Genomic DNA, 144,179 nt, shown 5'->3' on the forward strand with positions numbered 1-144,179 from the left:
GCTCTACACCATAAAGGCAACAAGTAAACAAATTTCCAAGAAAAAACATTTTTTCTCTTGACAGATCCTAGCTGACGTCATCAAAATTTAAATAACGGTCCCATTTTTGTTATCCTGTCTAAGTGGATTTTTCCACAGGCTTTATCGACTAGTTCAAATACTAATTTTAGACCTTCTTGTTTTTTAATGATGTTGGAAGACCTGCAAAATTTTGTATATAGTCTGTATATTATATTACAGAGGTCTGTATATTATTATACAGACACTGCTTTTAACAAACAATAAAAAGTTCTATCGGGAGTGTGATATAAAGAAAATACATAATCATTCCGTAACAGTGATAAAAGTTCAATAAACTATAAAAATATTGTAAGAGTTTTTTCTTTCTTCTCTTCTTCTTTTGCAGATATGACTTTCTCGTAAAACAGCATTAAGTTTTTCTAAAATATAACATCATCTATCAAAATCTGGACAAAACTAAACACTATGCAGTGACGCACTTTGTATGTTTCATGGTGTCATATAAAAGAGTTTTGATAAATTAGCGTGTTGTAATATATTTATACGTTATACATACCTTGAACCTATAAATTAGATCCATTTCTTTAAATTTATAAATTACATCGGTATACTTGTGCTGTCATTAGAGAGCTTCAATTTACACTAACGTGCCACCATTTACCTGGATACATAAACATGTGCTAAAAAATCACATTGAAATGTGATTAAACATTGTTTTTAACTACTCCACAAAGCAGTTTGTGTACACTCTTACACAGGTGCAGTAAGTGAAAAAAAAGTTACTCCATACCTGAAATATTGATAATCCCCAGATTGCACATATTCTTGTCTTTTTTCATTTCAGTGCTTCCCATCAGGTAATATTATGAACTCTAAAGTGAAATTGTTTAGAAATATGAGAGGTTTAAAAAAAATTTTAACCATGCTTTCACAGAAAATTGCCCACAATTAAGGACACTATCAATCCAATTTAACAATTTAATTTTCAAATTGTCAGTTTTCGTAATCATTGCTTAGTGTGATATATACAACTACCTTTTTGCTCATTAAAAGAAAACATGCATCCAGTTTTTAGATAAACAGTGTTGATGAGAAAATTTGAAAAATTAGATAGATCGTGTAATACTCCCAAGTTTTGTGAAGAAACACTGCTACACATGCAATAATAGGAAAGATACGCATAAAGAATTTCAGAAATTACTTATACACACTTTTTTGTAATAAATCATTTTTTAAGAATATATATATATATAATATATATATAAGCAATTTATAAGTATTTGTAAGTTCTTGTTAGATTATCTAGGTAGAATTTTCCAGACGCTTTTCAAATATTTGCAATAATTTTTTTACAATGCACTACAAGAATATGTTAAAAAATAATTCGAAATAAGAAAATTCTAGCAGTTTAGATCATTATTTACTTTGATCTAAATTGCTAGAATTTTCTTATTTTACTGCTGCTGGCTTTTAAAATGACAACCTGCAATTAAAAAATAACATGGTTAAACACATGAACGTAATACTTAACACAATTAGTCCAAAAGCCAAACAAAGAACTTTCTTTTTTTGGCTTTTGGATCAAATGGAACACATCTTGCCCTATTTACTTGAAATTTTAGTATGTTGGTCTTATGGTGGTTACCACCCTCAAATGACATTTTGATTTCCAAAAAACGTGGTAATTTTGAGGTTACCATCAATAATATAGGTCTTCCTTGTGATAGCAAATACTTGAGAAATAGTGGGGCTACCAAATCGAATTTTCTTTCATGTAAACTAGATAACCCGAAGTCCTACATTATCCAAAAAGGTTCAAGAAATTTTGCCATATATGTGCTGTGTTCGAGGTTACAATCTACTGAAAAAAAATTTAGAGTTATTTTCATATTAGTGATTCAAGATATTTTCCTCATAAAAATGTACAAAACATCTACTTAAAATATCTTTTGGAGCATTTCAGTAGGTGTTGTTAAAGGAAATGTGTTGATTTTGAGGTTACCCACGTTACAATTCTGTGTTTAAATAAGATAAAACAGAAAAATCTGTGAACTATGTGTAATCTTGAAATTAATGACATTGTTCAGTAATTTGAAAATTAAGATAAGTGTGGTATTTATGAGGTTACTATCAAAGTTTGGGTTTCTTATCAGCTCATGCAAACAAATGCATAAAATTGAGATAATAAAGGCTTAAGAAAAGAAAGAAATTTAAACAACCACTAAAAAACATAAAGTAGAATAAAGTTACTTGGAACATGGTGATGAAGAAATTAACAGGAACAAAAAATGTGTAACAAGTGAGGTTACTCAACTACTAAAAATCACAAGTTTCAAAATACTACTAACAATATCACTATCGTGCACTATAATACTCCCAATGAGCAATTATTTCACAGTACTCATTGTCACTGATGCTAACAGTGTTATTACCGCATTCCTCAAAGTTTACAAAAGTATAAACAACACTTTCTGGATAAACAAATATTTTCTTGTCCATTATTTTGTACAAGATTTTTCCACGTTTGGAAGTGGCTTTCTCCAAATAATGTGCAGTGATGTACTTTTGACCTAAGAGAACAGTGTGACCATAATCATCTGCAAGTTGGTCGACATTGCATATTTCTTCAACTGTTCCAACCATGATGAAGAATACTGTTTCACTCGACTTTTCATTTGCTGCAATAGCACATATGGAACCAGGTTGAATGAAATCGTCTGTGATTTGTTTATGTGCAGTGTCAACAAAGTCACTAGTGAAAGATCTTAATGATGTTGCTTTGAGTTGAGTAACGTTTAATGTGTACTTTGAAAATAAATCACAAGATCCAATATCAAGTTGGCACTCTCTACAAAAGCATAACCGATCAGAGGCAAGGAACTCCTTTTGCTCAGGATGAAATATAATAACTTGGAACTTGTTTGATCCATCGATTACTAATAATATTTTATACAATAATAAAAAATAAACTTATATTTCTGGTGTACACTTTTTCTCACAGTAACCTCACTAATGCAACAACAACAACAACTAAAATAAAAACATTTCAAAACAGCTACATTCTGCAACTATTCTATCAGTGTTCTATCAATATTCTAAAACATGTTCTAAAAGTGCAATGTAGAGTATTCCTAAATTCTACTTTCTGACTTGTTTTCCATTGTGCATGAAGTGCTAGTACTACATGTATCTACAGTACTTTTTCATTCCATTGTAACCTCAGCTTGAACACAAATGTTGAATTCAATTATATCAGTTGGAAAACATTAGATTCATACTGTTTATTAATTTAATTTGGCCTCACAAACTCACACTTTAAAATATAGTTTTATATGCAACATCTAGTAGGTAACCTCGCAGAAAACACATTTTTTTAATATTATAATGATAATTTTGCAAAATAGTAGTATATCTCTTAGAAACATTTCTACATATAACAGAAACCTCAAAATATCAACTAAAATGCATCTCTTAATTTTTCTTCACGATTTTCCATACGTATAGACATAATACCATTAAAAGCAATAAAATCTGATTCTCTATGCTCTGCATTACCTCATTGAGGAATGAGAAAAAATCATTAAATTTGGTAACCTCAATATAGTCACACACTTTAAAAATTCAATTATTCAAAGATTTAGTTGGGTTGCTTACCAATTTAGTCACCACTGTACCAAATTTCATTAAAGTAACCCCAAGGAATCCTTAGATATAAGGCTTTAAAGAGGGTAACCTCATTTTGGTAACCTCAAATTTACCACATCACATTTTCGAGTATATCTTGAAAACTAGGTAACCTCAAAATGTGCTTCCTTTTTTAAAAGTTGCCCATTTTTATACACCAAATGTACCTACCTTTTGTTAACAGTAACCTCAAAATTACACTTTGTAGAGAATGACAAATGATGACATGTTGAAATGTCACAAAACCCCCCTTAATTTTTGAAACTTATCAAAGTTAAACAGGTTCTTAGATATTTCTTTTGTCCTTTCACTTTTCCAAGTGAAAGGACAAAAAAATTTCAAACGTAAACAATTACTAATAAAACCTTAACAAAACACCCTGCTTTTCTACCAGTAGAAGAAATAGTACTAGCAGATCCTATATTATGCGTAATCAAAGCTTATCAAGGTCTATAATTACTGGACAAACTTTCCATAATTTATAAACAGACACAAAATGATAATATTTTAACAATATCTACAAAGTTTCTGTTACTGTTTTACTGTCACCAGTATACAAATTGTTTTGACAAAGTAAAACATTTTATCACTTAAATTACTACTGAGTTGAAACTTTTATCCGAAAGTAAAAGAACTTAAGAATGTAGTAAAAAATTGACAAGAAGAATTCTCAAAAAAATTAAGAATATTTTGCCTATGCTCAGTTTAAATATATCTGGAACTTCATCGCAAACTGCGTTTTGACAAGCTTTAGAATAATCTCTTTTTCACAATTAAACGATATAGGTCATATATGTGATTGAGCATCCTGAGACTCATTTCCTAAACATGAATATATATCAAGAATATAACTTCAGCAAACAGACAAATAGTGAACTATTTTTCTTATGTGGTGCTTTAGGAGCATTGTAACAGAATTAGTGTAACAGAATTAGTTTAGAAATTTAGGCATATTTAAAGAGGCAGACAAGATGACTGGGCACATGATAGTCAAAGCCCTGAATAACATATTATCGTAATTATATTTATTGTGAATCATATAGCTATAGTTTCAAAAGTTTGAAATGATTTAAGATAATGCTTAGCTAGCTATCTAGATTCGTGGATGTGCAGGTTAGAATTTTCTAATTTTTCCAGATCAGTCATGAAAAAGAACAGCTAGCTAAAGCTACAGAGCACAACTTTCGACTTGCTAACCTTGTTTAATAAAGTTAAATTTCTCTAAAGCACAGGGCTGTGCTATCTAGCTACAGACAAGAGGGTCATTATTAGCTATATATTTATTTTTTAAACAATTGTCAAGTTATCACAACACCAGGCACCTATAAAGTTACACACTCAAACTAACCATAGCAATAAGTCTTGTATTTTTAACTTCAATGTATATATATTCAATAGTACCATAACAACAACTCAATATGTATGTTTAGATAATCACGTAATTAGGACTAATACAGCTATTAGTTTAGAAAAACTTTAGTCTCCGTATAACCTATATGATTAGCTAGCTAATCATATAGGTTATACTTAGCTTATTAAACAAGCATCCTCTTACAGAGATGGTCCGCCAGACTGTCAACCATTATTAAACACAAGTGGAAATGTTAACGGCGGCCGACAAGGATGGCAGGCTATCCTATGAAGATGGCAGGCTATCCTATGAAGATGGCAGGCTATCCTATGAGATGGCAGGCTATCCTACGAGATGGCAGGCTATCCGAAAAAGATGTCAGGCTATCCTAAATCCAATTAGGAACATCCTTATTATTATTATTATTATTATTATTATTATTATTATTATTATTGTTAATCGACATATATTTCAAGCATCCATAAATTACAATGGTTCTTAATGCTGAAATGTGTAAATACTAAATGTATGTGCAAACGTAAATATAAATTCAATCAGTAATAAAAACAAAATGAACATGAGCAAAAAGAGCATAGACGAAGCAGTCAAATAATCATACGAAAGTCTTAAAAGGCTAAGATAAAACAGATAAATAAATTAAAAATCAGAACAACTTAAAAGTCTGGCTGTTGCCCTATCAAAAAAATATTTTTTCGCTAAGTTTGTAAATTTGTTATAGTTTTCCACTTGCCGAAGTTGAAATGGAAGGTCGTTGAAGTGGAGGGCAGCAGTGTGGGCAAAAGTACCCTCAATATTGTTTGTCTCAATTAAATTTGTTCTTATAGTATTCGTTCGTAACGATCGTTCGGTTACAGGGAAAAAAGATAGTTTCAGGTAACTTGGCCAACTTTCTTTGTTGAACAGAGCTTTGTGTGCAAGTTTTACAAAAGAAAGAGATATTCTTTCTTCCACTGGAAGCCGTTGTAATGTTAGCACGTCATGATCACTGCAACGACGACGGCAAACGAAACTTGCTGAAGATCTTTGCAGCTTTTGTAATCGTTTCGAAAGATATTTTGGTAAATTACTGAAGATGGTATTACAGTAATATATCTTTGTCAAGATTAAGCTCTTTAATAATTGCGTTCACATGTAAATTCCATGTCAAATGTTCGCTAAAATGCACTCCAAGTATGCATTAACACGACCAATAGATTTATCATCATTTACCAAGGTGACATTATAATCAAACAAATTATGCTTTCGCGACATTTGACTTGTTGAAAACAGCATAAGTTTTGTTTTACTGACATTAAGACGTAAATTGAAGCGTGAGGACCAATCATAAATACGTTCCATTTCGTGTTGCATTGATAATATGCCATCTTTTATCTTGTCTACTTTAACATGCCGTTGTAGTGTTGTATCGTCGGCATATTGAAGATAAGTACTTGGTCCATTGTTGCTTAGCAAAGTAACATAAAGATTAAAAAGAACAGGACCGAGTATGCTACCTTGAGGTACTCCAAATTTCACCAACAATTTCTGCGATACTTTATCGTCAACCTGCACAAACTGGTATCTGTTACTGAGATAATCATCAATTAGTCTAATAAAATGTTTCGAGAAACCTAATTGGTGAAGATGACCGATCAAGGTAGGATAGTCAACAGTGTCAATTGCTTTAGAAAAGTCTGCAAATATAGAAAGCGTGATTTCACCCTTCTTCATGGCATGTAAAATATCATCTTTTAGTTTTAACAAAATGGTAGTCGTAGAGTGTCCTTTTCTATATCCAGATTGTGTTGAACAGTAGACTGAGCTTTTTTCGATGAAGGTCGTGATTTGCATCAATATAATCCTCTCGAATACCTTGGACAGAACTGGTAGGACACTTATTGGACGGTAGTCAGCTAGATTAGAAGGATTTGTTAGTTTAGGGATCGGACAAATACGACTAATTTTCCATTGCTCTGGAAAGGTGGAATTATCAATACAGCAGTTAATAATATGCGTTAACGGCGAGGCGATATAGTCAGCAACATATTTTATATACCTTGCGGGAATATTATCAAATCCCGTTGAACAGTCAAGTCGTAACGATCTAATTGCATTAATAACATCTTCGAAAGTAGCATGTGTTAATTGAAAAGAGTTAGGTTTATCAGTAAAACTGTTCATCTGAGAAGTTGTTGTCCCTGGAAGGTGTTCGTTTATTCCAGTTGTTCTTGTAGCAGTACTATTGAAGAATTCGTTAACGGCATGAGGATTTACATTGACATTTTTCGGATTTGGGTGGAGGATTTTGTTAATGACTTTCCATACATCTTTGTGCTTTTATTTTTAAGGAGTTTTCTCAGAAAAATTGATTTAGTTAAGCTTATCTCCTTTTTAAGCTTGTTACGAATAGCTTTTAGCAGATTCCATTGTATGTTGTTAGTAGTCCCACGTACTTCCTTCCTTAGACGGTTCCGTTCACGTTGAAGCTTCCTTCATCCAAGGTGCTGGTGGCCTCGTAAGTTTAACCCGTCTAAGAGGTGCGTGTCTATTTATGCATTCTATGATCAAAGTGTTTAACACATTTAGTTTGTCGGACATGTATTCCATGGTATTAACGATGCTTAACGGAACTCGGCTGAAGTCTTCAATAAAATCTTCAGAAGAGAAGGTTCTTTCATCACGGACAAACTTGTACCTCGGATTGTATTAGGCAGGTTTACTCTTAAAGATGCAAAATGGTGCGTCATGGTCACTAATTTCACCACAGTAAACAATATCCTCATAAATGGTTTTTAAAGACTGGTCAGAAATGATGTGATCAATCATAGCAACATCCTTTCTTGTTGACTTAGAAACTTGTTGTGACATATTATACGTTTCAAGAATGTCCAGATAAAGACGGCTTTCGACTGTCGATTTATTTAAATTTATATTGAAGTCACCTGTAATAATAATTGAACCTTCATGCGTTGGAACAATCTGAGACAACAAGTTATCAAATTTTTCTAGCCATGATAGTTTATCGGCAGGTTTACTACTTGGCTGATATACCGTACCAAGAAGGATATTAGATCTTTTGCATTTACCAGAAATTTCAATCCACTGATGCTCTATTGTTTTGTCAAGTTCATTAATGTCTTTCCTCTCCTTAAACTTGATCGACGTTTTAATGTAGAAACCAACGCCGCCACCTTTTCGTTGATCACGATTGCTATAACCAAACTGATAGCCTGGGATTTCCACATATTTTAGAAGATCACTGTTGTCTTTAAGCCAAGTTTCAGAAAGTGTAATCACGTCAAATTCGTGACTTTTCAACATTGCTTCAAATTGTGGAAAGGTTGATGTTATACTCTGCGTATTCAGGTGTGCTACAGAAAAATGGTTTCGGTGCTGGTTCAATCTGTTCATGACATCTGTTGTGAAGGAGTCTTCTGGAACAACTGACATACTCGTGTCATGAGGATTAAAGAAGGGCAATACAGAAAGAGTACACTTCGAGCATATATAAGGTATACACTTTAGTGTCCCAAACAGTTGTTGTGACAAAACCACTTTTGAACAATTCCAATGAACCATGTCTTTACACTGTGTACATTGAAGTTTCTTACTGTTTTTACGTACTGTTTTCTCGCATATTTGACAAGAAGGTTTACGGACAGGTCCAGGATTAGTTTCAACATCCCCAGAAAGTAAAAGTTGAACAGTTGCTGTGTGATTCGCGTAGTATAGGATGGGAGAAGATCTTTGTTGTTTAGCTGACGTTCCGTGTGTAAAAGTTGCTTCTTTAACGAAATCCAAACCGTGTTTCTCTACATCTTTTTCTGCATTCGGAAGATATGTCATCAGAAATAAAATTCAGAGAAGTTGAATTACAATGTGTGTAAACTTTTGAGTGTATTTAACATTTTGTTGTTTTTTCTTGAAGATTCCAACTTTAGCAGCTAAAAAGCGACCGTTAAGAAGGCGATGTGTTAAGAAGGGAAGACCAGCGCAACTAGGTATTCAAGATAGCAAAGCAAATGAAGAAGACTAATCAAGATGTTGTAGGTAAGAAGTGTATACGTAATGATGAAGATGTTTTGGCTAGCACAGAGGAGGAGAAAAGGGTAGCTTGGAAGAATCATTATCAGAGGTTGCTTAACACTGACTTTGATTGGGACGAGGATAATTTGTCTGCTGATGATGTTGTAGAAGGGCCAGCTATGCAGATCAAGACAGAATGGGTAGTGGAGGCTATTAGGAAATGGAAGATTGGCAAGGCTGCAGGAGTATCAGGTATTGTTGCAGAGATGGTAAAAGCATCTGGATATATTGGAGTTAAGCTTATTACAAGTCTTGCTAACCAGATTATAAAGGATGGTGCTATTCCGAGTGAGTGGCAGTCGAGTGTAATAGTGAATTGTTTCAAGGGCAAGGGTGATGCATTAGAAAGGGGTAACTATAGAGGTTTGAAGTTGGTTGATCAAGTAATGAAAGTTATTGAAAGAGTGATTGATAAGTTACTTAGAGAACGAATTAATATAGATAAGATGCAATTTGGTTTTGTTCCAGGGCGTGGCACTACAGATGCAATATTTTTGCTCAGACAGCTTCAGGAAAAGTATTTAGGAAAGAGAAAGATTTTGCCTTTGTAGATTTAGAGAAAGCTTTTGATAGAGTGCCACGTAAAGTTATTTGGTGGGCTATGAGAAAATTAGGTGTGGATGAGTGGCTAGTTACGATGGTACAGTCTATGTACAGCAATGCTAGAAGTCGTGTCAGGATTAACGATTCACTTAGTGATGAATTTAGTGTAAATGTTGGTGTACATCAGGGTTCTGTACTTAGTCCTTTGTTGTTTATTCTAGTCTTAGAAGCGCTGTCGATGGAGTTCAGAACAGGTTGTCCATGGGAGCTATTGTATGCAGATGATTTGGTTCTCATAGCAGAGTCGATGGAAGAATTAGTTAAAAAGTTTGAGAAAAGGAAGAAAGGACTAGAAGAGAAAGGGCTAAAGGTAAACACAGCAAAGTCTGAAGTCATGATTAGTAGCATTGCAGCTAAGTGTGACCTTGTAGTTGGAAAGTGGCCTTGTGGAGTTTGCAGGAAAGGGGTTGGTAGTAACTCAATTTTTTGTCAGACTTGCAAGCATTGGGTACATAAGAAGTGCAGTAGTATTAATGGAAGGTTAAGAGCTGACATACAGTTTGTATGCAAGCGTTGCAAAGGTGAGATTATGGAGAATGAAGTATTTCCAGCTTTAATGATGTACAACAGTGGCTCGTTAGAGAAAGTTGAGAACTTCTGTTACTTAGGTGATATGTTGGACAGTGAAGGGGGTATTGGTAGAAGTGTTACTTGCAGGATAGGTTCTGCTTGGAAAAAGTTCAGAGAGTTACTTCCTTTGTTGACTAGCAGAGTCCTGTCAATTGAGGTAAAAGGTAGGTCATATGAGGCCTGTGTAAGAAGTGTTATGTTGTACGGTAGTGAGACATGGGCAGTGAAGCAGGAAGATCTTGACCGTTTAGAAAGGAATGATATGAGAATGGTTAGGTGGATGTGTAACGCCAGTCTGAGAGACAGAAAGGGTTCAGCAGATGAGCTGAGAAACAGGCTAAGTCTCTGTAGATTTAAAAATGTTATCCAGATAAGAAGATTGAACTGGCTGGGGCATTCGGAAAGAATGGAGGAGGATAATTGGGTAAGAAAGTGTAGAGACTTGATAGTTCCTGGGGCAAAGCCCAGAGGCAGACCGAGAAAGACTTGGCAGGAGGTTATAAGGACAGACTTGATACAGAGGAAGTTGAGTTTAGATCTAACACAGTCTAGATCAGATTGGAAGAGGGTCATTAATATACCCCGTCCAACCCATGCTAGCGTGGAAAACGGACGTTAAGCCGAGAATGATGATGATGATGATGCTGAGTAGGTAGCTTAGCTAGTAGCTAGCTAGCTAACTATAAAGTATAGGTGAATAAACATGTAAACAAATATAAAAGTAAAAGAAACTGCAATCTTGTTAGAATACAAATAGAAGTATCAGAAAGAAAAACTAAAGCAAACAGTTAAGAAACTTTTCTTTCTCCAGAAATGAGTTGGTTCAATCTGCTTGCCAAATTTCGGACTGATAACGTAAAAATCGTTGCTAAGAAATATAAAGAGCTTTAGTTTCTGATTGGTCATTTATATAAGACTCCGCTCCTGATTGGACCTTTATTTTAGCGGCAATTGTCCCTGTGCCGGTGGGGGCCCAACGGGTTTCTCGTCCCTGCGCATTTTGTATTTCGTGCGTGGTTAACACAAGTCGCTTTTGACGCACGAACAGACAGACGACGGCTATTATTATAGAGACTAGTCGTTAGCCCGTGGAAAAATCCACGGGTTCGCCCGTCCTTTAAATTTACCTGTCGCAACAAAGTGGACAAAAATATATCGCGTTTGGTATTAGTGCGCATTATAAAAATTTCGTGATTCCGTTACGGGACGCGGCTCTCGCGGACAGACAGACAAAATACGGCTATTATTAAAGAGACTAGTCGTTGCCCGTGGAAAAATCCACGGGTTCGCCCGTCCTTTGAATTTACCCGTGGCAACAAAGTGGATAAGAATATATCGCATTTGATATTCGTGTTTCCGTAACATCATTTTCTAACTTAGCGGAGGTCCGCGCAGAGACAGACAGACGACGGCTATTATTATAGAGACTAGTCGTTAACACGTGGAAAAATCCACGGGGTCGCCCGTCCTTTATATATTAAATTTCGTGTTTTCGGAACAAAAAGTCAAACAGACGCACGAACAGACAGACGGAATACGGCCGGGGAAGCCACAAGTCAAGGTGTGGCCCGACGTTGAACACTCTGTGGAGCGTTTAATAAGAGCCGTAAAATGTATCATACCATCAGGTGAAGCGCTTTAGTACAGGTATACAGTATGTCGTAACAATGGTCTCAAATTAAGTGAAGCGCATACACCATCATAGTGTTACAACTGTAACATATTTTTCAGAAAATAACTTTACCACAAGAATATCTGAAATAAAAACAGAGCTTACAAACCGTTATTATCCGTCATAGCAAAAACAATCGGTTAATAATAATTTATTTTGCGGGCCTATAGGCATAATACCCTTTTCCAAAAATCTATATCTTAACTTCGGTTTTAAAAAAAAATGCAGGAATAGCTTGTCGTCAACACCAGGTAGAGGGCTTAACAGGTGAATCGTGTCAAACACATGTGTATACGGTAATACCATTTACAAGAAATCTTTATCGCTTCGGTTTAAGAAGAAATCAGGAAACAGCCTGGCATTACCCGGTCCTGCTAAAAAAATTATTTTGGACAATAAGTTTTTATAACACCTCTTGCGAAAATAATTTCACGCAACTTCAGTTCAAATAAAAACACAGGGAGCAGACTGTTGTTACCCGTCTAGCTAAAACAATCGCTCAGGCATTTTCTTTGCAGAAAATGTTTTCAGGAAAATAATGCAAGATGTAGCTACCTAGCATGGCACAGCACATGTACTCTCCATGTGTCATTAATAAACTCTTGACTTTTGCTACAGTTTATATCACAGTAAAGTGGTAACTAACTACTTAATTGCATATGATTGCATTTAGTAAAAAAATAAAATTACATTTCTACGTTGGTAGCCAGAATCTTGAAATTGGTTTGTTTAAGATTGATATATGGCTAGAGAACGTGACAGTAAGAGACAAATAGAACTAATACAAGGTGTCTAATTCAGGTGTCAGGTGGCTGAGCTAGCTAGCTAACTTTAATATAGGTGAATAAAAATGTAAAGAAACAAAAAAAATACACGAAAAGAAGTTTTAAAAGAAACAGCAATCTTGTCACATAGCAAAAAATAAAGCAAACAGTTCAAAAACTTTCCATTCTCCAGCGCTGAGTTGGTTAGATCTGCTTGCCAAATTTTGGACTGACTGAGGGCAACGTAGAAATTGTTGTTAACGAATATAAAGAGCTTTATTTCTGATTGGTCAATTATGTAAAAAATTTTTTATATATACATATATTTTACCGGTGTCCAACGGAGTTATCTCCGTTGGACACCGATATAAAAAAAATACATTAAAAAAAATTACATTATATACATATAAATTCGACTGGAGACATTATACGTGGAAGGGATAACAGAACATAGAAAAGATTACATTACAAGGAAAAAATCTAAATTTTAGCCAGTTGATGATCGACATCAATGTCTTCAGCAACCAATCTACTGCACTCTGACCCGACATTTGCCGTACGGGAGCCTCTAATACATAATAGGCACGATCTCAGCAGTGAAAAACTCAGTTTCGTCCGGATCCACGATATCACATTGCCCAGGTTTTGCTTTTTTTTCGCTGCGATGTCTTCAGCCAATCGATGGTAGAATGTTTGGCACTCTCGACCCATTCCGCCATAAATCGAGAATACCAACGGTGTGAAGCATCCGTTCTCAACTTCCAATACTCTTTCGTTGTATTGATTCTTCTTCTCAGCCTCATTCCTAACATAACATTGCTTTACTTTAGGTTTTGGTTAAAATAACGCGATGCGTTTGAATCAAAGACCCTTATATCATAAAATGCATTTTGTCCTTTTTTCCCAAAATCCTCGAGCTCTTACGTCTAAACGAGCTTCGTGCGACGTTTTCACTGATCGTTTGTTAAACTTTTCACCAGTGAGAGGCATCAACATAGGTTCCGATTTGACATCTTTACAAACTTGTGAAAGCATATTTGTGGTGATGTCCCGAACATTGTTGTGACGGATAATAACAAATCCACCTTTCTTACAGTTCATAGCATGTTGAAAATCAAATTTGGCACCGCATACAATGTTGTTGGGACATTAGATAAATTCCAACCATATCTTATTCTAACAGCATCCCAAAAATTTTGTTTATTCAGGTCGAAGCCGTAATCTTTCAAAGGTAAAACTGTCAACCAATTCGGCGATCTTTTTTCTCTGTTGCTACAATTCAGACGTTGCATTCTTGCATCTAGTGACAGAGTTAGTTTTTGAAGTAATTCATTTTGGCGACTTTTGGCTCTGAATTTCCCCTTCGTCCTCGTTGTGGATGTTGTTACATATGACGTATTCTGTTGCAGGACGAGGTCTCTAACTGTCGCCGTTAATTCTCTAGAATTTGCGTACTCATGAATTGCTACCTCATGAAATACTATGAGACCCATACCACCCATACGTGGTGGTAATGAAATAAGCAATCTTTCATTATCGGAGCATAGAATGCCCCCATTAAATGCAGGTATAAACTCATCACGCATTATTCCTTCCAGTGAATATAGCAAGTCACAAATATCCGGTATAGTTCTTATAAAATACGTCAATTTACTACGGAATCGATTGATAAATCCACAGTATGCAGCTTGGGGATCTATTTCCGCAATTTTTGATAAAAGACGGAATTGTTTCGCCCAGGATTCTACAATGTTTGACACATATTCTCTCTTGTATGCAACACTTCTGATTACTTCTCCAAGATGACGTTGTCCTGTTGTTGTTATTTTCACATCCGTATCACCAAAATACTCGGCAGCCTTATCAGTATATTCTGCTTTCACAATTAATACGGATTTGACTGCCTTTGGATAGTACCCATACTTCGGTCCAGTTAGATTCAAGGAGTCCCATATAGACTTTATCTCATGAACCTTTCCAGCCACACTGAAATCATCTGCAGAAGCAACTTCCTTCGTTGTAAAATTATTTTGTTCACTCTTAAACAACAAGGTTGAAAGTAATGGCGTTACAGAAAGAGCATATGCAGCCATCACAGTCGGGTCGCCTTGAGTAGTACCTTCTGTTGATTTTATTTCTCCTCCTCCAGTTATGAACAGTCGCGCTGGAGAGCTGTAACAGTTACTGATGTACGTTGATATGATTGGGCAAAGAATAACTATGTTATGAAGCATGACTTTCCTATTAATAGTGTTGAAGGCGTTTTCCGCATCAATCAACAAGACTGCTTCTGTTTCATCCATATCGAATATGTCATGCATAGCGTGTATGGCTGCTTCGGCTCCTGCTTCCTGCCCAGCACATAATTGTAAAGATCCTGCCGCTTCTGTTACTTTATCCTTTGTTAAAGACATAATCACTTTTCTAGCTATCCTTCTGAGGACCTCTCCTACACCAATAGGTCTCAGTCCAGGATTCTTGTTTAAAGGTATCAATCGGCAGGCTGTAAAAGAGCTAATTGAATCCAACTCATCAGCACATAAATCATTTGTACAAAGTTTTTTGATAAATTCTGCTATTGCACTTCTTAAATCAGATGTCGCTGTACCAAATACAGATGAAGTTAAAATCCTTCGCCAGCCTTCTGCATCCAAACCCAAAGGTCCGGATCCACCCTTGGTTGATACCGCTGCCTTCAATACTATGGCTTCGTCAATGTCATTGTATGCATTGTCATGTATTCTTTGCAACGGTCCATTCAACATGACGTCATCAGATATGTCTTTGTTTAATCAGTTTAAGAGTTTCTTCATTTAAAGGAAGGATTCCATTTTCCATATTATTAGATAACAGCTGAATTGCTGCTTTCACATCTCCTTTAAGCATTAAAGAACTGAATTTTTTAGAGATTACACCGATATCCAAAATGTTATTTGATGACTTCAAATTCATCTGGATAGTTTCACATTCAAACAAAAGTTCAGATAGATTCCCATCATTCCAAAGCTTTAATAGCCTCTCAAGTGCTTTCAAATGATCTTTTGCCTTCGATTTTCTGCCCGGTTTTTGAAGCAACAAAGCAGGCATAACATGTATTGCCGTTAACGCAATTTCTTTCATCGGACTATCATTTGTCCAGCTGTAGAGAAGTCTCGAAATTTCTTGAATGAAACTCTTACCAGCTAAACCAGTTGGTAATAAAAACAAATTCCTTCTTCAATGAGCAATCTTGGTGTAAATCATGTTCAGTTCATTCACAAAAATAGCACCTTTAACATTTCCCCACTTGAAATTATACTTGATCACATCTACCTGTTGAGGCAGTTCAGTTCCATAAAGCGATTCAGTTGCAGGTGTTTCCACAACATGCTGATTTTCTCTCATAGATTTATTTTTACAGAATTTTAGATGCTGCAATTAACCTCTACAAGTCTTGAAGCTTCTGTGACAGTTTTTGCATTCATTATTCATCACTACGGTTATCATTCCATCTTGCCTTTCACTATTTTCCGGAGTAACGTTCGCCTGATGTTGTATTTGCAGATGCAGACTTCTATCCATAGCGAAGTAAATCTCCTGTGTGTATCTGAAGTTCAAACGTTTATTTACGATTCAGTCAACAACAATCTTTTCACTTTCGCTTTTATGTTTACAAAAACATCCACCATCTTTAACGGCCTAAATAACACTTATGTAAAACTCCGCCTGATTGGACCTTTATTTTAGCGGGAATCGTCCCTGTGCCAGCGGAGGCCCGACGGGTTTCTCGCCCCTGCGTATTTTGTATTTCGTGCGTGGTTAACACAAGTCGCTTTTGACGCACGAACAGACAGACGACGGCTATTATAATAGAGACTAGCCGTTAACCCGTGGAATAATTCACGGGGTCTGCCGTCCTTTATATATCGCATTTCGTGTTTCCGTAACAGGACGCGGCTTTCGCCGACAGACAGACAAAATACGGTTATTATTAAAGAGAAGTCTTTAGCCCATGATAAAATCCACAGGTTCGCCCGTCCTTTAAATTTACCCGTGGTAACAAAGCTGATAAAAATGTATCGCATTTGATATTCGTGTTTCCGTAGCAAGATTTTCTAACTCAACGGGGGTCAGCGCAGAGACAGACAAAATACGGCTATTATAAAGAGACTAGTCGTTGCCCGTGGAAAAATCCACGGGTTCGCCCGTCTTTTATATTTACCCGTCGCAACAAAGTGGATAAAAATATATCGCATTTATTATTGGTGCGCATTTTAAAATTTTCGTGTTTCCGTTGCGGGACGCGGATTTCGCGGACACACAGACAAAACACGGCTATTATTAAAGAGACTAGCCGGGAAACCCGGCGTCGAAACGCCGGGTTAAGCCACAAGTAAAGGTGTGATCCGGCATTGAACACTCTGTGGAGCGCTTAATAAGAGCCGTAAACTGTCCCACACGATCAGGACTGAAGTAAAGACTGAAATAAAAACACAACCGTTGTGACTCTGTCATAGCAAAAACAATCGGTCAATATTATTTTATTTTGTGGAATAAGTTTTTGTAAAAGTTAAAAAATTAATCTTGTCACCGGACTGAGTGCTTAGTACAGTTAAACAGATGTGAATGAACAGTACCCTTCTCCAAAATAACTTTATGACAACTTTGGTTTAAATGACAACACAGGAAACAGCCTGTCGTTACCCCTCCAGCTAAAGCAATTGCTCAATCATTTTATTTACCAAAAAATTTTTAAGAAAATAATTAAAGATGTATAAAGATGTACCTAGCTAAACTGCATTTAGCATAAGATTTATTGCTGAGAATATTGCGATTATTGATAGCCAAACTGAATTATTTATCACTTTTTAGGTAAATATGATAGATAGCTAAATGGCTATATCCTCGACATAAAAATAAATGTTGGGTTGGAGAAAAACCTCTTATCCCAAAGAAAATTAGTAAAAAGTAAGGCTATTAGCTAGTAGCCTTCAAAATATTCGTTCCTAGCCAAAATCCTAAAACTGGGGCGCTCAAGATCCTGCACGTAGCTAAAAAACGTCTTGTAAGTCATTAACTTGCGCGTAATAAACAAGGGATTATTGAAAAAAAATAGCTTATTATAACTGCGCTACTACCGTGGCTGATTACAACGTTTTGTTTTCATTTAATATAGGCGCACAGTATAAAGACGCGGCCGCGTAAAATTATGCGCGGCCGCGTTTTTCAAGGCGCGGCCGCGTGTTTTTAGGAGCGGCCGCGTGTTTTACCGCCAGTTTCTAAATCTGGTCTGCAGAATGTCAAAGTTAAAGCAGGTGCTAAAATACGCGGCCGCGCTTTTTGCCGCTGATTTTGCCGCTAATTTCAAGGTAAAACAGGCGGTAAATGACGCGGCCGGGCAGTTTTCCTTGAGATGTGATTCGATGTGGTCTTGAGAGTTACCACCGTTCAATGGCGAAAACGTGTTTACTCGTAGTGCAAGATGGATGCTATGCCAGTCGGTGTCGATGTGTCATTGGAAGATTTAGTGGCATATTATCATAGCCTACGACCTAAGTTGAAGTATTTGGAAATATGTATGGTGATTAACAAACGTCATCACAAGTCATTATCTATGAGAAAGTTTCAATCAATATGCACAAGATTGGGCTTATGTCGAACTAGCAATGTTTCTCGCAGTAGATATTATTAAGAATGAGTTGCAAGTGTCATCTTCAAGTTTCGGTTACCGGCAAATGACAGAATTGATAGCATTGAAGTTTGACGTGATTGTTGCTAAGGAGACTGTGCGAACTATATTGAAGGAGGCGGATCCGTCAGGAGTAGAAAAAAGGCTTGGAAAAGTGATTACACGGCGTATATATGATACCAAAGGTCCTTGTGACATATATCATATAGATGGAAATGACAAATTAAAAAGATAGGGATTGGCAATACACGGTGGTATTGATGGTTTCAGCCGAAAATTACTATGGTTGGTTGTTTCAACAACAAATAATGATCCACTTGTAATCAGAAATTTGTTTTTGCAATGCGTGAAGAGATACGGTGTATGTCCGGGTATACTGAGAATGGACCGAAGGACGGAAAACATTTATTGTGCGGATTTACAAGAATTTTTCACTGGTAACAGCGATAGTTTTAAGTACGGTCGTTCAACGGGAAACCAGAGAATAGAAGCATTTTGGTCTCGCCTCAAGTTGTACAAACTTAATTGGTGGATAAATTATTTCAAACATCTCACATCAACACTCGTATATGACCCCGAATTACCAACCCATAGAGAAGCCTTATTTCTTTGTTATATTCCCGTTTTACAGAGAGAATTTAATGATTTTGTCATCACATGGAATTCAAGAAACGTACGCCAGTCATCAAGCGCACCAGGAGGTCGTCCAGACCTATTGTTTCATATTCCGTCAGCAAGTGGCTATTCAAATCAAGGGATGCTTGTGGATAGCACTGAAATATCTGTCGCTGAAAATGTCATGGGAATTGTTCATCATCCAGTTTTCAAAAATAAAGATTTGCTTGATTTATTGATTTGTTATATGGGGATACATCACTTGCAAGCACCCATGGACGCACAACAATCATTGGAAACATATGTGCAATTACTTGGATTCTTAAGGAATGACGGGTTTATAGTTTAACAAGCTAAACAAAAAGAAACATTTATATACTAAGTCTCTTTGATGAAACATAACATATCCAAACAAAATATCACATATAAATCATGAGAATAACAATCAATAAATTTTCCAATATCATAAAAGAGGCGAAATTCGCCTGTTTTCACTGGGAGCACTTTAACAAATTCAAAAAAATTTCAATGAAACGTATATGAAGAACTGAGATCTCTTGGGGGTTATAAGGTTACACTAAAAAGTCCTAAAGAATCCTAAAGAGTCCTAAAAAAAGTGATTACCAAAAAACTTGATAACAAAATTTTCATTTAAAAAAAGACTAAAAACATTTTTTCAATAATATATGATACAAAACATGAATATTTTAAACAACACCAAATCCAGTCTCTCCGAATTTAGCAGCAATCTTCAGATTATGCTCAACTTTTTTTGTTGGTAGAGTGGCATTAAGTCCACATGTAGAAATTTTTGGAAAGTTGAAATCACAGTTAAAAAAAATATCAATGTTTTTATCCAAACCCTTTCTGGGAACTTTATCCATTCCAGTGAATAAAAACAGTATGTCTTTAAGAGATATCGCATCATAGTTTCCATTAGCAACATCAGCTAAAAACAGCTCACAGTCACAAATGGCATTGGAAATATCATGGTGTAAATTAGAACCAATTTCTTCGACGTTGTGAAAGCATAGAATAACAAGAAGCTCATCAAGAGTTAAGATCTTTTCATCTGGCAATAAAAAAGCTTTCATAGTGTGACAATTGGATTGTAACATAAATTCTGGACATATACTTTTTAGTCCTTCTCCACATTGTGATATTGCAGCACGATTTTTCATCACTAAATAACTGATTGAAAAAACATGCTTGTTCTGTTCGATATAAGGTACAGGAACAATGTTCAAATCAAGTAGATCTTCATTCTCGCCACTCTCAATTTTATCCAATTTATACTTGAATTCTGCATCATTTATTGGTGTTATTTTATCAGGATATGGCAAATCATACAATGCATTGAAAATGAGCTCAGAGAAACATTCTGGACCTCTTCCAACATGTATAATAGATGCACCAAGCTTGTAATATACTTTTTTTAATACACCATCTGGCATTAATTTGAAACAAATTCCTTTGTCATCTCCGAAAAATACCCCAGGGATAGTGGTAAACCATCTCATTGACAATGAGTAAAATTCGCGCAGCGGTCCACCTGCATCAGCACCGGGTTCACCTGCAAATCTGATAGCTATTTTTTCAGACGAAAGATCAAAATTTTGACGTAATAATACAGGCAAAAAACGCTGTGAATCTCGTTGTATGATGATATGCTTTGTGTTTATTTTTGGTAAATTGGTGAAGTAGCTTTCACAATTTTGCATAAATGCAATAGAATCAGTTTCTATTTCTTCAAACTGTGGAGTAGCATTATCAAAATTATCTGTCTCATAATTTTCCATAAAACGATTCACTTCATCATCACCAAATGCTGAACTGTCCTCTGTTGATTCTAGTTGAAGAGACAATGAGGGTGAGCCAATTGAATGTCTATATCTCACTGGTTTTTGTGTGTTTCTTGAAAAATGTCTCAATCTCAAATCACCAAGAGTAGAATTTTCTATGTTTACATCTATGTCAGTTTTGGCAGTATTTGTCACAGCATCTGGATCGGGTGATGCTAAATAAGTATCCTCTCTCATAATGTTGTCTGTTTGATCTGCTAGCAAAGTTGCTGTGTAACTTTCATTTTGCTCACAGCGTAGACAGCTACCAATATACGTACAAGAACAAACACTGCATATACTTCTGTCAACAAAATTCGATCCTGGTAAGCTGGGTGGCACAGTAATTGTTGAGGTACCTTCTGCCCATGCAGATGATATTACTGTTTCTTCTGGTCCAATAATTTCTGTATCTAATTCAAACATGCTTGAAAATGACTTATTGCACAACTTTGAAAACTCCAACTTCGCAAATGATTTAGGATAGTATAAATATACTTGTATTCCTTTTTTTTTTGTCTCTACAACTCAAACCATATGTTTCTATATCAATGAAATCTTGCTCCAGAGAGTGACCATTATAATTACCAACAAATGTTTGATCTTTCTGTGGTATATCATAGTGTTTATGTATTTCGTCATGTAGCTCAGGGTATTTTGTAGATCGATTAAATAGTGTTAAATAACTCTGGTTGTTTTTCATTGTATATTTTGATAACTTATCTTTAAACTTCAATCCAACATTAACTTTGTAGGTTTCCCTTACAGTTATCGGACGGTTATGAATATCATATTTCCCAGAGTGGGCTCTTTTCAATATTTTTCTTAGTTCATCTGCCTTTTCATGATAGGACTTTTCTTCAACCACAGGGAGTGCAAATATCAGCCGATATGATAATATATCTCCATACGCCAACCCTAGCTCCACAGGCTTGTCAGTGTGTTTCTTTGCCTACTATCTTCGTAGATTTGCAATAAATAAAGCGAAATAAGCTAGCTAATTTACAAAATTAGACAAATGAAATGAAGTTTAATTAAAATAATAATTTAGCTCTGATCTAAGTATTCAAATGAGATTCGGCTTCCGTAAATTTCCTGCTTTAAAGACCCATTGTGAAGGCCAAAATAGTGAATAATAGTGCTAAAGGTGTTAGGGGAGTGGTGGTGGGCACTTGAATACTTAGATCAGAGCTAAATTATTATTTTAATTAAACTTCATTTCATTTGTCTAATTTTGTAAATAATAATTTAGCCTCTGATCGTAAGTATTCAAATGAGATTTCAAAGCCACCTATTTTGGATTCAACAAACAGTTTAGTAAAAACTGGGCAAGGACCAGTATATGATTAAACAGAACTACATATTTATGGTTTGTCTGTTATGACTCCTGGCAATGCCACATTGTACCATAACGGTACATGTCTATTACATATATATATACAAAATCTAACGCAAGCAAATGTGTTCATAAACATTTAAGAAGTTCGTTTCCAAAGTTCTTGCTTATGGGCAATTTGTAATGTTTGGCAAACGTGCTAGTGCCTCTCCAGCCTGCCGCCTTTGCGATTGTCTTCATAGGTACGCCTATGTCCTCTGCCTTGCTGGTAGACGCACTCCTTGTAGAGTGGGTGCTGAACGTCTTAATATCGATGCCAGCCAAGCCTAAGAAAGTTTTAACGTACTTTGCAATGGTGGTGATTCCGATAGGTTTATGGGGATATGCATAGGAGAGAAGTAGTTCCCTTGGTTGGTTTTCGAGGTTCTCTCGTATAAGGTCTGTCCTCCTCAGGTATTCATCTAGGCAGTGGACTATACATATCCGGTTATCGAGGTGGTACTTCTCGAATTGCAGAGGTTCCTGATGTTTGCCTGGTTTTGTTGTCTTCATGATTGTAGAGATGTAGAAAGTGTACATATCTGAAGAGCGATGACAAAAGTTAACCTTTAGGGCACCTATTGTCTGGGCTCTCTGGCCACTCAGGAGGCACAACAAGGTGGCTAGTTTTTTCGTTAGTAACTCTAACTCCAGGTGCTGGTTACCAGGCAAGGTTGTCATATAGTTTAATACTACATCAGGGTCATATATCACAGTGTGTTTTGGTAGGGAAGGACGTAGCTTGAAAACTCCCTTGATTAGTCTGCTAACGTCCTCGTTCTTACCAAAGCTTGTTCCTGCATCCTTTGGTAATACAGCTGACAGGGCTGACCTTGCCGCTGCGATGTAACCATCACTTGCCTTTTCTACGTGGAAAAGGAAAGCGAGGAAGTCCATACCTTGTTTATGACTAGCCCCATAAGGTTCTGGGATTTTTTCACTTTTACAAAACTTCAGCCATTTCCTTAAATAGAGATTATAGCTGGATTGGGTTTTTTCTGACCACGATGCAGTGAGCAGTTGTTTAAGATCGTCAGAACATGACTGTTTTAGGTTTATTGCCTCCCTGAGACAATTGCTACCCGAAGACTTAGATTTGGGTGCAGTGGATGAAAGACACTTGGTTGCTGTGGAAGCAGTAATAGGTCCATTCTAGGTAAAACAAGAATCTCTTTAATTATTAGTTCAGAATACCCTGTGAACCATGGTTGGTTAGGCCAGTCCGGAACTACCAGGATACCTACTGCCTTATCACTATGGATCTTTTGAATTACCTGGGGAAGGCAGGCGAAGGGTGGAAAGGCATAAAACGAGATATTGTGCCAATCCTCAGTAAACGAGTTTACTCCGATGCAGTTGGGATCAGGTCGATATGAGAAGAAGGCAGGTAACTGCGTGTTTATTCTACTCGCGAAGAGGTCTGTTTCTGGACGGAAGTCCAGTTCGTTCAGCGCATAGCGGAATGTTGATTTGTTTAACATCCATTCTGTTCTTGTCTCCTGTTGTCGCGACTCTCTGTCTGCTTCTACGTTAAGAATGCCAGGGAGATGTGTAGCGACTATCCAATTATTTTTGCTTATTGCCCATTCCCAAATGCTATGTGTAATCTTATCCATTGGGATAGATTTTACGCTACCCATTTTGTTTACACAGGCTACTGCTGAAGTGTTATCCATCTTTAGCAATATGTTAGTGTTTGCAGTATGGTTGCAAAGAGCCTGTAGTCCAAAGAATGCTGCCATTAGTTCTAGGACATTTATGTGGTGTTCCTGCTCCAGAGATGAAAACTCACCCCCTGTGTGGGTTTGTGTCATTGACGCTCCCCAACCTCTTGTTGAGGCATCCGTGGATATAATGATCTGAGGGTTGCCTCGAACTATTGGGGCTATGCTACCCCATAAATTATTCTTCCACCAAGATATGTCACCCATGGCAGTAGGGGTTAATGTGATCTGCACATCGAAGTTTCCGGCGCTCTTTTTTAAGGACTCAATTTTTAGTCTTTCGGTAGATCTGTAGTAGAGTCTACCGTGTGGTACCCCAATAAGGCTGCTGGTAAACTTACCAATTAATCGCGCTAGAGTTCTTATTGTTATCTTCTCTCTCTGTGTCACTGCTTGACACAGATCGATTATGGCTGCCTTCTTTTTGGGGGTGAGAGCGACAGTCATATTCACTGTATCGATGACGAATCCAAGGAATTCCAAAACTTGTTTTGGTTCGAACTCGGATTTGTCTGGGTGAACCGTAAATCCCAGTGAATCTAACAAAACAACGGTTTTGTGTACGTTATTGCAGCACTGTTGTTTACTGACGTTCATAGTGATCAAGTCGTCAATGTAGTCAGCAATGGTGACCTGTTCCTTCCTTAATTTAGATAAGGGTGGTTTCATTATCTTGGTGAATTTACGAGGTCCTTCTGTATAGCCGAAGGGGAGTACCAGGAACACGTATACCTTACCCTCATGTTCGAATTTTAGGAGCTTCTGGCTTTCTTTGTGTATTGGTATGCTATAGTATGCATCCTTGATATCAAGTTTGGCCAGATACATGTCCTTTTGGATTAATCGAAGAATGGACGTTAAGGTTTGCATCTTAAACTTTCTTTTCTCAATGTGTACATTGAGTTTTTTGAGGTTTAGGATGAGCCTGAACCCCCCTTCTGATTTCTCGGTGACGAATATGGGTGAGATAAAGTCGCATGGTTCGCGACTGCTCAACCTTATTACACCTTTCCCCAAAAGGCTTTGTATTTCTTCGTCAATGAAAAGTTTCTTTTTTCTATCTAGGGGGTATGTCCGATATGGGGTTTGGGGCATCTCGTTTACTGGAATTTGCAAACCAGACACTGTCTGGAGGATCTCCCTATCGGTAGTTATGTCTTTCCACTGATCAAAATGAAACCTGAGAGAACCGGGTTTAAAATATTTGACTTTTGACCTTAGAAAAGCTTTTAGGGTCTCAGTAAGCCATTCGGAATCCTCTTCCACTTCTGTAGCTAAGGCTACGTACTCTTTTGGCAAGGAAGGCTTAATTAAGTCTCGCCTGACCTGATTTAGCAGCTGGGAGGTCTTACCAGCGAGGGTCATGGCGTCCTTAAGGTCGTTTAACGGACCCTTTGTGTCTGCGTTGGCATCACCGGATTTCTCCACCAACGTAGATGAAGCTTTCAGAAGCATAGCCACCGACGCTGAGTGCATGTTTTGGATGTCCTGCATCTTAACGTCAGTGGACCTGTGAAAATTGGAAAGTGTTTTCCAAATTTCGGTGTTTGTTCTCTTTGGGAGTAGAAAGTTGCAGTTTGATGGAATTGCTGCCGTTTCTAACTTCCGCTTGAGAACATCACCCTTGAGCCTTTTTTGCCAAAACACTTTGGCAGCACATGCCACTGATGACGTGACCTCTGGTCCCGAGGCCTTGCTGTCCTCTTCATAGTCATCAGTGGACTGTTGCCAGTACTCTTGGGCTGGCTCTTTGGTACCCTTTTTAGAATGCTCTGGTGCTTCATCTTTGGAAGAAGGCGATTCTGAGCGCGTGGATCTAAACCAGAGGTTTGAACCAGTGATAGATATTCTTTCTTCCTCCTGTTGGGTACTGGATTTGCTAGCCAGAGTTCCATCTGGAACATTGGGGCTAGGATTAAGACTAGACCGGGTCCCCTCTGGGACAATAGGGTCTGTCAGGTGGCTAAGTCTTGCCATAAAGGTGTTCATGCTGGCCAGTGTGTCGTGTATTCGACTTAGTTCGGCCTTTTGTCGCTCGAATACGATGGATACGACTTGGTCTACGATACCTGTGCAGTCCACGGGGATAGGAACAGGGTGTTCGGGGTCCTGTAAGGTGAAGTCATGGTCGCCATTTTTGCTGTGCTGTGGGAGCATGGGATCGTCGCTTTCGTGTTGCATTATTCTTAAACTGAATAATTAGTAAAAAGAATAAACACTAGAGGAATTATCCTAACCTAACACCAGCACTATAAACTCATTTAGTTTATATCACTTAGCTATGTATCAATACAAAAGATACCTAAACGTGTCTACTCGAGCACTTGGCACTTCACGTCCGTTCACATTTGTTTACGAAATCGAAAGAGGGAATTTACGGAAGCCGAATCTCATTTGAATACTTACGATCAGAGGCTAAATTATTATTGCTTGTTTACCTTTTCAAAGCTTCCAGCTGCAGCTGCCATTTTTTTGTGAGTTCTGAGAAGTAACTTTCTAAGAATTCCGTTCTAGTGTTCCAGGGCTCTAATTTGCAGACCAGAACACTGCGCCCTTGGCCACATGCCGTTGTTTTTCGAAAATCTTCTGCGAGAAGAAAAGTGCGGCCGCGTCATTTACCGCCTGTTTTACTTTAAAATTAACGGCAGAATCAGCGGCAAAAAGAGCGGCCGCGTATTTTAGCACCTGTTTTAACTTTGACATTCTGCAGACCAGATTTAGAAACCGGCGGTAAAACACGCGGCCGCTCCTAAAAACACGCGGCCGCGCTTTTTAAAACGCGGCCGCACATAATTTCACGCGGCCGCGTCTTTTACAGTGCGCCTATTTTAAATGAAAACAAAACGTTGTAATCAGCCACGGTAGTATAACATACGTCTTGTTTTTACCTAATAGCGCAGCGCAAGTGATTTTAAAAGTTCCAGTAAAGCTTTTTTGAATCTTCGGTCGATAAGGAACCTATTAAACATTGCTTCAAAAGGGCCCTCTAATTTCCAGGATTTTTTGACCATCCGCTCCCTGTTGTTTGATACCTTTAAAAGCTGCAATAGCTCAGGTTTGAAAAAAGATCTCTTTTTGTCTAGTAAATGCTTCGTATGTTTTCTATACTATCGCACCTATATGTAAATCTTAGTAAAATGTTTTTTATTATTTTGGCTATCACGGATAACTAGTCTGCTATATATATATAGCAGACCAGCTAACGTAGTCAGTCTCAGTTAGATGTCAATATATACATCAGACAGCTAGCTAGCTATTTTGTGCTTTCCTCTCAAGTTTTCCATTTAGTTTGGTATGAGTCCATTTTGGGCTAGCCATTGTTACTTCTTGTGTTATTTTTTACCAACCTGAAGCTAGCCACAAAGTAGTAGGAAGGCATATATAGCTTTTGTAACAATAATTCTGCAAATTTTAGCTACGATCCTTTTTTTATACATCATAATTTATTCTCGGATCCGGGTAACGTGCTTGAAATTTTCTGATCATTTTCAACAAAAATTACCAACATATTTAAATTCAGCACCAAAATTTATGGAACATCAAAATTTTCAAGTTTATACACTAAGTACAACTGCCTCTATGTAGCCAATCTTTTGATGTTGTATGATGAAATGACCACACAAATTACCTGCAGTGAAAATTTTCAATGCAGTTACATATTATGGTCAAACTCTTATAAAATTTAAAAACTTTCAATTACAATAAATTCTGTTCTAATAATCTTTTGGTATTCTAAATTTCCTATGTTATAGAATTTTTGCTGATAAATCCAAATATGCCACTCATTTATCAATAAAGTTCCTTGTTTTCTTTTTCAAAATTTGATAATGTTAACCCGGATCTGAGAATTGTGCTTGCTTCACAGCAATAGAATAAAATATTTTATCCTAGTGGTATAAACGAGCTTCAATGTTTATGTTTTGATGGAATTTCCACGCTAAAGAAAATTGTGGAAATTTAAGCAAAAAAGATCTCCACCGTATTATAGTCGTATAAGCGTGGACTAACTGTCCTGTTACATGCTAACTGTCAGTTCTCCCTGAATGTTAACTTTAACTGTCAAAATGTAGACATTTGGAAGCCTTAATGCTCCCGTTCCAGATCTAGTCGCCAGATTAATTTTTTTGATACATTTCATTGCATCCTGCAAGTTTTTCCAATGTTTCCTTTAATTTGTCTTTAAACAAATAAAGTGAAAAGGGTGAAAGTTTAATCAAATGTCAAATTTTGTAAGAGTTGGTTAACTTGTCAGCTAGTTATAAATCAAAGAAGTTAGCTTCTGAAAACTTGAAATTTGAAGTTATCTATAAATTTTTTTATATTGTTTTTTTTGAAGAAATCTTGATTAGTCCTCAAGATATTTAAAAGTTCTGACAATTATGCTCAACTAGCTATGGAGTGGAGGTTTGTAGTGTGCTACTGACCTGGTTTCCTAAGTTTAGCAGAAATAATCTTTCAGAAATGTTCTTCCAATATTCTTGGAGGGTTTATCTGTATGATCTACATTTTGTGTCCCATATGCATCAAAACATTTTTACTTCGTTTATAAGTAGCTCATCATAATTATCTTGTAAGTCCGTACCTGCAAGATTACAGGCATTGTCCCAATCTTAACGATGCTTTCATTTTCTTAAGTTTGTGCGGCGTTTTGCAGCATTTGCTTCTTTAAAGCAAATGCAACTCCATTAAAGTCCACATACTGTGCTTTTAAATCATTCGCTATCTTGATTATTATTAATTTTTTAATTTTTGTTTTCGCAGTATTACATTTTTCTGCAATTTGATTGTTATTATGTTTGCCTGAGAGTAGAAATGATACTACTAAACCTTGCTCGGACGAATAGATTTTGACCAAAAGCGCGCAGTATATTGCGCCATATCTAATTTACATAACAAAACATCGCATAGGCGCTTCGCGCATTACCCTGAGTGAAGGTCGGCCTTCAAGCTATATTCAGCTGAAATATTTAATTATTCACAACATTTTAATTTAAAGAGGAATAGAGAAGCTGAACATTTTGGGTAAAAGATAATATTATTATAGCTATAAAAAATATGGATATTTTCTCTGAAAATACCCTTTCGTAACCAATATGTGAAGAAAAATTTTCGATTTTTAAAAGGGTTACTGCCACCTTAAAAAGGACGCCTATGATTATGTCGTTTATTGAGCTTTGTTTTTTAAAACATTTTTGTTCATTCTTTCTTTTGTTATTGGAATTGTTCAGAGATCATTTCTTATTAAAGTTTTTATTTATTCGTACTACTATATACCAAATAGACACTTCGCATCGTACGGAGGATTATTTTAAATATATAATGCGAAAATTACGATTGTCTGTTTTTTATTTCATACCAAATGTGCATGGTATATACTCGTGAAGTATACATGGCTAACTCGTAGAACACTGCTTTATCTTTGTTCAGATGTATTGAACTTTTCCCCATAGAGCTGACATTCAGTTTGTATGCAAGCGTTGCAAAGGTGAGATTATAGAGAATGAAGTATTTCCGGCTTTAATGATGTACAACAGTGGCTCGTTAGAGATAGTTGAGAACTTCTGTTACTTAGGTGACATGTTGGGCAGTGAAGGGGTGTTGGAAGAAGTGTTACTTGCAGGATAGGTTCTGCTTGGAAAAAATTCAGAGAGTTATTTCCTTTGTTGACTAGCAGAGTTTTGTCAATAGAGGTAAAAGGTAGGTTGTATGAGGCCTGTGTAAGAAGTGTTATGATGTACCATAGTGAGACATGGGCAGTGAAGCAGGAAGATCTTGACCGTTTAAAAAGGAATGATAAGAGAATGGTTAGGTGGATGTGTAACGCCAGTCTGAGAGACAGAAATAGTTTAGATGAGCCAAGAAGCAGGCTAAGTATCCGTAGAATTAAAGATGTTATCCAGATAAGAAGATTGAATTGGCTGGGGCACTTGAAAAGAATGGAGGAGGATATTTGGGTAAGAAAATGTAGAGACTTGATAGTTCCTAGGGAAAAGCCCAGAGGCAGACCGAAAAAGACTTGGCAGGAGGTTAAAGGACAGACTTGATACAGAGGAAGTTGAGTTTAGATCTAACACAGTCTAGATCAGATTGGAAGAGGGTCATTAATATAGCCTGTCCAACCCATGCTAGCATGGAAAACGGACGTTAAGCCGAAAATGATGATGATGATATATGCGGAAAATTTTTTATATATAAATCGAATATCTTTTTTATTCAAGGGCAATTTAGTTAATTATAAAATATTTCAAAAAACGATGGGTGAACTGCAACTATGTTAAGTGTACTCCACTTTACTACAATTTTGATAACAGTCGGTGCCTCTAGCACCTATGTCATGTATTTAAATTATGCAACAGGGCTTGATACAGAACATTGTGGAAACTTAACAAGTCCATGCAAAACATTGATGTTTTCATGGAACTCTTTGAGAGCTCGCCTCCTTATTTATGATATCGAAGGAGATATTTTGTTCAAAATAACACCTGGCTATTACGATAAACAAGTTGATGTACAGCCGCTTCAGTTTGACTGTTTGCGCACAAATATATCATCATTCACCGTAATGTCGGACGTGTAAGTATCTTTAGTTTATTTATTGTTGAATCTCCTGTGATCTAAAATTTTGTTATTTTTTTGGAATTATTATGCATGTTTCTTATTCTTGCAAAAAAAATAAGCACATTTTAAGAACCTTTTTTCCTCTATAAGTTTTAAATACAATATAACGTGTGTTCAAAATTACAGAGAAAAATTATTTCCGAACAGTAAGATAACTTTAACATTATCCATTTCTCCAATTCTATATTTTCGATTATTTAAAGAACACGAACATTTGAAACCTCAGCTGAACTTTTTTTAAAAAAGAACCTGCATGCTTTCTTTAGTGTTTCATACGCAGGCTTTGTTATCAGAAAAGTTTTTTGCGACGAAATATTTGTCACTTAAGAAATTTTCGTTATTTTTGTCCGACGAGAACTTTTGTGAAAAAATATACTTGTTACAACGGTCAAGAAACTCTCCAAAGTACAACAAATGTCACGTCTCAAACTGAAAACTGTATATCTTCATTTTTAAGGTTTCGTGCGGTAGGAAAACGTATTTTTTGTTTTAAAGATTAATTTAGTTTTTGCTAACACTGAAAATGTTATGCTTCGACCTGTGACCACAGATGTGTCAATCATGTAAAAGTACTGCCCGTTGGAGTTCATGATTGTATCAAAGGTAAGCACTGTGTTAAATTCTATTTTTTCTCATCTTCAGATCAAAGCAGGTGGTAAAACAGGGCGTTGAGATATGTCAATCATTTCACTTGAGCAACTGCAATGTTTCGTTCTATGGCATACATTTTACGAGCCTTCGACAGGGCGTCACATTAACTGATTCAAGTTCTGTTCGCATTAAAAACTGCAAATTTAAAAAGAACGTCCTCTACCCGCTTCTTAATATTGATACCGCTTGGTCAGTCCGCCTTGAACATGTGGAAATTATTTACAATACTTTGCAGATTTCGAAAAGGAAGTTGGAACTAAAAGAAATAAAAAATTTCGACATGTCGAACCTGCTTATAAAGGAAAATAAAAATTTGCACATTGTGCTAAAGTACAATAGCGCTGTACAAAGTGATAACGTTTCCATTATACACAACGAAAACTTCACACTTCATATTACTGACTCAGCATATACTGCAAGTCATTTGGCACTGGAACGTAACCATGGCAACAGAGCGTCACATAAATATGTCGAATTTAGAAGTAACGCTACAATTCTTCTGAAGGTGCGTTTTTATTGTTAAAATATCTACGCAAACTAGACAAAACACGTTTTTTTAATGTTAAGGACCTTTTTAAAAAGGTTTTTGTATTTTAATAGTATACCAAAGTGAGATGCAATAAATACATCGATTCAAGATATGCTAGTGTGTTCCAAGCTCAGAGGGGAAGTACCCTGAAATGTGAAGATTGCGTCGCACAAGAATGCAAAGGTATATTATTTCTTATCGACTGATTATGTACGGGTTTTTATATCTTCTAACAAACGGTTTTAATGTTTCTAACAATATGAACCAAATTTTTCATTCGAACCTTTTTACTAATTGTAAGATTTTTAGTACTTTGTGGGCCTGGTGAAGAGATCACGGATGAAGTACTGTGCACAAAATGTTCGCTTGGTTTCTCAGCACACTACTGGGAACAGAAATGCAGAAAGTAAGAGCTAAGGTCTAGTTTACACCGAACTTTTTGTGGTAGCTAGTTTCTTTTTTCTCTTTGTTTAACAGACTAAAATGTTCAAGATATTTATTTCATTAGAATGTGTTTCAGTTGCTATCTTTTTTTTTTTGTTTGTTTTTTACATCCATATGTAACCTGAAATTTAAATTTTCTGTAAAATTCTATAATAATTTATGTCTTACAGAAACAAGACCTTATTTTTACAAAGTTAAACTCCTGCTTTCATTTTATAGATGTAGGTATGGATACTATTCAGCTAAAGTCGGCGCAACTGATTGTGTGGCATGCTCAAAAGGAACTTTTTGCTCTAAATTTGGGTAAACGTTTTTCTTGCTTAATGTCAGTACCTAGCCGGCACAAGACGTTTTTAGGACACCCTAAGATATCTTTTTTAAATCTTCTGTTAGAAGATGCTCTTAAGATGTCTTAAAGGGGAACTCCAGTAAAAATCACTTTTTTTTACTTTTATACGTACTCAGAAAAGCATAAGAAATCAAAAAAAACTTACTTCACTTGTTTTCCTTATTTAAAACTGTTGTACTAGCCTTCGCATATTCAATTTTTTTCTCATAAAAAAACAGACAGGCGCGATTTCATTTAGGACTGAACCCAATTATAAATAATGACATCACATCGTGCAGAAAGTTTAAGCGAGCGCAGAGAACGTTCATGTTAAGACCTATAGCTTACATTTAAATCGCTTTTTGTCTGTGATTTACGTTTAAATCTTTAAAAAATGGTGAGTTGCTCTGCGTTTCAATGTACCAATCGATTAGAGAAGTGTAAAGAAGTCAGTTTTCACAGAATCCCGTCTGTTAAAAAGAAAGAACTCTGACAAACATGTCTAAACAAAATACGTCGTACATGTGATCTACTAAGCGATCAAAGTTTTTATATTTTTGGTTATCGCACTTCACAGATAGTTCTTTCAAATGAGATCTCCAGGAAATAAACTTCCATATTAAAATATTGCCACTTCGTAAAAATGCCATTTTAGCTAGTGAACGCGATCAAAGTTTCTCATTTCTTCTCATTTCATTATTTGTACTTGTATCCGCAGAACACAAAGAAATAACGTTTTGTACATTTTTATATTAAATAAAAACATACCAATTTCCAATACAAACACCGACAAAAAAAGTTTTCTAGTTACACATGTATCTTCGTAGCGCTCAAGTTTCTATTCTTTGTTTTTAAAAAAGAAGCTTTTTTGATGAAAGGATCTGCCAAGGGGGTAAATGTGCCCATTTTCTTCAATATTTGTTACTTTTGGGCTGCATGTAATGCTGATAATGCAGTTTCTAAAACAGCTTTGTCAAAATGAATCAGTAGCTTCTGCAACGCGTTTATGACCTACCATAATCATAGAATGATTTTTATTTATATGTCCGAAAATTTCTAGCCCGAGTGTCAAATTTTGACAAAGTTATAATATTTTTTTTTGAAAATCTTGAAATTACATTTTGGGACAGTCTAAAAAAAACACTGACTTATACAATATTAATACCCCCGTTTTACCAACTTATCACGACACGAACATTATTCGATCTTTCGATCACGCATTTCAATGGTCCTCCAGGTTTTTGACGAAAAAAATGAAAAAAAGCGATTAAATATATTTTTTATTTCTTTAAAAAGAAAATATTTTGCTAAGAATGTTGCTTTGAGTCAACAAAAGACACCTCGTCACTTTGGCATATCGGAAAAGTGGGATGCGGGATGACCTATCGGGATGCGGGATGCGAGAACCCGCATGCGTAATGCGGGATGCAAAAAAATCATCGAAAGAAAGTACTGACCATGCCCTTACCGAACATCGCGTAGACATTAAAGGCGCGTAATCACCCTTATCGAAAAAAATTAACATATACATTTTATTTATTTATTTCAAAGTTCAGACGGAGTTATGACTTTCCTGAAAGTTTGAGAATGTAAAACTAACTAGAAATGGAAATAATGGTACTTTAATATCTTGAATTTATTGTTTCTTTTTTCCAGCCGCCATATTTAACAATCTTGTTGATCTCTTATTCTTGTCTAATAAGCGGGCCGTCGCAAAATGTTCGTGTGAAACCGTAGGTAAACAAACGGCCTTAACTTTAAATGAGCTCTGAGATGGAGTTCGATAAAATCGCCAATATGGTAGGCTCCGTTCACCATGCTGTTCTTTTTGGCTTGTTTTATCTTTGCAAAACCTGGCATCAAAAAGTAGAAAGAAATTCAGGTTCTGTTTAAAAAAGTGGCCGCGCGTAAAAACATCCGTATCACTTTCTCCACTCTTAGATTTAATTTTCTTCTATTCTGTGCGTCATTGTTTTTGGAGACTAGACAAACAAAACAGAAAGAAGAAATCACAGCATTGCCTCGTGGTTATTAATTATGATAATTAATGATTATCAGGCTCTTTCTTTTTTTATTAGCTTGACAGGGATTACTGCATATTATAAGCCAAAATACCCAACAGGGGAGAATGCTCATTGTGATAGTGCAGCACTATGGAGAAATTTAGAGCATGAAAGGGGAAATTCTGAAACTTTAAATATTCTAATTGCCTAGATCTGATAATGTCTCCGTAAGGAAACGACTAACTGTTTGAACAAAGGAAAATAATCAAAAAGTAAGACAGCTAGCGTGGCGAAGCTGTCTTCAGAAACAACAACAAGAAGTGGTCAGTGGTGCAAAGAAGTCTGATTTCAGTAAGTTAAAACGTTTAAATAATAAAGAATAACACAGAAACTTCGATTGATTTATCTGATTTATCATGTTCGGAACTTTGTGGATACATTTATAAAAGCATTACGATGGAAACACAGCTACGGATACTCTCCCTCATTCATTATCTCTTTAATAATGGCTGTATTTTGTCTGTGTGTCCGCGAAAGCCACGTCCTGTAACGGAAACACGAAATTTTTAAAATCCGCACCAATACCAAATGCGATATATTTTTATCCACTTTGTTGCATCGGGTTAATATAAAGGACGGGCGACCCCGTGGAGTTTCCGCGGGTAAAGACTATTTTTTTCTGTAATGGAATAAACCCAGCAACCATGTGATCGATTTTGCCGTGCATTTATTATCGCATGATTCGTGCAATGAAATGTAATGGCGGTTATGTAGGCTAAGAGAAATTGGGGTAAGTTTGCTATTTCTATGAAACATTTGAACATGTTCTGGTTGTCAGTTTTTAATAAAATTTTCAGGATAATGTTTTCTCGTGTATATCTTTCAATTTTTACTATAAAATAGGTACCTCAAAAAAAGTTGCCTTACAGGATGATTACGCGCCTTTAAAATAAACTACGAAATGTATGACTTGATTTCTTTTTCTCTTGGTGAACTTAATGTGATACGAAACGATTTGTTTGATATTGAACTTTTATGTATCCTATGGCGAGGTATTAAGCAACAAATGTAAATGCCTCCGATCTGAAAAAGTAGTGCTTTTCAGCTATACACTCTGAAAAGAGATTGAAATAGTTGATATTGAAGAAACCAGTCTATGTGTGAGTGTTTATTTCATTGAGTAAGAAAAACGAAAATTTTCGTGAATACGAATTGCCCTTTTTCTATAATTAAAAACCAGGAGTAGAAACCAGAGCTTTTCACAGGTTATAGCATAGAAGAGTAAACGCAACCCTGTCTCGTTTTCTCGTTTCTAACTATCAGCGCTACAAATTACGGTCTACCGACCGACATGATCAGGAAAATTAATTTCTGTTTCGTTAATATCGGTTAATACAGATTCCCATTGGTGTTATTGGTTGACTTCCCTTCAAACGGAAGGAAATATAGAAAATATTTTTCGTGAGGAATAAATTTCTCGCGAAATTGTTTTTGCGATATTTTTTAAAGTTTTCAAATCCTTTCAAAAGGGCTGAAAATAATCTTTGGTTGTTATTTGTACTAATTGACCAGCAAAAAGTAAGCAAAGTTGCCTTCCCTTATATCCTTTGTGTTTTTCATAATTCACATTTTTTTGAATTTGTTAAAATTCTGTTATTTTTCGTTATACTTTGTTAAGTCTGTTAAAAATAAAGGAAAATGTATTTATTTATTATCGAGTTTTTCATGTGTTGAATCCATGGCGAGAAAAAATAACATTGGCGCGGTCATTACTTTATTTCGAAGACTTTTTGCATCCCGTATCCAGCATCCTGCATCCCACTTTTCCGATATGCCCGTCACTTTGCATCAGTATTAATTTCTCCATTGTGAGACACAAGAGTTTCGAAGTCGTATGGCTGTAGCTTTGTAAAGTCTGTTTCATGAAGAGAATTATTCGATTCTAAGTTTTTTGAGTTATAATCTTTGTCATTATTACAAGACTTCTTATCAACGAACAATTTAAACAGTAAGTAAACAAACTTTTAGAAGTTGTGCTGCTAAGCACACGGACTTTCTGCACGATGTGACGTATGCTCATCTATTCAGACCTAGTCCTCTCGACTTTACGCGACCATGCAAATTTATTTGAAATTGAAGATGTATGTTTACAGACCCGATTAAGTTATGAATAAAGATTTTTAAAGATTGTAAAATGTTTATTTTGACATATTTATGTATTGGTTAATCAAAATAACATTTTTTTCAAATATTTTTTTTTCACGTTTTTTAAAAGATATCTGGAAGTTATATAAAATATATCTTTTAAAAGACGGCTTTCTCTTCTTTCTACAGTGCATATAAAAAGCGTCTTTTAAAAGACGTCTTCTCTAACTTTAACAAGTGATCTAAAATGCGTCTTTCAAAAGACGTTATATGAAAAATTCTATATTAAAAAACGGGGGTGTTTGCAAACTTAGTAAGTTTATTTTTCTCGGAAGTCAATTTTTCACGAATTTTTAAGGTGATTTTTTTCTATGGCCTAAGCTCAATATGTTTATGATTTGAATAGTATTCTTTAGTTAAAAACTGACGTATAAATTAGTGTACATCTCTACGCATGGATAAGCACGTAGGTAGAATTCATAATACAGATTATTTTAATGATTACAATTTGTAAATATGAATATGAAAGTTTTAATTGTATAGTATTTTTTTTTAATATTTTTTCCGGTTATATTTGACTACTGTAACAAAACTAATTAAAGGTCGTATTTCCAATTTTACCCATGCTGAAGTGGAAACGTCAAGCTAGAGTAACTGGAATCTTATGTTATTAAATATTAAAGTCTTTCAGCTATTTGCAAATTGTTACACATAGCATTACAAATACGTCAAATTTGAGAGGTGAAAGGAGATGGGTGTTGAAAATCTGCTCGAAGCACCATTATTGACCTCGACCAGGTTGATACAACTCAGGAAATTGTTGTCAGTAAAAGTGGTTTTTTAAACGTACGTTGTTACGGGACGAATTCTTCAAATAAGGAAGCACTTTGTTTGTTTAGATGTACGTCTTGTAGAAAATGCACAAATGAGTTCTTTACATCAACCAAAGGCTCCAGCTCGTGCTCGCAAAGTAAGTGTGTCCACGTATGTCTTTAATAGTTTGATTTTTTGTGAAATACTGAAGAATGGTCCTGAAGTTAAAAATCAAGGTTGACAAGGCCGTAACTAAAGAAGAAATTTTTTCCTCATTTTTTATTTTTGCCACGGCAGGGTTTAATTGAGTGTAAAATGCCAGTTGTGTGTGGAAAATGCACCTAAATTATCATTTTTTAGGAAACTTTAGGAGTATAAGCTTTTGTCAGGACAGTAAATTGCGATTTTTTTGCATTTTGTGACCATTAAAGTGGCGCAAATTTAATTTTTCACTCTGGAAAGAAATGAAGTGTGCTTTTCTTCTTTGTTTTATAAAGGTTAACAAAAAGCCTGCTTTAAGTATTGATAATGATAGTATCTACCCCTCTAAGAATTAAGTTTTACAATTTCTTTTGATACAGTAATTCTTCTAATTACTATCTCGCCTGCGAGAATAGTATTGGTTTCCAACTCCTAACTAACGAACGAACGAACGAACGAACCCTGTCCCAAATGGTCAATTGCAACGTCACAGATTTAAAACTTGGACCTAAACTGTCAAGTACTTGGAAGTCATCTAATGACGTTTCAGGCCAAAATTGGTATTTGTTTTCGACAAAATTCGGCACAGTTAACAAAAAAGTATACTGAACATAATAATGACATCATAATTTTGATTTTTGTCACCTAAATGTCATTTTAGGCCAAAATTGGTCTGAAAAATAAAACTATTTTATTTTTGACAAAAATTGGCACAGTTAACAAAAAAAGTATGCTGAACATGATGGTGACATCAAAATTTTGATTTCTTGTCAACTAAATGCCGTTTAAGACCATAGACGTTTTAATCGCGCGACTTTTAACCATGAATGATAGGCTGTATTTTTTGTTAGCAGAAATTGTAGAATTGGGTCGCATTGTCGATGTTTCATAGTTGTCCATTTTTAATAGCAGGATAGTTTATGCAGCGCCTGTATCTTGTTTAGTCTGATTAGCGTGGATAGGCTTTTTTTGAAAACTTAACAATTTTTTTTCTAAAAAGCCTATTTCAATATCTGTTTCCATTCCGCAAAATACACAGACAGAATAAATATACTAACATGAAAACAAGGTTAGTTTAGAAACATTTTTAATTTTCTAGTGAAGTGATGCACACATTGTTTGTTTACCTTTATTATTTCTTAAATTAAATTGTCAAATGGGCAAATTATGAACTTTTGGTAAAAAAAATAGAAAACGACATTTATTTTATACCCATTGGGCTTATTAAAGTTGCTAGTTTACATTCTTTTCAGGTGTTCAGCTAGGTAAGTTGATTAATTTTAATTTTATATTTTAGCTATACTAGCATTGGTTACTGCTAGCTAGTTGGAGCTTTAACCAATGTTGTTGACATATACACTTTATTCCTTGTTATTAAATATCTTTTATTTTTTAAAACATCTGTAAAACACATTATAACTTGGCTGGCTATCCTGAGCATGTTGGGTTGGTGGTATGAGGTTGAATATTGGTCTTTATCATGTTATAGATTCAACAAAATGTAATAAGAGCAATGCAATCATCCAAGGTAAAAGCATGCTTACTCATGAGTACCCTTGAGCCTTGATTATTTCAAAATTATGGTCTGTAAGAAAGTTACAGTTGTAGCTACAGATAATTACTATCTCGCGTGCGTGGATAGTATTGCTTTTCAACTCCTAACTAACTGCGTCCGAAATGGGTGATTTCTACGTAATCAACGGGTTTTTTTACGCAAATTTTAGAAACACTGCCTTTGGATGGATTTGAACCCACGATCTCTGAGTTCGCGTTATGACGCCTTACTTAAATGAGATTTTACACCTGGAGTAAAAATATGTAATTTGACGATTTGTAAAACCGGTTCAGAGATAATAAAATGTTCGTTCTGGGACAGGCGCGCACGCACATCATACAGCAAATGATCAACTGCTCCAGAAATGATGTCACGCTTCATTACACAATATAGGGAATTCCCGAAACCTGAAATCATCCCGAATCCAACAATTCCGATAAACCCCGGGAAATACCGATAAAATGCAACGCATGCGCAATAGCGACTAACGGGAATAATGCTAACATCAACAAAAATAGAATTGAGTAAGGGAATTCCCTTACTCAAAATATGACCTATAGTAAAAAACAATATTAGTTGGTTTAGAAATATTCCCGATGATATCAAGACCCAGGAAATGTGTACCAGAGCAGTTCAAGAGGATCCCCGAGTGCTCTGGGATGTACCGGATCATTTAAAGACCCAAGAAATGTGTATTAGAGCAATTCAAGGGAGGGACTGGCTGCTCAGGTATGTTCCGGACTGGTTCATTACTCGGGAAATGCGAAGGGATAATATTTATCCTCAATTGCTCGAGGAATATCGACAGAGGAAAGCGGCATAGGCTAGGATTGGGGATGAGCTGGCTCCAATAGCGTGGCATCCCGATAGGGCCATGGACTGGTTTTTTCAGAGGATGAAAAGGCCGACTTTGAGCTCTTGTGGAGTAAATAATGAAGGAACAATGCGATGACTCTGTGGACGGAGGTTCTTCATAAAAGTTAAGCTGCTATGCTGGTACTGCTGGTATGAGTATATTACGTATAACGGTGGCCACTGTCCATGTACCCGACCTTAGTTGACCCCCAATATTACCAAAATAGAGGATGTTCAAATTCGGTAACGAGAATGTTAATTCAAGAGACTTTTATGTCAAAGCGAATCCACTAAATATGGAAGATGTAAATATTGAAAATATCGTGCTAAGTGATGCTATTCCAGCCTCGCGTTATGTTGAGGGTTGCTCTCTTACCATGTCATTCGATATCTATAACCATCCCGAGTGGTAAGAGAAGTATGAGAGTATCCTGACCAAGGTAGAGTCCTTGGAGTGTCATTGTTTCACCACCCCTCCTGTGAAAAAAGGTAAATACTTCACCACCAAAGTGAAGGTGTGGGAGGGTAAAATTAGAACTGATTTGCATTCTAAAAAAGTACCACTAGAACAAAGCTGCGAGTGCAACGCCATAATAAAGCTATCTGGCATCTACAAGCAATGTTTTACTATATGCAAACCTACTTGGAGGAGTGCAAGTATAAGGTTGTCAAGTTTTATGGCACCCGATATCTTAGTGATTCTGATGACGAATCCTTCGTCGTAGTAGACTAAATGTGACAGGTTTTAGTATGCTGTTGATCCAGCATACCAAAACAAAAGGATGTTCATTACCGAATTAAAAAAGGAAGCCAAGGCGTTAGGTATCCGTAACATTTCAACCATGAATAAGGCCACCCTTATCGAGGTGATTCGTAAGGTTAAATACAAGGATGCCTCCACTCAAACCGATGGCCCTTACTGCGAACCCTGTTCATTGATAGCATTGGATGAACGTCTTAAAGGTTCCCTCCGCCGTTTTAATGATGCTACCTAATAATGTCCTATACATATAAGTATTAAAGAAAGTAACATTCGTTTTTTACAGCAAAGTTTAGTACAGCAAATAATTGTAAATAAACTTTCAAATTTTGAGCTACCTCATTTAATGTGGCTTTATCATGCTCACGCTTCTTCTCGAACTTTGAATTCATAATGGCTGCATAATTGACGTCACAAGGACCAAAGAATTATAGGATACCTCACGGTGATATATTCTACTGACTAATTCATGTTTAGAATGCCTTGTTGATATGTTTCGAAGTATTAAGTATTTATGAGATATAGAAGATTCATTAGCGCTAGAAAAAAATTTTGTTGTTTGCTTAATGCAGAATTATTTGTTTTCTTTTAAAAGCAACACGTTTGTTAAGTACTGTAATCTTCGGATGAGTCGGAATCAAAATATTCTAACGTTGTACTTGGCTTCCAGTTTAAACCTAAACGTAGGGGGGGATTTATCGGACTCATCGTGGGTGACATATGACAGTGATAGCGATGGGCAAATAGCAGAATTAAGGATTAACCTTGACGCTACGTCGTGGTGTAAATGCAACAATTGCCGTCAAATGAGCTCTGAAACTGAATGTTTTTGCTGTCACGAACTGGAATCAAGACATGTATAACCTACAAGGTGTGTACTTTTTAGCGGCATATACGAAACATTATATGTTGATTATTAAGTTATTAAAAATATATTCTTTAGAAATAAACTGTATAGTCAATCACGAAGATTTCTACCCGATTGTTTTAAGGAAAGGAAATCTCTGGACTGCTTTGGTTGGAATGTATGATAGAGAATCGACGTATCTTCCTCCAAGAAATGACGTTCCCAATAAGTAAGTAGGTGTTGTTCCAGTCAAAACACGCTGTTTATAGAAACATGGGTTATAAGAACATAAGTTTGATATTTCAGGTTAACATTTTTCTTTTAGAACATACTGCTATGCTGCTTACCGACAGTTCACGTGGTGGGTTCACAACAGACTTGGCAAATCTGTGCGAAGGGTCATCCCGTCATGTGCAGAGACAAAAATTCGTGATGCTTATCCAGAGCCTGACGGGGTATACACAGGATATATGGAAGGGCGTGTAGTTCCTGAAAATGAGTTAACATGGGTTTTCCATGATGCCGAAAATGTATTTTAACTTAATTAAAAAAATAAAAAAAATAAAAAAATAATATGTACAAATTACATAAAATAAAAAGTAAAACAAAATTATGTCATTTGTGAGTATTTAATTGAGTTTTCAAAAATATGCTCTCTACAGGACCTTTCGGCAGGGGTAATAAAGGATCGTTTTTTTCCCGGACGGCAATTACAGGTGCCTTTCACCTACCAATTATATTAACCCATAAAATCACGTGACTTAGTCTTCTTTAGCAACAAGACAGCACATTTTTTTCCCTTTCCTTTTCACCTCGCTAATAATCTTTCGTGGTTTGTTATCAATCACTAACCAAATCTGTTAAGCATGGTCAACAAACAAATCGAGAAAGAATTATTTAGAGGTAACCCTTTCGTTATAAACAGACCCTTCGTAATGACTGACCGCTTACGCCAGGTCGGGTTGTTTTGATTCTATCACGGATCAATTTCATTACCCGAGCAGAAAGCGGTATAAGAGACAAGGCCTGTGCGTCTCATGAAGCCCTTGTTTCTTAGGTCATCCCTTTACCCACACAACATCCTTTCTTAATACGATACTTCGAATCCTCCACTGGAGAGTAGGGACACCCAATCAAAAATCATGTTTACAATATGAAAAAGAAAATATTTTTAAAGCTAATTAGAATTGTGATAGCGGAACAACTTCTTTATAATTAATTTCATATAGAAATCTCGCTTCGTCGTTTTCATGCTGCAAGACGGTGTGGTTTTGGCTCTTGTGACGTCAGGAGGTATCCTGATGTTTTTTCAAGATTTTGAAGCGTGTTTTTAATGCTGCAATAATGGCGGTCGAAGCACAAGGTTTACGAAAACATGGAATAAGTAAATCGTGTTTATGCTTTTATTTTGCAAGTAAATCATTAAATAATACTTTTTTCTATAATGTTTTAATGGTTTCCTTCGGTTAAGATGAACTTGTTATAACGTCGGAGGCAACCTTTAAACAATGCTCGAGAGACTCTAAGGAGAAGCGTAAACGAGTGATATATGATGGAGACTTGTTGATAGACGCAGATACTGGAGAATTGCTCAATTAATCTAGTATGTTGTTCAACATACTAGACCATGTATATTATTATGAATACGCGGGTGGTTCATCTAAGTAGAACTTACATGCTGCACAGATTGTAGTTTTTTCAATAGATCTTCCTCTTGGCCTCCTCACGCCCTTTCGCGACAAACTGCTGTTGCTCCCGTTCGTTGATAGGGTCCATGATTTTCCGTGTTCGTAGTCGGGCTTGCTCCTTCATTATATACTTCTGTTTTTCTTGCATGATTAGGCTGAACTCGTGGTCGCTAATCACACCATTCTCCACGGCTCTGCTGATAAGGTCAACAATAGAGCTGAGTTTGGTTTCCGCCAGTAATCTTATGCTTTCATGCTTTTTAATCTTAGTATTCAGCCTCTTATAAGCATTTTTTAGACCTGCTTGACCCAATCCCACAGCTATGGTGATGCCTCCCATGGCTACAGCCAATGGTACACCAATTCCGGATAACATACTTCCGACCCCAGCGCCCGAAGTAATGACACTTACGGCCAGCAGACCATGATCGGTGTATCGAACCCACGTACCGTGCATTTTAAACTTTTTGGCGAGTTTGTCCCGCTCCTTAATCTCATTACGTAGATATTGTTCAACTTCTTCGATTTTCGTGAGCCTATAGACTTGTGAACTGTCCTCCGGAGGTGCAGAAGGTAAAGGCGGGCAAAGCTTTGTAATATCCGTCATTTATTCTATGGGTAAATGGATCGTTATTCCCATGAACAAGACATTCTTATCGTGGTGATACTCATCCGTCAGCATGAACTCAAGGCGATCCGTCGAACCTTTCAAAGGAAGGTAGTTAACTCCTTCGTTGCAAGTATGGCTAGTATCTTGGATTTTTTTCCGTTAAGCAGGCATCTATCCTCATCGAGCTGGTGGCAAGTGAGTCTCAATCGCTGGTAAACATCAGTCCTATAGTAGCTATCATGGTCGCCCTCGGTAAACATTGACTTGGTATCAGGGCTTCAAAATCCCCGACGCTAAAGTCCCCGTTATTGGTCGACCCAGGCGTCGGTTTGTAAATTTTGATCTCGTTCTTTTTTTCGAAAAGGTTCAGCCATGTAGGTCGAATGCTGATCGACTTCAGAGCGATCTTTGTGTCCTGCTCTAGGCAGTCCTCAAATATCGTAGCTTTACTGATATCCGTACTATACAGTTGCTTCATGTTTGTTTAAAGAAACATGAACATTTATAGCTATAGCCACAAGCAAAATACAAGTCCAACAGAGGTGAGTGGCCTCTCGGTGTAACTAACTTGGAGCATCAGGACCTCTACGTGTCTACGACTCAGCACATTTCCGTGGCCTTCCCACAGTTCACCAAGTACCCCATCAAAGTCCCCACTAACCTGTTGAACGATCCTGTGAGTGTAAATTGGGAGGGGCAAACCCTAGACTATTGGAACATCCAGGTGAATTTCGCTTGTCATTGCGCGACAACGGCGTTGGGGATCTCTGCCAAGCACATGAGTGGCTCCGTACCCCTCGTTCAATCCATTTTCAAATTCCACGTGTACTACCACATGAGACGTATTCTCGCGAGAATGAAGGTACCTATGCCATACGAAGGAGCCTTTTCCCAGTACGAGAACCCCTACTCCACCTCGGGTATGCGCGAAAAATGTCGCGAGTAGGGTGCGGACCCCAACGCTTTGTACAAGTTCAAAGCTCTGGTGTCATCGTTGACAAATGGTAGATGGTGGCCGCAGGTTGATGGGGATTGGGCCAAATTTATCATTCCCACTAGTTGGGGTCTGACATCGGAGGGCCTGATGAAGCTTAGCGAGAGTATTCGCGTTACGAGATTTTACTACTAGGATCACAAGCGAGTGCCAAGGCCTCAATCCTAGCCTCTAAAGCCGATAACTTCACGGCTAGACAGATCCTCCTGCAGAAATTCGAGGCCAAGGTACAACGTGAGGAAAATGTAGGCCACGATATCAGCGAGTTTTAAAAGATATTGCAGTATACACGAAGACTAGTAAATTTCGCCGTGATATCCAGCGTGTACATGCTTCCCTCCAACATGGACCTCCGCATTGGAAAGATTGTGGGGTATAACAACAACGTTCTAATCGCGCCCTCTAACATAGGTGTAGGTGTAGGTGTGGAGCTAGATCTGAACATGGACCATGCTGTCAAGCATGAGGCAGCCTTCACCACACCTCCGAGGCAACATATCGAGTCGTTGAAACATCAAGCACCAAGCCATGAAATGGGGCAGGGTCCCACCCCACCCCGATCGGTTCCGCGGATGTCCATGAGAATATCAAGGCCACCGTAATAACGGTGGGGGTAGGACTGATCATCGCATATATTTGGTGGAAATAAGTCTAATCTATTGATCAACAAATTAGACGTAAATTTACGACCTTTTTCCCCTCTTAGCCGCGACGTAAGCCACCACGATACCCACAGCAGCAGCCATGGCAATATACAGATGCCTTGCTGCGAACTCGACGACCCTCGCTGCAACTCTGCAGAAGAACGAGACCACGCTGCCAATAATCCCTGGCAAGGCTGAGCCAGCCTTACCCGCAAGGTACTTCAAAACTCGGACGATTTTTTGAAGCTGTTTTTGGACGAAACCCTTGTCATCGGCACTTCCTCCTGCTGCAGCTCCTCCGGAAGTGCCTCCACCTCCAGTGACAGCGAGTACGATTGGGAATATGAGCAGACCGATAGCCGAGACGATGCTAGCGATAGTCAAGCCTTGTTCCCTGAAAAGGGTCTTGAGTTTTTCCATGAGTGACGTGTCATCCCCTACGATTTTCATCAATGTCTTTTTGATGTGTAGCAGCTGGCTCTGAGTGTCGGATGATAGTAAACCGTGCGCTTTTGCCGTGGCCTCCTTTTGATCACGTAGTCGTTCCAGGTCTTCCTTGACCTTGGCTATATCCCTGTCCCAGATAGCTAGCTGTTCCTCGGATGCTCCAGGTGTAGCCTTCTTGCTCTCGAGCTCTTTCACCTTGGCTTCTACCCTGTCGATCTCACTGTCGTAAATGACCATCTTGCCCTTCAGGTGCTTAAGGTTACCACGTAAAGTTTGTAGCTCAAGGTTTAGCCCTCTTCTTTCACGTTCTGTGATATCCCCGCCAAAGGAAGTATCCTCGATTAGACTCTGTGTCATCGAGCACGTTCTCGAGTAGCGGCAACATTTCGATGTCATCAGCCTTTTCATTGACATTATCCAATTCGTTAAGGAGTTTCTGAATCATAGTCTTACTACCTATGTGTGGTGTAGTATAGTCGTCGAACCCCATGGTTTGCAATCGCCCCGCACCTAACCTCCTCCGTATCTCGAAAACGCTCCTCAATTCACCATTCCTATTCGTGAGCTCTACACCATCGTAAAGAAGCCGGTTCCCGTCGACTTTAAACTCGTTGTAGTATCTCGCACTCGGCTCTCCCAGCTCCCCACTAAGAGCTTCGTAGAGGCTATCAACTTTTGATTTTAGTAGCTCCTGCCTTGCCGTGAGAGTCGTGGTGTCAGTGAGGCCACCTTGTGAAGGTGTTGCGGGCGTAGTGATTGATCCGGAAATATCCCCGGGTCGAATGATCTCACTCTCGCTACTAAACTCCTCAGGCTCGTCTGGAATGTCTTCTTCTGGCGTAAAGTCATCTCCTTCATATATTGGATTAATCGGCATTTATTCATTCCTCTAAAACCTATAATAGATGTACGGAATTAAGCTAAATCCTCACAAGAAATTAAGGACAATGTTTGCTATGAAAGGCAAGAAACAGCGTGTCAAGGTGAGCCATCTTGGAGCTTACGTGTACCAACACGAAACGCACCATCGTATCAAACATTGGACAGGCTCTAGTACAGAATCTTCGTATAAGCTTGAACGGAAATGAAATCCAGAACATCGCCAACTACATTATCTTTGCAACATACAAGGATCTATGGCTGCCAAAGAATGATCGGGATAACAATTTAATTCTCCAGGGCATAAAACCCAATGATGGTACAATCCGCGCCCTACAGGTGAAGGCTAGTGACCATGTTGGGAACGATGAAGAAAAAGCGATCGTGCTGGCTTACGGGAACACCTTTTGTATCCCTATTGGAAAATGTTTGAATTCACGAAGGATCTACCATTTTATCCGGCAGGTCTACACGACAGGTTGCAGTTTGTACTGCACTTTGCACAGCACAGCGACGTAATTAAAGATGCTGGTACGGCAGCATTAGGGTCTATCGCAGCCAAGCCAGCCGATGCTGGGTACAAGATCAGTAACAATCACTGGAATTTGATAAAGTTTTTACCGAAGAGCTTGCCAGCGCTATGATGTCAAGGTACAGGACGTTCGCTCTGCCGTATGAGCGTGTACTCCGCAGCAAGGTTATAACAATGAAAAAAGCTGATACCAGCTACAGCCTCCAGATTGATACTCCGGCGAAGTCTTTGAAAGGCGTTTTGCTATTGTTCGTAGACCCTGGAAAAGTGAAGGCATACAGCGGAGTCAATGAGGTCTTCTACAACCCCAAGATAGAGAAAATCTCTATTACTGTCGAGGGTGAACCTAATGAGCTCTATAGCCACGCCATGCTGCCGAAGGACCATCTGGAACAAATCTTTGAACTTTTCGGATCCCACGATAGCGAAGTGACCATTGGGCAGTTCTTCAGTGAAAGATACGCGCTGTTCATTGATTTCAGAGTGACACCCGACGATACCCTACATGGTAGTGGGAGACCCTTGCAGAGGTTATCAGACCGCATCACTCTCCACATGACGAAAAAAGCTGACGGAACTGGGAATATCAAATGTTATGTGTACTTACTCCAAGATGCGCAGTTGAATATTCTAGATGGTAGATTTCACAGTGTGAAATATTAGAAATAAACATGGCAACAATTGGCGTACTCGTGGCAGGTGCAGCGAATAATGCGTTGGCATTTAGCGGTTCAAATTTTGTCTTCAGCAAACTCAGTGGGCACGGCGAAGAAGAGCGCAACAGACACGATTTAGCGATCGAGCAATTACAAGCTGCTCAAAGCCAATGAGTGCGGGATCGTCAGGCGAAGATCGATTGGTATAATCAGCAACGAGAGCTTAAGCGCCAAGCTAGAGAAAGTTTGAAAGAGCTCGATGAGGGTATGCGAGAATACTATATCGCGACGATCAAAAAAGCTCCAAAACTCTCCGACTACTATATTCCCTCGAAGCAACAACAAGACGGTGACCTGACGTTCATCGTAGGATCCCTGGCACTTCTAGGTTTTGCAGCGTATAAGTGCGCCTAGATGCAATGCAGAACACTTTTCGACTTGTAATAAACATGTCGAAAGTAAAAGCACATATCCTCACAGAGGAAGAGGGGGAAAAACTAAGCAGCATCTACTACCAGCCCGAACATCTCTGGACTGGACGCAAAGCCATTAAACTACTCTCCCAGCAGAGTGGTCTCTCCAAAAAGAGAGTTATTCACTGGCTAACTTGTCAACTCCTGTGGCTCAGACATATCAAAGGCCCCAAGCGCATCAATTACCCTCATTTCACAATTACAAAACCAAATGAGTTGCGCCAATTTGATTTGCTCTATATGCCACATAATAAAGTGTATGGAAACATCTATAAATATATTCTCACGGGCATCGATGTAGCTTCGCAGGTACAAATTAGCGAGGCCATTGAGAACCAAGAAAGTCAGCGAAGTCGCTGATATGATCCAGGACATTTATAAAGCGGGACCTCTCCGCTATCCGAAGACCTTCCATAACGGTAGTGAGTTCAAATCAGACGTGAGCAAGTTGCTGGAAGGTAAGGGTGTCAAGATCAAGCGAGCGACTACGAAGTGCCACCACACTTTCACGGCGTTCGTGGAGTCCTATAACAAGGTGCTCGCAGAAAGAGTCTTCAAACCTCCATGCGCAAGAGCTTGCCTCGGACGAAATTAGTACCACATGGGTCAAACACTTGTACACTATCGTGAAAAGCATGAACACCACCAAGACTGCTATAATCGACATGAAATCCAGCAAGGCCATCACACTCGACGTTTTCCCACTCGCAAAAAGCCAGGAATATTCTGAATACAAGCCTCTGCCTGAGGATGGTCTTTACGTGTATCTCCTGCGGCCTGGAGAAGAGCATGGTGATCAAAAAAGACGTGCAACGGATGCTTGGTGGAGCAAAAAGACGTATAGACTGGACCGTATCGTGACAGGTACCCGTCTCCTCTACTATTTGGCAGATGGGCCTGATCGAAGCTTCGTGGTTGAGGAGCTCATGCTAGTACCCGAGGATGTTAAAGTACCTCCGGGGCATGTAAAAGAATGGTAAATTTTACGAGCCCGAGGGCCATTCCCAAGTCCCCAGCTACAGGGGAACCGCTCAGTTGATAGGTGTCGTTTATAACGACACCTATCATTTTTTTTGACCTTTCGTAAGGGAGGGGCTTAGCGCCCCTCCACCTACAAGCATGATCCGTGTTTGGTTGAGGTCGTTGCTAATGACCCCTATTTCATGACATGAAATGGTCCTAATATTTCATCATATAGTAGATCAAGCAAAAGGCCAGATAAGTTCCATGGAACATAATCTCAAACCTTTCGTTATTTTTCTCCCTCTCCCGTATCACATTTAGCTCTTCATAAGTGGCCTCCAGTTGGTTTTTAATATAATAGAGTTGATCCATTTCTTCGTGGCAAGCCCTCAGTTGCTTTTCCAATTCCCACTTTTCCTCATATAATCTGTTGATAGAAGTCATTTATTTTAGTTAAAAGTCAAGGCAAAATGCTCCAAATTTCAAGCGTATGTACACCCACGTCACTCCAAAATTTTCCAGGTCCGAGGGTGCTCAAGTCTGATCCACAGGCAGGCATTCTTGGATTTTTTGAGTTGAGCATTGATCGATCCCCAGCCATTTATCTGATTCGTTTCCTCATCGATGAGCTTCATATCAGAGCGCTCCGAAGGGTACCACATGAACAGCTGTTTTTTCTGGCGACGAAGGTTTTTCGGTAAAGCGGTGTATGACTGAGTTAACAACCAGAGACTGTGCCCTCGATGTCTCCCACTGATAGCGAGCTCAAGGAGCGGTTGTCGACGCTTATCCAGACTCTCTTCCGCGATCATATCGTGAACGATAAACAAAGTCTGCTCCCCTGCCAGGAGCTTCGATAATTGCCCGATGCAGTCGAACATTGGTCTCGTGGCTCGATTAGGAACACATAGTCATCTTTCCAAAGCGATGCTCTATCGAAATAAGTCTGGTGGTGCGTGTACTCGTTCTCTAGGAGATCGAGTACGCGCTGTGTTTTCCCGCACGAGGTAGGTCCAGTAAAAATAGCTGTATGCGGGTCTTTTAATATCTCCAACATTTATTCTATCTGCCGGTGGCAGACAGAACCTTGTAGGGTACTTATTTCGGTTTTGGCACGATGGAGGCGGGAATCCACGCCTTACTTACAGCCATCTCACGACTTCCACGCCCAGCTGTGAAATAGACGCGCGATATCGCAATAGAAGTCCTCTGTTCTTATGTGGTATATAAAACTATCGGTGTCCATATAGCAAATCCGCAGCTTGTTACCATATTTCGGCTGCATGAAATCATAGTGAAACTCATACATCACCATTTTAGATTTATCCAGGATCGCTTGGCCTATAAATATTGGCTTGTTCATTTTGATTCCCGTCCTGCCCATTTCAATCCCCATAAGGTTCTTACTGAAATAGTTCCCACCCCTAAATTTTGGTTGCATGACGAGCTTCGTATAGGCTGCTTCATTCGTGACTAATTTAATATTCCTATGATTGCGTATATTCTCCATGGTTTTCCCAAAAACCGAGAGGTTCATAAGCTGGTAAAAGTCCCTCTCAAAGTCGTTTTTGGCGGCAGTTCTCAGCCTCGTATTGTGATCTATATAACCTCGCAGCCAAGGCTTTTGATTAAACTGGATAGCTCTATGTACTTTTTTGAGCTCGAGCCCATGCTTTAAAGCTTGATGAAGAACCCCGATGTGCACCACGCACTTCCGTTTATGTTCGAGATTTGGTATCAGTTTCTCAACCCTATGAACCACCTTGCGCTCCGGCAGGAAAGGCAGCTCGTTGTGCTTGTCATGTAGGCTCTTTGGATAATCGATATCAACCTCCAAGATGTAACCGTGCTTGTTATCGGTGACCAATTTCTCGATCCTCTTCTCTGTAAAGATATCAACGTTCGACAGCCACTTAAACCCGTGCGTAGGCAGTTCTTGATGCATAGCCTAGCCATAGAGATTGTTGGCATCGAGGTACTGCAAGTATGATCTCCGGGTCGTATTGGTCCCCCATATACTTGTTATTGGCTTTGGCATATCGGTGTACAGCCTGGGTTATACCACCTCGAATTCCTTTTTCAAACATCAAGAGCATCTCGACATCCGTTAAGAGCTCCAGTTTCATATCCGTGTACTTGAGTGCTGCTTTCCATGCCAAGCCTGGTGCGCTGTAGAAGTGAGCAGGGTCGAGTTTGTATTGATTCTGGCAGACTCCCCGAAAAGTCTCAAACACGTCGGATAATAATAGAAGGACGTCCGTAGTGAGGTATAGGTCGTGATAGTCGCCCATATTAACCTCATCACCCTTTGGATTGATTACGTTCCACACTTTTTGAGCGTGCTCGTATTCTTCATCGCTAATCCCCTTCATATATAGCTTGCTATAGAAGGCCTCTTTGGAGGTAGCTCAGTCTCTTTGAATCGTCGCCAGCCATCCATATACTCATAGGGATATACACCCTTCCTTCGCATAAGCTTAAAGTTGTCATCCTCAGCGAAAAACCAACGCAGATTTTTACACTGCTCACCATCGAGATTATTAGCTAATTTCTCAAGGCTTGATGGCATGAATCTACAGCTGTCTATGAACCTGATTTCGATCTTCTTATATGTTTGACCATCATCGTGCCCCATGCCTGCAATGGGTACCTTGATTTTTTACATTGAAGGAGATATACTTTTCTGTGTTTTCAGCGATGCAACCAATGTCCTGGGTATCATACTTCTCCCCCAGTTCTCGAATGAACAAGTGGGCGTCGTACCCGCTTAGGGGCAGCATGTCATGCTGTGGGAAGGTAGCGTAGAGGCGCTTTACCTCATCCTCCAGGTGTTAAACGAATATTTTAACGCATTCCTTGCCACGGTATCTCTGCAGGGGATATGATATATCCCCATATGTGAATGTACTATATGTGCACCACCCACACGGTACGTGTCTATTCAACTTTTTCGTCTTGGTCTCCCTCTTATCTTCCGTCATGGGAACAAGTAATGATTCGAAGTCCGCGTAGATGGCGAGTGGTACTTTGAATTGTTGCTGGCCATCCTTATAATATAGCCATTTTTCCTTCTCGCTTGGCATCGTGATCTTGACCGCTTCTTTTTCTTTGCAGTATGCATAGTGCTTATCACGCGACTCGATTGTGGGGAATGCCTGGAGGCAGTTCATGCAGAAATACATCTTTGTATGATTCTTTGATATTTCGCTGCCCAGGAGTCGTGAGAGAATTTTGATGGCTATATAATGACTCTTTTTATCGTTCGTGAGGAGAAGCAGATTAACCTGTTTCTCGCGTTCGTTGTGTGTAGATCGGCGCAGTATATTGAAAGTCTTCCTGTCACATACAAGACGTTCACCGCGATGTCTGGGTTGTTCTTTTCAAATTTGGAGATCTCCTTGATGCCCGTGGGAAAGTCTATGTCCTGCCAGTTATACCGTTCCATATAGGACTTCAGCTTGCTTATACGTTCCGGATGATCGCCGATATCATCATGATGTAGAGCGGCTATGATACTCCACCTGAAACATTCCTTGTCCTTTTTCGCGGGGTTAATGATGTCCTTTTTGAGGGCTATTCACTTGGGTACTTCGATATACGAGGAACCCCTCGTCAGCTTGAGCTTGTGGAAATCCACGTCGAGGTGCATAATTCGACTGATCGTGAAGCCACTTTTGGGCAACGCCGGGTTCTCCACATGCGTCCTGACTTGGGCAAACATCATATCCAGCACCTCTTCCACGGCGGTACCCTGGAAGGCCGGTCTCATATTTCTATGGAAGACCTTATCAACTTCAATAAACTCGTTGGTGCCCTCCACTGGCTTCTTCCGGAGAATCCAGAGGGAACACTGCACCTTAGCAGACCCCATGTTTTTAACCTGCTTCTCAACCAAGGTTTTAACATGTGATCGCACCATCGACATCCGTACCGTCTATGCTAAGGATGCGGAAACTCCTGAAAGTTCTATGATGAGCATGGGGCGTGAAGTCTTGTTCTGGTTGCTGCTCGTCTTCAGCATGACCCCCCCTTGCCTTTTCCTCAACTTCATCTCTCAAAGTCTTCTTGTCTCCATCATACAGGGCAAGGATGGGATTTTTTACTGATGCATATATATATTTTGCACCGGCTTTTTAATGCTCTTTGGTGCATAGTCCATAAGCCAGTCAGACCACTCTCGCACTTTACTTTTTACCACTGGACGAGTCCTCGCCATCTCTTGGCGTTCGAACACATTCATGGCCTCGGGCGTGGGAAGTCTAGGCTCGATCTTACTCCTAATCGGACGGGTTTTTACCATCTCTTGGCGTTCAAAAACATTCATGGCTTCAGGTGCGAATGCTTCTCCCGGAGGAGAAGGAGGTCTTGGGGGTGCCTCTAATAAAGCAACAAGGTCGGCTTTGCGTAGCTTGTAATATCCCCTGATTCCGCGGGCCTTTGCCTCATCGCGTAATTGTTTCACGGTATATGCATTCATATTTATTATATAGATTTTAGAGTTCAACCAACAAAATTTCTGGGACAGATTTCAAATAGGGGAATTTCCCGAATTGGGATTTCGGATTTCGGAAATTTATGGAAAGTCCCTATATATTATGCAATGAAGCGTGACATCATTTTTTGGAGCAGTTGCTCATTTGCTGTATGATGTGCGTGCGCGACTGTCCCAGAACGAACATTTTATTATCTCTGGTTCGACGGCTGGCGAATTAACGCACAATGATTTATTGATGCGAAATACAAAAGTTTTTTAGATTTTTTTTTTTTTTCATTTGCGAAATGATTCCTCTCAACGAAATAAAGTTGAGTTCCAAAAAGTTGAATAAAAGTTTCGAAATTGTTGAATTGAAAATTTGACTCTTTAGTACATCATACATATCCCTCACGCCAGAAACAGCTTAACCCTATTCGGTCCGGGATTTTTCGAACATATTATGACCGGGGGGGGGGGGAGGGAATCCGCCCCTCCTCAATAACTTTTCATAGGCTTGTCCAAATTGAATCAAACTTGGCACACTTATAGTACGTCACAAAAGGAACAAAATGGTGACAATAAATTTTTGGTTGCGTCAGCACATTTTCTGTGACGTGATCCAAACCTTGAAATTTGTTCGAAATGCCACTATCTGCTTAAAATTCAATTACTTTAGTTCTCGAGCGAATTTTTACATTCTGTTTGAAGGTTATGAAAGCTAAATAAAAGTTATTTAACATATTTTCCGGTTTTTACATAAATCGTATGAAAAATTGCCAAATATTGCCCGAAAATCCGCTTTTTTCAGATTTCCGGGTTTAATCCGAAAAAATCGGGAAATCGGATTAATCACGTAACCAAAACATGTAAAAAGATTCCTCTTGACGAAACAAAGTTGTCTTGTAAGTTTCAAGTTCCATACATATCCTAACAAGAGTTCATAGAGATTTTTAGGGGTAGTTTCGAGTAATAGCTAATATCTAAGCCCCTGAAAGGTATGAGACCTAAAAATTTTGCATGCAGGTGTCTAATAGATAAATATTGAAACTCAGTAAGTATTGTAGCCATGCAACATAGCATTAAGGAGTTATTCCAAAAAAAACGACAGGGGGCGGCGGGGGCGGAATCCGCCCCCCCCCGGACCGAATAGGGTTAATTCAATTTTTAGTATTTGTGAAATGACCCCGTTAATATAATTATAATATATTGTTGCAGTGATGTGTAATTGACATTGACATGCGAGATAGTTTATGCAGCCCCTGCATCTTGTTGTTGTTTCTTAAATTCAAAAAATTACTGTGAATACCTAGCTATATAATATATTTTCTATAAGTATTGCCAGATTGTTATCCCGCGTCGGGTATATCTATGGGTATTGTGATTTATCTGTACCTAAAGGAAAGTTAAAAAAACTCGATGTAAATTTTTTTTTTTTACAAGGTGCTCTTGTCAGACAAATCTGATGGAATTAGCATTAAATTTTTTTTGTATTATACCGAATTCAACCATTTTTCTGTAAAAAGGCAATAAATTTTTTATAAAAAAAAACTATGAATTTTAATCAATTAACAATAAATAGGCATTTTGGGGGGAAACTGACACCTTTAAAAGTTAAGAGAATTGAAGATAAATAAACCAAACATGGTTTTTTTCAAGTCACGTGTTGGTTCAATGCAATAACATAATTGGTCAGTTAAGCTGGGCAGCACTCTTTAACATATATTTAATACTCGAACGATATACCATTACCCGTATGCTTATAAAAAATAATGAGTGTAACACAAGTTAAAGATCAAAATAACAAAAATACTATTAGTTGAATAACACGACGAAAATATTTTTATTTTTATTACTGAAGTTAGTAAACTAATTCACGAGTAAAGATAAAGAAAATAAGATTTGTAAACAAAAAGCTGAAACCGCCATATTGCACGTTTGATTTGTTGTTGAAAGTTTCCGGTCTGTGTATTTATCAAAATTGGCGCCATCTCATCACAACAAACTTCATTGTTCGAAGTTGAATGTATGTTGTGAAAAAGCGAACCAAATTACGAAAAAAAAATTATTATTGGCTGTGAAATATGTTTATAAAGTTCCAACGAAGGTTATAAAATACTGGCACTACGATTGTATGCAAAATATTTTTGGTTATCTCGAGTTAAAGGTCTTATTTTTAATGTTTATTAGTGAGTACATCTGAAACTTCTTGCTTCTTTTTTCTCACACAGCCATAAAAACTTTGCAAAATTGTTGCTTGGAAGGAATATGAATATTTATTTATGAAACATAGTTATTTGTGTGTCGTTAAAGTAGTTATTTTATTAGATTTTGGGATTTAGACGTTCCTTAATTCTTGCTACCTCGCCTAAAATTTATTTTGTGGCTGTCACAAAAAAGTTTTTTGTTCGCCTCTTCTTTAATGTCGGATGAAATGGCGTTGTAAGCTTTCTCCACCCAATCAACCATGTTGATTTATTATTTCCCCCCTCTAATTTAGTGCGGTAATGATCAAAATTTCCTCTAATTATTAGTTCGGATCTGGGATAGTGATATGACAGTAATTTATCTCCTCTAATTATTAGTGAAGCATGCCCAAATTTCTTCCTTTTTTCGGTCGCACTAAATTAGAAGAATCACGGTACGTGTTTTAAAAAATATTTCCTTTTCTTTTTTAGTGAGTACTTTATTTATCGTGTTACTGGGCGTGGTGATTTTGTTGACTTTCAGTCCAATTATTATAATAACTGTACGCAAATCACGAAGAACGAATGTTGATGAAGACAATGAGGAAGAGAGTGATGTCGAGGAGGAGAGTGTCAAAATGCATAAGAACAATGACAACACGAATGATGAACAACAGCTCATCAAAAATTAAAATTTCGCTTCCTTGGTGCGAAAAGCTTTTTTTGACATTTTGTTTTACGGTTGAATCTTGCTTAAATTGTAATATGAATGTTATCTTAATGGACTCGTCCTTACTACAAAATGCACACTCCTTTTAAAGCTTTACGTTCAGAGCACCTAACTGAAGTGAACGCCAAATTCACATGCTTAATAGTAAGTTTTTAAGACATTTAATTCGAAAAACTTGCTGGAAAAAGAAATACTTTATAGGAATAGAAGACGGAATCCAGAACCGCTATTCAAGGAGCTGCACATATCAACCTCCCCAGCCACATAAAATTCATCTTGTTGGCACAAAAGCTACACACGGACCAAATATTATTTTTACACAAGCACCATTTTACTACGATGGGAATGAAACAAAGACAAAATTTTTACATTCAATACTATAGTTTCATGCTTTCGCAATCCTCAGTTGCTTCTTATAGACAAACATTTCTTGAAACAAAACAAGCTCCACAAAATATTTAACCGCAACAACGTAAAAGTTTCTTACAGCTGCACAAAAACATGAAAGCCTATATAAATATCCACAACAACAAAATCATCAACAACAACGATACAGTAATGGATAGAAATTGTAACTGCATTAAAAAGGAACAATGTCCAGTTGAAAATAAATGTTTAACAAAAAGCATTATTTATAAAGGAACCATAAATTCAAATATCCCAAACTATGAGCGCAAGGTTTACATTGGTCTAGCAGCAACAACGTTTAAACAAAGATACGCCAACCACAAAAAATCATTTAACACAGCTAAGTACAAAAAGGACACGGAACTTTCAAAAGAAGTTCGGCGTATAAAAGATATTAATTACACACCATTAATCACATGGAACATAATCAGACAATGTAATGAACTTGTCCCTAACTCCAAAGCGATTAAATGCAATTTGTGTTTAGCCGAGAAACTAGAAATCGCAATGTACGATGATAACAACTTATTAAACACGCGATCAGAATTAATATCCAAACTAGCTGTTTCCCGTGGAAGAATCCACTGTATTCCATTTAATTTATGTAGCAGATATATGTCCCTCAAAAAACAAACAATACAGCAGTGCGCATCTTACATCTGCATTATTATATAAATGACCAAAAAAATTAAAGGTTTTCAACAACTGCAGTATTTATGTGACATTTAAATTTAAATCTACTAAAATTACTTGCTCTGACCATCTGACAAATGCGAAAATTATTCGGAAAGAAGTTTCCAAAAGCATTTCAACATACATCTCACCCATAAAATTTAAATCACTCAAAACGCCACATATATACAAAAAAGCTGATCAATGTCAAACACAAATCTCTCTCATTGTATATGTTAAAATCAGTTAGTTTATTGCAAACCCTGCCAAAGGTTGACACACAATGTGAAAAATAAACAATAAATTGTGCCTCTGACAGAATTTTTTATCTAAGGTGTAAAAAAAGGGATTTGCAAGGACAAATTATAATGCAATAAAACATTATTTGATATATTGCATACAGTCCTTCCTCACCAAACTTTAGACAAAATGCCAACAAAATAACATTGTTTAAATCTAAAATTAATAAAGTCCTTTTAGCAATTTGCATGCTGTTTTACCATCAATAGAGTAAACAAAATTTCAAATCTCACATAGTATTCTGTCACAAATTTTCATAAAATATATATATAAGTCATAATGAGTCATGTTAAACAACAGCAATCAATCTGTATATAAGTTCATTTTATGTCAATTTTTGCACCAATTTTGCAACACAAAATACAAATTCTAAATAATACTAAAATCTCTTATTTTGGTCCTTCGCATACCGACGGTCTCCCACAAAAGTTTAATCAAAATGTAAAAAATGAGAGGTAACGACAAAATCAAAGTTTGCAAAATTTAACTATTTCAGTACATATATCTACTGCATATGCCCTCTAAAACAATATTTTAATCCAAAATGCCAAAGAAAAACAGTTTGCAACAAAAATCAGTTATTTCGATAATATTGCATACACTCTTTCCTCACAAAAGCTTCACAAACTGTAAAAAAAAGAATGGTTGTAGGGAGTGCTTCTGATTCAACAAAAAAAGTTTTTTTGACATATTGCATCTAGCCCTTACCCATTAAATCTTACACAAAATTTCCAAACCTATATACGATTTAGAACACATCAAATTTAAATCGAGAAGGATCAGTCATTTCGATATATTGCACGGAGTCCTCCCCAGTAAGAATTTATACAAAATATAGAAAAACAAAGCTTGCAAGGTGTAAAATTGAATTCTTCTTCTGTGTATATATATATGGTCCTTCCTCGCAAAATTAACATAAAATGTCAAAAAGGTTCAGATATAACATCTAACACAACAAAAATCAGTTCTATATGTCATGCCATTGTCTTCCACCAAATGCTCCCCTTAAAGTTTCACAGACACAGCCTGTAAATTAAAAACAACTAAGATCGGGTATTTTGGTCTATTTCATACCATTCTGTTCCAAATAACTTATAAAATGTAAAAATTGAGTGGTAAAACAGAAATGTCAAAAAGAAGAAAAAAATAGCTTACAAAGAGTATAAAATTGAAATCAACAAAGTAGCTCTTTTGGTGTATTAAATATAAGCCATACGCACAAAAGTTTACACTAAATGTAAGAAAATGGTTGTGTTTAGTAATTCTAAATTAAGAAAAGTCAGTTTTTTTAGCATGCTGATTAAGGTTTTTGCCCACAATTTGAAACAAATTAAATTTACATTTTAAAAATAAGTAATTTCTGAACTTTATTTTCAGAATATTTGGAGGAAAAGAACTTCGCAAACCAAAAAAAACCAGGAAAATGTTTAAAATTTTCAGGGTTAATAACGTTTGATGTGTTTTGTGGGAATATATATACTGGGAATCTTTAGTTTAAAGCTAGCATTAGCTAGCTACAGCAGCTAATAGCTAGTCACTTAAATATAAATTGGAGACTTAGCTAGGTATAAAGAACATGGCTACATATATATATATATATTCCTAGCTAGCTAGCTAGTTGTTGGTGGTGGTTGGCTTTTTATGATGCTAGCTATAAAACATGTCTGGCAACAATAATATAATCAAAACTGAAAATAAAACATGAAAAAACCTTACAGAACCTTGCTATGATTAATTTATAAAACCATGCTCTTCTTCAAATGTTTTTTTAAAGATTTATATTGAATGAAAGAGTAGAGAATACTCAAAAAGAACACCCATCTTTTTCGTAAACACAATTTCCGTTTTATGCTAGGAACTTCATTTAACAGTCCGTATGCTTTGTGAATATCTAATACCGTTTCATATGTAGCGATACCTATATATATATGCTAACATAGAGTTTTTTGGCATAAGGGTATATATATTTATATCGTTATTAGCAGCGGGTTATATATTTACACCTTATGTGCGATTTCTATGAAGTACATCCCTAATCTTTTTAGTTAAATTTTAGCGTACATAAGAAAGTGACCCGTGATTTCCGTGTCGTGGACTCACAGTTTTACTCACGCAAGGGAATTAATATATAAGATACAGGCACATCAATAAGTACAAACTCTTCCAAAATGATACTAAAGACTAGAAGGAACATCGTCACTTTTTTTATAGATACCATTATATTGTCCTTAGATAACTTTATATTGCTTTTACGGTTTAAATGTCAATTTATTCAACTGAGGATTGCGAAAATATGAAACTATAGTATTGAATGTAAAAATTGTCTTTGTTTCATTCCCGTGTGTATAAATCGCATGTCGGACGTGTTTGAGGTCGGACGTGTTTTTTACAAGAGCTGGATTTACTTGTGTTCTTTGATACGATATTACTTATTTAATCACTCACGAACTTGCAGCTATTAATATTGATTTAGTTGGTATTTGATATTATTATTCAGTGGGTTTATGATCGTTGGTTGTCTACAGAATTACAGTTTTTGACTCATGGAAAGTAAAATAACGTAAACGAAAAAGTTTGTCATAATTTTCTTCACGCAACAAATCATCTACGATGGAGTTCAAGTGTTTTCAGATTATTTTAGTTCTATTGATATTTAATTATCGCGATGGGTCAGATTTTGCTATCACTGATCAACAGCATACTATATCGCAAACCCCTAATGGCGGAAAAGTGAAAAGATGTAAATCTCGTGTATTGTATTATGCTAACCATTGTGCCACGCAACAACTTGTAATGAGTGGCGATGTTGAAAGCAATCCTGGTCCCGCACTCCAACGCGGATTGAAAGCTCCATCTTGTTCAATCTGTGAGAAATGTGTTAAATGCAATCAAAGACGATTCATTTGTGATACATGCTGGGAAACCACTCACGCTGCTTGTTTGAACCAATCAAATTTAGTACTCAATGGTAGAATTCCGAAATATTGGACCTGTTCAGATTGCCATTTTACTGTGCTTCCCTTTTCGAATGTACGTGATGTTTGCGCATTGTACTCATCTATTCTGAGTGATGGTGGTGAATACGAGGAATTAATAACCATACCAAGCAATCCAAAACATACGAAAATTTGCCATCTAAATACGCAATCCTTACCGAGCACATTTGACGAGTTCTCATACATGCTCGAATGTCATAAATTTGACATAATCACGTTGTCCGAGACATGGTTAAAAAATAATCAGGTATTGATTGATTATGTAAACATTCCAGGATACCAATTTGAATATAAAAACAGGTGTGCGTTGAAGATGGCGGCAGGACGTGATCTTTCACAAGGGGAGATAGAAAATCGCATTCTAGAATCTATAAATGTTATACGAACGGCAAAGAAGAAAAAAGTAACACTACATAATATACTTAAGTTTATTAGTAAAGGTACGTGCTCTGTTTCTGAAAGTAGGATAAAAGATGCTTTGGAAAACCTAGAGAAGTGCAAAATGATTTATAAGAAGGGACTTAACGAAGATGCTTCGTATTTTTATACTGATACTAGTACGTATATGGAATTATCTGTGACATCGCCAAACACTGAAAACGAAATTGTTACAGGTACGAAAGAACAAAATACTACTCTCGATGAGTTTGGTAAATTTGACATGATGTTGGATGAGACGCTCACAAAAATGAAAAATAAATCTATAGTGGATACGTTTTTCCCATGTACACCATCTCCAGGACGTTTTAAATTTAGTAAGGGCATTGGCAAAAACGCACTTCTGCCAGAGGACTACCTACATGATGAGGTAATATTTTTACGTAAAGAGCTTGACAATAAACAAAAAGTTATTGACAGTTTGTTGTTACTTCTCGGGAAAAAGTCCACCATTTTGATTTATCAAGGAAAAAATTCTACATTGGAATCGGATAAATCTGCTAATGTTGTTGTAAATGATTCGGCAATTAATTTAAAGAGAAGTATTCCCACAGGAACGGAACAAGTCGATTTAACTATACAAACATGTGAACAGCAATTAGCAAATTACAGAAAGAAATGTCATAGTAATTATTATTCAAACGTAAACGTGAAAAGTATCACAACAACTGAGAAAAATAATGTTGTTTTAGAAGATAGTTTTGTTGTAAATAAAGAGAATAGTTATGTTGTAAATAACGAAGACGAAAGTAAAGAAGATGAATCGGTAATTCCATGGAAACCCGGTACAACACTCGTTGTCGGTGATTCTATGTTGTACGGACTTGATGAACAAAGAATGTCAGCACGTCGTACCGTTAAAGTTCGTTCATTTCCTGGAGCGAGGGTAGAAGATATGTTTCATTATGTAAAGCCTCTGTTACAAAAGAAACCGGACAAAATAATTCTACATGTTGGAACCAACAATACTATTAATGAAACCTCGCGACTGATTTTGGACAAACTATTGAGTTTGAAGACTTTTATTAACACCAAACTTCCTAGATGTAAAGTGATTTTTTCGTCCGTGATTAAAAGAACTGATAATGCAAAAGCCGCAGTAACGGTAAGCCATTTGAATAGGCATTTAAAAGAACTGTCTCTGAATGTTATTGATAATGACAATATTTCATCTGAATGTCTTGGGAAAAAAGGGTTACATTTGAGTGGGTTGGGGGCAGGGAAATTAGCTGTAAATTTTATTAGAAAAATGAAATCTCGAGATTGATGTCAGGAATATTCTGCAAAAGACAATGTTGAACTACCAGTAAACTGCAGTGTGGAAAATATCTTGGGTAAAAACAATTACGAGAATGCAAAAAAGATTCTTGACAATTTGAGATCACAAAACATAAATAGACTAATTTTTGGGCATGTTAATATCAATTCACTACGAAATAAGTTTGAGCCTCTTATTGATCAAGTTAATAGAAACCTTGATCTCTTTTTAATTTCAGAGACAAAATTAAATGAATCATTTCCTACTAATCAGTTTTTGATTCAAGGCTATAATGCATACCGTTTCGACAGAAATGGCAATGGGGGAGGAATGATTCTCTATGTACGAAATGATATTCCCTCAAAACTTTTAAAACCCAAATGTGAAAGTAGTGAGCTTGAAATTTTTTATATTGAACTAAATTTAAGAAGCAAAAAATGGTTAGTTGTGTGTTTATATAACCCAAAAACTAATCTTATTGCTCAAAACTTAAACCACATAAGTAAAAACATTGATTCGTTTTCCTGCAAATATGAGAACTATGTAATACTGGGTGATTTTAACGCTGAAATTAGCAATCTACATGTAAATGAATTTTTAACAACATATAAACTTAACTCTTTAATAAAAGAGCCTACATGCTTCAAAAGCATAGATAACCCTACAAACATAGATCTCATCTTAACAAACCACCCAAGATCTTTTTGTCACTCCAGGGCTATTGAAACAGGCTTGTCTGATTTTCATAAATTGACAATGACTGTTTTAAAAGCCAACTTTGCTAAACGAAAACCAAAAATTATAAATTATAGAGCATATCGGAATTTCAATAATGTAAATTTCCGCCATGATATAATGGGTGCTCTAAATGATGACAAAAATCTCGATGATTTTAAAATGTTTGAAAATTTCAAAAACAGTGTTTTAAGCATCTTAGATAATCATGCTCCTCGAAAGAAAAGGTATGTACGTCATAATCAGGCAGCTTTTATGAGTAAAGAAATAAACAAGGCAATTATGAAGAGATCAAAACTTTTAAATAAGCATAGGAAGGATAAAACTCCAGAGAGTAAATTAGCATACAATAAACAAAGGAATTTTTGTGTTTCACTAATAAGAAAAAGTAAATACAAATTCTTCAACAACCTTAATGTTAAAAATATAACTGACAATAGGTTATTCTGGAAAACAGTAAAACCATGTTTCTCTAACAAGACAGTTACAAGTGAAAATATTACCTTAGTTGAAAATGGGACTACAATATCTCATGATAAAGATATTACTGAAATATTCAACAATTATTTTGGCAGTGTTGTTGAAAATTTAGGCATAAAGTCATCAAATATACAACCTTCAAGTAATGAAAACAGACCCAAAGATCAAATAAATTCGATAATACATAAATATAAATCTCATCCTAGTGTAGAAAAGATAAGAAAAAGCGCAAAAAGCAACACAAAATTTTCTTTTAAACAAACTGCATTTGAAGATGTTGAAAAATACATTCGAAAACTTGATCCAAAAAAGGCGCAGCAAAAAGATGATATTCCTACTAACATCATCAAAGAAAACAGTGATATTTTTAGCCAATTCATTACTGAAAATTTTAATCAATCGTTAAAAAGTTCTGAATTTCCAACATCTTTGAAAAACGCAGATATTACTCCTACACACAAAAAAGGACTGCGCACTGAAAAGGCGAACTATAGACCTGTAAGCGTCCTATCGAACATCTCAAAAATCTATGAAAGATGCGTGTATGACCAAATATACACCTTCTTCGAGCCATTATTTTCGAAACTTCAATTTGGTTTTCGCAAGGGGCACAGTTCACAACAATGCCTCATAAGTATGATTGAAAAATGGAAAAACAGTCTTGACAAAGGTGGCACATTTGGAGCGCTTTTAACTGATTTGTCTAAGGCATTTGACTGCATACCACACGAGCTATTACTAGCAAAACTTCATGCATATGGCTTTGATATGAACTCTTTGCTGTTTATAAAATCGTACCTAATTGACAGGAAACAGCGAGTGCGTATAAATAACAATTATAGTACATGGAAAAAAATAAAATACGGCGTACCGCAAGGATCAATTTTGGGTCCTTTGCTTTTCAATATATTTTTATGCGACCTTTTCCTTTTTGTCCCATATATGGACATTGTCAACTATGCTGATGATACAACCCCATTTTCAATAGGAAAGAATATCAACGAAGTTATTGAAAAGATTGAATATGCAGCAATTATAATATTTACTTGGTTTGAAAATAACGGTATGAAAGCCAACCCAGAAAAATCACATTTTTTTACTAACAAAACTGATGTACGATTAAAAGTTTGTGATGAACTTCTAAACAATTCTCAAACTGAGAAACTGCTTGGTATAACCATAGACCACAAACTTTCTTTCGAGGAACATGTTAATCAGCTCTGTAACAAGGCAGGCCAGAAAGTTAGTGCGCTTGCAAGGTTATCTTCCTTCATGACATTAGACCAGCGAAAGCTGATTATTAATGCTTTTGTCACTAGTCATTTTTCGTACTGTCCATTAGTATGGATGTTTCACAGTCGTAAATTAAACAATAGGATAAACCATATACATGAAAGAGCACTAAGAATTATCTATCAAGACTATCAATCCTCATTTGAAGAGCTTTTATCAAAAAATGGGAGCGTTACAATTCACCAAACGAACTTACGCATCCTTGTTACTGAGCTGTATAAAGCTAAAACAAAAACAGGTCCAGAAATGTTGAATGAAATTTTTATTTTTCCTGAACCAGTGTATAATTTGAGGAAGGACAAACTTAAGAGTAACAAAATATTTTCAGTGAGATATGGGATCGAAACACTGTCTAATGTTGGGTTAAAGCTTTGGAACTCTTTGCCTAACGAGTATCGGAACGCTGGTACTTTAATTGAGTTTAGAAACAAAATAAGAAACTGGATTCCAAACCATTGTCCTTGCAGAATATGCAAAACTTTTATACCTGAATTAGGTTTTCTTTAGTTTCCCCGTTGTCTTCCTTTGCCAGTTGTGGAGCGGGAACTCAGTTAAACATGTCTTGCGGTGCGACGGTTTAGGTGGGGTGGTATCATATGAGAATATTCTAGCCTTATTATCTGGCTGTATATTATTTTCTCTCGACCCCTGCCTGGGAAGTTTGACTGAGTTCCTGGAACCACCACTACATAGCCTTGACATATTTTTGACATATTATTTATATTATTTAAAATACTTAAAAAAAAATGGTATATACGGTATTCCTTATAGATTTTTTATATTCAGTTATTTATTGTTTTTAGTGTTTTTAAAGTTGACTTTAATTAGCCTCAGAGCTACATTTTCTTGTAAATTTGTCAACTATAAATAAATTAATTAATAAAATAATAAAAAAAAATAAAACAGAACTGATAAACGAGGAGGTGGTGTTGGAATGTACATCAAGGACGAACTTATTTACAAAACTAGAGACGACATAACCAAACTCGACAATTCTATCGAACATGTCTGGATCGAAGTGAAAGGTAGAAATAAAAATTACTCATATCTAGTTGGAACATTTTATCAGCCATCTTCTATAGAAAGAGAAAAAAAAGATTGGCTAGAACGATTTGATATTCTTTTGCGTCACATCACCGCAAAATGGGACGGTATTATCATAATTACAGGTGACTTCAATATCGACTTATTACAAGGTGATAAATCCACAATCGAATTATATCAAGATACACTTATGACTTATGACCTAAAACAACATATTACAAAACCAACCCGAAAATCGACATCCCTTATTGATCATGTTATTAGTAATATACCGGAAAAGGTAGTTAGTGAGAACGTTTTATTGTGCGATGAAATTTCTGACCATGATGCCCCGCATATCGTTATGAATATCAAAAAGGATAAATTCGAAAAACGATACAAATTTATACGTGACGAGAAGCAGTTGAACATCGATGAATATATTAGTGATATCGAGAAGATTCCTTTTTCCTTGATAGATACTTTTGATGATCCGGAAGATCAACTGTATGTTATGAATGAACTCATACTGTCCTGCATTAATAGCCATGCTCCTTTGAAAAGGTGTAAATTTACACGACCACCAGCTCCCTGGATGAAGGACCCATCCATTGTATCGTCGAAACTGAAACTTGATGAACTTCGTAGTGAATTAAAATCTTGTGATGACAGAGAGGCTAAACATGAGTATGTTGAAACGAGAAATAAATTGAAGAAGGCTATCAAACACTCTAGAAGAACCTTCTATCAAAAGGCTTTATCAAGTAACCGTTCAAAGGAAGTATGGAAAACCATAAGAACTATTATTAAACCACAGTTCAAACAAATCAGGCAGAATCCCGATACCATCAATGATTATTTCAACTCCATTGCAATAAAGTTAAGCAATACAAATGAGTTAAACATTTCTCCCACCATGAATGATGAGGCTGTACCGGCAATGGATTTATTTGACCTTCGTCACGCTACCCAAGAGGATGTTCTCAAACATTTGAATTCATTGAGAAGTGATTGCTCTACTGGTGGTGATAACATACCAGCGAAATTCATAAAACCAGTCGCAGCCCAATTGTCGCCAGTCCTAACAAAGATTTTGAATAACTGCATCGATGCAAACGTATTTCCAACATGCTGGAAGAAATCACGTATCTGTCCGGTACCTAAAGTTCCAGGTGCTTCACAACTAGAAGATTTTCGTCCAATATCAATACTTCCTGTACTGTCGAAAGTATATGAGAAAGTCATTTTATCACAGCTTTGTGACTTCATTGATAGATTTCAATAACATTTACGCTTCAACTCAATCTGGTTTTCGCAAAGGTCACTCGTGCATCACGATACTCTTAAAATTAAAGGACGACATTTTGAAGGCTATGCAAAGAGGTGAAGTAACTTTATCAGTGTCAGCAGATTACTCCAAAGCATTTGATACTGTGAAATATGACGTTCTGATTAATAAGTTGAAGAAACTCCAAATGTCTCCTGCATTCATCAATTTGATCTCTAACTATTTGTCAAATCGCCAGCAGTTTGTGCAAATTGATGACAAAAAATCGGACACCTTGCTGATCAAATACGGTGTTCCCCAGGGATCTATTCTTGGTCCGATCTTGTTCAACATCTATGTCTCTGACCTATCGTTGAATTCGTCGTGTAATTCTATCCAGTACGCAGATGACACAAATCTTTACATACACTTCAAACTAAAAGAAATGGATATCGCAACAGCAAAGCTTCAAAGTGACATTAACCAAATAACAACATGGTCAAAGATAAACAATCTGATGTTTAATTCCATAAAGACAAAATCAATTATGTACTCGACAAGCCAGTTAAGCTGTATAAACAATTTAAACTTCAGTAACTTATTCAAATTCCATAGTAATGGTGCTGAGATTGAGCGGGTATCCTCTCTCAAAATACTGGGCATAACATTCGATGAACATATGACGTGGTCTACACATGTGAATAACATCATTAGATCATCATACGCTACGATTTCGACATTAAAGCGATTGAAACGTTTGGCACCTTTTCACGTGAGAAAAAATCTCGCTGAAGCACTGATATTATCAAAGATAGACTACGGAAACTTGTCTATAATAATATTCCACAATATCAAATGAAAAGGTTACAAAGAGTTCTAAATGTCGCTGCCAGCTTTGTTCTTCAGAGATATGCTTCCACTAACGATGTGTTAGTAATACTGAAATGGCTGCCAGTGCAAGAGCGTGTAAATTTATCGATACTAAAACTGGCACACAAGGTGTTGTATGACGAATGCTCACCTGAATACCTTACACTGAAATGGTACAAAAATGGTCGAAGCCTGCGATCTGATGCAGAAAACAAAAATAAACTACAAAGCGACACATTCCGAAAAACGTTTATGGATTGCTCATCAGCGTTGTTTAATGATCTTCCTGGCAATATTCGTTCCGTTGTCAACCATAAAGAATTTATCAAAAAAGTCAAATTATTTTTACACGATAGTGCTTTGTGCAAACTTTTATCCAAATAATGTGAATAACTCTATGCATGTAGGCTACCTATTTCCCCCCATCTTTTCATTATAGTTCTACCTTTTTTGTGTGTCCTTACACGGTGCCATCAATTTATTTATTTTTAATTAGTCTCTTCTTTTTTTTTTTTTTTTTTTTTTTTTTTTTTCTTGTTCAATGTGTCTACTTACTCTACCGGCACCATTTCGTACTCTCTGAGCCCATTTATTTCATTATGCACTTAGATTCAATATATTTTTTTACTGATCTTATAGATTTTATAGATTTTTATAGTTTTTATTTTTTTGTAGGCAGAAGAACCATTTGTAAATTATGGATGCCAAATATATGTTTAATAATAATAATAATAATAATAATAATAATAATAATAATAATCGCTCTTTTTATTGAGCACTCTTTTAATAAACGAAGAGAAAGAAGAATATATATATACTAGCCGGGAGACCCGGCGTCGAAACGCCGGGTAAAGCCACAAGTAACTGTTGTTGAACGCCTTGAGGAGCGCTTAATAAGAACCGCAAACTGTGCGACCCGGTGACGTGGAGCGCTTTAGTACGGGTATGCAGTATGTCGTAAATCAAGTGGAGGGCACACACCATTGCAGTGTTGCGACTGTAAGATATTTTAAAAAAAAATAATTTCCCGCAACAAAAGCTGAATTAAAACAGTTTACAAACCGTTGTTACTCCGCCATAGCAAAAACAACTGGGCAATATTATTTTATTTTGCGGAATAAGTTTCCGTAAAAGTTCAAAACTTAATCATGACAGTGGGCCGAGAACGCATAATACCCTTTTCATAAAAAACTTTACTGCAATTTCGGTTTAACTTAAAACACAGGAAAAATCCAGTCGTTACCCCATAAAAAAACTAAAAAAACTCCATAATTGGAGTGCTCTAGTACAGGTATGCAGAATATGTCGTGAATTGAGTAAAGCTCACACCACATTATAGTGTTTCGGTTGTAATGTACTTTTTAAAATAATTGTAATATATAACTTTACTGCAACTTTAACCGAAATAAAAACACAGTTTACAACCTGTTGTTACCCCGTCATAAGAAAAGAAAATAGTCAATATTATTTTATTTTGCGGAGTACGTTTCAGTAAACCTTAACAAATTAATCATGACACCGGACTGAGCACTTAGTACAGGTAAATGGTGTCACACATGTGTTATAGCCATAATAGCCTTTTCCAAAAAAAACTTATCGCAACTTCAATTTAAATAAAAAACACACAAAACACCCTGTTGTTAACACCAGGTTGAATGTTTATTGCAGGTAAAAAAACTTTATCACAACGAATTAAATAAAAACACGGAAAAAGCCCGTCATTAACACCAGGCTGAGCACTTAACATGTAAATTGTGTCATACATGAGTAACAGGCCTAATAAAATTTTCCAAATAAAATTTATCACAACGGTTTAAATAAAAACACAGGAAACAGCCCGTCGTTAACACCAGGCTGAGCGCTTAACAGGTGAATCGTGTCATACATGAGCATAGGGGTAACACCATTTTATAAAAATCCTTATCGCTTCGGTTTTAAAAGAAATCAGTGAACAGCCTGGCATTAACCCGGTTCAGTTTAAAAAATTACTCAGCAATTTTATTTTGCATAATAAATTTTTAAATCAGTAATAAAAGTGGCCGCTGCCAACTGCATTTAGCATAAGAATTGTTAAGAATTGTGTTGCAGCCAAACTGCATTTGGCTACTTTCACTTGCAGCCAAACTGCATTTGGCTACTTTCACTTTTTAGCAGGATGTAGCTAAAAGAGGAGCTAGCTAGGTAGACTCAACTTCAACATAAAAATAAATAATAGTATACCAAACTGAATAAAAGCTTTAAAAGTATATATAGAAATAAATAAAGCTAGCTATAGCTAGCTGCCTCAAAATGTACGTTTTGTAGCTAGCCAAAAACTTAAAATTGGTATGTTTAAGATTTATACGTAGCTAGAAAACGTGATGAAATATTCACCTTAACATGTGAAAACAAACTAAATAATCCTATAGGATAAAAAGTACTCAGAAGAAATAAGGAGGATTGAAAGGAAACCTACAAACTTCACACCATCACTTCCAAACCAAAATGGCCTTAGGGGTAGCATGTTTCCTCCCGTCGGCATGTTGAGGCCGCGAAGCACTTGGATTGGTCATTAGTGAAAATGGAGCCTCGTGATTGGTTTATTACAATGAGCGGCACAGCAAGGCCGGGAGAAAAACGGGGTCTGCCGGGGATTCGAAATAAAGCTGCAGGGCCGCGGGGATTTTCGGCGGGTCTCGCTACTTGCTCCGCCATGTTGCGCAGAGACAGACAAAATACGGCTATTATAATAGAGATATATATATAATAAGGTGTGTTTAATTGCAACAAACTCGTTACCAATTTTTTTTTTGTCCTCTAGTATTTAATGTTCCTAGTCATTAGGCCATGAAAAATCCACACGAAGTACGTAACACATCGTATTTGCTATTGAGGCAAAAAATTTATACATTTGTTAAATGAAATCGGCCAGCGTAACCTAGTCCGTGAAAAAATCCATGGAATTTTGTTGTTGTAAATATTTTGCGCAACGAACTTTTGTGCATCTTTGTGCCAACATAACGTAATTAAATCATTGCGTGGGGTGTCCAAGATAAAGCTGTTCGAAGCCATATTGAATACGGGTATTAATAATGGGATTATCAGTTTCGTTCTTTTTAGTTGTGATTATAGAGGTTGGTTTTGGGAGTCATCTGTCAGCATTGGTTGAAATATGAAAAGCTTAAAATGCCCATCAAGATCGTTAAAAGAATTTAGTTTCTATTTATGAAACTTTTTAAACAAATCAACGTGCCGAAAAAAGCTCTATTCATACGCCAAAGAAGGAACAGTTTTAGGTTTATAGTGGCCATTTTCATCCAACGTTAAAATGTTTGTAAAAAATATCGTTAAAACACAACTATGTTGCTTTGTTTAGCTCTTATCCTTCTGATATGCAAAAACTTTCCGACCTTTTTACGACCCCTGACCCAGTCTCTTGATTGTCCACGAATTCTGTCGTATTCTCAAGGTCGCCGTGAGATAAAAATGTTCGCACAGGATTTAAATTTATTCGTTTTTGCGCTTTTGGTAAGATATCTCTTTTAATTTCGAGAGAATCCTCTTGCCAAAGCAGTTCTAAAATTGGAACATAACACTCTCCGTAAACTTTCCATCGAGAAAATCGTTTAGGTTTCTTGCCATATAGTCTAATGCATAATTGATTGTTTGCTAACACATCCAGGCTAATTGGACCCATAGTGAAGGACAGCGCCAGCACTTTGTTGCGAGCAGTTTTTACGTTCGTTTTTGCCAAGAATTTCGTATTAGGGACTAATTTTAGCTGGAAGTATATATCATCCGGTGAATCTTTATCCAGATAATCTAAATTGTCCAACGTACGTATATTACCCACAATGCAACAGCTGTGTTTTAGGTATTGTAAATCGACAGTTACAGTTGCATTTGAAGCGAAGGTCCTTCGAAATCCGGTTTCCTTTATTAATTCTAACGCGTTGTCTTCTTTGTAACTTTTATAAGGCGCTGTTTTACCTAAAGGTGACTCCTCGTTTTCATCACTGTCGTAGCATCTTCCGTCGTCAGCCGGCTCTTTAGTAAAATCACCACGTAGGTATTTATCAACAATGAAATTTACTGCTAGCAAAAGTGTTATGCAAATACCAACAAAAGCGAGGAAGATTTCCAAGCCTGAAAAAACGATGTAAAAGAAGTAAAGACAAGAAGCCCCGTGGGTTAAAGATTTCCGCCATTAGCAATAATCTAAAAAAAGATATAAAATCGTGACATACATGTCACGATTTTATTGCTATAATACATTATCTTTCACCAAAATTATCTAGCCTCAACAATTCCTCTTTAAATTAAAATTATTTGTTATTTGTTAGCGACCCATAACAGCCACCATTGCACGTCTTTAAATTTCCTCAAAAAACAAACGATTTTTGAGCCTCTAAAACATTCTATCTTAGTAGAACAGGCCTTGGACCATGAAAAACTTCAGATTCAACGACGCACACTTTTTACCTCAAAATCACGGCCTTGAACGACTGTGGCTACGGCAGGAACCAAAGGAAGTAAGTGATAATTTGGCCACCAAAGCAAAAACGCAAACTGCTAAAAAATTCAAAAAACCTGCCAAAGTTCCTGACGTTAAAGTACCCCTCGCGCTTGTGGCTAAATTTAATCAGTTTAAATTTTTACCTGGTTTTTAAACCTTCATATCACGAAACATTTGCGCGTATTGAATGACAATGCATTACACATGCGTAAATTAATCATCCCTACGCCCACCCCCTTTTCTGTATTTTTACGTTTGATATTCTATAGGCGCTGACACTATTTTTTGTTGTATTGCGATGTGGTAAATGACCGTGTATTTAATCAATATAGTCGAGGAAAAATGGTTACTTATAAGAATTGTAAAGGTTTTTCGTTATCTTGACGCGCCTAATATACGGGGTTTGGAGAAGCTTTACTTTACAAACGGCTTTCAGTTGATTAATTGGTGGGAAGATTTTATTCATAGTCATAAAAAAATTATCTGTACGAAAATATCTGTAAAAGTCACCTCATGAAAATAAATCTTCGCGAAATTACTAGAAATGACTTATTCGCTAAAGTAACTACGCAAAATATTCAAAAAAACAAGAAAAGGATTTCATTCTTTAGTCTCTAGTTTTTTTCGGTAAATAATTACCAGCCTGATATAAACAAGTTCAGACTACCTTATAAATAAAGTGACCTGAAATAAATAAAAATTGCAAAAAAATATTAGATACCTAAAATAATTCCTAGATGGTTTATTTGGAAAAAAAATATCTCGACATGACTGTTTCGGAAAATTAATCTTCGCGAAACGCATTTTTTGTACCTTGCGAAAAAAAGTCTTAGTCAACCTAATAGTAAATAACCGCACACTCCCAAACATATGATGAGATAAGCCTTTTGTGAGCACATTTTTTTTAAAATTTAAAACTTGAGCAGACCTGCAACATGTCACATCACATCTTAAAATCACACTCTTTACAAAATTTTCAGTCTTCAAGTAACAAGCTCAGACTAATTTTGCCTACCTATGCCCATGTCTGTAGCCTTCTTTAACACAACCTTTTAGCAGCCATAACACGGCTCAGAACATTATAAATCACAGACCTGGTACTTACTACTTCTCGTTTAAGTATTTTATTTTCTCGTTGAACAGAGACATTTATAACATTTTTGTACATAGATTCTGCATGCAGACACTTTGTTAAAAAAGAATACAGTCATTAACTTATCCTAGCCTCCAACTTTCATTGAAAAGTTGTTGTTTCTTTTTAATGTATTACCTACTTTTCGTAACTCTAAAAACAGCGAACTTGAAGCAGCCAAAATGTCGTTATTTATTGTTCCAAACAGTGGAAATTTATGCTTAATGTAGAAACCAGGCCTGTTGTTAAAAACAGTTACACGGACAATAGCATCAAAGGAAATTAAATTAGATGCATCGAAATTATGCTAGCGTGAAGTATATGCTCAATCAGAGTTCTCTTTATCTACATCTTTATCTACATTATCCGTACGGATAGTTACATAAACGGTACACTAATCGTATCCATATACAACAAAAGCCGCGTGTTATGAGCGTTCTCTTCTATTTTAACACGTTGGAAACCCACTGCTATTCACACAGTCATATCGAATGAAGGAACTTTTGCGCTAGAGTTGGATTCTAGTGACAAAAACCTATAATCTTTGCGATTGCTCTAACAGTAAGGAAAAAGGCCACCAGATTGCAGTAGACTCACTCTATCTCGGCAACTCTCTATCATCTCAAACTTCTCTCTATCTCGAACAAAACTCTCAGCCCCTTGGACATTTGTGTACGCTCTAGACTTTCTTCCTCTCTTATCTCCAACTTCATCTCGAATTTTTCTCTATCTCGCACAAAAATCCTCGTCCCGCCCTTGCCATTTAAGCAAGCGTAAATATTTCTTTCTACCAGGGAACAGTTTTAAAGTTAGTCAGGTGTCCACTTATGACTTTTAGTGAAGTTCCGCTGATGAACTGCAGATTTAAAATTATTTTACCTATTTGCGTATATGACAAAGAAGATATTCTTAAGAAAAACATTTGTTTATTTTTTTAAATCGTAATAGGTAATTGTCGATCCTAAAACACGGAACAAGCGGAACAACCCCGTAACAACCCAAGAACAAACGGAACAATGCGAGAACAAGCCGGGGACAGATGAAACAACCTAATAACAGCCAGATTTATAGACTTGATTTGTAGACAGACTTGCTTTATGGACAGACTTTACTACCTTTTACTACGCCTTCTTATTTGCACCTGAGCAAAGCACGACCGGCGTATGAAATACCGAACATACAAAGTAGAAGGTACTCGGCATTTCCGCTCCATTCCTCCACAGTGAGAACGTCTCTTCGAACGAATTTAATTAGCAGACTCTTCCAATAAACACAATCTTGCCGCTGGTCTCGTTACCGTTCCACTATTCGTTTTTATCTGCACCGAACGTATTATTCCGTCGTCGCCTGGATGCACACGAGTAATTCAGGCTAAGGGCCAGTGTGATCGAGGAAGGTTGTCTGTTTGTTACTAAGTCTCCGGCACGAAAGTTTCGAATGTTTTGTAGTCATTTTTTTTCTTTGAGTTAATAACGGCAAATACTCACGCACCCATCTGCACCAAACCATTTTTGTTGCAGCTTGCAATAATCGCCAATTTTTTCGAAGTTTTATTTCGTTCTCACTTAAATTCCCAGGGCTAGCATTTAGTGCTGGCCATCCTAGCAAGAAATAATTTGGTGTCAATACTTCTAAATCGTCAATGTCGTCACTTATTGCTGTCAAAGAACGCTGATTAAGGATTGCTTCTATTTCACATAAGAATATATAGAGGGCTTCATTCGTTGGTCTAACTGGGATAGCGTTTCTTTTAGCTCGCGTTTTGCTCCAGCAAAATTTGTACCATTGTCACTCCTTTATAAACTTGACATTTCCTCGTCGACTATTGAACCTTTCTAGTGACATAATCTATCGCCGGCTATTTCGAGATGAACAGCTCGTGTGGTAAGACATGTGAATATCGCACTCGACCGTTTCGCTAGTGCTGGTTTTGATCTAGTTTTTCTAGATAGTTTAACGCTGATCCGTCTAAAGTAGTCAGTACCATTATATGTGAATAGTTTTTCGCCGATCGTCAATCTCTTCTTTGGTAAGTCGCTCATATATGGTGCTTGAGACTTCCCCCGTTGACGTTTACAAAGATTTTTGTAGATATTATCCAATAGAGCTGCCAGCCAATTGATAAGGTATGCTCTCTTCCGACATGTAAGTTAACTTCGTGGATGTGTTTGATTATCAGTGCTGCTATTGGATGCTTCAGGAACAAGATAATTTGATGCTTCACATGCTTCGGAAGTTTAGCTCTACCGAGACGTCCAATGACGCGGATTAATTGTTGATCGAATCGAGGCTAAAGTGACAAGATGTAACTAGTTTTTGACACAACGTTATCGTCTACAAGGAACGATATTCGTTAGGGTACGATTCTATCTGAGAAATACGACATACTTTTAATTATAGATATCGGATGCTGTTAAGGTTGTAAAAGATTCTCTTGATGAACAGCCTCGTTTCCATTTTAATTTTTCGTTTTCAGCTCTAAAATATATTGCATCATACGTTTGTTTTGATTAATCAGCAAAGATGTGCAGTTCGATGTTGGGATTTTCTGTTCTGTGAAATCCGTATTATCTCGGAATGGTATTCATTTGTTCTTGGACGATAAACTTTAGTTCTAGGAAGGCACTAACTACTATTCCGATGAGATCGAATATTGAGCTCACGAAGCTCAGGATTCCTAGCTTTGTAGAAGGCAACTCCTCCATGACCGATTTGATTTGTAGAACGTCATTTTCTGTGTCCCATAGTACACCTAGCGCTCTTTCGATAGGTAGATTATTTAAATCGAGGCTGACAAATTTCTTTGATAATTCCAATGGCGGCAAAGCTTTTATGATTTCCTTATTGTTTGATAGCCATTTTATAAGTCAAAACCTGTTTTGAGTAGATGTGTGATTTGAGTGGCCATGAAGATCGCTTTCGCAGTAGTCGGTTGAGAGTTTAGAAAGTCATCCATGTAGAAATCTTGTTTGAGTGCCTTGATGACTTCGTTGTCAAAGTTTTTCTTTTCGTTGATCGCTATTTTATTTATCGCCCAGTTGGCACAACAGGGCGAATCAGCCTTCCCAAGAAGGTGGAATGTCATTATCTAGTCTTCTATTTTGTCGGTATCCAAACAAACCTAAAAGAATCTCGATCTGCTGATCATACCTACAATTGGTGAAAACTCTGCTTAATTTTTTTAATTCGATTTCCTTTTTATTCTCGCAGTTTTGCTCTATGATCAAAGAAGTTATTTTGTTTATCACTTGCGTTAATTTGCCGAAATAAGATGTTCGTCTTTTTAATAAATCAGTTTAGCGTTCATTTATACATAAATCCTCCTCTAACCGTTTATGTTTTATGATGCTACTCTGACTTTTCACTTATGGCTCTTTAATGCAAAACACTTTGAATTATGGTACGGTAGACAAAAAACAACAAAAAATTTGCGATAAAACTTTTAACTTCTTTAAGTTCAAACCTAAACAGTAAGAAAACATGGGTGAAAAACGTAAATCAACACAAAACAAGAAGCCCGATGGCTTGAAGATTTCCGCCATCAGCATAGATAATAAGTATAGGAGTGAAATAAGTCATATAGTGCGAGACTACCCTCAGAGAACAAAAAACGCGATGCATGTTATCTGCAACCAAATTTTGACACAAGTTTAAAAACAAAGAGAAAACGATAAAGTAAACCCAATGTAAATATATTTCATTCTAAGGAAGAAATTGATTTTAAGTAGCCCTTCTAGAAGGTTTTGTAAACATCTATGTTAGAGAAAGTGTTGAGGACATTCTCATGGACATAGATGTGGTTAATAAGTGAACCGGATATATAAGTTGGAGAGGTTACAACTTGTTTATATTCAGTAAGGAAATCAAGGGAATAGTTTTCTTCACTAAATGCATTCACATTGAAATCTCCGAGTATAACATCAACGTTTCCATTTCCCAGAAAATGCTGAATAAGGTATAATGACTGCTCTCGGTTAAGGGAATATTTACGATAAAGAAGTAGAAAACTAATATCGTTTTCATGAAACGTTGTTTTCGTCATTCTAAAAAGTATTGCACCTGGAATTTTTACAATATCAAACAATTCTATAGTTTCGGTATGACCAACTATAAGAAATCTTCCGGCTCTTAAATTTCTTGCGCACGTTGCGCCCGTGTTTTGAACATTTTGAAATAGTGCTACAAAAGTGCCGCAGGATTGACGCAACGACGCAAAATTTCAAAACGTTTTGATATTCTAGCTCTCTTGAGGCGCTATTTTCAAAACTGTTCACACTGCGCAACCGTAACGAAGTCGCAACGCAACCGCAAGTCAGTCTGAAGCGGGCTTTAACGACTGCACCGCAAATCCCACATAAAGGCAATTTTTGACGCAACCGAGTCTTTAAAACCAGCCCAGAATTTAAGTCAATCAATAAACACTAATTATTTTCTCAAACCAAACCCGAATTTAAAGTGACCAGTAGTAGTAGGGAGTGATTATAATCAGTTTTTCGATCCTTTCACACCTTTACCCCCAAAAAACCCAGCTTTCACCATTTCCACCACCACCTCCATCCCAAAACAAGTAAAAACTAAATCATATGCTGATATCAACACATAATAATACTAAATGCCAATAAACAACACATAATAATATTAAATGTAAGATACATGACATTATCAACGCATGCGCAATAGTATATATGCTATATAAGGGAAATTTCCTAATTGTACTGCTAGTAACCAACACATAATCATATTAAATAATATGTACATTAAATACTAACACATAATCATATATATACATTAAATACTAACACATAATAATATGAAATGACGTCATGCCTAATAGTATGTTCCAGATCGTTATAGGACCCCAGTTACCAGGGCCCTATCAAATTAAGATGCGAGAACAATGTGATGAGTGTGAACGGGTACTCGACACCTATGACAGAGGCTCTTGTGGACGGAGATTCCTCATAAAAGGTAAGCTTCTATGCTGGTACTGCTGGTATGAGTATATTACCTATAATGGTGGAACCTGTACAAGCAACAAACCCTAGTTGAGGTTTTTTTCCATAAATAAAAGGATGTTAAAATTTAGAGAGAAATCTGTAAAACCTGAAGATTTTTACACCAATTCGAAAGTACTAAAAATTGAAGAAGTGAACATTGAAAACATCATAGTGAGCGATTCTATCCCAGCAAACAAGGGTAAGGATGAGCGCTTCGTGATTGGGTATCAAGATGACAACCCAGGACCGTTATTGATCCAGACCCCTGAAAAGATCCGCTCTAAAGGTGTCTCTCAATACAGCGAAGGCTCCGCGCTAACGATGTCGTTTGATCTAGCCAGCTACCCTGAGAGGTTGGCTAAATACGAAGAGATCTTGGAGAAGGTGGAGTCTCTAGAGGGAATTTGTTTCACCAATGCTAGCGTGAAGAAAGGGCGGTACCTCAACACCATGCTCAAGATATGGGATGGTAAAGTCAGAACAAAATTCCATAAGAAGATACCACTAAAAAGCTGTGAGTGTAAGGCCATCATTAAGCTGGCGAGTATCTACAAGCAAGGGCGCAACTACTACGCACAGACCATTCTGGAAGAGTGCAAATATAAAGAGGTTGAAGGATGCAGCACTTTTTACTTCAGTGACTCCGATGATGAAGAGGACCCGTTCGTCGTCGTATAATAAACATGAACAATTTGAAAAAAGAGGCCAGAGAGCTAGGTATACGTGGCTACTCCACCATGAAGAAGGCTGAAATTATGAAGGCGATTCAGAAGGTTAAATATATAGATACTGCAGCGCAGACCGATGGTCCTTATTGTAAACCATGTGTCGATATACATAGTATGAAAATACTAGAAGAATATATTAGAGGTCTTGAGGAAAAACAGAAGCAAAAAATTATATACGATAATGATCTGTTGATAGATGCAACTACTGGTGAAGTAATTGGTACCATCTAATGTATTGTTAATATACATTAGATTATGAATACGCTGGCGGCTCATCTAGATACCGCTTACATCTTGAACAGATTGAAGTTATTTCATAAACTCCTGTTTGCCCTCCTCGCGTCCCTTCTCGACTAGCTGCTGTCTCTCTCGTTCATTAAGCGACTCTACGATTTTTCTGGTTCTCTGACGTATTTGCTCCTTGAGCAGCATATAGGGTTGCTTTTTCTGCATAATAAGCTAAATTCATAATCACTAATAACCCCATTCTCCACAGCTCTACTGATAAGGTTGATAACGGAGTTAAGTTTGGTCTCCGCCAGCAACCTTATACCCTCGTGCTTCTTGCTTTTGACATCTACCCTCTTACCAGCATTTGTCAGACCTGCTTGACCCAATCCCATAACCATGATGCCTCCCATGGCTACGGCCAATGGTACACCAATTCCGGATAGCATGCTACCAATGCCAACACCCGAAGTAATGACACTTACGGCCAGCAGACCATGATCGGTGTATCTAACCCACGTACCGTGCATTTTGAACTTTTTGGCGAGTTCGTCCCACTCTTTAATCTCATTACGTAGATATTGTTCCACTTCTTCGATATTTTTTGAGTCTATACACTTGACTTTCATCAGCCTTCCCCTTCATAGGTGCAGAAGGTAAGCTCGGGTAAAGATTTGCTATATCATTACTCATTTATTCTACGAGCAAGTGCATGGTAATTCCAACAAACGAAACGTTCTTATACTCGTGATACCCGTCTGTGAGCATGAACTCAAGGCGATCCGTCGAACCTTTCAAAGGAAGATATATCGGTGTATCAAAAGTCCACGTAAGCATGTCTCCCCATGCGTTTAGCTCTTTGGTGGGAAGCATAGCCAGCATCTTGGATTTTTTACCATCCAGCAAGCAATCATCCTCATCTAACTGAGGGCAAAGAAGCCTCAGTCGCTTATATGTATCAGTCCTGTAGAATGAATCGTAGTCACCCTTCATATAATATTTTTTCCTGGATCGTAGGGTAAAACCAAGACCTCTTGCAGCTTGCAGTTGTCGATGAATCACCACCGTGTACCCGTCATTAACACTGAGCCTGCAGAGTCCATTTTTCAGGACAAACAGCTTAATCTTATCCCCTGCCTGACTGTTGACGATACCCGCTAAATCCTCGATCTTGTAGAACCCATTCATTATTTCAATTCTAGTAACATTCTGATCGGGCCCTATCTTACGGATGGCAAAATCGTTGTTGCTGTAGAGATTCAGCCACGTAGCGCGGATACTGATGATTTTAGAGCGATCCTCGTATCCTGCCCTAGGTAGTCCTCAAATATCGTAGGTTTCTCATCTGTGACATATAGTTGTTTCATGTTTCTTTAAAGAAAGAATGAGTATATATTCGTACAACCCACGGGCAAAGTATGCCCCTAATCATGGCAGGTATTTGGAACGGCTTAAAGGCTCGGATCTCATAGTGCAGGATATAGTAATAGACGCGAAGGGGTCCTCATTCAAAGTAAAATGCCCTGATATTTTCGTATTCTGCGTGTTCCATAGTAACCCCCGGTTGATGAATGGAGGACTCATCCATTTAGCATTTGGTCGACACAATTAATTTTGCGGTATTTTGCGCTACATCGGCTTGTGGGATATCAATGCAACACTTTAATTCTCCTTTACCTCTCGTGCGCGCCGTTTACCGATTCCATATATACTTCCAAATTCGGACGATTGTCGAAGAGATTCCTTTACCAGGCTCTTCCTGCTTTAATCTTTTGAATCACCCCTTCAATAATCAAAAGCTCCAGCAATTAGCACGTGAATTTGGAGTATCTCCAAATGAGCAAGAATGAAAAAATGAGAGAATTTTTAGCTCCTGGCAGGCCAAACGAAAAGACTTCCACGGCAGTGGGCTTTTGTTTTTTCCTGGAGTAAGTGGGTAATTAAGAAAAGTCTGGGTCTTATACGTATCGGGATAGAGCGCCTCCCCTAATCCGTAAGGTACTATGCCTACCTCATACTCGAGAGCCAAGCGAGCGCCCGTTCGAGCATCATTGGGAATGATAGATCAGCGATCGATGCCTAAAGGCTCTATTTAACGACATTCAAGGATATTATTAAAAGGCCCAGCAACACAGGTACGGAGATCAGTGAATTCCAGAATGTCTTTAAGTATGCGAGGTCAAAGGTAGATTATAGCATTGCATATGGTGTCTACATGATCCCTAGTGATATGAATCTTCATATCGGGAATATAGAGAATTTCACGAATAAGATATTAATCAGTCAGGATCATTTTAAGATTGGCATTAATCCAGCTATCAACGCTCCTCATGCGGTTGTACCAAAGCAGCACCAACCTCAGCCTTCCCAGGTTCAACCATCAAGGCATCATCCACCAGCTCCATCGTCAGCAATAGCTCACGAGGATACCAAGGCCATTATTTCACGGTGGGAGTAGGATTGATCCTCACTTATATATGGTTGAAGAGATAGATGTAATAGTTGCCTGATAAGCCACTGGCTTACCAGAACGTTCAATACTTTACGATCTCTTCCCACTCCTCCTGTTACCCACATACGCAACAACAATACCCACAGCACCTGCGATGACCAGGTATAGGAGTTTTGCTACATACTCCACACCTTTGGCGGCTACACGGAAAAAGAACGACACCACGCTGCCAATAATCCCTGGGAGGGCAGCTCCCGCTTTGCCTGCCAAATATTTGAGGAACCGTCCTAGTCTCTCCAGCTGCTTTTGAACAAACCCTTTGCCTGCAGCACTACTCCCTCCGGCAGCACCTCCACTTCCAGTAACTGCCAGGACGATGGTAGAGACCAGCAATCCAACAGCAGAAACGATGCTCGTTATAGTCAGGTCCTGCTCCCGGAAAAGGGTTTTAAGCTTCTCAAGCAGAGTTTTATCGTCTCCAGCAATCTTCATCAGTTCGGACTTAATAGATCTCAGTTGCTTAAAAACCTCGGAAGAAAGACCATGCCTACTCAGTTCATCTTTCTTATCTTCCTTCAATTTCTTCAATTCCTTCTCAAGATCATCAATATCCCTATACCTTCGCACCCCGGACTTCTGTCTCTTAAGGTCTTTCAACTTACCCTCTTTCTTATTTTTCTCGCTATCATATTGTACAAGTTTATCCTTCACCTCCTTAATAGTCTTCTGCAGGTTTTCAATTTCGAGCTTTAAATCTCTCATATCAGGGGTTTCGATCTCATCATCGATCCCCGCGAACGAAGTATCTACATAACCCTCTACGTCACGAGCAAAATTTTGAATGCTATCAATTGTTTGCATTTCAATCATCTCACCATCCTCTTTACCCGAAGTCTCCTCACCCTTCTTAACAAGAACATCAATCTCCAGCGCGAGGTTCTGAGCCATAGTATTACTGCCCTTGTGTTGTGTAGTATAGTCGTCGAACCCCATGGCTCGCAATCGCCCCGCACGTAACCTCCTCCGTATTTCGGCAACACTCCTGAGCTCACCATTCATTTTAGTGAGCTCTACACCATCGTATAAAAGCCGGTTCCCATCCATTTCAAAGGCATCATAATGCCTGGCACTCGGCTGTCCCAGCTCCCCACTAAGAGCTTCGTATAGGCTATCAATTTTCGACCTCAGTAGTTTCCCCCTTGCCGTGAGAGTCTTGGTGTCAGTGAGGCCGACTCGTGAAGGTGTTGCGGGCGTATTGCTTGGGTCGAAGGATCTCACTCTCGTTACTGAACTCCTCGGGCTCATATTCAATATCTTCCTCTGGGATAAAGTCATCTACATATTCCGGATTATCAGCCATTTATTCAATCCACAATTGCCTATTAATAAATGAACGGAACTATCTTAAATCCGCATAAGGAATTAAAGACAATGCTCGGCATGAAAGGCAAGAGGCAAAGGGTGAAGATATCTCATATACCCAGTACCATAGGTCCAAAAGAAGATTTATATGTGGATATTCCTAACCTGGGGCAAAATGACGTGATTTTCCTCGGTTCAATCAAGTTGTTATTTGACCTTGAATTAACGGGAAACAATACCAAACGTACAATTGTGAGCAATATCGGCATGTTCCTGGTTCAAAATCTCCGCATAAGCCTGAACGGTTACGAAGTGCAAAACATCGCTGACTACAACATACTCGCAGTGTACCGTGATCTCTGGAATTCAAAATTTGACAGGGACAATAATCTGATCCTTCAGGGTATCAACCCGAACGATGGAACAATCCGTGCGTTGCAAGTCAAAGCCAGCGACCATGTAGGGAATAATGAGGAAAAGGACATAGCCGACGCGTATGGGAACACGTTCTGTATTCCATTAGGATCCATGTTTGAACTCACAAGCCAGTTGCCCTTCTATCAACATGGCCTCCACGATAAGCTACAATTTGTGATCCACTTCGCTTCATACCATCAAGTCATCAAGGATGCCGGGACCCCAGCCAGTGGGAGCACAGCGGCCAAGGCGGCCGATGCTGCCTACAAATTCAGCAATATCTGCTTAGAGTTTGATAAGGTGACAAACGAAGACCTCGCAAGTGCTATGATATCGCGATACAGTCGTCTCGCCCTACCCTATGAGCGTATACTCCGCAGCAAGGTTGTGACTATGAAGAAAAGTGACACCTCCAACAACCTACAATTAGATACACCCGCTAAATCATTGAAGGGCGTACTACTCCTATTTCAGGATCCTACCGTTGTTAAGAAATATGCTGGGAATAACGAGAAATTCTATAATCCTGGGATATCGTCGGTCAGTGTCACTAACGAGGGAGAGCCCAATCAACTCTTTTCCCACGCGATGTTGCCAAATGACCACCTAGAGCAAGTAGCAGGGCTCTTCGGATCCCATGACTCGATCGTGACCATCGGTCAATTCTTTACGGAAAAATATGGGTTCTTCCGAAGCAGTCCGGACCATACCCTACACGGGAGCGGGCGGCCTCTGGAAAGATTGTCTGACGGCATCACTCTCCATATGACGAAAAAAGCGGAGGGAAGTGGGGATATTAAGTGCTACGTCTATCTATTGCAAGATGCGCAGTTGAACATTCTTGATGGGAGGTTCCACAGTGTTGAGTATTAAGACCAAATATTCAGTATCACGCGTTATTCTGTAGCTCATAAACTATAGAATGAACATGGCAACTTTGGCGATTATGGCTGGCGGGGCGCTGATCAACGCTCTCGCCTTTAGTGGATCTAATTTTCTATTCTCAAAATTAAGTGAGGACGGGCAAGCAGAACGGAGAAGGCACGATCTAACCCTCGAGAAATTACAAGCAGCACAGGCTTCCTGGGTAAAGCAAAGACAAGCGAAGATCAATTGGTACAATAAAAGACGCGAGGAACAGCGTGCTGCAGGTCAGAGTTTGAAAGAGCTAGATGAAGGTATGCGAGAATACTATATCGCGACAATAGAAAAGGCACCCAAATTGTCAGTCTTTTACACATCCTTCAAGCAGCAAGAAGACGGTGAACTCACCTTCATTATCGGTTCCTTGGCCATCCTCGGTTTTGCAGCGTATAAATGGTTGTAATGTAATCGTTTTTGACATCTAATAAATGTCAAAGCATATCATTAATCAGGAAGAAGCGGAAAAACTAATATACTACCAACCTCACATCTTTGGATTGGGCGCAAGGCTATCAAATTGCTCGTTGAGAGCTCTGGCCTCTCAAGGAAAAAAATTATTCACTGGCTATCTCGCCAACTGTTCTGGCTCAGACATATTCGGGGTCCGAAAAAGATCAATTACCCTCATTTCACCATTACAAAGCCGAACAAAATGCATCAATTCGACTTGCTCTATATGCCACATGATACAGTGTATGGAAATACGTACAAATATATACTCACAGGTATCGATGTAGCTTCGAGGTATAAAGTCGCAAGGCCCTCAGAACCAAGAAAGCCAGCGAAGTCGCTGATATGTTCAAGGATATTTACAAGGCAGGACCTCTCCGATATCCTAAGACTTTCCAATGTGATAATGCGTCAGAATTCAAATCAAATGTGAGTAATCTGTTAGAGAGCAAAAGTGTCGAGATCAAACGTGCTACTACCAAATATCACCACACGCTCACGGCATTTGTTGAAAGCTACAACAAGGTACTCGCCGAAAGGCTATTCAAGCTCCAAGATGTGCAAGAGCTTGCCTCTGACGAACAGAGTACTACATGGGTCAAACACCTATACAATATCGAGAAAAGCATGAACAACACTAAGACGGCTATGAGATATAAAACCTTCAAAGGCCATTAAACTCGATAAAGTACCGCTTGCGAAAAGCGAGGAATATCCTGAAAAAGCGTTTACCCGAAGACGGTCTCTATTTGTACTTGCTACAACCCGGCGAGGAACATGGAGATGCAAAAAGACGTGCGGACTCCACCATATAGTGACAGGTACGAAATTGTTATACTATTTGGCAGATGGACCCGATAGATCTTTCGTAGCCAAAGAATTAATGTTGATTCCAGAGGGTGTTGAAATACCTCCCGAGCATGTGAAAGATTGGTAGGGCCATTTCACTGGTTCCCTTGCTACGGGGGAACCACTCAGTTGATACCCATAAGCGTAGTTAATGTGAACCTGTGGCTTACATTAATACTTACCATACAAAAAAATGATCGGTATCCCTGGAGGAGGCTAATATCTAGTATATAGTATTTTCAAGAGTGCGTGTAATGGTTCATTCTTTAAATTTTTATTTAAATCCCACAAATATAGTAAAGGGGGCTCTGTATAGAACGGATATCCGTACACGATAACTCGAAAAACATCAGGCTCGATATCAAGATCTATGTCAGCTAAGCGTCTATCTTCAATAGGAAATTTGAGTATTTCGCTTATTTTTGTCAGATCAGCCAGATCCGAGAGCTTTAACTCAGGATCCTTGATAACCTCATAACATAGCACACCCAACCTGTTTCTTTTAATATTTACAATATGCAGACCCCTGCGATCGATCCTGTATTCGAGCACTTCATCCTCCTCTTCACATGCAATTGTCGCCCAGGGCTTTTTTCATCCGGATGTATAAACCCCTCATAGTATGCACCACCCCTAAATCTAAAATTTTCCAGACAAATGGGACAATAACCAGTGGTAAATTCTGCCTTTATGCAGCATCTCAGCACGGGTACCTTAATACTATAATAGTTTTTTTGTTGGCCCTGTACATAGGTTTCCATTTTTTCTTCAAGTGTTAACTATCTTTTAACAATTAAAGTGGTCACGAAAGCATCGTCTCCTTCTGGCGAACCCCTGTTATGAACACACAAAACCACGCGTCTCTAATCTTCTAATGCCGGATCACCCAGGTCGTATAAGTCGTCGCGAGTAAGATCAATAAGCCTGAAGTGGCATATGTATCGCTCCATATGTCCCTCCTCTTCAAACCGATTAAAGACATGCATGCCATTTGCATTATCAATAACAACGATTTCTTCCGAATCAGGAAATTGAACACTGATCCATCGTCTTTTCTTTAAAATACCACGTCTTTGTACACGGGAGCAATAGTATGGAAGATGGTGATATTTATCATCGTCATGTGTTGTATGTTTGCGAAAAATCATAATAACATTATCTATGCCCGCATCATTGGCATGTGGTACATATCTTTGACGGAGTCCTGCAATTTCCAGTGTTCGTAGGTCGAGTTGGTTTTATCTCTCCTGAAGATCATCACCGAGTATTGCCAGAGTCATATCCCTTTCCTCGATGGCCCCCTCTAATTTTTTAATACCTATTAGCGCCAACCATTTCATGACATCAAGTGCCTTTGGTTTTCTTGAACGCGCACAAATCTCAAGAGCAGCATCTAATGTTATGAAAGCATAATGAGGATTTTTTGCTTTACCAAGGGGTTGGTTTGAAACCAACCCTATTTCATCACGGGAGATGGTGGGAATATCCCGATATGACTCTGCAATCTTCTCAATCCCAGGAAACTTCCCGAGATCAGCACGTTTAAAAAATGGTGATTTTTCTCATCGAATAGAGTCTCAATGGCTCCAGGTAATGTGTTTAACGCAAGTGAGGACATTTTTATTATTTACATTACCCAAACCAGGGTCCATATCATTAGGACAGATATGAAAAAATACTTATTATTCCTTTCCCTATATAGTGATTCACGAAGCTCCTCCTGGAGGGCCTCTAATTGAGATTCGAGATAAGGGATGCGATCCATCTCCTCATGACAAGCTTTCAACTGATTTTTTAATGTTCTGATGTATGTCATTTATTTATTCCAATATACTCCAGGTCCTTGGGTGCTCAAGCCTAATATATAGGCACGCGTGTTTGGACTTTTTGGGTTGATTTTTGATTATATCCCAGTCGGTAGGTTCTATCAGGTTCGTCTCTTCATCAATAATTTTCATATAAGAACGTTCACTAGGGTACCACATGAACAGCTGCTTCTTTTGCCGGCGGAGATTTTTAGGTAATGCCGTATAACTCTGAGTTCGGAGCCAGAGACTGTGCCCCCGATGCCTCCCGCTGGTAGCGAGCTCAAGGAGCGGTTGACACTTCTTATCCATACTCTCGTCGGCTATCATATCGTCAACGATAAACAGAGTGCTTTCACCGGGCAGGAGCTTTGATAGTTGTTCGATCCAATCAAACAACTGGTCTTTGGGATCTATCAAAAAAACATAATCATCTCCCCACAGCGAGGATCTCTCCAAGTAAGTCTTGTTCCAGCGGATGGTGGGGCGGAGTATGATGATATTGTGGAAATGGTGCCTGTACTCGTTCTCCAGAAACTCGCTGAGTTTTACCACACGAGGTAGGCCCTGTAAAAATCGCAGTATGCGTTTGTAGGACAGCATGAAGAGTCATGTTTGTTGTAAGCAAACATGATCCTTTAACCAGGCATGGCATGCCGGATGGTTTTGCTAAGACCATCTGTTGTGACTTAGGTACTATGGAGGCAGGTATCCACCCCTTGCTTAGAGCCATCTCACGACTTCCTCGACCCGCTGTAAAGTAGACAACCATCTTCATCACATCATTAGTATCCGTCTTGGTAGAGGGGCTAGAGATTCCTAGGAATTTTTTTCCAGCCATCGCGTAAGCGAAAGTAAAACCGAGGTCGACCACGGTCTCATATATCATATTAATTATCTCCTTCTGTTGAGGGGTGACGTTTGAACTCATACTTTATTATATGCCTATCGCATCTTAAAAATATCAATATCTGGCTTAGGCTCCGCCCTTGCGCTTGGTTGATTAGACGTTATGACAGGCTGGTCAATCGCCACGGTTTTTTTATAGAAAATATAATATGCCCCAACCACAGAGGCGAGTATAGCAACAAGGCCTCCACCAATGCATACACTGCCTGACTGTACAGAACTCACCCCAGAAGAGGTTTTGACTGTAGATTCTACTGTGCCCTCTTGTTGCTTCAGATCTTCCTTCCTCTTCTTCATCAGCGCCGCCAACTTGTGACCTTGGACGACTCTCCCAGGGTGCTTTATTGGTTTTGTTAAAATTCTTTCTTCTTGGGGTTGAACTTCGCTCATTTATTATTATGTGTACTCCTGGGTACACATAAAAGATCTTGATCACTCATTCAGGTATTGATATATCACGGAGGGTTTGCCTCCAGGAGGGTTTGCCTCCAGATCCTGGCGTAGGGCCTCGGGACTATAGAGCGGTACAAAATTGCCGATGGCTTTGGTATACATACTTATCGCATGGGCACTGAGAGCCAAGGCCTTTCTCTTGTAGCTTGTGTTCAGTAAAATCATTATAAATTTTGTCAATAACCTCAGGTGAAGCCTTGTCAAGGAACGCCTCTGTACATTTTTTAGGTAAAAGATGGGGCTTGGATTTGCGGCCATCCTTCAAAGCCTGGCGCTTGCATATAGGTTTTTGATCAACGGCCTCTGGTGGGGTATCAACAACATCGAAAATTTCAGCCAATTCAGACATCTTTATTATTAGCCGTCTGTATCTGAAATAACCGAAGATGATCAAGACGTACGGCAGGAGTACAGCGAGACATAGGGATATCTCGCATAGCATGTTTATTTTTCAAAACAAAACGCTGGGTGCTTTGTTGTTTTTGTTGTTTGAACCCAGAGGGTTTTAGATTCTGTGAATATACCACTCAGAGCCTTTGGTTTTTCATATTCCAGGTGTTTTTTCTGTGCTGTCCTGCTTTGCAGGCTTAGCGTACTTGCTCTTTATACTCTATACAGAATGTCGTGCTTGTACTACGCATTAACGAAACCCACCTTTTTAAGTGAGCACTTTCAGAGGTCGTTCCTAGCACTGACATTTAACCAGCATTTTGGTACAATTATTTTCCCCGACTGGCACAGTGTGTGGTAGAAACCGGGGCGAGACGGCCACCTCCAGGTAAGGCATGGTCTCGCCCGCCCATCCGTACCCTTCAGCCAGGTCTAAGCCTGCTACCACAATTTTACTATGCTACCACAATTTTACTATATATCAAGCTTCGTATATATCTATTCAGTATCACCTTGAGTACTACCTGTGTGAAAATTCAAGCATCACCGGTTAAGTCTTTTGCTCATCATACAGAAAATCTCTCGACCATTCAAAAAATGATAAACATTTTTGAATGTATGAGGCAAATGAGTTTGTTCTTGTCTTTACCGATTCATACTGAAGAGGAGCTATATCTACAACCTTTCTTTTGATTCTCCGCGACCCACATGGGCTGCATGTTTGTGTAGTGGAGCCTCGCGAGTTGCACTTCTTCGATTGGATATACCCCGTTCTCTCTATACTTAATGGAGATTCTGTGGTCGAATTGCCAAGCACCCCTATTGTTCCAGCTCATCCCGTCTCTGAATTGATCTTGGATGTGACCAATGAATGTGCAGATACCGCACCCTAGGTACTCGGTAGAGGCTATCTCCGTGTCATTGTTTAAAGCATAATGATCCTGGCTAGAATAAGGTTATGCTGATACCCAGGAAAATCACAATCCTTGCAGTGTGATCTCTCTTTTTTATGATGGCATTTGTTGCGTTCCTTTGACGCATTATGACTATCCAAGCGTTTGATACATTGTTTTGTCCGTTGTCCATCACGCTTGTTGATCTTGAAATTATCAAAAGGTAAAGTTTTTTTACAGTTTGAACAGCACTTGGTCTCCTCCATTTTTTGTTGTATATACTAACAGTATATACAAACTTTGGGACAATAGTCGTCATTTATAAATCTAATGGTTTTTTATGAACACCATCCTCATGCACAACCCTTTTATCGTAAAACGCTGATAAACCCAGCTTATTTTGCTGATATGTGACCATCCCTTGATTATGTACCCGGAACCCCACATTTTTAGCAGTATCCAGCTCTCCCTTCAGTGCTCCCATATACCTACACCATGTCAATTCATTTTGCCTTTTCGACATGCCTTTGCACGAGAATTTCGTACCATCTTTACCTTCGACGAAATAGCACTTGGCTGTCAGCGCTATCATTCTGGATCCGATGACAGGGTCTGCATCTGCTTGGCGCCGCGCATCCGCGATTTCCTCCGGGAACCATGCGAATGGTTTACCCCTTGAGTACTTGAGTATTTGATAACAAGCTGTAATCTTCAACCCATGATACAGGTACCATTTAAGCAGTTCAGTACAAAGCAGAATCTTCTCAGCTTTCATCACTCCCAACAGCTTTTTAGTGCCCGGTATACGTTTTCGCTCTGTCTTGTTTAAATACTCGTGCATATGCTGATGGATTTGATTGTCAGGGATCTCTCTAACCACAAATAACGGGGACATTTCGCTGAATTTTTCGTACAACTCAATAGGCACTTCAATATCAACTTGGGCAAACCCGAATAGCGATCCATCTAGAATGCTCTCCATTAGAACATCTAATTCTCCAACGGGGTCTGCTATTTTGATCAGCTTCTCCTTACCACAAGAGAAGTCCTGCAGCAGGGTGCTAGGGTAGAGCATGTTGGCGTCATATCCCAGGATAGTCTTACATTTTTTCGGTTCGTTATAAATATCTGATCTGATACCTGTAACATTACTCTCATGGTACCTACAAAATACGATAGCTGGCCCACCTACCATGCCCGTTTGGAGGAGTTCATAGGCCTCGTTCTTTGTACAATATGTACAAGCGTTTTGAACCTGTTTACAATATTCGCATCGGGCTTTGGTACAATGAGCTTCGCATTTACGCTTACACGGATCACCCGGAGCATAAAGCTTTATATCCGGGTTCAACCGCAGAGACTTGTTCAGAACATACCGCATCGACACATCCGGAATGCTCACGGCATCTTTCAAAATGTCAATCTCATCCTCGTAGTACGTGTTGCGGGTCTTATCCACAGCTTCAACAAAGGGTACTACGTCCGCCATGTTATACTCGGCTAACCAATCAAGCATCGTCACACATTTTCTTCTAAAAAACTCACCTCTGAACGTCTGGTAATCTTCGGGTGAGAGTGTGTTTCTACCACTGAGTGTGCTATAAAACGCCCCATTATCGAGTGGGCCTCGATGGTTTAATTTTTCATAGCTTGTTAACCATTCGTATGGGAACAGTAATTTTTTGAGATTGCACTCCAGCGATTTGCACCATTTTTCATAACTCAGGCCCGGTGCGAGGAAATTTTTTATATCGATAAATTTTAACCTCGATGTGGTTAGAAACATGTAATCGTTGTCTTTTTTCGCTACTTTGATATTATCATCATCCGCAATTCGTTCGACAAAATACCGCTTTATCATGTTGATATCGTACTTGCCACTATTGAAACCTATCACCGTCACTTTATTTACCCATTCATGCCAAGCATCAACTTCTTGGACAATCCGGATCTGTCTCTGCTCCAGTTGATCAACAAGTTTTTGCACACGCACCTTTGGATTTTCATTCATGATGAAGTTAGGATGTGCTTGTAGACTATCGTGGATGGCAACACTTACAGGCATATGCTCGGAGATGTATGTTAAATCAGACGTGGGCTGCTGATTCAATGGTGCCAAGAGGGCCTCGAAATCAAATACAATGAAATGGGGATAGGGTCGAAATTCTTTCTCGAATACCCTCTTAGCCTTTGGAGGGTTTTCACACTCCAATGCAGTGACAAGATTGTACCCTAGTTTTTGGATGTGGTCTTCCTTAAATTTGGTACGATTGAAATTATTTTTATCTACGTTGGTTCGCTGTGGTTACGAGCACGTACATCTCCCCTCTTTAATTTAGGTTCCTCGCAGTATTCACGAGCTAATTTGAGAGCTGGCCTTGTGAGGAACTTTTCGCACTGTTTTTGCTCTTCCCGGTAATGAACAGCTAGGCATCTCCAGAAGCACGAGCTGTCTGTTCTCTCGTCCGTCTTGTCAAAGCTATAAATGCACCTTTTTCCGCGCAACCAATTTGGTAATGGGCCACATCCAAGTAGGGGCTCCCTGGTAGAAATTATCTTGATCTGCACGTGCTTGAATATTATTTTACCTTCATATGCTACTGGGGTCTCGATGGTTCTGTCGGGTGGCAAATAGGCTTTCGTCCAAAATTTCGCATCTTCTAAATCAAGGCGTTTCATCTCACATTCATCGATGAAAGCCTCGATGTCAGCCATGCTTGATAGTGACCCGGAGCTTTATGTTTTGTGATAATTTGCAACATCTCCACCGTCTCGGTAAATATCACAGCTAAAGCTGTATACCACCTTCACACGTATGTCTACGTGTGGTGTGATTTTTCGCATAATGGTATCTGTCAATGGCTGGTTAAGGTTTTCGTTGAACCTCCGTGTTTTGATGCGGTTTCCGTCTTCTATCATTTCCGCGTCATCATCAAAAATATTATGGATATCCTCAATTACATCAGTATTGGTGGCATGCTTAGATTCTTTCCCGAACATGTGTTTGAGGTCCTCATCTATGGTGATGGTGATCCGTTGAACCTCATCGTGGAGAGTTGATGATCTTGAAAATTGATCCCTGACCTTGTTGTAGTAGTAGCTAACGGTATCCCGCACGCTCCGTAGTTGTTTAACGAGAGTTTCGCGAGTTGCCGCTACTGGTGCCGACACGGTATTATATATTTTACTGATTGCATTTTTGAACCAACTCATCTTTATTATAGGTAGATTTCAATTTCAACCAGCATTTTTTTTGGTTTTGTCAAGGTTTGGATATTTCAAGGAATTTCCCTTATTTGGCATATATACTATTGCGCATGCGTTGATAATATCATGTATCTTACATTTAATATTATTATGTGTTGTTTATTGGCATTTAGTATTGTTATGTGTTGATATCAGCATATGATTTCGTTTTTACTTGTTTTAGGAAGGAGGTGGTGGTGGAAATGGTGAAAGCGGGGTTTTTTGGGGGTAAAGGTGTGAAAGGATCGAAAAACTGATTATAATCACTCCCTACTACTACTTGACCAATAAGCACAAGGCCAGTGTGGGCACATACCTTACTTTCTTAAATTACTAAGAATAAGATATTTGTTTGGTTGAGTGAAACTGTTTTCTTAAAACATTGAAGTCAAGGGTTTCCCGATACACGTGATGGAACAATAGAACAATAGAAGTAATCAATCAATATGCGCGGTCGACCGTAGAAAATTCGTTTGCGACCCAGCGTAATTTTCCCACATTCACGTTTTCAAATTTCAGGAAAAAGGACTTATATGTGGTCTTCTATAAGTACGACATTAGCTACATACTATGATATAACACAACACGTAATCATAAATAAATATCTGCCACTAATAAACTGCTGTCATATTGAAAATATACAAAGGATAGTGCAACGTTTATAGTATCCTTGCAGGCGTTTAAACTCGAAATTTGTATATGTTAGAGGATTGTAATAAGGCTACATAGCATACAAGTTAAGCTAAGCTTAAAGCACAGACTTAATGTCCCAGATTTTTGTCAGTCCAGCACTTTTAGAGCACTTAAGGTTAATTACAGCAGTTGAACCACACGTGGAAAAGGATTTGTCAGCAGGTGTGAGGTGAGTTTCTGTATCAAAATTGGACGTGGAGGGGCAAACATACTCTGACACCCTTAACAGGCCAAAAAATGCCACTCAGATAAGACAATTCCACATTGCTTTGTCGTGGTTGGAAAACATAGAGTTTTTAATAAACATTATCATTTTACGCAGATCAGCTGGTGTAATTGGTAGTCTCTGAAAAGGAGAATTTGGATGACATCTTCGAATGCCACGCAAAACATAGTACAGGCGACCCATGTGGGCTATCTTCGTGTTAAAGCCACGTATTACACTCTCGTACTGAACACTGCAAAGATAGACTTTAATAGTAGCAAATTTGACGCGTTTTGCCAAATATGTCGCAAACAGTTGAAGTGTTAATTCTGTCAGGGGAAAGGTAGGTACGGATGTAGCTTCGCAAAATTTTTTAAATGAGAGATATCCTGACCGATATGTTACCCTGGATTTTGTTGAAATGGATGAGTTTAAATAACTCGACGCAATTAAGGAAGACATCGCAGCTTTTTTGTGTACCACGGGTCTCCATTGGAAAATAATAAAAAAGCAAATTAAATGACGTCATGTTCTGCGATGCGCGATCATATGCCGCGGACTATACTTACCACAACATATTAACTTTCTTTTTTCGTGCGTGAAGCCATTGTATTCGGTCCGGAAAATTATGAGCGACGTCTTCGCCACGTTTTTCCAAAGCTCAGCAAGAAGTCAAGGGCAAGGGAAGACGTGCAAGCAGTGACAAAGATTCAAGAAAACAGGTATATATATCTAGCTAATCTAGTTCATTTTCGTATTTACTGATAATAATATCCTTTACAGTGACATAAGGTTTTCGGGAATAGTAAAGTTCTATATATATATATACATGATACGATTTCTATAGCTAGCTAGCTAAATAGCTACCACAAAATAACTATAGCTATACCTATAACTATACTCTATATAGCTACCTAGTCACAGCTACCTATCCAGTACAGACATATACTAATTTTTTAAAGCTGTAGCTGGCTATCAGAAAATACACTGATTATTGCTTGTTCATAGTGTCCAATAGCAGAGCTAATGTTTTTACTCCAAAATAGTCTATATAGATGAATTCCTGTGTGATGTTGTGTTGTTTATATTCCCAGACCTTGGATTTACAGTTAGAACATATGTCAGTAAAATGATGCTACTAGGCACAGCGCAAGTTTTTAACCATAGTACGACTTTCTATACTTAAATTCTGCATTATATTTCCTGTTTTTCCAATTGCCTGTCAATATTTTATGAACTATTTGGTTTCGTTAAACGAAAGCCATACAAAGTGCTTCGTTTCAAATTTTAACCGATGTTCATATATAAAAACTTTATAAACAAATTATCTTCAGAACTTAAAGTTTTTTATAAGGCCTGTCACCAAATTTCGTATAACGAAACAAACTTTATTATTTTTTGTATATACAAATTACATACAAACTTCATTTCAAATTATACGAACTTTACACGAACTTTATAATTTTAGTGATACGAAAAAGAATGTATTAAAATGCAAAAGATTTAATAAATCGATGCAAAGTTTTTGATACAAATTATACGAATTGCTTACAAACCTTTTGAGACGTTCGCTTATGAATTTTCATGTTTGAAGATGTATATACAATTGAATCTGATTACCAAATATCGTTAAAAATCACACAATCTAATAATTATATCTGTAGTTTTACTAAGCGAAACCAATCATTGACACCAAAATAATACGTTGTGTTACATATGTTTTACTTCAAGTGGAAATCCGGCATTTACCACCTCGGATTTTCCTTTTTAAGAACAACAAAAATTAAGTGTCAAAAGTTATTTACAAATTAAACTGTGATTTTAATTGTGTAATTATTGACAATTTTTTAACATTTTTGTTATAAACCATTTGATCTTCTTCGTTTTTAGACACAATGTCAATCCCCTTTTGTGATTGCAGCAGTTTCATTTCAGTCTCCTTAAGTTGTTTTTTAATATTGTTTCTTGCTACCACTAACTTTACTTCTATTTGGGCTGATAATTGACATAATTGTTGTCTGTACATGTTGGGGTGGGTTTTGAAACACTTTCTAATGTTGTCGTATTCACTGACTAACTTGCAATCTCCTAATATCTTTACAAGCAAATTTGCTGTCTTGCTCATTTCTGTTGTATGCACTTTTTTTAAGGAGATCATACGATTTGATGGCAACTCTTTTGGTATTGTTGGTGCTGCTTTTGGAGTGCTTGTCAGAGGAGTCATTGGTGTTTCAGAATGATGGCTTGAAAAATCCAGTATTGAGGTGTTCATTGGTGACGATGCTAATACTGCATCAATGCTAGTGGCTGGTTCTGTAAGTGTTGTTTCTTCTCTCATAGTGGAAGCAAAGCTTATGGTGTCAAGAAACTTAATTAATGTGGCATCACTCTTGTTTTCAATTTTTATTTTGAAGGCTGGTATTTTTTCTGGATGGCTTAAATATTTTTCCCAGCACAACTTTAAAAATTCCTTTTCTGTTTCTATTGTGTGTTGCCGAAAGTGATGAGTTTTTTTGGTTGTGTTTAGTGCCTCGTTGGTGTCGAAAAATTCAATGCCACTGTCTGCTTCTTTCCAAAATTGAGGTGTTACCAAATAATCAGCAATGCGCTCGAGGTGGGCTTGGTATGTCCACGGATGTTTTTCAATTACATGGTAAGGTATAATTGTATTTCTTTTTCTACTTAAAATTCCATTACTGTGTTTACTTATTTTGCTTTCAATACCAGATAAGATGGTATGATTGGAGTTTTCCTCTTTAACTTGCAGTCTCAAAAATGCATTTAGGATCACATTTGCAGGGTGGTGATTTGAGGTCTGCGAAGAAATTACTTTAAGGAAGTTGAAGCTTCTTTCCTCATTTTCTGTATTTGTTGTAGGTCCAGAGAAGATACGGTATTGTTCTGGTGCATGTGCAATCAATGAGTGGTAATACTGACCATACAGTTTGCGTTTGGTTAATGATTTTGGGCTTTTAATCACTTCGTTCAGTGCCAACGCATGTAAGAAGGTGGTATTGTGCAGTCGCAATATGGATGTAGGTGTGCGGCACTGCTCTGGACTGTACATGATTTCCTGAATTTCACAAGCTGTTTCCAGAACTTCAAAAACCTTTTGATCTACCTTCCCGTGTAAGTGGTTTGTGCAGTCTACCAAGCTTAATCTATAATCAGCAGCACGTTTAGCTTCTTTACCGCTGAAGGAGGCTGCAACCGTTGTTTCAAATAACTTCCTATCGTTCTTGTTTAGGTGGAATGGCAATTCATGGTATAAATTTTTTAAATGGCCAGCAATACAATGTAACGGCTCGCAAGGAAGGATTTCGTAATTGGCGAGACCAGACTGCGACAAAGAACAATTTGGTGATGCATACAACAGTGCTGGAGCACGTTGACTCCCTTTCAATTCTCTGTCAAGCATCTTCAGGAGGGCATCCTTTTTATTTTCGCATCCAAGTTTTACCTCGCGTTCGTGTAAATCTGCTATAATATCTACCTTAGATATATTATCTGTGTAATGTAAATATTTTTTGTTCAGCGCATTTCGACCGTATATCGTAGCTGATAATGATTGCAGCTTCTGTTGTAATGACGTATGCGATAAATTAAATATATGCACTAACTCCTTAGATCTCTCGGCGTGCATTCCGCATGCCCAACAAAAGTAGTGCCCACCCTTTTGATGGCCAGCCTCAAACTGACAAGCGGGAGCATCACCTAAAAAATAATTTTATACAAATTATGAATTAATTATACTGTGGATCGAATGAACAACGTCCATGTGTAAAAAGAAAAGGGCATTTTTGCAAGCGTTGATAAAGCTAAATTTGTTTTGCTTTTGTAGAAAATTTCGGGATTTTAGTGCCTTTTTATGATAAATATTGATAATTATAATTTTTTTCCAGGAAACTGACAACGTAGCTAAACACTGACGTTTTTCTTACCCTTAAATATTCGCAGTATATTCGAAATTTCGATGCCTTCCACATTTGTCGTGGTCAAATGTCGTATGTCATCCATGCGAACTTCGCTGTACATTATTTGTTGATCGTTGGAAGGACATCGAGCTAACATGTATAACTCGGGGGTTTCTACAGTACTTTGTACGTCGACGTGTAAACCTAAGAAAGCAAAAATTATAAAAGTCTGTTTAGAAACCGTAAATTGCACTTAGAGAGGCATGGAAAAGCTATTGAGTGCATAAAATGTAAGATAAAATGGATTTTTTTCTTTGTGCGCTAATTACAGAAAAATGTGACCGCTATATTTGGAGAATCAAGTATAAGAGAGAACTAGATAAATTTGCAAATGACATGACAATACCAGTTTTTACACGCAGACAATTGGTCTTTTAATCCATTAAGCGCTCGCCCCTGCGTCCAGGGCGCCTAATCGGCCATTTACGGCAATGTCGCGCCAATTAAACGGCAATTAGCATCCGGTTGAAAAAATGTTCCGTAGTATTACTCGGGCAAAAAACGACTTGTATTACATTTGGGACGATGTTGGTAAAGTTTCCGTTGCAATTTCCGCACGCGTTTATTAAACATTTTTGTTTAGGACTTCCTTAACTTTTTGACCGCCTCGGGAACTGGTTATGTTTCTGATTTCAAGTTAAGATGTCGGGTTGTTTTAATTGAAATTTTAATTGCGTTTATACGAGGAAAAACATTTACCCGCTTACCGAGATCTCGGGTGCGCATGATCGGGATCTCGCATCGAGGTTTCTCTCAGTAGCTATTCCTGTTTTCGCTTTTTTATATTTAGTTACTTTCTGCTGCAGTTGTTGAACAACATTCTGTGATATTTCTCCCTGTTTGTTGTGTAATCAGACTGCAGGCCCATTAACAAATTGTCCAAATGTAAATGACTTATATCTTGTTTAATACACTGTTTTGTGTCGTAATACCAGTATACGGAACGTCCTTATTTATAGAGCCTGTGCCGTTTCTTGATTGTGACCAGACCGTTTATTTCAGAAGTTATGTGAAATTCAGTACAAATGTTAGTTCTAGTTCTAATGTATTTCTTTATAGTGTTTAGTTAGTCAAAAAACAAATTTTGAAACTCTGCCTGAAAATCCTTCTACCGAAACTTTTGAGGATGATTTCATTAAAAACTGTAGGTGTCCGCTTTGGGGGAGGGGGGGTCTTTGACTCAAGAAAAGAATAAATAACAATTTTATTTATCAACCGGATATTATCCAGTTATAATATGTATTTCGAAAATACGAGGAACATACAGTTAAGAACTTTTTTCGCTCCTAAATAGTACCTAAAACGTCTAAAACCTTACCTGTCTTCTCAAAATATTCTTCATCAGTGTAAAAAACAGCTTTGTCAAATAAACAGAACATTGTAATAAGTAGATGCGAGTGATTAGAAATTGACGATGTATCATGCCAATTCCCGAAATGACGTTGCCGTTGCAGCTTCTTCAAAAGTGCTACAGACGCGTCGAAGTCTTGGTCATCAACGCACAGGTCCAATCTGTTTAATTCGAAAACCAGTGTTTCATTATCGATTTTGTCGTAAAAAGAATCTGGGTGTAATCGGTAATACGGTTTGTGCTTTTTCGCCAAAGACTGACATATTGTTGTGATATCGTTTTTTCTGCCTATTACACAAAATAAGTCAAACAATGAGCATCTGTCATGACAGTAAAAATACTAGTTTTGCTTTTTACAACATAATGCTAACTTCGGCCTAATTTTTGTCAACAAAATAAGTACAGACTTAACCGAAATATAGACCCTAAAAATATTCAACATTAAATATTGTACCTGATACTGAAAGTTTTTCTGTTTTAATTTCTCCATCGACAAGGGACAAACTTTCAAACTCTTGCGGGACCAACAACTCTCCAACTGAATATACACCCTTAAAAAAACTTTTGAGTAAGCGTCTTTAAGTCTTAAAAAATGCAATTTCTTAATTAAAACAATTACCTTTGCCACAAGTTCTTTCATTTTTGCTTCTATTTCCTCACTTCTTTCTTCGGTCGGCATAGTGATATTAGTACCAAGCAGTCTACAATGATAAATACGAAAAAGTTATACTTGTATTATTAGGGCACTATTAGTGTCACTTAAAGAAATTGTAAACTTTAAAGAACTTAAAAAAATATTTTACTGACAGGACACTGGGCTATACACATGATTTAAGTAAGGAGGAAAACTACCCATGTAAACCTTAGAAGCGCATTTCATACGAAAAGGTACATGTAAAAGAAGTTCTAAAGTTGTATACCTTCTCTTCATCCTTCTAACCCTTGGCTTTGCACTGAATGGTTTGAGTCGGTTCAAATCACAACCACTATCATTTAAAAATGTCTTAATCACTTGGCCAGCATTCTTGGGTGTATCCCCTTTTGCATTTAACAATGTGAATTCATTGGCAAGCTGGGTGTAATTAACTGCATGACCATCAGGCAAGCTGCCAACTTTAGCAAGACAGCCAGCTGAATCCCAACTATAATTAGCAGGATTACCTACATGATCATGCGGTTGCTTTAACCCAGCAGCAATGTCATCTTTGTTGTTGACGGATCTACATATTGCACTTTTGTAAGTTTCAAATGATTTTGAAATACGATTTCTATTGTGTTGGCGTTTTGAGGTTGTGGATCCATATAACCTGAATAAAATAACAAAAAATCAAACAATGGTGGTATATAATTACTTCTTTATACCCATTTGAATTTCTTATTTTATTTTCATAATGTTCATATTTGTTGTAAAAACAAGTCTTAATTTAAGGGCGAATGCAACATAACTTTAATGAATAACATATCATAAAAACAGAAGAAATAGAAAGAATCAAAGTTTATTAAAAAGAAAAAAAGAGAGTTTAAGAAACATTTCATGCTCAAATGCATTTTTTAAGAAACATTGAGCCTGCCTTGCAAAACCAGTTTCTTCAAAAAAAATTTTTTACTTGAAGCTTATATTTTCATTACACTTTTTAGATAACAGATCTATGAACTTCTCCAATTCCAAAACAGATTTCAAACAGATTTTCAAAAATTTTGAAAGTTTTTCTCATAGGTTTCGAGGAATAAAGTAATAATCTATATCTAGCTAAGTATATAATACTGTTTCAGTTACTGTAATACCCTTTTCAAATACCTGGCAACAGATGTTTCTTTCCACTGCTTTTCCATATCAGATTTTATGGCCCTACATAAATCTCTCTTCGTTTCTTTTTCCTTAACACAATTTGACAAAGTTATGGCTTTCGTAAAAGTGATACTGTGAGCCTTCTTAAACTGTTGATTTAAAGATGCCACAGTATCAGAGGCCACCTCTATTATTTTTTGTTTGTGAGGCTTATACAGACCCGCATCCTCTGCTTTCCTTTTCCCACATTTGGATTTAGTTTGAAAGAAAGAAAGTGGCAGCCTAAATTTTTCGTTACGTATGCAGCCCTTGCAATCAAGGAACGAGTGGCTTTCTTTATCTTTCAGCTTCAATTTTCTCCATGCATCGAGGGAAAATTCTGTTAAAATGGCATTTTTTCGAGATACAGAAGATTTTCCAATATTTACAAACATCTGTTTCAGTTTCAATGCCGATTTTTTGTACTGTTCATACGAAAAATCAACAAATCCATTTCCATCTTTAAATAAAACTATGAAGTTGTTAAAATGTTCGTGATAACAAACTGCAGTATCTGACTTGCTAACATTTTTCCCAAGTCTATAACTATCTTTCACTAAAACCTCATAAAAATAAACTTTTGCAAATCCGCAAGTCAATGGATCTAACAACATCGTAACTAACAGCTAAAAATAAATAAATATATATATATATATATCAGTTCAGTTGTATAATAATGTTACCTTGATAAAAGCGAGATAGGCAAATAAAATTCCTGAACCTGGACTATATATTTTTTAACCAAGGGAGTAAATGTTGACCTTTAGCATTTATTTATTCGACGTGCTGAATGATATCATCACTCTCCTCATATTGTCTTATTTTTATTGACCATTTTTGCCTTGCAGGCAAACACACATATATAGCTCCGCAGAGAAAATTTATTGTTGTTTTTTCAACAAAATAAATATAAAATATAGCTAGCTATATTGCTAAGAAAAAACACTAAACATCTCTTTTTAAATAAATTTCACAAGCTAAACTACAAGCTAGCTAGCTTAACTTCTTGTTTTTAAGAGTTTTGGCTAACCTCGTCAAATTAACTGCTGAATATTCCTGAAAAAAATCCTGGCTGATAACACAAGTTTTAGTATTAAGAAATATTCAGATATACTATACCTTGCTTTTAGAAGTTTGACTATATTTCCATGTACCTCCTCGTATTATTATTGCCGCCAAACCGCCATTATTATTCACCTTGTCCGATGACGTTCAGCGATTTGATTGGACAAAAAACGCATGTCCGATCTGGTCTGGAAATTATAATTTTAGCAAAACTTTTCTGTTTTTGTCTGTTTGTTTATGTAGCTAGCTACTGGGTGTCTTTATCAAATTATCGCATGCTTATTTCACACTAAACATATAACATTTATGTGATATTTAGAAAGGGCATGCATTAGTGCAACGTTTGGTACCAAGTCTATTTAGGTTACATGCGCATATAGAGATTTGTGAACCATTTTATTACCAAATAGCAATAAAACATGCATGTTTTTCATAATTATCTCTTTATATAAGCCATAAAAAACCCTAGACTTTTTTGAAACGAATAGCCACCTTTGTTGTCAACATAAAAAGAAGCTAGGTGTATCAGGATATTTTAATATAAGCGTGCGATCTTTAAAAAACCCCCCAAAAGTGTACCCTCCTCTGAGACGGAAAACTCCTTCAAAAACGTTTCATTGATCTAAACCAGGCCTTATTTCAGAAGTTGAAAGCTTGCAGACCAGATATAATATCACTTCCAAGGCCTGAGACACATTATTAAACATTTTTTTGAGATTTAAAGTTTAGGTTTTGAAAAACCCCCAAAAACGTGTATTTTACGGAACCCCACCTTAACTGCGTCAAGAAATCTCTTTGAAGAGTTGTAGTATCGATGAAGGGGTTGGTGTTGGATCTGCTTCGGCTTCTGGGCATAAACGTTTGAAGTGTTGTACCTGCAATCGAGACAAAAGATCTGCATAAGTATTGTGCTGGCCTTTAAATGTGGCGTACCAGGAGGTTTATATTGTGTTCTGCTGTGTAGAAAAATAAAAAACGGACAAGATGCATGATGTTTGGACAACGACACGACTCAGAGGACCACACATGAACAATAGCCAAATTATCTGTGTATAACACTAATTGCTTGTTTTTCCATGCCTTGCCGCAAGAAAAAACTGCTACAATTATGACCAATAACTCAATGAAGGTGATACTATACTTATGAGTAAGGTTTAAGGCAACTGAAAACCATGCACCAGAAAAAAATCCTCCTATGCCTACTCAAGAAGCATCAGTAAAAAGATTTATTGAAGAGGAGTCTAGTAGGCTTTCTGCCTCCTGAAATTTTTTTGAAACAAGGAATGCGATATCTTGCAATGTTTTGCCTTCAGTTGAAATTTGAAAGGATTTCGCAATCATAGTTTCAAAGCCTAACTCTGACCACTCGTCAACAGTTCTAAGATGAGGCTCAGCCATCATTTCATCGTATGTTAAAAAAGTTTTACCTTTGCTTTTTGCGAAGCATTGAGCTTTGCGAGCGAAGCGAGCGAAGCGAAATTGTGGAGCACGTTTGCTACACGCGAGGTATACCAAGAGAATTATTGAGATTCTCAAAATTTCGATAGAAAAAAAATCATATAAAATCAGCGTAAAGAAATAGGACTGATATTTTTGCACATAAAGCTAGGGTATTTTTTTTTCTAATAAAACAAATAAGTTTGGACCGAGGGGTTAAAGTATAAGTTTAGTAAAAAATGCAATAAGTACGGCTCGTACCCCCCCACCCCCGGATTTTGACCCCCCCCCCCCCCGTCTTTTGGTCCGGATTATACGTCCGCCGAACTTGAACACACAAAGAGGAATATGCCGTGAACAAGAAACGGTAGTCGGCATTTTAGACACGTATATTTTACAGACCCAAAATATGCCTTATTTCCTTGTATTATAGCTAATTATGGTATAAATAATTAATTAATTACTTTGCAATTTTGCTTCTAATACTATTATAGTTGTATTTTAATGAAACATAATAGTATTAAAACGGTTTTCTTCTTTTGAAAAAATTTATTGCTAGTCCTGTTTCTAATCGACTATACTTGTGTATTTTAAGCTTTTTTGTTGCTGTGCTTTTTCTGGAGATTTTAGTTGGATTGGAAAGCTCCTGTGTAAGGTACCCATTCCTAAAGAAAAATTGAAGTAATTTGTACAATTAAAACGCGCCGAGCTGTGTTTTATTTTATTGTTTCTAAGAGGATGTAAGAATACAATATTATCAATTTTAATTGGTTTTATCCAAATCAAGGTAAGGCTTAATCACACGAAAGGTAGCTAGCTAGAGCTCAGTTTTGTATAAAAGAATTGAAAGTAATTTGTAGAATACATATGGAGAAGCTGTATTACTACCTAACTGATAGCCAGATATAGGAAAACCTGTAGCTAGGGCGCAGACAAAACAAATAGCTCTGGGCGCTAGAGTGAGCTGACCAACCGTTTTTTATCATTTTTTATTTATTATATAAGTAACCTGTTCAGTAATTAAAAAAATATCCACTTTTGCTATCAAACCAACAGCAATGTAATTGTCAATAGGAATTAGTTTTCCGTACACCCTCCCTGAGAACAAGGTTTAAAACGACATTAAAACATTAAAACTGTCATTAAACAGAACTTCAAGGATGCCCAAGCCGCACCACGTCCTCTAAACGGCGTGGGCATCTTCGAAACTGCTTGTAATTTTAGAACAAGGGTGCTGATAAGCTGCATACGCCGTATAACGTGCAGGCGTTTTTGGGCAAGTTTAGCGTTTTGCAAAAAAATTGAAGTATTCACCCGAAAAAACCTGCATAGACCATAAAGTAAACTATGTGGTAGTAAAGTTCTTAAAAGAACTGTTTTTGATGGATTTGATAAAATTTACTTGATAAATAACTTTTAATTTTTATTAACTTCTTTCTCTTAAAGCATCTTTTTCCAACTATCCTCCACAAGGTATGTTACAAGAATTGAATTTTGAAAATGCTCCAGGCAAGTTCGGGAAAGTGCGGGTGGTTTTGGAAGACAATCACTAATTTAATTGGAAAAGTTGCCCGAACTCGCCCTTATATATGTGGCTGTTTGCAGCTTATTGACACCCTCTTATTTTAGAATATTCTCAGGAATAATAGACCAAGAGAAATTACATCACAGTTTTTTGTCCACCGCCCACGTGTGTTTGAGAACAACCCACATAACAAAGTTCATTATTTTTTAAATTATTTGTGTAAAAATTACTATTTCATTAACGATAAACCATTTGTCAGTCATTTTATTCGCCCAACAAAGAATCCTATCCAAGGTGCTTTTCTATTAGTGCTGAATTTAATAATTGACATGGTTCAGCATAGTTTTTAAAAGGGTCTGATTGCAAAATATGATTGCCAAAGTTCAGCACTTGTAATATTTGTGTATTTGTGTACTCAGCTTCTAAAACACACACAAGAGACATTATAATTTCCTCTGGGTGATTACATTAATGTTGGTTGAAAAAAAACCGAATGATGAGAAGCATATGTTTTTAAATGGGTCTAGGACAATAAACTTATTTAATTTCCCTTGGCCTTGCATCAATCAAATTCTGAAAAAATAAACACTTCTAAAATTATTTTGTCAGATTTGGAAACTGTTGGTATGGTTGGAACTTTGCGTATAAAATTAGTAAAGTTGCCAAATTGTTTAGTTTTTTTCTTTTATACTTTTCCGAATTAGCCTTAATTATTTATAAGATGAAAAACAGTGCTTTCAATTCCATTGACTTGGCCATCCCTTAAAGGCACTGGAAGCTTCACTATATGAAAATGTTTTCTTTTTCTTTTAGATTGTGTACAATGGGAGTGAGTGATGTAATCTTCTAATGCGTGTGGTGAAAAGAAGGCGAATCCGTTATTGTTTTTCTGCCCAAATTTGAAGCTATTTAATAAATCTTGATAAAGTTAAAAAACTGTTTTGATTTGTTTGTTTTTGTTTTACTTGTTTCCCGTGAGTTTTCGAAATTCGTTCCAGCAGATTCTGTGGCTTCTACTGCCGGTATTTTTACGTGAAAAAAAATACTGTTTTGTTGTGAGGTCATTTACGAAATCGTTAACGTTAGGACCAACTTCTGCGGGTAGTACAACTCGATGTATCACATATCTTTCGGAATACTGCTAAAAGTGTAATTTTGTATTGCGCTCTTTACTTTTACCGTTCTGTGGGAAAAGGCGGTACAAAATTTTAACACGCGTTATTCGTTTTTGTTAGTTTCGCGTAATCTAATTTTCTCGCACATTTTGAAAAGAATATCCCACGCACATCAAATACTCGCGCAGTCTATTCGCAAAAAAACTGTTTTTGAGCAACGAATTGTTCCGCAGAGCGTTCATTTTCCTACCTCGTCCCCAGGGTTCTTCTATATGATATTCAATTTTGATGTATTTCGGAAGATGTTAGCGCCAATTAAACAAGAAGCGCTAGGGACAAAGTATTGGATAGTTTAATTTTGCTTGCAACTTGCGAAATGCTTCGCAACCTTTTTTTTAATTTCTAGTTGCTTTTTGCGAAGCAATTGAGCTTTGCGAGCGAAGCGAGCGAAGCGAAATTGTGGAGCACGTTTGCTACACGCGAGGTATACCAAGAGAATTATTGAGATTCTCAAAATTTCGATAGAAAAAAAAATCATATAAAATCAGCGTGAAGAAATAGGACTGATATTTTTGCACATAAAGCTAGGGTATTTTTTTTCTAATAAAACAAATAAGTTTGGACCAAGGGGTTAAAGTATAAGTTCAGTAAAAAATGCAATAGGTACGGCTCGTACCCCCCCACCCCCGGATTTTGACCCCCCCCGTCTTTTTGTCCGGATTATACGTCCGCCGAACTTGAACACACAAAGAGGAATATGCCGTGAACAAGAAACGGTAGTCGGCATTTTAGACACGTATATTTTACAGACCCAAAATATGCCTTATTTCTTTGTATTATAGCTAATTATGGTATAAATAATTAATTAATTACTTTGCAATTTTGCTTCTAATACTATTATAGTTGTATTTTAATGAAATATAATAGTATTAAAACGGTTTTCTTCTTTTGAAAAAATTTATTGCTAGTCCTGTTTCTAATCGACTTTACTTGTGTATTTTAAGCTTTTTTGTTGCTGTGCTTTTTCTGGAGATTTTAGTTGGATTGGAAAGCTCCTGTGTAAGGTACCCTTTCCTAAAGAAAAATTGAAGTAATTTGTACAATTATAACGCGCCGAGCTGTGTTTTATTTTATTGTTTCTAAGAAGATGTAAGAATACAATATTATCAATTTTAATTGGTTTTATCCAAATCAAGGTAAGGCTTAATCACACGAAAGGTAGCTAGCTAGAGCTCAGTTTTGTATAAAAGAATTGAAAGTAATTTGTAGAATACATATGGAGAAGCTGTATTACTACCTAACTGATAGCCAGATATAGGAAAACCTGTAGCTAGGGCGCAGACAAAACAAATAGCTCTGGGCGCTAGAGTGAGCTGACCAACCGTTTTTTATCATTTTTTATTTATTATATATATAAGTAACCTGTTACAGTAATTAAAAAAATATCCACTTTTGCTATCAAACCAACAGCAATGTAATTGTCAATAGGAATTAGTTTTCCCTACACCCTCCCTGAGAACAAGGTTTAAAACGACATTAAAACATTAAAACTGTCATTAAACAGAACTTCAAGGATGCCCAAGCACCACGTCCTCTAAACGGCGTGGGCATCTTCGAAACTGCTTGTAATTTTAGAACAAGGGTGCTGATAAGCTGCATACGCCGTATAACGTGCAGGCGTTTTTGGGCAAGTTTAGCGTTTTGCAAAAAAATTGAAGTATTCACCCGAAAAAACCTGCATAGACCATAAAGTGAACTATGTGGTAGTAAAGTTCTTAAAAGAACTGTTTTTGATGGTTTTTGATAAAATACTTGATAAATAACTTTTAATTTTTATTAACTTCTTTCTCTTAAAGCATCTTTTTCCAACTATCGTCCACAAGGTATGTTACAAGGAATTGAATTTTGAAAATGCTCCAGGCAAGTTCGGGAAAGTGCGGGCGGTTTTGGAAGACAATCACTAATTTAATTGGAAAAGTTGCCCGAACTTGCCCTTATATATGTTGCTGTTTGCAGCTTATTGACACCCTCTTATTTTAGAATATTCTTAGGAATAATAGACCAAGAGAAATTACATCACAGTTTTTTGTCCACCGCCCACGTGTGTTTGAGAACAACCCACATAACAAAGTTCATTATTTTTTAAATTATTTGTGTAAAAATTACTATTTCATTCACGATAAACCATTTGTCAGTCATTTTATTCGCCCAACAAAGAATCCTATCCAAGGTGCTTTTCTATTAGTGCTGAATTTAATAATTGACATGGTTCAGCATAGTTTTTAAAAGGGTCTGATTGCAAAATATGATTGTCAAAGTTCAGCACTTGTAATATTTGTGTATTTGTGTACTCAGCTTCTAAAACACACACAAGAGACATTATAATTTCCTCTGGGTGATTACATTAATGTTGGTTGAAAAAAAACTGAATGATGAGAAGCATATGTTTTTAAATGGGTCTAGGACAATAAACTTATTTGATTTCCCCTGGCCTTGCATCAATCAAATTCTGAAAAAATAAACACTTCTAAAATGATTTTGTCAGATTTGGAAACTGTTGGTATGGTTGGAACTTTGTGTATAAAATTAGTAAAGTTGCCAAATTGTTTAGTTTTTTTCTTTTATACTTTTCCGAATTAGCCTTAATTATTTATAAGATGAAAAACAGTGCTTTTAATTCCATTGACTTGGCCATCCCTTAAAGGCACTGGAAGCTTCACTATATGAAAATGTTTTCTTTTTCTTTTAGATTGTGTACAATGGGAGTGAGTGATGTAATCTTCTAATGCGTGTGGTGAAAAGAAGGCGAATCCGTTATTGTTTTTCTGCCCAAATTTGAAGCTATTTAATAAATCTTTATAAAGTTAAAAAACTGTTTTGATTTGTTTGTTTTTGTTTTAATTGTTTCCCGTGAGTTTTCGAAATTCGTTCCAGCAGATTCTGTGGCTTCTACTGCCGGTATTTTTACGTGAAAAAAATACTGTTTTGTTGTGAGGTCATTTACGAAATCGTTACGTTAGGACCAACTTCTGCGGGTTGTACAACTCGATGTATCACATATCTTTCGGAATACTGCTAAAAGTGTAATTTTGTATTGCGCTCTTTACTTTTACCATTCTGTGGGAAAAGGCGGTACAAAATTTTAACACGCGTTATTCGTTTTTGTTAGTTTCGCGTAATCTAATTTTCTCGCACATTTTGAAAAGAATATCCCACGCACATCAAATACTCGCGCAGTCTATTCGCAAAAAAAACTGTTTTTGAGCAACGAATTGTTCCGCAGAGCGTTCATTTTCCTACCTCGTCCCCAGGGTTCTTCTATATGATATTCAATTTTGATGTATTTCGGAAGATGTTAGCGCCAAAGAAACAAGAAGCGCTAGGGACAAAGTATTGGATAGTTTAATTTTGCTTGCAACTTGCGAAATGCTTCGCAACCTTTTTTTTAATTTCTAGTTTAGATGCCATTAAGTATTATGTATATTGAGCAATTTCAGACCAATGTTAACAAGCAACCACTTTCTGAATGTGTTCTGCCAAACGTCTGAACTGTTCAAGAACAAGAGGCTTACTGTGTTTTACTCCATATTTATACCCCCTGTTTGTGGTATGGTCCTATGGCCTTAAGTAACAAGCTTAAGGCAGTCTATTGTTATCTATTGTTTTGGTTAAATTAATATAGTGTTGACTATTAGTCATAGGTCACCAACACATTTGTAAAATTAATAATGCAGAATGACAAAACACTAGTGAACCAGGTTAGCCTTATACTAGGAGTCAATGGAGACATACCTTTCCTTCTTTAACCCCAATTAACATGTGCTAAACTTTTAGTTTAGCACCATGTAAAACATTGCTAGGAAGTGCAGAATTAATTAGTGCGAAATTGAGGTGCTCATGGGATATTTTAGCAGTATTTAAGCATGTAACTAATTCAATTTACGTTAGTGTCAATTTTAATTTTTTTTTGCATAGCGCAAAACTTAAGTGTATATAAATTCCCATTATTGGGGTGTTTGTGCAGAATAGTTAATGCACTTTTTACCCTAATTCACACAAAATTCCACACTTTATATTCCACACGCTTTTATTCTCACAGTTTTTCTTACCCTCAACAAGTTGACAATGGTGTCTTTGCCCAGGACAGTGGCCGGAAAATCCCCCTGTTCAAATGAACCAAAGTTTTTTTGGAAACTCTGGGGGTCACAGAAAGCGTATTTTACATATGGTATTTTACACATATTTCACATGTAACAAAGACTCGTACAATTATGACTACTTGTGAAAATATTTGATTTTTTAGACGAAACACGAAAAAAAACATTTTCTTCAAAGTTTAAACCTGCTTTTCATCTTAATAGGGCCACTTTTTTATAATGACGTCTAAATTTTAGCTGAGGTTGGATGTCCCTATTCTTTACGCTTTCCAGCCTCAAATGTTCTTTGTGTTATACCAATTGTAGACTCATTATTTTATTCCTATAGTCTATGAAGGCATTTAGGCTGAGTACATTAATATAGTCTACGAAGGTATTTAGGCTAAGTACATTAATACGTTCTTAATTTTTGCCAAAATCTCAGCCTTAATGTCCTTCTAAACTAGGTTCTTATAAAAAACTGTGTACCAACAAACCCCAATTATATAAATTTAAACATTGGCCTTTCTAATTCAATTTATTACAAGTCAGCAAAAAATTGCCAACATTGCCTGCTCTACGTCAGCAAACTTGTGTTTCAAATTGACAATTTATTTTGTTTGCAATAGTAGTAGTAGGGAGTGATTATAATCAGGTTTTCGCTCCTTTCACACCTTTACCCTCAAAAACCCCGCTTTCACCATTTCCACCACCACCTCCATCCAAAATAGAAAAAATCATATGACGTCATCAACAAAAATAATATTAAATGCCAATAACTAACACATAATAAAATATTCCAGAAATATATGACGTCATCAACGCATGCGCAAAACATATACTCATATTATACAGAATATGAGTAAGGGAAATTCCCTGAAATATCCAATCCTTGACCAAACCAAAAAAAAATGCTGGTTGAAATTGAAATTTACCTATAATAAAGATGAGTTGGTTCAAAAATGCAATCAGTAAAATATATAATATCGTGTCGGCACCAGTAGCGGCAACTCGCGAAGCTATCACTAAACAACTAAGGAGCGAGCGGGATACCGTTAGTTACTATTATAACAAGGCCAGGGATCAATTTTCAGGAACACCAACTCTCCACGATGAGGTTCAACGGGTTACCATCGAAGATTAATACCAAGGAATTGAGGACCTCAAACACATGTTTTGGAAAGAATCTAAGCATGCCACCAACACTGATGTAATTGAGGATATCCATAATATTTTTGATGATGATGACGCGGAAATGATAGAAGACGGAAATCGCATCAAAAAATGGAGGTTCAACAAAAACCTTAACCAGCCATTGACAGATACCATTATGCGAAAAATCACACCACACGTAAACATGCGTGTGAAGATGATATACAGCTTTACCTCTGATATTTACAGAGGCGGTGGAGATGTTGCAAATTATTACAAAACAAAGAGCTCCGGGTCACTATCAAGCATGGCCGAAAGAGAGGCTTTCATCGATGAATGTGAGATGAAACGCCTTGATTTGGAAGATGCGGAATTTTGGACGAAAGCATATTTGCCACCCGACAGAACCATCGAGACCCCAGGAGCATATGAGGGCAAGGTAAATTAGACACGTGCAGATCAAGATAATTTCTACGAGAGAGCCCCTACTTGGATGTGGCCCATTACCAGATTGGTTGCGCGGAAAAAGGTGCATTTATAGCTTTGACAAGATGGACGAGAGAACAGACAGCTTGTGCTTCTGGAGATGCCTAGCTGTTCATTACCGGGAAGAGCAAAGACAGTGCGAAAAGTTCCTTGCAAGGCCAGCTCTCAAATTAGCTCGTGAGTACTACGAGGACGCCAAGTTAAAGAGGGAAGAGGTACGTGCCACTAGGCTCGTGGATTTGGATGGTACCGCTACAAAATTCAAAATTAACATAAGAGTCTTTGAACCGAAGACAAACTACGACAAGGCCGCATGGCGTCTCGTCAATGGCCAAAATCAATACAAAAAAGACTTAGGCACGATCAACATTGGTATGCTAGGTGGTCACTGTTTCTATATCAAAAAGATGAATGTATTGATGCAGCATTGGGAATGCGATCTTTGCACGCAAAGATTTACTAGATCGGAGAACCTCACACGACACATGAATAACGAATGCGAAGCTATCAAAACCAAGATCATTTGCAAAGGTGAAAAGATAGAGCGGCTGCAGAGTAGCTCTGAAAAGGTATTCTATCCCGATAAGGGTTTCAGCTACGCGGCATGCTAATGGATTGAGGCCATGTCACAGCAAACAGGTAGGCATATACACCACGCACTCTGTGGGCATGGGGGAGAGCGCGTGATACGTGAGGGTAGTAAGGCTGTATACAAGATCGATGGGTATGAGCCCCATGCAAAAACAGTGTACGAATATCACGGCTGTAAATTGCATGGATGCCTATGTCAACCACAGCTAACCAACGCCGATAAAAATAATTTCAATCGTACCAAATTTAAAGAAGACCACATTCGGGGGCTGGGGTACAATCTTGTCACTGCATGGGAGTGTGAAAATCCTCCCAAGGTTAAGAGGGTATTCAAGAAAGAATTTCGAGCATACCCCCACTTCATCGTTTTTGATTTCGAGGCTCTCCTGGCACCATTGAACCAGCAGCAAACGTCTGATCTAACATATATATCAGAGCATATCCCTGTAAGTGTAGCTATCCACGATAGTTTACAAGAACATCCTACCTTCATCATGAATGAAGATCCAAAGGTGCTTGTGCAAAAATTCGTCGAGCAACTAGAGCAGAGACAGATCCGTATTGTGGAAGAAGTGGAACGTATATATCCCAAGCCGGATGATTTCGATATGCTCCCGGAACAAACTCACAATGCTTGGCATGAATGGGTAAATCAAGTCACAGTGATAGGTTTCAACAGCGGCAAGTACGATATCAACCTCATAAAGCGGTATTTTGTCGAACGAATTGCGGATGATGATAATATCAAAGTGGCAAAAAAAACAACGATTACATGTTTCTAACCACCTCGAAGTTCAAATTCATCGATATTAAAAATTTCCTCGCACCAGGCTTGAGTTATGAAAAATGGTGCAAGTCATTGGATTGTGATCTAAAAAAATTAGTGTTTCCGTACGAGTGATTGTCCTGCTGCGAAAAATGGAACAATCGAGGCCCAGTCGATCATGAGGCGTTTTATAGCACACTCAGTGGTAAAAACACACTCTCACTTGAAGACCACCAAATTTTCAGAGATGAGTTTTTTAAGAGGGGATGCGTCACGATGCTTGATTGGTTGGGTAAATACAATATGGCCGATGTAATACCATTTATCGAGGCCGTCGACAAAACCCGCAATACGTACTACTAGGATGAGATTGACATTATAAAAGATGCAGTGAGCATTCCGGGTGTGTCTATGCGCTACGTTCTGAACAAATCTCTGCGGTTGAACTCCGAGATCCAGCTTTATGCTCCTGGTAATCCCTGTAAGCATAAATGTTAAGATCATTGTACCAAAGCCTGATGCGAGGATTGTAAACAAGTTTAAAAATCTTGTACATCTTGTACCAAGAACGAGGCGTAGGAGCTCCTCCAAACTGGCATGGTAGGTGGTTCCGCAATAGTATTTTGTAGGTACCACGAGAGGGATGTAACAGGTATCAGATCGCATATATATATACCGAGCAAAACAAGTGCAAGACAATACTCAGGTATGATGCCAATATGCTGTACCCTAGTACACTACTCCAGGATTTCCCTTGTGGTAAGAAGAAGCTGGTAAAAATGGCAGACCCTGCTGAAAAAATAGATGATCTGGTGCGAGATATTCTTAATGACTGAGCTATACGACAAATTTAGCGAAATGTCCCCGTTATTTGTAGTCAGGGAGATCCCTGACAATCAAATTCCGCAGCATATGCACGAGTATTTAAACAAGACAGAGCGAAAACGTGTCCCAGGCATTAAAAAGCTGTTGGGAGTGATGAAAGCTGAGAAGAACCTGCTTTGTACGGACCTGCTTAAATGGTATCTTAATCATGGGTTAAAAATTACGGCTTGCTATCAAACACTTAAATACTCACGTAAACCATTCGCGTGGTTCCCGGAAGAAATAGCGGATGCGCGTCGTCAAGCTGATAAAGACCTTGATAAACGTATTGCGGGCGATACAGCAAAATTGAAAGGCAACAGCTTCTACGGAAAGATGATCGAGGAGTTGGCGAGATATAACAATGCCACATTTACAAGGAATGAATAGGTAGTAGATGCAGCAACGAGAAGCCCTTACTTGAAGAAATTGGAGACGCATAAGAAGTAAGGCGGCTTAAACAAGGTGTTTCCATAAATAGGACGTATCAATGTGGAATCCTTGTGTATCAATTAGCTAAATTGCGCATGCTTGAATTTTAGTATAATTTTCTCGACAAATACATAGATCGCCGAGATTTTGAGTACATTTATATGGATACGGACTCAGCGTACTTTGCCATATCTGGCGATAATCTACGTGACGTTGTTCGTCTTGAATTAATTGAGCAGTATGATGAGGATGTTAAAAACTGGCTAGTCACCGATAAATATTCAAGCAGAACCGGAGGTTTGTTCAAAGAAGATTTCATCGGATTCGGCTTTAACAGCCAAGTGTTATTACGTCGAAGGTAAAAATGGCACTAAGTTCTCGTGCAAAGGTATGTCTAAAAGGCAGAATGAATTGACGTGGTGTAGGTATACGGGAGCACTTAACGGAGAGCTGGATAATGCAAAAAATGTGGGATTCCGCGTATATAACCAGGGTATGGTCACATATCAGCAAAATAAGCTAGGTTTATCGGCTTTCTATGACAAAAGCTTAGTGCTCGAAGATCGTATACATACAAAGCCTTTAGAGTAGTTCGCGTCCAATATTTTGTTATAGGCCATTAAAGTTTTATAACAAAAAAATGCCTTGGAAAGAAGATTGCGAGCAATTTTTTTGGATGGGTAACTGTGATCACCCAGGGCGCTGGGTATGGGTTGAACCATCCAGTAAATCCGACAGTGCAGAAATAAAAAAAACCAGTAGTACAGGCTGCTACTGTTGTACCACGGGACATAGCACATGTCACGAGGCCTGAGATAGAAATATTACGACCTATGCGCGCTAATAAGCATTAAAGATGTTGCGAGGCACCACCTTTATACACAAAGCTGCAAATAAAAATGGAGTTATTACTACTGGTCGCGGTGCTACTACCTTATGTCTTGATTATTATCGGTTATTTCAGATACAGATCTTTAATAAACATGGCTCACAACTTAGCAGAAATATTTGACGATGGTTGTAGATACACCAGCAGAGGCTGTTGATCAACCTATAGATAAACGCCAGGCTTTGAAGGATATACGAAAGACCAAGCGACATTAACTGCCTAAAAAATGTAGCGATAGTTTCATCGATAGGGCCACGAAAGATGTAATCGAGAAAATACACGCGAAGGCGGTAGAACGCGACCTCCAGGATAAGGGGCAGAAGACTGCCATAGCCCTACAAAGTCACGCGATAAACCTATATACGAAAGTAATAGGAAATGTTGTACAGCTTGATAGTCCCGGGGCCCTACGCCAGGATCTAGAGGGGGACCCTATTATAAAAGAATCCATGGCTGACCTGGGTATTCTCATTTATACAGCCTTTGGGAAGTTCCTCGCACCTTTGCTCGTTGCAGCCCATACGATTAACCATACAAAATTGTCTAGACAGGGTTCTCCCGAATCGGAGGAACCGATGAATGATACAAGCTCTCCATCATAAAAAATGGAAGTGATTTTGTAACTCCAAATGAGTGAAGAATCTACCCAAGTAATCACCAAGAAAAACGAAGGACGTGTTGCTGCTGGTAAGAGACTTGCGGAATGGAATCGCAAGAACAAGGCCGACTTGAAGAAGAACATGGGCAAAAGTACTTTCCAAGAGAGCCAGGAACCTCAGACAAGTACCTCCAAGTCCATGGGAAGTGTATACATTGGTGGAGGCCTTATTGCAATAATCGTATGTATTGGAGGTGCCTACTATTTTCTCCGAAGCCTGCGGTTACCCAGCAGCCTGCAGCAGCGGTTCAGCAAAAAGCTTCAATCAACAACGAAATTGACATTTTCAAGATGCGATAAGCATATAATAAAGTATGAGTTCGAATGTTTCTCCCCAACAAAAAGAGATTATTGATATGATATACGAGACAATCGTGGACCTCGGTTTTACTTTCGCTTACGCGATGGCTGGAAAAAAATTCCTAGGGATCTCGAGTCCTTCGATTAAGCTGGATACCAGCGACGTGATGAAAATGGTAGCATATTTTACAGCTGGTCGAGGAAGCCGCGAGATGTCAGTGAGCAGAGGGTGGTTGCCCGCGAGTATAGTCCCAAAACCTAAGTAAGCACCTTCAAGGTTTTTGTTGTATGCCTATGGTATACAACAAACATGAATGTTGTTAAAGAACCCCATACAGCGATATTCACAGGACCCACGTCGTGCGGTAAAACTCAACGAGTTCTCGATCTTTTGGAGCATGAATACCGGCACCATTTTCATAATATTATAATCCTTTGCCGCACCATACGATACAATAGGACTTATCTTGATAGACCATCGCTTTGGAAAGATCCTTATGTATTTTTGATAGAACCGCAGGATAAACTATTTGAATGGATTGAACGATTATCAAGTATCCTCGCCGGTGAGAGCACACTCGTCATAGTTCATGATATGATCGCGGATGAATCCATGGATAAAAAACGCCAGAGCCTGCTTGAATTAGCCATTATCGGGAGGCACAGGAAGCATTCGTTATGACTGTTGACGCAATCGTATACGGCAATCCCTAAAAACCTCAGGAGGCAGAAAAAAATGCTATTTACATGGTATCCCTGCGAGAGATCGGACCTCATACAGATCGATAACGAGAGCAACCTTATCGAGGATTGGGATACAATTAAAGCTCAACTAAACAAGTCAAAGCACGCGTGTTTGTATATTCGTCTCGAATACCCCAGAGCCTGGAGTGTATTAGAATAAACATGTCATATATCAGAACCTTGGAAAAACAGCTGAAGGCTTGTCACAATGAGATGGACAGAATACCCTATCTGGAAAGTCAATTAGAGGCTCTTGACGAAGAGCTAAGGGATGTTCTGGCGAGAGAAAGAATCCATAGGAATATTAATCATTTTGCTATATTAATGTCAACTGTTTTGAACATAAACGATGAAGATCCGTCTCGGAGATGTAGACCCGTCACGTCACATTAATTTTAATTGGGTTTTTATAGTTTTTTCGCGCACTATTCACATTGCTTCTAATCTCCGTACGAATAGGACAAGCGTGTGGTAAAAGTGAGAATCGAAAATATCGTAGTTCTTGATTGAAATCTTAACGTAAAAATTTCTTCAAGCAGCAAAAAGGAAGCAAGCGCAGTAAACGACGCAATAGTTAGTGTTTCATGTTTTATTTTGTACGTGTAATAGTATGTCTATCGACACAGGCTATATTTGTATTTGTTTATGTTGTGCTTATCCTTTTGTATCTTTGTATTTTTTCTGTTTGTATTTAAGCTATGAAACGTCATCATCATACTGTACTAGACCGACCGATGTATCGTATTTTATTCTACCGCCGCCGTGTGTTCGCATCGTTGCGTCTGCTTTCTTGTGTACCGTTCGCGCACAAAACATTTCATAGTAGTCGAACCGATCTACATCGCATCACGATAATTTACCGATTTTTACTTATTATTTTACCGTAAACATTTGCTTAACAAATTTATCACAGTCCCGGCTGGATGTTTCATTTCTTATCATTTAATCTGTTTTAACCACTTTATCTGTATGGATCGTTAGTCTTAGAAGCATCATTAGTAGCAGATAGGTAGAAACATTAGCAGTTGATTTAACGTAATCACTAGAGCTACCGTTAACTCAACCGGAGTTTTAAATGTTAAAGTAAATTCTCTAAGGACTAGTCGAAGTGGTCATATTGGCATTATAACTAAAACAATTAATCGTTTATCACTCCTTCTAACAGAGCAAAATAAATATTCAGAGATAGTTAACATGTCAAATAAACTTAATGAGACACTCGGAATAGTTGAAAAAATAACTTTTGAGCATAATAATCTGGTCTCTGCGGAGGAGAGTGAGGCTGCTAACCAACTTTTAAGAGAGCAAAAAATAAAAATCGACCAAATAACATCTGTTTGTGAGGAATATTTTAAACATTCTAACGCTGATGATAATTTAGAAATTCATAATGCCATAAGTCAGGACTCCCATCACCGCTCGTAATTGCATCGACCACCTTCAAATCACTCTAGATCTTCCAGACATTTCAGTTTATATCATCACTCTTCTCACAGCAGTCAAAAAAGCCATCATAGTAAGTCCCAATCGACATCATCTTTGAACTTGCTCCTACAGAGGAAGACTGAATCTGCTGAGGCTCAGTTACAGGCGAAACTTGCGGAGGAAAAGCTAAAAAGGGAATTAAATTTATTAGAACGGAAGAGAGAGATAGAGCTTAAAATATTGGAACAAAAGAAAATGCTATAGAGAGACGATATAGTAGAAAGGTTGAACGTAGTGAAAGATAAAGCTGAAATCGCCAGATTAAGAGAGAGTATAATAGAAGAACATGATTGCAAATTACACAGCTATTAATATTTAGAGAGAGGAAAAGTTCGTCTTATTATGTACCAACCACCGAAAACCTTCGAATATTAGATAGCAGAATTGACAGAGAAGAGAGAAATATTTCATCCCAGATAGACGTATCATCCCTACAACATCCTAAAAACGACACTACTTTCGTTATACCTAGTGACATCAACAAACATTATTCTAAACCACATTCTTTATCTTCATCAAACCATTCAACAAAAAGCCGTCACTTCTTCAACATCGATGATGTACCGTCTGATGCATCTTCGTCAGTCAATCAACATCCATATCATCCTTTCATGTTTAAATCAGGATAAATCTCAAACGAACCGTTCAGAACTAAAAGATGTCGCAAACAATGTCTTCAATAATCCGGAAAATATCGATAAATCTCGTTATCAACCGATTGATAAAGTTATTGACGATCTTATTGAAGGACAAGAAACCATTATAGAAGATGCAAATGCGATAACTACCGCTAGAGTACTTCGCTGGGAGTATGAATCAAGGAATCTACCAGTTATTGATCTGTTTAGGTTCGATGGTTCACCTAATAAATGGCCAGAGTTTGTGGAAAACTTTAAATCTAGAGTACACCTGAAGGCTTCCTTTGACGATAACACAAGGATGGATAGGTTGATTAGTGTATTAGACGGTGAGGCGAAGAAGACGGTGTTATCGATTGGTGCAAGTGGCATATTTTACGCATCTGCATTAAAAGCATTGAAACGTGACTTCGGTAATCCTGTTGTTGTATCATACTTTAAATTAAAAAACGTTCTCGATCTTCCTCAAATACCACCTCGCGACAGAACATCTCTCCGTCGATATCAGCAGCTTCTTAATTCTAATAATACTTGGCTAATCTCCATGGGCTACAAATCTGCTATTAATTCAACTGAGAGTTTAGCAAAGGCTGTAGCTAGATTACCTCACCACTTTCAATCAGTGGTGAGGTAATCGCAATCAGTTTTACAAATTTTTGAAAGGCAAAATTACGGGTGAGAATAGCATTAATTTGATTGACTTTGAGAAATGGTTGAGTTGGAAGTTATTAGAGCAATTCAATCCAATAGCAAATTTAATCGCAGATCAGGAACAGAATAAGATTAAAAATGGAAAGGAGTGAGAACATTTGCAACAGGTGCAGGTAGTGAACGCAGTACGAAGTGTTGGATTTGTTCAGAAAATCATTTTGCTTTTAAATGCAGAGAATTCAAATCAAAACCGGTGGCAGATCGTAGGAAGTTTGTTTTAGAAAAGGGACTTTGCTTCATATGTCTTTCACCTTCTCACAAAATAAAAGAATGTAAATCCAAAAAAAGGTGTCACCACACCCTGCTGCATTTAGGACCGCCACAACAAAATTAAAATGAAGATACAAAGAATGAATCTGAGGCAAGAATCACCCAATCTTGACTACAACTGACACCTATCTTCAAGTTATCCCGGTTACCGTAACTCATAACAACAAATCAGTAACAACCAACGCTATTTTAGATAGTGGATCAGATAGCACCTTAATTTGCGAAGAAACAGCGCGGAAATTCGGATTAGGTGGGAAGGAGCAACCGTTGAGAGTATCGACGTGGCTCTATTTGTACTTGCTGCAGCCTGGGGAAGAACATGGGGATCAAAAAAGACGCGCAGCTGATGCCTTTTGGTCGAAGCGTACGCACAGGCTGGATCGTATCGTGTCAGGTACCCGTCTCCTATACTATCTCGATGGAGGTCCCAATCGCAGTTTCGTGTCAGAGGAATTGCTACTGGTGCCCGAAGATGTTGAAATACCTCCTGAGCATGTGAAAGATTGGTAGGGCTATTTCACAGGTTCCCCCGTAGCGGGGGAACCACTCAGTTGATACTTAATGTGAATATATAACTTTCCCAATTATATTCCAACCAGGATGTATGTCATTAGAACAGTTGACATTAATATGAAAAAATACATGGTGTTCCTCTGATACCTTACCCTTTCCAGTACATCACGAAGATCTTCATCAATAGCCTCATGGCTCCGCTCCAAATAAGGGATTCTATCCATTTCTTCGTGACAAGCAGCCAGCTGATTTTTTAATTGATGTATGTATAACATATTTATTTAATCCAATATACTCCAGGCTCTGGGATGGTCCAGTCTAATATACAAACAGGCATGTTTGGATTTTTTCAACTGAATCTTGATCGCTTCCCAGTCGTTAATTATGTTTGTCTCTTCATCCACCAATTTCATGTCACTCCTTTCGTGCGGGTACCACATGAATAACTGTCTCTTCATTCTCCTCAGGTTTTTGGGAATCGCGGTATAACTCTGAGTCAACAGCCATAACGAATGCTTCCTGTGCCTCCCGCTAATGGCTATTTCAAGCAGGCTCTGGCGTTTTTTATCCATGGATTCATCCGCGATCATGTCATCAACTATGAAGAGTGTGCTCTCACCGGCGAGGATATTTGATAATCGTTCAATCCATTCAAATTGTTGATCCTGCGGTTCTATCAAAAAAATATAGTCATCCTTCCATAGCGAGGATCTCTCCAAGTACGTTGTGTTCCACCGGATCGTTGGACACAAAACTACTATGTTGTGGAAATGGTGCCTGTATTCTTTTTCCAAAAGATCGAGAACTCGTTGAGTTTTTCCACATCCCGTGGGCCCAGTGAATATTGTAGTGCATGGATCTTTAACAACATTCATGTTTGTTGTATGCCCATGGGCATACAACAAATGCCTTTTTCGCACCTAGCACTAGTAGGATAGTATATGATACTAGTCTTACGGACTCCCACAGGCTATCAACAACCTCTTTTTGATATTCTTTGCTACTCATGCTTTATTATAGGGCTCATCGCATCTTAAAAATATCAATATCTGCCTTAGGCTCCTGCCTCACGCTTGGTTGATGAACCGCTGGTGGAGGCTGCTGCGTAACCGCGGATTTTTTACGTATAACATATATAAGACTCGCGATACATGCGATCGCGAGTAGGCTTCCACCAATATATATTGGTGGAAGCCTACTCAGTATATTCCACTGCTTGACTGTACAGAACTCACTTCAGAAGAGGTTTTGACTGGAGGTTGTACAGCACCCTCTTGTTGTTTCATATCTTCCTTTCTCTTCTTAATCAGTGCGGCCAACCTATGACCTTGTGCTACTCTACCAGGATGCTTCACTGGTTCTGTAATGACTCTCTCTTCTTGCGGTTGTTCAGTGCTCATTTCTTTATAAGGCGCGAGACTTATATAATCACTTCCCTAACCACGAGGGACCTGTGGCAACACATACAAATCTGATGGAAGACAGCATAGTGTAATCTCATATTTATCATCATCGTCACCATTAAACCGGATTGCTATTTTATAGTCTGAATTATCAAAGGAGATAACCTCCGGATTAGAATTTTGCACCTTGGTGCGTGATATGATTTGACCCAGTTTAGGAATAACATGTTTCAATGTAAAATACACGCTGGCCATACACTCGCCATCGCTGGGGTCAATAGTAACGTCTCTAATATCCACATCTGAAATGCTCAATCCAATGCCTAGGATGTGGGAAGATGTATCTATATACATTTGCCGTAGTCGGGTATAAACATTTCCTATTATGTCGCCAAGTTCCGGAGGCGGAATGACAATCTCTTCGAAAAGCCTTGTTTCCATTTCTTCAAACATTCTTTTCTTTCTCTATTTCTTCCTTTTCATCAATGGACTGTGAAAGTTTTGTGTGATTAATCGTATGCGCGGCAACGAGCAAGGGCGCTAAAAATTTGCCAAATGCTGTATAAACGAGAATTCCCAAATCAGCCATACTATCTCGTATTATTGGATCATCCTCAATATCCCTCCTTAGTTCTTCTGGGTTATCGAGAGGTACAATATTGCCTATGGCTTTCGTATACATAATAATGGCATGAGTTGACAAAGCCTTTGCAGTTTTCTCCCCTTTTTCCTGCAATTCATGTTGAATGAAATCGGTATGAATTTTTTCAATTACATCCTCCGTGCACTTATCGATAAAACTCTCACTACATTTTTTTGGTAATAAATGTGCTTGACCTTGACGTATCGCTTCCTTCAAAGCTTGGCGTTTATCAGGTTTTTTCGTAACGGTTTCTGTATCAAAAATATCAGCGAGCTCAGTCATCTTATTTATTAGACGTCGATACCGATAGAAACAAGCAAGTATCAGTATATAAGGGAGTAGAATCGTGATCAATAGCAATGCATCCATTTATTTGCAGCTTTGTGTATAAAGTGTTATAAATCGATGGCCTTTCGATTGGTTTTCAATTGCCCACAATGGCTGCATATTAGTGTAGTGGAGCCTAGCGAGCTGCGTCTCCATACTAGGTGGAACACCATTTTCTTGATATTTAATAGGTATTATATGATCAAATTCCCACTGCCCTCGATTGCTCCAGCACTTGCCATCTTTGAATGGCTTTTGTATATGCCCGATAAATGTACAGATCCCGCACCCCAGGTACTCGGTGGATGCTATCTCCGTGTCATGGATTAGAGCATTCTTAATCCTATTCAGAACTAGCCCATGCATATATGCAGGGAAATCGCACTCTTTGCAAAAGCTATGCTGTTTTTTATGGTGGCATTTATTTCGCTCCTTTGATGCCCTTGCATTATCTAAGCATTTGATACACCTTTTAGCCCATTGCACATTGCGCTTCATTCTAAAATTATCCAAAGGACAAGCTATTGTACAGTTTGAACATTTCTTGATTTCTTCCATTTTATTACATTTTATGAATACATAATTCATAAAATTTTTGGACATCAGCCTGCACGATACAATAATGATATGTTCCCATTCGTTCCAACATGTGGTGCCTTTCCACAAACGATTGCAGATGAACATCCAGATAGATCATCTACTTCTTCATTAATGGCAGCAGATACTAACATATCAACCGGCTCCTTAAATGCATCCCGGCCTAGAGCACCGCTTTGATCTCGCATAGTGTACCGTGTCATGGATTCTACTGTACCAGTAAATGTCATAAAGGAAGCCACCAATTGAGCATGGGCAATATTGACACTATGACCCGTGACTTTATGTAATTCACGTTGTATATACATACATGCCGCGGCTATGCCAAAATGCTTATATATCTGATGCACGCATGTAGATGTACTTCTTCGCTCATCCACAAATGGACGCTGGCATAAATCTCCCAGGGAACCACCAAATGAGCAGATGCTCCATGTGCCATCATCTTCTCTGGAATATGTAGCATTAATCACATCTTTTTTTCCACAAATAACGAGTTTCAACAGTACATTAGAGGCGTATTAGATTCGCTGGTATCGTGCCGGTCGGATTCTATCAACAAAGCTCCCATGTTCTGATTCCGGATCATATGAAAAGTGACCGTCAGGTATTTGGAGGCAATCATCCTCCACAAGGGCAGGCACAGGGCTCGTTTTGTTGCTAGTGAAAACATCAACGATTCCGAGCCCCACCGGTGATGCTATTGCTACGCCACCATCCTTTAAGAAAAATTTATTAATGGCCACTTCGATCATATCTGGATGAACATTAAAATAGAACAATTTGTTAAAATCTAAAAAAGGCGAATTATAGTCGATCCATCAATTTTGGGATGTCGTTCCATCCACTTATTGTCCCATATTGGATTGGGATTATCAATAACATCAAATGTCCTTATTAGCACATGCAGCCTAACCTCCCGTAGACTTGATCCCACGACATTATCGAGTACCTCCACATCACTAAATGATATCCTGAGTATATTAATGGGATGTTCGGCTTTCGATGCATCTATAAGTGCTTTCAAACGTGGAACACCCTGTGACAGCGTCGAATTAGCATATCCAACTGAATGAAAAGAATTCAACGATAGCTGTGTGCTGGTTTCTCCAATGGATTGTGCTGCTATGATACCTACAGTGTCACCACTCTTTGTTTTGCGTGAATTATGATATGATCCGAATTCTTCCGCCAACTTTTTCAATAGCGCCTCGTGACGTAGAATCCCCTCCTCTCCAAATTCGTCTATGGCGGGCTTTATCATTTTTTCATAATCATCCACGAGCATATCCATCTGTGTCTGATTAGTGCACTGCCCACGCAGTACGTCTTTGATCATACCCAATAATTTAAAATAGGTTAAATTCTCCATGATATACCATGCAGAATTTGACATAATGTGTAGGTCAAGCAAAAAATAGGGCAGATAGTGCGATGGATTACCACCACATGGGCTGTATATTTGTGTACGGCAGGAGTACAGCGAGACATAGGGATATCTCGCATAGCATGTTTATTTTTCTAAACAAAACTCTCTTAAGGGAACCCTCTGGGTGCTTTGTTGTTTTTGTTGTTGTTGTTTGAACCCAGAGGGTTTTTGATTCTGTGAGTAGACCACTCAGAGGCTTTGGTTTTCCATATCCGAGGTGTTTTTTTAAGTGCTGTCCTGCTTTGCATGCTTAGGGTACTTGCTCTTTATACTCTATACAGAATGTCGTGCTTGTACTACGCATTAACGAAACCCACCTTTTTAAGTGAACACTTTTAGAGGCCGTTCCTAGCACTGACATTTAACCGGCGTTTTGGCACAATTTTCCCCGACTGGCACAGTGTGACCGGGGCGAGATGGCCGCCTCCAGGTGGGGCATGGTCTCGCCCGCCCATCCGTACCCTTCAGCCAGGTCTAAGCCTGCTATCACATTTTTACTATATATTGAGTTTTGTATATAGCTATTCAGTATCACCTTGAGTATTACCTGTGTGAAAATTCATGCATCAGCGGTTAGGTCGTTTACGCATCATACAGAAACTTCTTGATTATTCAGAAATGTTTATCATTTCTGAATGGATGAGGCAAATGAGTTTGTTCTTGTTTTTACCGACTCATACTAAAGAGGAGATATATCTATAACCTTTCTTTTGATTCTCCGCGACCCACATTGGTTACATGTTGGTGTAATGGAGCCTCGCTAGTTGCACTTCTTCTCTTGGATATACCCCGTTCTCTCTATATTTAATGGGGATTCTGTGCTCGAAATGCCAAGCACCCCTATTGTTCCAGCTCATCCCGTCTCTGAATTGATCTTGGATGTGACCAGTGAATGTGCTGATACCGCACCCTATGTATTCGGTGGAGGCTAACTCCGTGTCATGAAGCCGCTGGAGAATAAGTTCATGCATATATCCCGGGAAATCACAATCCCTACAATATCGTTTTCCATGATGGCATTTGTTTCGTTTATATGACGCATTATGACTATCCAAGCATTTGATACATTGTTTTGTCCGTTGCCCATTACGCTTGTTGATCTTGAAATTATCAAAAGATAAAGTTTTTTTACAGTTTGAACAGCACTTGGTCTCCTTCATTTTTTGTTACATTTTGTAAGGTATCGCCTTACAAAACTTTTGGACAAACCCCACACTGTTCTTACATAAGTGGAAAGGTGTGCACGTTATCCTCATGCACAACGCTTTTATCGTAAAACGCTGATAGACCCAGCTTGTTTTGCTCATACGTGATCATGCCTTGGTTATGAACCCGGAAGCCTACATTTTTAGCGGTGTCCATATCTCCTTTTAATGCTCCTATGTACCTTGACCATGTCACTTTGTTCTGCCTTTTCGACATGGCCTTGCAGGAGAATTTCGTGCCATTTTTACCTTCGACGAAGTAGCACTTGGCTGTCAGCGCTATCATTCTGGATCCGATGAATTCTTCTTTGAATAACCCTCCGGTTCTACTCAAGTGTTTGTTAGTAACAAGCCAATTAGGCACTGCCTCATCGTACTGCTCGATTAATTCGCGACGAACAACGTCACGTAGGTTATTTCCAAAGATTGCAAAATAAGCACTATCGGTATCCATATACACATATTCAAAATTTCGTCGATCTACATAATTGTCGAGAAAATTATAGTAAATTCGAGCATGCGCAATTTAGCTAATTGATACACAAGGATTCCACATTGATACGCCCTATTTATGGAAACGCCTTGTTTAAGCCGCCTTACTTCGTATGCCTCCCCAATCTCTTCCAAATCCTCCAAATATGGGCTTTTCATTTCAATTTTGCTGTATCGCCCGCAATACGTTTATCAGGGTCCTAATCAGATTGAGGACGCGCATCCGCGATTTCTTCCGGGAACCATGCGAATGGTTTACCCCGTGAGTATTTAAGTACTTAATAGCAAGCCGTAATCTTTAACCCATGATTAATATACCACTTAGGCAGGTCCGTACAAAGCAGGATCTTCTCGGCTCTCATAACCCCTAGGATCTTCCGAGTACCAGGGATACGTTTTCGCCCGGTCTTGGTCAAATACTCGTGCATATTCTGAGGTATTTGGCTATCAGAGATCTCTCTAACCACAAAAAACGGGGACATTTCACTGAATTTTTCGTACAACTCAGTAGGCACCTCAATATCAACTTGAGCAAACCCGAAGAGATCTCCGTCTATAATGCTCTGCACCAGATTATCTAATTCTCCAACAGGGTCTGCCATTTTTATCAGCTTCTCCTTACCACAAGGGAAATCTTGTAGTAGTGTGCTTGGGTAGAGCATATTGGCGTCATACCCGAGTATAGTCTTGCATTTTTTTGGCTCAGTATAAATATGTGAGCGAATACCCGTCACATCACTCTCATGATACTTGCAAAATACGATCGCTGGGCCACCTACCATCCCCGTTTGCAGAAGCTCATACGCCTCGTTCTTTGTACAATATTTACAGTCTTTTTGAACCTGTTTACAATACTCGCATTGGGCTTTGGTGCAACGAGCCTCACATTTATGTTTACAGGGATCACCCGGGGCATAAAGCTTTATATCCGGGTTCAACCGCAATGATTTGTTGAGTACATACCGCATTGACACACCCGGGATGCTAACAGCATCCTTCACAATGTCAATTTCATCCTCATAATAAGTGTTGCGGGTCTTGTCTACAGCCTCGATAAATGGGACATCGTCAGCCATATTATACTTGGCTAACCAATCAAGCACCGTAACACATCCTCTTTTAAAAAACTTATCTCTGAACGTCTGGTAATCTTCGGGTGAGAGTGTGTTTCTACCACGCATCATAGTCGACTGGGCCTACATGGTTTAATTTTTCGTAGCTTGGTCATTCATATGGAAACACTAATTTTTTGAGATTGCGCTCCAGTGATTTGCACCATTTCTCATAACTCAAGCCTGACGCTAGAAAATTCTTAATATCGATAAATTTGAACATCGAGGTGGTTAGAAACATGTAGTCGTTATTTTTTTTCGCCACTGTGATATTATCATCATCCGCAATTCGTTCGACAAAATACCGCTTAATCAGGTTGATATCGTACTTGCTACTATTGAAACCTATCACCGTCACTTGATTTACCCATTCATGCCAAGCATTTTGAGTTTGTTCCGGGAGCATATCGAAATCATCCGGCTTGGGATATATCAGTTCAACTTCTTGGACAATCCGGATCTGTCTCTGCTCCAGTTGCTCAACAAATCTTTGCACAAGCACCTTTGGGTCTTCATTCATGATGAAGGTAGGATGCTCTTGAAGGCTATCGTGGATGGCTACGCTGACGGGAATATGCTCGGAGATATATGTTAAATCAGGTGTTTGCTGCTGATTCAAAGGTGCCAGGAGAGCCTCGAAATCAAATACAATGAAGTGAGGATATGGTCGAAATTTTTTCTCGAATAACCTCTTAGCCTTGGGAGGCTTTTCGCACTCCCATGCAATGACAAGATTGTACCCCAGCCCTCGAATGTGGTCTTCTTTAAATTTGGTACGATTGAAATTATTTTTATCTACGTTGGTTCGCTGTGGTTGACATGGTTATCCATGCCATTTGCAGCCGTGATATTCGTATACTGTCTTTGTATGAGGATCGTACCCATCTACCCTATAGACCTCTTTATCATCGCGTATCACACGCTCCCCTCCATGTCCACAAAGCGCGCGGTGGATGTGTCGGCCTGTTTGCTGTGACATGGCCTCAATCCATTGGCATGCCGCGTAACTGAAACCATTATCGGGATAGAATACCTTTTCAGAGCTACTCTGCATGCGCTCGATCTTTTCACCTTTGCAAATGATCTTGGTCTTGATGCCTTCGCATTCGTTATTCTTGAGTCGTGTGAGATTTTCGGATCTGGTAAATCTTTGTGCACAAACCTCGCATTCCCAATGCTGCGTCAATACATCCATCTTCTTGATATAGAAACAATGACCCTGCAGCATACCAATATTGATCGTGTCTAAGTCTTTTTTGTATTGGCCTTGTCCGTATACGAGTCGCCATGGGGCTTTATCGGTGTTTGTTTTTGGTTCAAAGACTCTGATATTAATTTTGAATTTTTTAGCGATGCCCTCCAATTCCACAAGCCTTGTAGCACGTACCTCTCCCCTCTTTAACTTGGGTTCCTCGTAGTATTCACGAGCTAATTTGAGAGCTGGCCTTGTGGGGAACTTTTCGCACTGTTTTCGCTCTTCCCGGTAATGAACAGCTAGGCATCTCCAGAATCACAAACTGTCTGTTCTCTGGTCCGTCTTGTCAAAGCTATAAATGCACCTTTTTCCGCGCAACCAATCTGGTAACGGGCCACATCCAAGTAGGAACTCCCTCGTAGAAATTATCTTGATCTGCACGTGCTTGAATATTATTTTACCTTCATATGCTCCTGGGGTCTCGATGGTTCTGTCGGGTGGCAAATAGGCTTTTGTCCAAAATTCCGCATCTTCCAAATCAAGGCGTTTCATCTCACATTCATCGATGAAAGCCTCGATGTCAGCCATGCTTGAGAGTGACCTGGAGCTCTTGGTTTTGTGATAATTCGCAACATCTCCACCGCCTCGGTAAATATCGCAGCCAAATGAGTATATCACATTCACACGCATGTTTACATGGGGGGTGATTTTTCGCATAATGGTATCTGTCAATGGCTGGTTAAGGTTTTTGTTGAACCTCTATGTTTTGATGCGGTTTCCGTCTTCTATCATTGCCGCATCATCGTTAAAAATATTATGGATATCCTCAATTACATCAGTATTGGTGGCATGCTTAGATTCTTTCCCAAACATGTGTTTAAGGTCCTCAATTCCTTGGTATTCATCTTCGATGGTGACCCGTTGAACCTAACGGTATCCCGCACGCTCATTAGTTTTTTAGTGAGAGCTTCGCGAGTTGCCGCTACTGGTGCCGACACGGTATTATATATTTTACTGATTGCATTTTTGAACCAACTCATATTTATTATAGGTAGATTTCAATTTAAAGCAGAAAAATTTTTGATTTTGTCAAGGATTGAATAATTGGTGAATTTCCCTTATTCTGTATACTAGCATATATACTATTGCGCATGCGTTGATGACGTCATGTACATTTAACTTACATTTAATATTATTTTGTGTTGGTTATTGGCATTTAATATTTTATGTGTTGATATCAGCATATGATTTCGTTTTTACTTGTTTTGGGATGGAGGTGGTGGTGGAAATGGTGAAAGCGTGGTTTTTGGGGGTAAAGGTGTGAAAGGAGCGAAAACCTGATTATAATCACTCCCTACTACTACTTGAAGCGTTGTCATTCCCGAAATTTATTCCTTTGCCTTGTTGTAATAGAATGCAACGGTATTCCGCACACTCTGTAGTCGATCAGCAATTGCGTCGCGAGTTGCTGCCACTGGTGCAGACACAGTGCTATATAGTTTGCTAATTGCATTCCTGAAACAACTTATCTCCTTTCTTATATACACATTTCAACAACGTCCGAGAGTTATTTCGAGGTTTGTCACGCTACAGCGCATGCGTTGATTTTTTATGATTATTAGTATCATTAGGGAATAACCCCTTTGACTCATTTTTTGTATGATAGGGACTTAACCCTTTTTGAATTCCATGATGTTACAGCGCATGCGTTGATGATCAGTGGATTTTTGCTGATGATGAACGTATTTTTGTGTAATGGAGCGTGACAAAAAGTTGTGATGTCATAAGCGAAACTGTGTAGAATATTTTTTATAAGAGTTTGACCGTGATTATTGAAAAAGTGTGTATGGAAGGACCCGCTATACTAGCTATTTTCGATATTTTCAGTTACGATATTTGATCTTACATTTGTTACAGCTCAGTATTCTTTTTATGATATTTTGACAAAAAAAAGAGACGTCAGATGTTTTTCATACACTTAGGTACTAAATTCGGTTTTTCCCGACTTTGATTTAGCAAATTTCTTGCATCCGCAAAAATTTCTTCCGCAATATCTTTTTTGAGGTCGCTATTCCCGAAAATTTATTTCGCAAAATATGCCATTTTTGGGTCACTCATCCGCAAAAATAAATTCCGCACAAATTTTTTCCGCAAATAATTTCTTCCCTTAAGGTAATATTAACTTGTTATGTGCACTTTAACATGTGCGAAAAAAAAAGAATACAGGGCATTCACGTCCACAGGACAATCTAGTACCCCCATGACGTTAGTTCACGTTCTTGATGTTTTAAGCAAATGTGACAATAGGAACGACGTAATTCGATAAACATCAAAGTGGAAATAAAACTAAGTTTTGCGCAGGCGCGGAAACTTAAAAATTAAAAGTGTGACGTCAAATGACAACTACGCACCCTCGAATTGGTGTGTCAAGTAAAAACAATCCCTCTCCAATTGCTTTTTTAAAACGGCTGATGACTGCCAAAAAACGTTTTCTCAGGGTATTTTTGACGAAATCAGTTATGGGAAGCTAACAATCTTTAAGGACGGCCGGACAAAAAATAGTTTTTTTCCAACTCTTCTTTTTTCGTTTGATAGTCAAAAAACTTGTTATAATTACGTTTGACAACTATATACTAAATCTAAATAGTTAGTGATATTTATTAAATACTATACCTACTGTGTCATATGTTTCAAAATGGTTTTGACAATAAGAAAATTTATACTTGACGTACAAAAAAGTTTCTTGGAGTATTTTACTGTGTACGTGTAACTTATATGGTTTAGTTCGAAAAAACATATGAAGACTTTAAAACATTAAAATTTAATAAATAAAACTGTAGCGTATTTTTTTCTATTCTTATAAACGCACCACTGAAATGTGTAAATAGCACCAACTGCAGCAAAAGTAAGAATACAGCTATGCAGGGGACTAACATTTTATTGTTATGTAAACATTTTTTTAAGATTCGAATCGTGAAGCTTCACCTTGACGGGCAAGAATTTATAATGTTAGAGAAGATAAAAATTATGTTTCAACATATTGCAAATTTAATGCACACTTTATAACTATTTTTTCACACAATACCACAGCAATAACCCACATTGGAGCGTAATCTAAGGTGATCAATCCATGAACGTGATATGTTGTATAATCTTTGTAGTTCCACGGGCAAGCATTTAATTGTCGCAAGAGTAGTCCAGTGGAAAATTCCCATAAGTATGTCCAAGCAATATACACTAGGATACGAAAAGGTAATATCAAGTATGGTTTGATGAAAAGCGATATTCTTTCAAGAATATAGATGGATATTCCATATATTGGAAATGACCATAGGGACGTACAGCCATGCAGTTTCCAGCCATGATCATATTTAGTATCAACAAAAAACCATGTAGCAGTAAAAACAACTTCTGTGAAGAAACCACATAGACCATAAAACATAAGCTTTGAAAAAAATGGTAGTCCTGTCTTTGTAGTGACCATGTTCTTACTAAAGGACCTAAAAATACTTAGTTAATATAGAATGCAGATACGTCAACTCAAAACAAGAAAGTCTTTTGGATTATGTTGCAAGCAGAGTTGCCAGATCGTTGCTAGAACCGTTTGTTTAGATAATCACAAAATAAGGGCAGTTAGTTAGCTAGCTATAGCTTACCATCACAGTTATAGTGGGGCAATAGTATACCATAGTAGCAATCATAGGACCATGGAAATCCTCACAAATGCTACGTTAAATACGTTTTTTTTACAGGTGGTACATAGCTAGTAAATTTTCTATTAGAATTCTTGAGAACAAGATAAATGATGTAAACATAGCTATATATAAAGTTTTTCCTATAGACTATGCTAATAGCTAGCTAGTTAAACACAGTTTAAACATTCAACATAAAGTTCAGCCACAGGTAATTGAGCCTTGAATGCTAAGTTGAGCGCTAAGTCCAGGAAAACCGTGCCACACGTCCAGGTAGACTGCTGTAGTAAGCTCGCACATCATCATAGTGTTTCAGGTGTAATATAATTAATACACCTTATGCCGATTTCAAAGCGTTCGGTAAAATATACACTTGCGAACTGCGCGGCCTGGGCCCTAGATAGTTTTGGTAGGTAAACAAACGAAATCGTGGGTGAGCTAGTGCATGTCGCATGCTAATCTTTCCTTTATTCTTTGAATTTCCGCGCCCGCAGGCGTAGGAAATTCTTTAAAACCGTTGTTTTTTTCTTTCGGAGCATTTTTTGAGAAAAAATCGATTTGGGATTTCAAGTTCCTCCGTCACAGATTCAAACTTCTTACCCAAGCTCCCTAACTACTGGGAAGTCATCTAAATGACGTTTCAGGCCAAAATTGGTATTTGTTTTCGACAAAATTTGGCACAGTTAACAAAAAAAGTGTGCTAAACATAATGGTGACATAATAATTTTGATTTTTGTCACCTAAATGTCATTTTAGGCCAAAATTGGTCCAAAAATTATAACTACGTTATTTTAAACAAAATTTGGCACAGTTAATAAAAAAAGTATGCTGAAAATGATGGTCACATCAAAATTTTGATTTTTTGTCAACTAAATGCTGTTTAAAACCATAAACGTTTCAAGCGCAAGACTTTTAACTATGAATGATCAGAGCTTCATGCACCAAACCTCTTCGAATGTCTGGCACGATAACACAACGAATTAGCAGGTTGTCATCAAATATTTTGGTAGCGAGCGGAAATTCTTAGAGCCCCCAGGGCTTCTTGTTGAATTTGAAATTGTATTTTACATTATCTTAACATGTCAAGACATTGTCTGTTAGTGGTTGCTCTAATGGTGATTACAAACTTAACAAATGGAAAAAATCTCACTCTTGTATGAATCAATCATGTGGATGTGATCCCCCTTTCAGGTAAAGTAATATCTATTAGGTAGCTAAGTTTATGAATTATAGTCGTGTCGCTTGTTCATGTAAACATAAACTATGTTTTTACATATGTAGGTTGTTTCCATTTCCAACCGAGAAAAAGGAAAAAGAATTGAGGGGAAAATGGTTACAGCTAATTAATCAATTGGACTAACAACTGCTGGGTTCCAGGCAAACAGTCAAGAGTTTGTTCGGATCATTTCATTGATTGATACCCAACAAAGGAAAACCCCTTTCCATCTGAAAGATTGGGATACCAATCAGCAGGAAAAGTTAAAAACGAAAAGAAAGCTATTGATGCTGCATCGTCATCATCACAACACATCGTAGCTACTAATGATATACAAGCATCTGAATTACCATTAGTAAATGATAGTGAACTGCCCATTGATAATTATGATGATGCAGTTACCGTAAATGATATTTTGATGGTGTAAAATGCATATCAATCTTCAGCATACGATGATACATCTCTTGCAGCATTTACTTCCTATTCAATTTTGACATTTTTCGTTATGTTAGTGAGCATTGCAAAATTTAGTTTAAGTATTTTGTTTTATCATCACTGTGCCAAATATAACAATCACAAAGATATTATAATAAAAACTTTGGTTAAAAGTAATCAACAGTTGGAAAGTAAAGTGAAATACTTAAACAACAAAATCAAAAAGTTGGAAAAATATTGTACGTGTAATGCTCCTATCGATCAAAAACTGGTTTTACTGGTTTAATATCAAAAAACTTGTTTGACAAGCTATTTAATTACATCAAACTAAATGTCCGGCGAAAGTGGAGAGGGGCTTCTGTCAAGACAGCTATTGTTCGTTAATATAAAAAATCACCAAAAAAATTGGACCACAGTCAAAGTTGTCTGCAAGAGAAGAATTTTTAATGTGTCTAGTAAAAATTAGGCTCTCCAATGTTGACAAAAGACGTAAAGAAAACAAATGAAACTACGCATATTAGTCGAACAAGTAATACGACGTTTTAAAACATTTCATGTCATTGGAAGAGAAATGACTATCAACCTTACTCATCATATTGATGACCTTATTATAATATGTGCCGCCCATCACAGAAAGCTTCACACAGCTTGTTTAAATTTTAATTTCTGTGCAGAAACAGACAAAAAACGCCTTTATAAGCAAAAACGCGCTGGGAACAATTAGCAGTTCAACCGTGCGTTGTTCCCAAGACATATACCCGACATAATATAAACTAATTAAAACATCATTAACAAAATTGCTAGGGTCTACCCCACAAGGAATTTCTGCACATGTGAAGTGATACCAAAGTGGGCATTTATCACACCCTACACTAAAATCTTCATATTTCGTTGGTTTTGTAGATAGCGGTTTTTGACATACTCCACACAGATAAATTTCGATCTTTGGATTCTTTGTTGTTTTATTATTTTTTGTTTTCTGGATCTTGGCTGGAGGTGTGTCTACAATAGGTGGTTTTTGTTGAGATTTTCTGACCGATTTTTGTTTGTTTTCGTTCTTTGTTCTATTTTTATTTAGCTGATTCTTAATTTGACCATAAAACAATTCTGGGCATAAAATGTTTGACCAAAAACAATCAAGTTCTATTTGCATTTCCTCCCATAATTTTTGATTAAAAAATATTCTTTCTAAATGATAGCCAGCTGTTGTATACACCAAAAAATCACAGTGGTTTCTACCTGATACAGCTAATTGCCCTTGCACCTGAAAATAGTAACTGCAGTCTGTTCTTAATGTTGTTATCTTTTCATTCTTATCGCTAAGAGTTTGTTCCAAGTAGGGTAAATTACATGTTGGTTGGTCTCCTTTGATCGAATAAGGTGATTTGACTTCTAATAAACCTTTTCCACAACAGTCGCATTTTTAAAACTCTTTAACAAATGTATACCTTGCTGCTAAATCATCAATTCCACCCTCAGTAATCTTTCCCCGGATGTGTAAAAAGGTTTTCAGAGCGTTGACACTCCACATTATAAATTTTTCAAATGACATTTCGTTAAGTATGTTATTATTTTCATCCATGGTAAAAACACGTGTTGCCCCCAGAGATATTTGTTTACAATTCGCGACGCACGCGTCGCCCGTGGGGTTTAAATTGCAGAATATACATAAACAAGACTGAATATTTATTTTGCTCCCATATGTTCTGGCATTTATATCATTAGTTCTTATAAACATAGATGGCAGCGAAGCTTGAGAGCGCAATCGGTTTCAAGTTTGTTTTGATTTGTTTATATAAGAAGGATTTATTTTGAGTAAGATATTAAAAACCAATAGCTTTTATTCTTTTTTTCTTTAAATACCCTTTTAATAATATAATATATATATATCAATTCCCCTTATAAACGGGACAAAACTGTACATACAGCTATTTACGGTTTTAGTTTGTTTACCTACCAAAACCGCCATTTTGAAAATATGACCCTTTAAATATTGTCTCTTTAAAATGCGCGCGCATTACTTTTTCGAAATTGGCACAAGGTGTATATAAATTTTTTTTGAATAACTTTCCTGCAACTTTAACTAAAATAAAAGTACAGCTTACAACCTGTTGTTATGGCAAAGTGGACTTTGAACCCCTGTTGTCAGTAACAAAGCCTACAAAAATTGGTCCAGGGGTCTAGGATTTAATATTGATACCTAAATGATAAGTGATAAATCTCTCAAAGTAGCCTATTCTTTCTAGCACTTATTTTATGCTTCGCTACTGAGAACGGAGGGTTCAAGTCCAACTTGCCCCATCGTAATAGAAAATTAAAGATGGCATCCTAATTCCAAAATCGCATATTGACTACATTTAAAGTGCATTTTCCTGCAAGTTTTTTTTCAATTAAAGTACAACTATAAAAGTTACACTGTAAAATAGTCCATGCTCTACCTCCTGAAAACACAGAAAAATATCATGTTACAAATGTCTGTGAGAATAGGTTCCTCATAAGTTTTATGCGGTTTTAAATTCAGCTAGCTAGTAGTAGCAGGGGCGGATCTAGCCAGGAGACCCAGCGTAATTTTTCTTACCACCGGGAAATCGGAGTAGTTAAGGTGGGAAAAATTACGCTGGGTCTCAAACGATTTTTCTGCGGCCAAAATCTGCCGCGCTTATTGATTGGCTAATTCCATTGTTCTTTGCTCACGTGGTCCATGTCGGGGAAAGCCCTTTTCATCCGAATATTCAGCGAGTGGTTTCACGGGTCCAGGGCAGCGCCCTGGAAGCCAACGCCCTAAACGGCTAAAATAGCTTCTTTCAGACTTATCTTTGATAAGTAGGTATACGGTGTTTTTTTTTAGTTTTTTAGCTGACGAAGATTATATTTTTGCATGTTTTTTTAGCTGATGACGAAGATTATATTTTTGAATATTGTTTTGTACAACTTGAGTAATTAAAATGTTGTTTTTTAAAAATTTTGGTGTCATGCCTTAATACTTCTAGGGAACTTATATACATATAATATACAAGATTTATTCCTTTTTTATCAAGACTGCTACACTTTTAATCGTCGTTCAGGATATTTAACATTTTAAGTCTTTCTGGATATTTTTTGCCAGCATATCGATTATGTCATCTAAATTTATTTTCATCTCGATGTGGATATTTAGCAACACCAAGCCATTAAATTGACCCTGAGAAAAGTTTCAAAATTATAATTAAATGCACTTAATGTTGTGTTTCACAATTAAAACAGGTAACTCAATAAATTAAGATACACGACAAGATTAAAAATGTCACATTCTCCTTAATACGCAATGTTATATTGTAGAAACATACCTGGGTCATCAAGTTTCTTGAATATGTCTTTACTCGTCGTAGCGTTGATATAGATCTCTCACAGGAAACTGGTCGTTACTGGCACTACGGCAAGGCAAGAATATGTAAAATCTTGCAGATATTTGGGTACAACATAGAAATATGTGCAGCTAATGCATTATTATATATTTCCAAGAAATAAGGAAATAAAGCTGCAATGTATAGAACCTTCTCTTTTAAAAACACAAGCAATAAATTACTACTTACCTCTTAAACGTTTTGTCTTTTTTCATGGTGGTTGGAGGTATATACAAAGTGATTTGGCTCAAATAACCCAAATTTCATTTTTCTCACCTCACCCATAATGGTTATACATTCGCTCGTATATTCTGTACTTGTTCTTGAGGTAATCAACCCATTATTAAAACTTCTATGGATGTCACCTATATCATGAGGGTATATGGTTTTAATATTTTTCCCAATAACTGTTGCAAGAGCAAGTATATTCATTAAAGATCAGAATCTTGTATTTTAAATTAGGATTTAGGATTATAAATGGCTTTCTTGATGACACATGACTTCCTATCTACGTTTTTATTTCCTGTAAATTCATCAGCAACATCATGAGGAAATATTTACGCAAAAATTTCTCTTTCATTATGAGGAAAGTTCTCCACAATCTTTTTGTTAACATTTTGTGAAGCATAGAAGTTAAAATGTAAATGCAGCTCAATCAGAACAGCAGCTTGAAGTAGATGGCAAAGGCTCTCATTTCCAACAATTAATATGGAAACAGAATTTTATAAACAATTGCCGTTTCCAGTGGATCTAAATAAAAAAAATAAATTATTATTTATAGACGATAGTTAGCTACAAAGCTTTCTGCGAAAACAAAATGTTAAAATAAAATTATAAAGCAATCAAATAAACTATAATAACTAAGTTTATATATATTATTGATTAGATGTATTTATTGAGGATAAAAGTTCAAATATAAACAAAACACACTGTTTATAAAAATTCTGCTGAAAATTTTACTTGCTGGTATTTGAACTTATCATGTGAGTAGCTAGGCAGCTAGTAACTATTTCTGTATTTAAAATTTATATTAAAAAATACACAAGTAAACAAATAAAATTTCTTACCTGCTTAAACATCAACAAATAGACTCTGTAGGAAATTTTGCCAAGTGAGCATCCAGTAGCTAGTGTCTGTGAGATTCAGTCCAACTTTCTTCCCAACCCTTGTATCCAAATGTGATACTTCCCCAATACATGTCAAAATATGGTGCTTTACATCTCGCCCCAAATCTTCGATTAATTTCAGTTGTTTATCTGATATCGAATCCGCCACTTCAACACTCTTCAAGACATAAATCAAGTAAAAAAACACCGACCTGTTTCACAGTGGTCGTAAAAGAGAAAGTTCGCAGATCACTCACCTGAGTATGTGTCCTGGATCGTCATGCCGTATAATATTCATTTTACACTAGTTGGCTACACCAGAGAAATACACCAGGATATTTATTGCCCAGAAGAATGCGCATCTTACACCAGTTGATCTGGTTAATGAAGAATTTCATAGTGCAAACTCAGGTTGCGAAACAGCCGAGGACAGTAATTTATTTTTCCTATCACGCAGCGCGTAAATTATCACGACTAAATTTTTAACATAATTTTCGCAATCTCGGGTGCACCGGTGAGAAATTATTAAAACACGTGTCGGTCCGCGAGGAAAATATTTTTTTCGAAGCACGTGGAAACGAAGTGATTAATTTTTGGATTTATTTCGTTTATAACATTTCATTTATTTTTTTGTGCTTATGTAACGCCCTTTAAAGTTGCAGAGTAATGTCTGAGGAGACAAGTTCTTACTGTTGTTTATCGTCGTCAGATGATGGTAAGTACAATTTTTTGTTACCTCGTTTTTAACTATGTATTTTTTGCATTAGAATCCTCAAGCGATGCGTCTGCCAATGAGCAGCATATGCAGGGTAAAACAAAAGTTTTACAATAATGTCGATTTTTTTAAATCGTATTTATACAAAATAGCAAACAATATTGTTCAACATTTAATTTTATCACCTTCGGTATGAAATTAAATTTTTTTTTAGAAGTCAAAGAATCAAACTTATGTGAAGTTTCTGAAAGTAAGGAAATCCCCATAAGAAGGAAAAGTATAAAGGTATGCTACTTTTGCCCAAAGATATGAAGAAAAACTCACAATTAATGTAATTACCGATTCTTAGTTGAAGCTTACCTCCCGAGAAAAAATAAAGTTGACCTAAATTGGCTTATATTCATACGTGATTTACGAATATAAATTTTTTTTTCATTAATTTGCACTTATAAGTCAATAATACCTATTCAAAGATTTAAAAATTCATCTTCGACACGAGGTAAACCATTCGCCATATTGTTTCATAAATTTATTCACCTTCGAGTGCTCTGACGTCACCTGTTAGAAGATCGTAAATCATCTTCCGCATTGGAATTTTTTACTCAAACTTTGCTAGTGAAATTCATTGGTGATGAGTATGTTTACCCCCGTGAAAATTTAGGAAACTTTGAAAATGAATACTAACTTCGGTTGAGTAATCTTCATTCAATTGCAATACCCAGAAGTTGTAAAGCAAAAAAAAAAAAAAATGAGCAACAGGGAAAATGTGGTAGGATTTCAATTTGAGCCTATCAGGCGAAATGCTAAACCAAGTACTGACTCGGATTCCAGCTGGGAGAGCTGTGATGAGGATACTGATCAAGAAGAAGTCACTTCACGTGTTGATGTTGCTGTGAGCATGTGGTGCAAGTGTGGAAAATGTAAGGAAATGCCGAGCGAAGCGGAGTTTCTTTGCTGTTGCGAGTTAGAATCCGCCACTATTTTTAATTTGATCGGTGAGTTTTGATATGCGATTTATAGGCACATGTCAGTATTGCAATTCCGCTCTTGTGAAAATCATACTCTTTTTTAGATAACTGCATTACAGAACATGAAAACTTCCACAGTAGCTATCATACTTTTGAAGGAGGTTTTATGGACCGGATTGGTAGGAATCCATGACACAAATGCGAGTCATCTACCACGACGAGAAAACGTAACCAACAAGTAAATATTTTCAGTCTTTTAACATAATTACAGAATTAAATATATAAAGTAAATATAGGTACTATATTTTATATTTTCAGGACTTATAAGTACGCAAGTTATAGACAGTTTACTTGGTGGGTGCATAATAGGATAGGGAGAGGAGTTTGTCGAGTGATACCTAGTTGTGTTGTCAATAAAATAAGAGACGTGTTTCCTGAACCGAACGGAGTTTATATTGGATATAAAGATGGTGAACCCGTACCCGAAATTGACATTGCATGGGCATTGAGGGGAGAAGAATTGGATTAAAATTATATATAAATTTTAAGTATTATTTAAGTCGGGAATACTTTGTAGATAGTTCGATGATTGTTTCTCTACTTGGCTTTTCTGCAGGTGCTACGAATAGCTGACGTTTTCTTGAGTCTGCTTCAGTCTTGGAGCGCCTTTCGGAATCTACTGCGCGGAAGGAAATAGCTTTGAGGATACATCGCATAAAGTAATACGATTTATCTTCCTTAACTTTTAAGGCTGCAAATCTCTTAGTGGTTTTCGAATAACGAATACGGAACCTTCCAACTTTACCATCAGCGTTTTTTTTTCGGTACGTGGCCTGTAGAAAACAGCGGAATGCATAAAATTCACGTACACAGAGATGATTTTATTAAACATTTTGTAATATTTACCTGTTTCCGATCAGCGTTGTAATTATGGTCCATTATAGCTAGTGCAGTTGATGCCAACATCTTGATACCAACATCAAAATCATAGTGGCATCAAACAAGAACTTACGTTGTTGGTGGTACCGCTTTGATATCTGTTTCGTCTGATCGTTGTGTACCGCTATCTACATGGTCAACTTGACACTCACGATTTCGTTGAACCAGCACAACTTGAGTCTCAGCATTGGACACATTTTTTAGTTCTTTCCAACTTACTTGAGTACCACGATATTTTCGCTAAAAGATGTAAAACAATACGAAGGATTTTCGAATTGAAAATCTTTCAGAGGGGCAAGAAAGAGATTACTCACACTTTGCTTGCGTTCCTTGCTAAACCTTGCATCGGTTTGCATAGCAACGCTGCGTGTGTCTTTTTTCAAATCTTCTGTCTGTGTCGAAACAGTAATTTTCGAAGTATCTTTTTTGTTTTCCGCCACAACAGGCTCTCAACAACTTGAACCTCCTCATACCATGAACATGCATCTTTAACAAGCTATATGTACAAAGTCAGTGAAACATAATGTAAAAAAGGCATTTTCGTCCCCATGCCACTATCACAACAGCTTCAACTGTCATGGAAACGGCTGAAGCCAGGCAGGGGATAATTAACACAATAATCTCAATTATCTTGATGATTCAATCTTGTAGTTGACGGTCGTTCAACAGTAATTGGTTTATAGATGGAAGGGAACCGGGTACTAACTTGCGTGCACTGAATTTCTTACCAGTAGTCGTAAAAAAACGTATTCGAATTAGATAATAGCGTATGAGTTCGATGAATGATGATAAAAATGAAAAATTCTTCTAAACCTTCTTTTTGTTTTTTTCTTTCAAACTCAGTTCTAAAATCAAATCACTCGGAAGTGAAATGAGCTTCGCATATCTTTAAATTCTTTGGAAGTATATCCTCTCTCTTGATCAGTTTGATCCATATTGTTCGTTGTTTTGCATCTTTGGGAAAGTTAAAAAAAGATACACCTTGTTTCTTTTGGTGCTTAAGACAACCAGTACTGCGTACTGCGCAA

At 37.6% G+C, this 144,179-nt stretch overlaps 6 protein-coding genes and 1 long non-coding RNA gene across 7 annotated transcripts; 2 read left to right on the plus strand and 5 right to left on the minus strand.

The window, feature by feature from the left end:
* Window positions 1–22,238: 22,238 nt before the first annotated feature.
* Window positions 22,239–26,492, minus strand: LOC130656648 (uncharacterized). Its single transcript, XM_057459552.1, has 2 exons — window positions 26,277–26,492; window positions 22,239–26,165 (listed from the first exon to the last, which is right to left on the minus strand). The coding sequence occupies exon 2, from the start codon at window positions 26,153–26,155 to the stop codon at window positions 23,306–23,308; it is 2,850 nt and encodes a 949-aa protein (XP_057315535.1). The 5' UTR covers window positions 26,156–26,165; window positions 26,277–26,492; the 3' UTR covers window positions 22,239–23,305.
* A 2,685-nt stretch (window positions 26,493–29,177) lies between these two features.
* LOC130656651 (uncharacterized) lies at window positions 29,178–57,047 on the plus strand. Its single transcript, XM_057459554.1, has 7 exons — window positions 29,178–30,547; window positions 31,235–31,748; window positions 31,844–31,955; window positions 32,082–32,178; window positions 32,436–32,519; window positions 37,592–37,662; window positions 56,759–57,047. The coding sequence occupies exons 1-7, from the start codon at window positions 30,246–30,248 to the stop codon at window positions 56,956–56,958; spliced, it is 1,380 nt and encodes a 459-aa protein (XP_057315537.1). The 5' UTR covers window positions 29,178–30,245; the 3' UTR covers window positions 56,959–57,047.
* LOC130656652 (uncharacterized) lies at window positions 39,244–112,967 on the plus strand. The gene is made up of 3 exons (XM_057459555.1): window positions 39,244–41,952; window positions 42,049–43,073; window positions 112,955–112,967. Exons 1-2 carry the CDS (start codon window positions 41,732–41,734, stop codon window positions 42,260–42,262), a joined length of 435 nt encoding a protein of 144 aa, XP_057315538.1. The 5' UTR covers window positions 39,244–41,731; the 3' UTR covers window positions 42,263–43,073; window positions 112,955–112,967.
* On the minus strand, window positions 96,102–104,506 carry LOC130656649 (uncharacterized). The gene is made up of 3 exons (XM_057459553.1): window positions 104,355–104,506; window positions 99,306–99,482; window positions 96,102–99,078 (listed from the first exon to the last, which is right to left on the minus strand). Exons 2-3 carry the CDS (start codon window positions 99,433–99,435, stop codon window positions 97,166–97,168), a joined length of 2,043 nt encoding a protein of 680 aa, XP_057315536.1. The 5' UTR covers window positions 99,436–99,482; window positions 104,355–104,506; the 3' UTR covers window positions 96,102–97,165.
* Window positions 100,541–102,011, minus strand: LOC130656653 (uncharacterized). Its single transcript, XM_057459556.1, has 4 exons — window positions 101,610–102,011; window positions 101,309–101,390; window positions 101,144–101,240; window positions 100,541–100,977 (listed from the first exon to the last, which is right to left on the minus strand). The coding sequence occupies exons 1-4, from the start codon at window positions 101,618–101,620 to the stop codon at window positions 100,625–100,627; spliced, it is 543 nt and encodes a 180-aa protein (XP_057315539.1). The 5' UTR covers window positions 101,621–102,011; the 3' UTR covers window positions 100,541–100,624.
* A 20,289-nt stretch (window positions 112,968–133,256) lies between the features above and the next one.
* Window positions 133,257–134,806, minus strand: LOC130657259 (transmembrane protein 229B-like). Its single transcript, XM_057460240.1, has 2 exons — window positions 134,354–134,806; window positions 133,257–134,197 (listed from the first exon to the last, which is right to left on the minus strand). Exon 2 carries the CDS (start codon window positions 134,179–134,181, stop codon window positions 133,723–133,725), a length of 459 nt encoding a protein of 152 aa, XP_057316223.1. The 5' UTR covers window positions 134,182–134,197; window positions 134,354–134,806; the 3' UTR covers window positions 133,257–133,722.
* Window positions 134,807–139,046: 4,240 nt separating this feature from the next.
* LOC130657252 (uncharacterized) lies at window positions 139,047–139,807 on the minus strand. The gene is made up of 3 exons (XR_008985091.1): window positions 139,613–139,807; window positions 139,367–139,450; window positions 139,047–139,221 (listed from the first exon to the last, which is right to left on the minus strand). It is a non-coding gene; the product is annotated as an uncharacterized LOC130657252 (long non-coding RNA).
* Between the last annotated feature and the right edge of the window lie 4,372 nt (window positions 139,808–144,179).

Source organism: Hydractinia symbiolongicarpus, chromosome 9, assembly GCF_029227915.1.
Source record: "Hydractinia symbiolongicarpus strain clone_291-10 chromosome 9, HSymV2.1, whole genome shotgun sequence".
Taxonomy (NCBI): domain Eukaryota; kingdom Metazoa; phylum Cnidaria; class Hydrozoa; order Anthoathecata; family Hydractiniidae; genus Hydractinia; species Hydractinia symbiolongicarpus.

Bases quoted from the DNA above. Each gene is read 5' to 3' on its own strand.
- LOC130656648 (XM_057459552.1), bottom strand. From the start codon at position 26,155: ATGCAACACGAAAGCGACGATCCCATGCTCCCACAGCACAGCAAAAAT.
- LOC130656651 (XM_057459554.1), top strand. From the start codon at position 30,246: ATGTTAAGTGTACTCCACTTTACTACAATTTTGATAACAGTCGGTGCC. The intron at 32,520-37,591 runs GTAAACGTTTTT...TTGTTTGTTTAG, and splicing joins ACTTTTTGCTCTAAATTTGG to ATGTACGTCTTGTAGAAAAT. The intron at 37,663-56,758 runs GTAAGTGTGTCC...TTTCTTTTTTAG, and splicing joins CTCCAGCTCGTGCTCGCAAA to TGAGTACTTTATTTATCGTG.
- LOC130656652 (XM_057459555.1), top strand. From the start codon at position 41,732: ATGTATAACCTACAAGGTGTGTACTTTTTAGCGGCATATACGAAACAT. The intron at 41,953-42,048 runs GTAAGTAGGTGT...TTTTTCTTTTAG, and splicing joins AGAAATGACGTTCCCAATAA to AACATACTGCTATGCTGCTT.
- LOC130656649 (XM_057459553.1), bottom strand. From the start codon at position 99,435: ATGTTAGCTCGATGTCCTTCCAACGATCAACAAATAATGTACAGCGAA. The intron at 99,079-99,305 runs GTAAGAAAAACG...ATTATTTTTTAG, and splicing joins TATACTGCGAATATTTAAGG to GTGATGCTCCCGCTTGTCAG.
- LOC130656653 (XM_057459556.1), bottom strand. The intron at 101,241-101,308 runs GTAATTGTTTTA...AGTTTTTTTAAG, and splicing joins TGAAAGAACTTGTGGCAAAG to GGTGTATATTCAGTTGGAGA. The intron at 100,978-101,143 runs GTACAATATTTA...TTTGTGTAATAG, and splicing joins AGAAAAACTTTCAGTATCAG to GCAGAAAAAACGATATCACA.
- LOC130657259 (XM_057460240.1), bottom strand. From the start codon at position 134,181: ATGGTCACTACAAAGACAGGACTACCATTTTTTTCAAAGCTTATGTTT.